Source organism: Mustela putorius, unplaced genomic scaffold (assembly GCF_011764305.1).
Source record: "Mustela putorius furo isolate JIRA1106 unplaced genomic scaffold, ASM1176430v1.1 tig00000083_pilon_pilon_pilon, whole genome shotgun sequence".
NCBI classification, from domain to species: domain Eukaryota; kingdom Metazoa; phylum Chordata; class Mammalia; order Carnivora; family Mustelidae; genus Mustela; species Mustela putorius.
In genome coordinates this window covers 43,542,479-43,646,651 of record NW_025421273.1, presented here as the reverse complement: position 1 = coordinate 43,646,651, position 104,173 = coordinate 43,542,479, and the positions used below count along the sequence as shown (strand labels likewise).

The following is a 104,173-nucleotide window of genomic DNA, read 5'->3' as shown; positions in this document are numbered from 1 at the left end:
AATAGTAAACAGAAACATTATTAACAGTTTGAGTTTCGGTAAAAGCCACTGGTACATTTTGTCATGTGGTCCATTGCTACGTGGCTTGAATTCCTTAATGTCAACTCTATTCATGGACCCAGGTTGCCACTTCAAGACATCAAACTTGTTGGGGGCACTGGGGTGGCTCAGCCGGTAAGCATCTGCCTTTGACTCAGGTCACGATCCCAGGGTCCTGGGGTTGAGCCCCACATGGAGCCCCACATTGAGCTCCACATCAGGCACCTTGCATGGTGGGAAGCCCGCGTCTCCCTCCCGAACTCTCCCTGCTTGTGTTTCCTCTCTTGTTGTCTGTCTCTGTTTCTCTCTGTCAAATAAATAAATAAAATCTTTAAAAAAGAGAGATCACATTTGTTGATCCCTTGCATCAAGTTTCTTTGGTGAGCAGCAATGTGTTTCACTTTTGTTTGCTTTTGGAATTTACATAAAGATTTCCAAAGAGCAATACCCCTTTTATCATCCATTGGTTTTTGGCACACTTTCTAGGCCAGATTGCAAATCCCTTGGTAACAGCCCAAGAGTCAGTAGACACTCAGAGAGTAGGACTTCTATTTCTATCTAATTCTATCACTGCCAGGAATAGTGCCTATAAACCAGCCCCCTGGACCAACTTGTTCTTTTCTTTCACAAGAATTTTGCATCTGGGGCACCTGGGTGGCTCAGTTGTTAAACATCTATCTTCAACTCTGGTCATGATCCCGGGATCCTGGGATCAAGCCCCACATGGGGCTCCCTGTTCAGCAGGAAGCGGGCTCCTCCCTCCCCCACTCCCCCTGCTTGTGTTCCCATTCTCTCTGTCAAATAAAGAAATGAAATCTTGAAAAACAAAGAAAAGAAAAGAATTTTGCCATCTTCTGGACTCTGAGCCACCGCTTTCCATGACCCTGTGTTCTGGAATTGCTATCAGTGAACCAGGTTGATTGCTGGATATCCTTGAACAATCAGTTGAAATGAGGGACCGAAATTCTGCAAGAACAGCCGGGAAGACCTGGTTTAAGTTAACTCTGAAGGTTCTCATTTCGCATCTCCAACTAGTACTGGTCAAAGAGTCAATTAATACATCATTCCCTTTTAAGTTTTTCTCAGTAAGGAGAGAAATTTCTCTTAAAATCTTTATCTGTACGAATTACACATTAAAGTAAAAAAGATACCTTGATGACATACATTTTTTAAAATCATAGTTCTAAATTTTAACCACATTTTAGTTTTTATCCCTTCTGTAGTGGCATTCCATATCCCTTAAATTAATTCCATTACCCTAAGAGACTGATTAGCAAGCTTAACCAGTCTTGTACATTGTACTCCTGTATTCACTAGACCTAAAGTTTTCTTTTTTACCCCCAGGGCATTTCATCCAGTCTTGGTGGTCATCTGATATACTAAAGCAGACCATGGGGCAATATCCAAGTGACAATCTTGAGCCGAATATTTTAAGAGACAAGAGCTCACAAAATATGATTGGATAAAACACTCTCTAGACAAGCATTTTGGAACTAGGGGTGAAGGCTGCATAGATCAGTTGACTCTTCCTTAATTATGTACTTAGATGGCTTATTGACAGGGAGGATTCTCCAAGTTGGAAGTGTATAATGATGTAACAGGATTTGATCAGAGAAACAGTACTACTGCAAATGATAGAGGGTTTGTTATAGGAATTTGACTTAGGCAATTGTGGAAACTGGTTCACTAGCTCATGTATGGCTTTCGGTTCTGTGTTTTGTACTGGGCCTGAAGCCAGCATGGCAGGCAGTCCAGAAGGAAAAATGGACACGAAGTTGGGGAGAGCAAAGGAAAACTGGAATCCATGGGGACAGACTGGAGCCTGCTTGGGTCCCTTATGACCTCTAAGCCTTTAACTTCGGTGATGCAGGTAACTAACAAGAGAAGCTAGTATCCTTCATTACGAAGCTAAATGGGAAGCTGACTCAGGAGTCAGAGCTGGAGAAGCTAAGGGAGGGGATCCAACAGGAAACAGAATTGCTTTGGATCCTGCTGCTGCTGTAGACCTCCAACGTGAGCCAACAAATCATTGACAATGTGTGCAAGCTGTGACAGTACGAGGTGTGCTGCATTGACCCATCGAGTGTAAAAAGATGATAATGGGTGAGTTTATCTAACCAGATGGGGAGTGAATTATGTCACAATAAATCTTCTTCTTCTTCTTTTTTTAAGATCGCTCCTTTCCTCCTTTATCATTTTTGCCTTCCAAATCTCTCCCTTGCCCAAAATGTCACTGTGGTTCAGGTTAACCTGTAACTATGTAAAGGAAGAAAAATTCTGGGACTCAGTTCTTGTTTAACTGAGTTAATGCAGTACAAAACCATGACAAATATTTTCTGTTAAACTATGTTAATTTTGTTTAAAAAGTAAACTTTTAAGCTAGATGGAGAACCCACATTCTAGCTCTAAGGAAGTCATCTCTGGATATAAGTAAAGGTTCTATCAATATCTTTGTAGTTTAAAAAATGATATGATATGTTTAGAGGTGCCTGGGTGGCTCAGTTGTTAAGTGTCTGCCTTTGGCTCACGTCATGATCCCAGGGTCCTGGGATCGAGCCCCACGTTGGGCTCCCAGCTCCACGGGAAGCCTGCTTCTCCCTCTCCCACTCCCCCAGGTTATGTTCCCTCTCCCACTGTGTCTCTCTCAGTCAAATAAATAAATAAAATCTTTTTTTTAATGATATGTTTATACAAGAATGCATAGGACTAAATAAATTGTAAACAGTTATGTTTTCTTGTCTCTAAAGAATAATGTGAATTATTACAGTACTAGGAATAATGGGCTTATTTATTTTTTTTAAAAAGATTTTATTTATTTATTTGATAAAGAAAGATCACAAGTAGGCAGAGAGGCAGGCAGAGAGAGATGAGGAAGCAGGCTCCCCGCTGAGCAGAGAACCCGATGCGGTACTCGATCCTAGGACCCTGGGATCATGACCTGAGCCGAAGGCAGAGACTTAACCCAGTGAGCCACCCAGGCGCCCTATTTTTTATTTTTATTTTTTTAAAGATTTTATTTATTGGGGTGCCTGGGTGGCTCAGTGAGTTAAGTCTCTGCCTTCGGCTCAGGTCATGATCCCAGGGTCCTGGGATTGAGCCCCACATCGGACTCTCTGCTCAGTGGGGAGCCTGCTTCTCCCCCCACACCCCTGCCTGACTCTCTGCCTACTTGTGAGCTCTCTCTCTGTCAAATAAATAAATATGATCTTTTAAAATTGACACAGAGAGAGAGAGAGAGAGAGCACAAGTAGGAGGAGCAGCAGGCAGAGGAGAAGTAGGCTCTGTACTGGAGCCTGATATGGGGCTTGATCCCAGGACCCTGGGATCATGACCTGAGCCAAAGGCAGACACTTAACCGCCTGAGCCACCCAAGTACCCCAGAAACATGTTTTTTTAAAAAAGCAAATTTAGCTTACTTCCTGGACATCTCTCAGATGTCAAAGCAAGCTAAAACTAAACTAAAAATAAAAATAAAACTATGATTATTTATATTCAGGTCATAAGATGACAGATAATTCTGGTAGACATTAAATAAGTATGATGATACTAAGCTCAGAAATTAAGTGATGCATGAGTTTTGCATAGACGTGTTTCCCAATGGCTATACGTACATGCAAAGATACCCCACATAATTAGTCTGTAGGGAAATGCAAGTCAAAATCAGTGACATACCACTTCATATCCAATAAGATGGCTAAAACACAAAAGACAGTAACAAGTTGGAAAAAATGTAGAATAATGTATGTGGAATTCATGGAACTCTCATACATTTTTTGTAGGATTGTAAAATGGTATAGCCACTTTGAAAGACAGTTTGGTAATTATTCAAAATGCTGAACCTAGAGGTACCATATGCCCGAGCAATTCCACTGCTGGGCCAGAATAGGCAAATCTACAGAAACAGAAAATACAGTAGTGGGTTCCGGCAGCCGGAAGAAGGAGGTTCATGGTAAATGATTCTTACTGATTATGAGGTTTCTCATGGTTGTGATAAAAACGTTCTGTAAGTAGACAGTAGTAGTGGTTGCACGAATCTATGAGTATACTAAAAACTATGAATTGTATGTTTTATTTATTTTTTTAAAGATTTTAGTTATTTAACAGAGAGAGACACAGAATTGTGCTTTAAATGGGTGAAATTTATGGTATATGAATCAGATCTCAATAAAGCTATTATTTTTTTTAAGATTTTATTTATTCATTTATTTGACAGAGAGAGAGATAGGGAGAGAGAGAGAAAGCACAAATGGGGGAGCGGCAGGCAGAGGCGGAGGGAGAAGCAGGCTCTGTGCTGAGCAGGGCTGGATCCCAGGACCCTGGAATCATGACCTGAACTGAAGGCAGACATTTAACCAATAGTAAATACTCGGAGGTTTAAATTTTATGTTTTTACCTCTTGAAAGCTGCTTCACTGAAATCTTTAGACTTACTTGACCAAAGAGGGTATGTAACAGCAAATAAACACATGAAAAAATGCTCAACACTGTATTAGAGAAGGTCAAATTAATAACCACAATGAGATAACACTCCACAGCTATCCCTAAAACTGAAAAGACTGACCATACCAATTATTGGTGAGGATTAGAAAAATTAACACTTGCATGTTGCTGATGGGAATATAAAATGGTACTTTGGCAGTTTGGCAGCTTTTTAAAATAATAGTATGTGCCTTCCATATGACTCAACCTTTCCACTCCTAGGTATTTATACAACAAACATGAAAGATATTATCCTACAAAGACATATCCACGAATGTTCCTAGTAGCTTTATTTTAAATAGCCCAAACTGAAAACCCAGACAAGTTCATGGATAAACAAATTAGGGTATGTTCTACAGATGGAATGTTACACGGCAATAAAAAAGAATGAACTATTCATACATGAAACCATAGGGATAAATCTCAAAATAAGTATGCTGAGTGAGAGATGTTAGACAAGAAAGGAGTACATGCTGTGTGAATACATTTGTATAAAAGTCTGTAAGATGCAAAATAATCTAGGTAGTGATGGCTTAGGGAAGAGGGGGTAGAACAAAGAGGAAGGAGGAATTACAAAAGCAACACGTGAGTGTGATAAATAAATTAGTTTTCTTGGTTGTGGTTGTGGTGCTAGCTTCACTGTATACATATGTTAATACTTATGTTTAGACATATGTTAATTCAAGGTAATATTTTTTAAAGCATCAAGGAAGCTCTTCATACAGATCTGTCAAATAAAAAATACATAAAAGTCATGTTTTCAGTGTGATGTGCATATCTATGATATTTTATGCATGTATATATATATTTTTTGCATATTTTGTAGCCAGACAGGCTACAATTCAACTAAACACCTGAAATAATTCCCTCCTGCTGCCTCTATAATCCTTTTCCACTCTTTTTATTTTTTTTAAGATTTTATTTATTTATTTGACAGAGAGAGTTCACAGTAGACAGAGAGGCAGGCAGAGAGAAAGAGAGGGAAGCAGGCTCCCTGCTGAGCAGAGATTCCCGATGCGGGACTCAATCCCAGGATCCTGAGATCATGACCTGAGCCGAAGGCAGCGGCTTAACCCACTGAGCCACCCAGGCGCCCCTTTTCCACTCTTAATCTTGGCAACCACTGATCTGTTATATTTGTTTTTATATTTTTACTTTTTAAAAAAGATTTTATTTATTTGAGAGAGAGAGTGTGTGCGCGAGCATGTGCGGAGGAGGGGCAGAGGGAGAGGGAAAGAAATCATTCCAAGTAGGCTCCACACCCAGCATGGATCCTGATATAGGGCTTGACTCATGACCCTGAGATCATGACCTGAGCTGAAATCAAGAGTTGAACGCTGAACTACCCAGTCTGTACTTAAGATTTTTAATATGGTTTCACAATTGTTCCAGCACCAGTACTCCACACAATGATTTCCTTTTATAAGGCACTCAGTTTATTTGAACTTAACCATGACTGGAGCAGCAGAAAAACTTGACCTTCTGTAAGTGCTTTATAGGTACTTGTTATTATTGCTGATAATGATGACTGCTTGTATACTGTGAACCTTCTTATGGTCCAAAAAACATTTTGCCTGGAAGTCAGGAACATAATGATTAACTAAAATTACAGTTATTCCAAATGAGTATTTTCTCTTTTTGCTCTTGAGGTTTGTTTTTTGGGGGTGGGGGGGATTGGGTGTTTTCCATAAATAACTTGGAGAGATAAAATATATGACCACTTTTGCTAACTACAGTCATGTAATAATGGCAATTAAAATTTCCATTAAACATTATTCAATATTATAGGTGAATGACATTGTTCTTGTTGAGATTTTTACCTCAAAATGCAAGATTTAGTCAGGGAATGGAACATATCTTCTCTTACAATGGGCCAGTTTCCCAATTTCGTTATCATCAAAATATTGGTTGCAGATAATTCTGCTGTGATGTCTGTCAGTCACCTTCCATCCACATCTTTAAACGAGATTGCCCCTGCCTACTTCTCCAAGAGTTGGCTCACACATAATATTGCTCTTCAGTCCCTAGCCAGCTGGACCAGGAGTGGACTAACCTGGGCTAATTGGTTTTTCTCTCCTCAGAATTTGGAGTTGGAGTTTCTTTGCCTGCTTGAGGGGGAGAAAATACATAGCTGATATGGGTACAGACTGCATGTACATTTGGGCATGTGTGGTGCTGGGGCATTTGTCTAGGGCCCTGCTACACCATGTAGTAGAACTTGGAAACTTGCCATTCCAAATAGTAGGTATGCAGAATGCCCTGCTACTCAGCCGAAACTCCCTCTCAGCTTTACCCACTTTGTCATGTCTTTTTTAAATATTTAAAATTTTATTTATGTATTTATTTAAATAAGCTCTGTGCCCTATGTGATGCTTGAACTCATGACCCTAAGATCAAGGGTCTACTGACTGACCCAGGCAGGCACCCCTCTCATGTCTCCTTTTTCTATTCCCTAGCAGGATCAGGTGAAGGGCTTAGCAATCTTTAGATCAGAGGCAATCACTCGTCCTCAACTTATTGAGGCAGGTAATGTTTCAGAGGGTTCAAGCACCTCTACTTCATGAATGATTCTTTTGGTAACTCCCTTCCTGGTCTTAGGGAAGGGGGAAATTCTTTACTCTCCCTCACAATGTAAGGAGAGAGAAGGCCCTCTCTTTAGAACACTGTATTCCCTCTAAAAGACAGCTTTCATTACTCCTGTCTTCCCTTACATGAGGAAGGGGATAATGGTGGGGGTTGTGCTCCTTTTTTTAACTGATGCCTGTCACTAGACCCAATAGGGAAGGGATAGAGTCTAAAAGCTGATGCTTGGGCGCCTGGGTGGCTCAGTGGGTTAAGCCGCTGCCTTCAGCTCAGGTCATGATCTCAGGGTCCTGGGATCGAGTCCCGCATCGGGCTCTCTGCTCAGCAGGGAGCCCCTCTCTCTCTCTCTGCCTGCCTCTCCATCTACTTGTGATTTCTCTCTGTCAAATAAATAAATAAAATCTTTAAAAAAAAAATAAAAAAAATAAAAGCTGATGCTTAAAAATAAATAAATAAATAAATAAAGCAAGCCAAGGGCGCCTCTGTGGTTTAGTGGGTTAAGCCTCTGCCTTTGGCTCAGGTCATAATCTCAGGGTGCTGGGATGGAGCCCTGCATTCAGGCTTTCTGCTCAGCAGGGAGTCTGCTCCCCCCACCCACACCTGCCTCTCTGCCTACTTGCGATCTCTCTGTCAAATAAATAAATAAAATCTTCTAAATAAATAAGTAAAATCTGATGCTTCTTCAAACACCGAATGGGTTAGGGGAAGATAGATCTTTTTTTTTTTTTTTTTTTTTTTTTTTTTTTTTTTTTTTTTTAAGTAATCTCTACACCCAATGTGGGGTTTGAACTCATGATCTTGAGATCAAGACTTCCATGATCCACTGCCTGAGCCAGCTAGGTATCCCAGGGGAAGGTAGTCTTTAGTATCGTGTATTTTTAGCTGTGGGCCAAAAACAGAACCTCTTTTCACTTGAAATGAAACAATCCCTGATACAGAGAGTGATTTGAGCTGGACTCTTTTCAAACTCTGTTTTATATAATTAGAAGCATAAGTGCATCATTTGAAGTAGAGACGTGCTAATATGTATATAAGCCTAATATTACAAATCATTCAGAATTGCCTCGTCTTTTAATAGTCTAGTTCATTATTGTTTACAGAGCATTTTAATATATATTATACCTTTAATTAAATGTGTGGGTTGTTGCTGACCCACAGTCCTATGGGATTGAATCTATGAACATTCCAGAGCATCCTAATATCCCATTTAGTTTCTAATTATATTTCTTCCTCAAGGTCCACAGCCTCCTTCCCAGAGCTAAAGGTTTTCTAGTCATAGCTGATCCTAGATTAAATCCTCTTCAGAAAAAGAACATCTTTTCATCTATTTTAGTCTCCCATTAATTTGGCATTTAGATTCCTTTTAACAACTTAAAGTTGATTTCCACTAGCAAGGGAAAGTTAAATAGGTGGCATTTTGGAATGTGGCTGAAGCTAAAAGTCTGTGGATTTAGTCAGACAAAGAGGTAATAATAATAGCCAGGAATGGGAAATGAGTACTTAAAACCCTCCTGTAATGATTTGGGGTCCCTTTACGATGTACAATTCTACATACCACATTAGGAGAAAAAATATTCCTATAGTAGATGATGATATCTTTTAATTTTCTAAAAAGATTTTATTTGTATATTTGTGCACACGCGAGTGAGAGGATGCATATACACAAGCAGGAGGTGGGAGAAGCAGGACCCAGGGATCATGACCTGAGCTGAAGGCAGTTGCTTAACCAACTGAGCCACCTAGGTGCCTCAAAGATGGTATCTTTTAAGCTTTAAAGAGACTTAAATACTTTGATGAGGAATTAGATAGAGATTGCAGAATCAAAACAGACATAGCTTAATAAATGTTAGAACTTAATAGCCCCTAGTTTTATTTGTGTGTGTGTGTTTAATGTGTTCCAGAGAATGAAATAAGTAATTTTTATATTTTTTAAAAGATTTTATTTTTAAGTGGTCTCTATACCCAGCATGTGACTAGAACCCATAAACCCTGAGTTCAAGAAATTGCGAGCTTGGTAAGAATGTCCAATGGAAAAAAGACAGTCTCTTCAACAAAAGGTGTTGGGAAAATTGGGCAGCCACATGCAGAAGAATGAGACTGGACCATTTCTTTACACCACACACAAAAATAGACTCAAAGTGGATGAAAGATCTCAATGTGAGACAGGAACCCATCAAAATCCTGGAGGAGAACAGAGGCAGGAACCTCTTTGACCTCAGCTGCAGCAACTTCTTCCTAGAAACATTGCCAAAGGCAACAGAAGCAAGGGCAAAAATGATCTATTGGGATTTAATCAAGATAAAAAAACTTTTGCACAGCAAAGGGAACAGTCAACAAAACCAAAAGACAACTGACAGAATGGGAGAAGATATTGGCAAATGACATATCAGATAAAGGGCTAGTATCCAAAATCTATAAAGAACTTATCAAATTCAACACCCAAAGAACAAATAATTCAATCAAGAAATGGGCAGAGGACAGGAATAGTCACTTCTGCAAAGAAAACATCCAAATGGCCATCAGGCACATGAAAAAGTACTCCACATCACTCGATATCAGAAAAATACAAATCAAAAGAACAGTGAGATACCACCTCATACCAGTCAGAATGGCTAAAATTAACAAGTCAGGAAACGACAGATGTTGGCGAGGACGTGGAGAAATGGGAACCCTCTTACACTGTTGATGGGAATGCAAGATGGTGCATCCATTTTGGAAAACAGTGTGGAGATTCCTCAAAAAATTAAAAATAGAGCTACCCTACAACCCAGCAACCTCACTACTGGGTATTTACAATAAAGTTACAAATGAAGTGCTCCAAAGGGGCATGTGCACCTAAATGTTTATATCAGCAATGTCCACAATAGCCAAATTATGGAAAGAATCTAGAGGTCCATCAACAGATGAATGGATAAAGAAGATGTGGTGTATATATGCAAGGAATAATATGCAGCCATCAAAAAACCTGAAATCCTGCCATCTGCAACTACATGGATGGAGCTAGAGGGCGTTATGCTAAATGAAACAAGTCAATCAGAGAAAGACAGTTACCATATAATCCTTCTCATGTGAGGAATTTGAGAGACAGGGCAGGAGGTCATGGGGGGTGGGGAAGGGAGGGGAAAAAATGAAACAAGGTGGGACCAAGGAGGGAGAGAAAGCATAAGAGACTTTTAATCTCAGGAAACAAACTGACAGTTCCTGGGGGCTGAGAAGGGAGGGATAGGGTGGCTGGGTTGTGGATATTGGGGAGGGGATGTGCTATGGTGAGTGCTGTGAATTGTGTAAGCCTGACGATTCATAGACCTGTACCCCTGAAGCAAATAATACATTATATATGTTAATTTAAAAAAGAAAGAAAGAAAGAAGTTGCATACTCTACTCACTGAGCCAAGCATGCACTCACAAGTAATATCTTCTAAAAAGAAGAAATGTGGAAGGGCAAATTGCAACCGTACTGAAGCTATCATACTGCTTCTCCACACTTATTAAATAGTATCCATACTTGCTTATTAAACATTATCCCCAATGTCGGGGGACAAATAATTTGCCTTTTTTTTCCTAACCCAAAGAAATGTCTTTCTTACTCAAATTTCTACTCATGAAACAAATATATTCCTTCACCACATCCCCTTCCTCGATATCTGTTACACAAAATTTTGAAAGATCATTCTAAAAATTCTATCTTAATGTTATTACTAATAATTAGTAAATAGAATATTACCTATTTATTATTATATAAAATAAGATGAACATCTAAAATCTTATTTGGTTTCTTTAGCAGTTCTTTTTTTCCCTTTGCTGTTTTAAATTATGAAGATACAACTCATTTTCTCTATCTGAGGAAAGCGCACAATAGTAATGAGACAGCAAACTCTTAAAAATATACGAGTAATTTAATTTATTTTGATGACTATAAAAATGAATATACTTCCTCAAGATCTAATTCTCCTGAATTTAAGTTATATAACTAACTTCAACTGGCTAACAGTGAAGGTTTTACACTGAATAATAAAATAGCTCAAATATGAATTTGAAGTGCCTCACTAACTTTCAAAAAAAAGTTAGTTGGGGTGCCTGGGTGGCTCAGTCTTTGAGTGTCTGCCTTCGGCTCAGGTCACAATCCCCTCGCATCGGGCTCTCTGCTCTGCGGAGGCCTGCTTCTGCCTCTCTCACTCCCCCTGCTTGTGTTCCCTCTCTCGCTGTGTCTTTCTCTGTCAAAGAAATAAATGAAATCTTCAAAAAAAAGTTAGTTACTATAGAAGCATTACTGACCAAAATTAATCCCGCCTAAATTAAGAATTTACATATAAAAAATTGAGAATTTAGAAGAAATTAGAATAAATATTCATTAAATGTTTGGATCTGTATTTTCTTTGTAGGCCACATGATTTTCACTCAAAAATGTGCCCATAGTGTCCCAGCACACAATAGGTATTCAACAAACACCTGATGAACTAAAGATAACCTGGGCTGAGAAGGAAAAAAAAGCTCAAAGGAAAATAGGAAATATTTAATTATATTTAAAATTTTAAATTTCAACACATTAAAAATTAATGCAAAGAAGACTGCAAACCGTAAAAGCATTGGAAGTAAATATGATAGGTTTAAAAAAAAATTATTTGTTTGAGAGAGAGAGAGTGAGCACAGCAGGGGGAGGGGCAGAGGGAGAGGGAGAAAGACTCACTGCTGAGCAGGAAGCCAGATGCAGGGCTCGATCCTGGATACCAAGATCGTGACCTGAGCCAAAAGCAGATGCTTAACCAACTGAGCCACCCAGGTGCCCAAGAGTAGAGATCTTTATTAAAAAGATAAAACATTAAAAAAAAAAAAAAAAGATAAGGGACGCCTGGGTGGCTCGGTTGGTTAAGCAGCTGCCTTCGGCTCAGGTCATGATCCCAGCGTCCTGGGATCAAGTCCCGCATCGGGCTCCTTGCTCAGCAGGGAGCCTGCTTCTCCCTCTGCCTCTGCCTGCCATTCTGTCTGCATTCTGTCTGCCTGTGCTTGCTCTCGCCCTCTCTCTCTCTGATAAATAAATAAAATCTTAAAAAAAAAAAAAGATAAAACATAAAAACATAGATGTCTCTGAATTTCAAGTTATCTCAGGCATTTTAACAGTTGGTAAACTGTTTTAATAGGTGCAAAACCTTCAGGTCTGATATAAAACATCAATCTCAACTAGTTTGGAATGAACGGATTCATTTTAAGAACAAAGCCCAATATCCTTAGAATATTAATATTAAAAAACAAAGCAATTCTCAATATGCTCAATTCAGACTACAGTCCAGTTGCTGCAATATTTTTAAAATTTCAAACATGAAGGGTACCTAGGTGATTCAGTTGGTTGAACATATGACTGTTGATTTTAGCTTAGGTCATGATCTCAGTGACCTGGGATCGAGTCCATGTTGCGCTCTGCATTCAGTGTGGAGTTTGCTTGAGATTCTCTCCCCCTCTCCCTCTGCTCCTACCCTTGCTTTAGAGAGAGAGTGCACACACACTCTCTCTCTAAATAAATAAAATAATTTAAATAAAATATTTTAAAAAATGTTTTTCAGGGGCACCTGGGTGGCTTGGTGGGTTAAGGCCTCTGCCTTTAGCTCAGGTCATGATCCCAGGATCCTGGGATAGAGCCCCGCATTGGGCTCTCCACTCAGTAGGGAGCCTGCTTCCCCCCTCCCCACCTGCCTCTCTGCCTACTTGTGATCTCTGTCTGTCAAATAAATAAATAAAATCTAAAAAAAAGAAAGAAAGAAAGAAAGAAAGAAACCATCTTCTTTAAAAAAATTTTTTTTCAAACATGGTAAAATCAGAATTATCTCACTTCTTAATACCACCATCTTTACCTTTTAATATTCCTTTTCTTAGTGTTTATTCATCTATGTAATAATCTTTACCCAGATTTAATTATAGTGAGCATGTTGTCTCATTTACCCCCTTAACAACAGGTCCAGAAGCATTTTTCCGTGTGCTGTACGGTAGTCATATGAATTATGATTCATTCACTGATGACTTCTATAGAACATTATACTGGAAGTCCTAGTTAGAGCCATTAAACAAGAAAAATAAATAAAAGTTCTGCAAATTGGAAAAGAAGTAAAATCATCTCTGTTTGGAGATGGAATTATCTAAAATGTAGAAAACTCTATAAAGATTCCACCAAAAAACTGTTAGAACTAACAAATTCAGAAAGGGTGCAGGATACAAAATCAACATTAAAAAAATCAGTTTGCATTTCTATATACAAATAATGAATAATCCAAAAGAAAAATTAAGAAAACAGGGTCTCCTGGGTGGCTCAGTGGGTTAAGCCTCTGCCTTCAGCTCAGGTCATGATCTCAGGGTTCTAGGATTGAGGCCCACGGACTCTCTGCTCAGCAGGAAGCCTGCCTCCCCCTCTCTCTCTGCTGCCTCTCTGCCTACTTATGATCTCTCTCTCTCTGTCAAGTAAATAAATAAAATCTTTTTTAAAAAGAAAAGAAAAATTAAGAAAATTCAATTTATAATAACATCAAAAAGAATAAAATATTGAAGAATAAACTTAAGGAAGTGAAAAACCACTACACCAAAAACAAGAAAACATTGCTGAAAGAAATTAAAGATACAAGTAAATGAAAAGACATCCATCCTGTCTTCATGGATTGGAAGACTTTATACCATTTTGACATCTATACTACCCAAAGTGATCTATAGATCAACACATTCCCTATCAAAATCACAATGACATTTTTTGCAGAAATAGAAAAATCATTCCTTAAGTTGATATGGAATCGCAAGATACCCAGAATAGTTTTTTTAAAAAAATTTAAACATGAAGAAAAAAGTTGGAGGTCTCACTTTTCTAGATAGGACCACAGAAATCATAGTCAAAACAGTGTGTACTGACATAAAAATGGACACACACACACACGCACACACACAAATAAGATAGAATAAAGAACCCAGAAGTAAACACTCACATGTATGGCCTGATGATTTTTGACAAGAGTATCAAGATTATTCAATAGGGAAAGAACAGTCTTTTCAATAAATGGTGCTCAGAAAAATGAATGTCCAATGCAAAGGAATGAAGTTAGACCGTTACCTTCCACTATATAAAAAAATCAGCTGAAAATTGACCAAAGATTTAAACTTAATAGCTAAAACTGTAAAACTCTCAGAAGAGAACAGACAGGGGGGAGTGGGGCCATGGGTGGCTCAGTTTATTAAGTGTCTGCCTTTGGCTCCAGTTGTGGTCTCAGAGTCCTGGGATCAAGCAGCATTAGACTCCCTTTCCCTTTATATGTGCATGCTCTCTCTCTGTCAAATAAATAAAATCTTATATTAAAAAAAGAGAGAAGAAAAGAGAGGAAAAGCATCATTGGATTTGGTAATGACTTCCTGGATATGACACCAAAAGCAGAGGCAATAAAAGAAAAAAATAAATTGGACTTAATCAAAATTGAAAACTTTGTGCAAAGGACACTGTCCGCAGAGTGAAAAGACAACCCATGCAATGAAAGAAAATATTTGCCAATTATATATCTGATAAGGGGTTAATATCCAGAATATATAGAGAACTATAACTCGACAACAGAAAAATGAGCCACCCAATTAAAAAGTGGGCAAAGTAATTGAACAGACAGTTCTCTAAAGAAGATATATAATACAAATTGCCAATAAACACATGTAAAGATTTTCAGCATCCATAATTATCAGGACAATGCAAATCAAAGCTATAATCACACCCATTAGGATAAATAATATGGAAAACAAAGGAAGTAACAAGTGTTGGTGAGGATGTGAAGAAATCGGAAGCCTCATGCGCTGCTGGTGGGAATGTAAAATGGTACAGCTATTGTGGATAACAGTATGATGGTTCCTCAAACATAGGATCCAGCAATTTCACTTCAGGGTGTATGTCTAAAAGAATGAAAAAGCAGTGACTTGAATAGATATTTGTACTCCCATATTCATGGAAGTTTTACAATAAGCCAAAAGGTGGAAGCAACCCAAGTTTTTGTCAATGGATGAACAAATAAATAAAACATGGCAAGCACACTCAATGGAACATTGTTCAGCCTTAAAAAGGAAAGAAATCCTGCTATATGCTACATGGATAACTTTAAATTATGCTCAATGAGGGGTGCCTGGGTGGTCCAATCAGTTTAAGCATCGGACTCTCGGTTTTGGCTCAGGTCATGATCTCAGGGTTGTGAAACTGAGCCTCATGTCCTGTGGAGTCTCCTTAAGACTCTTTCTTCCTCCATGTCCCCCACATAAATAAATCTTTAAAAAAGAAATTATGCTAAGTGAAATAAATCAGTCACAAAAGGACAAATATTGTATGATTCATTCATTTTTTTTAAGCCTTTTAAAAGTAATCTCTATACCTAACATAGGGATCGAATGCATGACCCTAAGATCAAAAGTTACATGTTCTTCTGGACTGAGCCAGCCAAGCACCCTCTGTGATTTATTTTTATGAATTTCCAAGTGTAGTCAAATTTACAGAGACAGAAAATAGAATGGTGTTTGCCAGGGACTGGAAGAAGGGGGGATGGTAAATTAGTGTTTAACAGGCATAGAGTCTTAATTGGGAAAGAAGAAAAAGTTCTGAAAATAGATGTTGGTGATTTTTGCACAACATGAATGTATCTAATGCCATAGAACTATATTCTCAAAGATGGTTAGAATGGTAAATTTCATGATATATATATCTGTATATTTGTGTGTATATATACATCTGTATATGTGCATACACACACACACACACACACACACACACACATAAAACCATTCTTTTGGATTAAATTATGTCTCTTCAGATTCATATATTGAAGCCCTAACACTCAATGTGACTATATTTGGAGAGAGGGCCTATAAGGAAGTAATTAAAGTTAAATGAGGTCATAAGGGTAAGCCCTAATTCAAGAGCATTAGCGTCCTTATAAGAAGAGACGTTAGGAGGGCCTGGCACAGAAGAAAGGCCATGTGTCATTTATAAGCCAGAAGGAGAGATCTCACCAGAAACCAACCCTGTGGACACCTCAATCTTGGATTTCCTACCACCAGAACTTTGAGAAAATAAATTTCTGTTGTTTGAGCCATCTAGTCTGTGGTATTCTGTTATGGCAGCCTGTATAGAAACAGGCAGCTTGATACAACCACAAAAAAAGGTAAAAAAATATTAATAATTGGGGCATCTGAGTGGCTCAGTGGGTTAAGACAATGCCTTTAGCTCAGGTCATGATCTCAGGTCCTGGGACCAAGTTCCGCACTAGACTCTGCTCGGCTTCCCCCCTTCTCTCTGCCTACTTGTGATCTCTGTCAAATAAATAAATAAAATATTTTTTTAAATATTAATAATTTTTTCATCACAAAACAAATGCAAGGATATGTAAAAATTCAAACCATACAAAAGTGTAAAAAGTCATAAGGAAGTCTCTCATCACCTACTCCTCTTCACCTGCGCTCCTTGCCCCCAGTAACCAATGTCAGTAGTTTTAGGAATATCTTCCAGAATGTTTTTATGAATATAGAAAGCATATATTATTTGCAAACACTTTCTTCTTCTAGATCAAGAATCAAAGTAGGGTCAGGTTCAGAAAGAGAAGAAACTTTCAAGTTTGTTAATCCCTAGCACATAATTTAACATATTCATCCATTCCATTGCCATTATTTTTTTTTTTAAAGATTTTATTTATTTATCAGAGGGAGAGAGGGGGAGAGAGCGAGCACAGGCAGACAGAATGGTAGACAGAGGCAGAGGGAGAAGCAGGCTCCCTGCTGAGCAAGGAGCCCGATGTGGGACTCGATCCCAGGACACTGGGATCATGACCTGAGCCGAAGGCAGCTGCTTAACCAACTGAGCCACCCAGGCGTCCCTCCATTGCCATTATATGTTTAGATGATTTCTTGATTTTTTTTCTCCGTTATATAAAACATGGTTAACTTTTTAAAAATCTATTTTAAGGGGTGCCTGGGTGGCTCAGTGGGTTAAGCCTCTGCCTTCGGCTCAGGTCATGATCCCGGGGTCCTGGGATTGAGCCCCTGACCCAAGCCGAAGGCAGAGATCTAACCCACTGAGCCACCCAGGCACCCCAGAGTTGTGAATTTTGAGCCCCATGTTGGGTGGAGAGATTGCTTAAAAATAAAAAATCTAAGAATCTCTATAAAGTAGTAGTTTACAAAGGAAATTTACTTTAATTTGCATTTACTTATGTATTTATTTATTTAGAGTAGGGTCCACACGCAGCATGGAGTCCAATGTGGCGCTTGAACTCATGACCCTGAGATCAAGACCCGGAGTTGAGATCAAGAGTTGGATATTTAACTGACTGAGCCACCCAAGCACACCTTAATTTGCATTTTGACGAGATTGAAGATTTTCAAGTATTAGTTATTTGTATTTTTTTGTATCTCAACTCTTTTTGTGTTCATACTCTATACCTATACAAGTATTAGTGGCATTGATTTCTTCTGTATGGATATGTATGAGTTCTTCATATATTATGGTATTACTCCTTTATCAGTATTTATTCCCAGTATTTTCCAAATGTTGTGTCTTTTAATTTTGTGTGTCCACGGGCATCTGGGTGGCTCAGTCGAGTATCAGACTCCTGGTTTCTGCTCAGGTCATGATCTCATGGGTCCTGAGATTGAGCCCTGCCTTGAGCACTGGGTTCAGCAGGGAATCCTCATTAAGAGTCTCTCCCTCTGCCCCTCCCCTGACTCATGCATTTGTACACATGGTCTCTCTAAAATAGATAAATCTTTTTTTTCACGGTTCCTTCTTTTGCCTCAAAAAGTGACATTTATTCAAAGAAAAAAATGACAAGATGTCCATCCCTTGGTTCCCTTCCCTTCCCCCTCCTGCTCCTCTTCAGTCCCCCAGACTGAACCCTGGGTGGGGCTAGGTAGCAGGACAGCTCCTCAGATGAGGTCAGTGACATTGAGTGGCATCTCCTCAATGGAGGTGTTGTAGAAGGTCTTGATGTCTCAAAGAGTCCTCTTGTTTTTTTCTGTCACCATGTTAATAGCCACACCCTTATGGCCAAATCATCCACTGACCAATTCTGTGGATATAGTTTTCCCTGCTCGTGGGAAGGTCATAGTTGATGATTAAAAAAACCTGCTGCACATCAATGCCTCTGGCCTAGGTCAGGGGAGAGAACACGACAGCATGAGCTCGAGGAGGGGACACAATTGAGCCAGAAGGGACTGGAGTTGAGTGTAGGCAGCCAAAGGAAGTCAAAGGAAACAGACATGCCCTCTCCCCCAGCAACCTCAGGCATGCCAGATTTTCTTCCAAGTTGCTGCTTTCCTGAAGAGAGGCATGAGCAGGCCCCCTGGAGAGCGAATCAGCTTGGATTAAAATGGATACATCTTTAAGAAAATTATTTATTGGGTAACTCTTTTGGGTCCTCTACCTCTTTGGGGGCTTTGTACTGTCAAGAAACTTTGATTTACTATCACTCAAATCTTGCTTTGTTACCCCCCCCCCCAATAAATAAAAGATAATTTAAGAAGTATTTATTCAGTATCTACTATGTTCTGGGTACTGTGGTAGGAATTCTATGTTATTCTTCAAATTACTTTATGTATAGAATCACACACATTTTGTCTTTCTATTGATTAAAGTTTAGAAATGTTGAGCTTTACCATTGGGCATAAACCATGTAAGACCCCGTATCACTGTCTGGGAATAAAGCTGGCCCTTTCTCTCTCATGGATTGCAAGAGGATGGTGGGCAGGGATGCAGTCATCCAATGCTTGGCTAAGGTTACAAGATCAGCCCAGTCAAAGCAGTTCCCTCACATGGCTGGCAAGTTGGTGAGGCTGTTGGTAGAGGCTCTTGTTCCTCTCCACGTGGTCCCTTTACAGAGTTGTTTGAGTGGAGGTGTGTGTACACTAGCTTCCCCCAATGCAAGCAATCCAAAAGAATGAAGTGGAAAGCTGCAATCAGTGCCTTTATGACCTAGCCTCAGAAGTCACACACCTTCAGCTGTATTCTATGGATGGGACCAGTACTGATTCAAAGGGCTGGAGGGGGGCTACATTTCTAGAGGTGAGAATCACTGGAGGTTACCTTGGAAGCTGCCTACCAAGGATCCTAACATCTTAACTTTCCTGTAATATAGTTCATAAAGCAGGGATTGATAATTTTGCAACAACCTGTCCAATTCTAGTTTTGTGACATTCTGTTGTTTTAAACAATGTTCTCAAACACATCTGTGCACATGAGTGCACCTAAGCATTTAAGACTTTCTGTTCCACAATTAAAGTTCCACACATTAAAAACCCTCTGCTATATAGTATCAGTACATGAACTTCATTAGGGCATTAAATCCCACCTCAAGCTCTGTAACTTTGAGGAAACAGAGTTAAAGATGGCAGAGTAAGGCCAAGAAGTTTGACTTCTACTTACTGGTAATCTGTAAATTAACGAAGAAACACTTTGAGTTTTACCAAAAACTTTTAATTTTCTAGAAATCTTTATCTGTGTGCAATACCCGCCTGCATTAAAAAGATCTTGCAGACTATACTACTAACTTGCTGAAGGTGACTCAGGCGAGAGGATTTAGAGTGGCTGGGTAGAAATTCAGAGAGGTAAAACGGCCAAGTCACAGTGAAAGGCAGTTTTTTACGGCTAACTTTCACCTCTTCTGCAAGACAGGTGGAGGATATGCCTCTGTGAAACCTGTTTGGAACTTTCGCTTTTATTTTGCCACTGGTCCTGTTCTAATTAAAGTTTGTTCATTTATGGACCTAAAACAGAGTAGCCCTAGGTTTTGCCATTCTAGGAAATTTCCAGAGCACCAAAGGTTTAGCTGGGATACTAGGAAGGCCAGAATGGGGGTGGAGGAAGGACCAAACTAGTTCCCAAAGTGAGGTTTTTACTCCCCAAATAGTATCCTTATTCTGGCAACAAAGGCTAAGGGCTGCTGTCCAACAGAGCTTCCCCCCTGCCCATTCCCCATCTCCCGAGCAGCAAGCCATGGTTGGTGACATATTCCCTTTAATATTTCTCTTGAGCTTGATTTTAGATAGCTTTCCGGGTGCAAAAACGTTAGGTCGGGTAAAAGGGTTCAATAACTGCTACATTTGACATACTTCTGTGCATCGAACTAAATTCTCATCTCCAATTTTCACCCGGGCCTAAGTGAGCCAAAAAAAAATCCCCAGCCCCTTCCCCCCCAAATAACCAAACCAAAAACCAAACACTACACCACACACACCAACACAAAAACCCCACGACTCTACAGAGGTACCCTTTCTTAGCAGACACGAACTTGCGCCCACCTCTGCTTCTCCCCTCGCTATTCTAAGGGCTCGGGTCAGAGAGAGCCAGCAAACCACGCAAAGGGAGCCGCACAGCAAAGGACATTGTTCACCAAAGACGAAACCGAGGTTACGCGGGCCAGTTCAACCGTCGCGGGGCCTCGCCCTCTCCACTTCGCTGAGCTCGGCCCCACCCCTCCCAACCGGAACTGCAACCCCCGCGCTCTGCGCCCCCACGAATAGCGTGCGGCTCGCGCCCGTAGCGAGCGCGCCCGCCCCGCCTACCCCGACGCACTGGGCAGGCGCAGGGCGCGCGCATGCTCCGCAGGCGGGCCGCTGGGGTCTCGAGTCGCTGCAATCTGTTGCGCCGCCGCCCGCGGGAGCCGGCAGATCCGGGTCTCGTGGCTTAGAGTGACGTGGTCAATCGAATCAAAACAGAGGAGGGGAGGAAGCCAGCGGCCAGGAGCAGCAGCGGCCGCGGCGTCCCGAGCAGCCGCAGCGTTCCGGAAGCTCCAGGCGGTCTTTCTGCCGAGCCTTGGTCCCGGCCCCCATCCTCCCCGCCCCGTCGGTTGTTGTCTGGGCGGGTGAGTGTCTCCCCCTCGACCACCGCCGTTTGCCGGCCCACCCTCCCCTCACCCTGATTTTCTTGGGGGCTCCTCAGGCTCTGGGGGACTGCGGCGGCTGCGGCAGAGCGGGGCTGGCTCCTCGGGCTCCGTGGTTCTCCGGCCCGTCTGGTGACTCTGCACCGGGAGAAGCCCGCTGCTGCCGAACCCGCGCCCTACCCGCCCCCCCACCCCCCCGGCGAAGAGCGAGGCAGAGAGCCTGCGATTTGGCTTTCTCTGCAGGAAACCAGAGTCGGGGCTTAGCAGGAAAGTGGACGGTAGCCACGGGTGGTTTTATTTTTAGGGCAAGACCGTCAGCTCGGGTGGAGGCGTATAATGGAGTAAAAAGAAGAGAGTCGTAGCTGGAAGGAAGAACCCACAAACCCTGAAATCCACACTGTATCATTTACCTCTCTTTCTCTAGGTTTGATGAATTCATTAGGATGCGTCCTTTGTTGTGATTGACGAGACAGGAAAGCTGCCTTCCAGAAAGCGGGAGCTTTTTTAGTCCTTATTGTGCGAATTGAAAGTATTCCTTATTTCTTGTTCAGTAAGTGGAACCAGAGCTGACAGTAAAGAGGTAGCACCCTTTATAAGCCATAATGTGCAGTAAACTGGTTACCGGAGCACTTGAAGTCCAGTGTTGCCGTTTAAAGCCAAAGTTTTCCAAAGTGGCTGCTTCTACGTGTGTTTGGATTTTAGCCAAGATGATGTTTGTTGGCTGTAGAAAGTCAGTATGGTGTTTTGAGTTGTCCTAGTTTGCAGAATCGAAGGTATGGCCTTAATAAGAGAATGTGTCTTGGTTTTTGCATCGCGAGTCGAGTGAGCCTCACGCCTGTAATACCTGCGTTTGTTGAAGAGCCCTTCCAGTTTTTGTGTTATTGTCAGAAACCGTTGGCAGCTCTACATACACAAGCCCTTTCAGGTGTTTTAGCCTTGAGATTTAGGAGGTGGTTTCACGGCCCAGTTCAGTGGAGATTGTAGAAAGCTTGTGTTCCCTTCCACTTCAGGTGATCTGCCACGCAGATTCCTCTGGTGTAGCCTGCTTCAAGCCCTGCCGCCCTCCGCACCCCTGGACAGTACAAAGGAGACCAGAGGGCCAAACCTCCTTTTCGCCCTAACTTGGGACCCCCCCCCCTTTATTTGGTCCCCAGAGAACTAACTGGTTGAGGTGTTTCTTTGGTAAATGGCAAGAAAGAACAGCAGAAGTATGTGCTAATTGATTGCACCTTATGAAATTCAGGAAGAGTACTTAGGCATTTAGACCACTTCCTTGAAGGGTGTTTCCTTGTGTGGTAGATCATGGGCCTCTTAAATTTTTTTCTCCTGTGTGCTGTGTGTGCAGTTGAGATCTTTTTTCTTAATAACATAGCTAGAATCCTGCTGATTTGGATAAATGAAATTAGGTTGCCTTGAAGTGGGTTTTTTTTTTTTAACCTTTTATGTAATGTGAACTGAATATTCTGGCTTACATGAAATAGTTTATAATTGGAGAATTATTACAGTTAATAAGGAAAAAGGAAGAAAATAAGTCCTTGATAATCCTGCCATCCAGAGATGATCAAAATGTTGGCAGTGATTTATATCCTTCCAGACTTCTTTTTTGCAGTTACACATTTTACACAAAAGTGATATTATACTGCATATGCTTTTCTGTAACCTGTTCTTCCTACATGGTAGTACTTTGGAGTGAGAATTTATGTTTTGGTGGAGAGGGACTTTTGGGCCTTAAATTTTAGGGTATATTCACTATGTGTTTGAAAAATCATAATGATTAAAATAATTGTTTTATTGTTTTTTTAAAAGATTTATTTATTTGAGAGAGAGAGAGAAAGGGAATGAGCAGTGGGGAGAGGCAGAGGAAGAAGCAGGCTCCCCACGGACCAAGGAGCCCGATAGGGACTAATCCCAGGAGGGATCATGACCCTAGCCAGACTCTTAACGGACTGAGCCACCCAGGCGTCTCTAAAATCGTGGTTTTAAAAGATTTCCTCCCAGACTTCTTTGATAACATTAAGAAGTTAACGTGCATTGTGTGTCACTGTAATGTTTTCTTGTTTAACTCATGGGAGAGCAGGGACAGAATAGCCTAAGCTGACGATAGAAAGTTTAAAAGGGTTTTACTGATTTAGTGATTTGATTCAGGTAAAGCATTAGATCTGTTCCATAGTTACACTATGCTCCAGATGCTGACCACCTGGCCAGGCCTCTGTCAGTAAGGTCCTGAAAGATTTTACTTTATGAATCAAACTTAAGGGTGTTGGATGTATGCCTGTTTAGCCCAGTGCCTTCTTGGTGGTGCCAAAAGAAAGGAAATGTCCCCTTCACCTCAACTTCAGAGGATAAATATTTATTAGGAAGTATCCTAAATATGCTATTAACCCATTCACGTTCCTTAGTCATAAATATACCTTAAATCTCAATTTTTATTCTGTATCTCTTGGATAATGAGTCCCAGATGCTTACTACTTATTTTGCAACTTAGTTCTTTTTCTCTGATTTGCATTTAATTATAGTGTTTAATATATGTATTCTAAATTTGGCTACTACTTCCCTTTGCTACTGCTTCCACTTTTGCCAGCTCTCATGATCTCTTACCTGGCATACTGTATTAACCTCCTGGTCTCCTAACCTCCACTTTGTCTTTTTGTGGTGCATTCCCCTTACCACAGCCTAAGAGATCCGTTAAAGTGCAAATCAGATTATGTTACCCTTTTTTTGGAAACCCTTCCATCATGTTCAGAATAAAATCCACACTACATGTTCTGGCCCTGCCTCCTTCCCTTAACTCACCATATATCCCTCTGCTTAGATTAGTATCCGGGAGCCTGGCCACGTCAGTTTCTTCCTGTTTTCCAGCCCTACTGGCACTGTTGCTGGAACTTGCCAGGCTTGTTCCTGCCTTAGGGCATTTACACTTGCTGTGCCCTGTGGCTTCAGTATTCTCCAGATCTTGCTGTGGCTGATTCTACCATGTCATTCAAGTCTCAGTTCAGATGTTTTTTTTCTTTTTTTAAAAGAATTTATTTATTTATTTGACAGAGAGATACAGAGAGAAAGGGAACACAGCAGGGGGAGTGGGAGAGGGAGAAGCAGGCTTCTTGCTGAATAGGGAGCCCCATGTGGGGCTCAGTCCCAGGACTCTGGGATCATGAACTGCGCGGAAGGCAGCCACTTTAATGACTGAGCTGCCCAGGTGCCCCCAGATGTTTCTTTGAGAAGATTACTCCCTAATTATCTCTCCATTCTCTTATTTTCATAACATTTTGTACTATCTGGAATTTCCTTATTTATATATTCTGTTTCCTATACTAGAAATTCATCTGAGAGAATGAGGATCTTGTCTATCCTTTTCACTGTAGGAACTCAGTGAATGTTAGTTGAATGAATGAACTTGCTGAGCCGGTGTGTATTCCTCTTGAACATACTGTTTTAGATTAGTTCTTTGAATGGAAGAACCCTCGTTTTTAGCCTTTTTTTTTTTTTTTTTTCCCTTTAAATAGGGTAGTACCTTGATTCTCTTACTTGATGTTTGGGTTAGAGAATGGCCACATTCTATTTTATGTTCTTGGTTTTTTTTTTAAGATTTTATTTATTTATTTGACAGACTGGGATCACAAGTAGGCAGAGAGGCAGGCAGAGAGAGGAAGGGAAGCAGGTTCCCTGCTGAGCAGAAAGCCCAATGCTGGGCTCGATCCCAGGACCCTGGGATCATGACCTGAGCCGAAGGCAGAGGCTTAACCCACTGAGCCACCCAGGCGCCACCTTATGTTTTATTTTTATGTTTAATTTTTTATTCCCCCCACATTCTGCTTTAGACTTGTAGAATTAATCCCTGGGAGGAATGGGTCCTAGGAATATGCATTTTCAACAAGCCCTTGAGGTGATTTTAATGCATATCACTGTTTAAGAATGTCTCTTGATATTGTAATGGCTTTTCTCTGGGAGATTACTTCATGCTTTATAGTAGTAATGATAGCTACCATTTTGGGGAACACTCTTATATGTTAGGTATTATGCTAAAAAATTACATGTTTTTTCATTTAATTGCAGAACAACTCAGGTAGTTCTACTCCCATTTTATAAGTGAAGGAACTGTGACATAGTAAGTGGCAGAAAGTTGAGTTTGAATACGTCTGTTAATCATTGTACTTGACTGCCTCTGAACTAGAGTTTAGAACTGTACACAGTACTTTGGTTTGAAAGGCCATGTTTTTGTTAAGGGTGAGATAGTGTATTCTGTCCCATTTCCAATCTAGTCCTTAATGAAGTCCATTGTTTTGTTGGGCTTTTTAACTGAAGTTTCACAGGCAAAGTTGCAGAAGATGACCTCTGCAAACACTCCTAGGTCTTCCTGCTTTGTTGTATTGAGTGCCTATCAGGCTTAAATTTTAAGTATTTGAAGTGTTTTCTCCTTTCTGTGCATTACCTTGTGTTCCACACACCAGAAACCTGTCACTTTCTGTCTGCTTGTATAGTCATTTGAATTTTTCCTGCATTTTCTCCATTAAGTTGGGTGATTTACTACTTGGGACTATTACTTGATCATCGTAAACTGAATAGATTTCTCACTGGAAGACCCCTTTCCAAATGAGTTAAAAAAATTTTTAAATTTGTTTGGTGTGTTGGTTTTTTTTTAAGGTGGGGAACTTAATCTAGAGAAATACTATCTGTCTTTAGTCTCTTCCCAGTTTTTAAACCTGGTTGTTATCTGTGGAGGCTCAGGTCGCACAAGACCTTTACCCAAGCTCTGTCCTTGCCCACCTCAGGCTTCTGTAAATAGCCATATGTCTGCTCCCATCACTTCACCTTTTGTATTTAATTGTCGGTGGCTATCTGGCCTATTTCGTTGGGAGGCCCATGAGGTCAGAGAGGACCAATTAGATAATCAGTAGGCTTGCTGATGGAATAAATGAAGAAAGATCACAACTTTAATCTATGCTTGTAAAAGATGGTACATTGCTGAAAAGAATTATTTGTGATCTTTTCCCATATAATTTAATAGGACTTAGAACAAAACCTCAATATAAGATACTAAATTGTCTAAGTTGGTACTGACAAATAGTGCTCTATTAGTATATGGAGTGTAAAGGTTCTGCAAAAAGTTTAGCACTCCCAACTGTTCTTTGTTATATTTTGGCTTATATTAGGATTTTTTTAAGATTACAAAACTTCTGGGGCACCTGGGTGGGGCTCAGTCAGGTAAGCATCTGCTTTAGGCTCAGGTCATGATCCTGGGGTCCTGGGATAGACCAGGGGGGAGTCTGCTTCTCCCTCTCCCTGTCCCTCTTGGCTGCTCGCTTTCACTTGCTCATTCAGATAAATAAATCTTTAAAAAAAAATCATAGGGGCACCTGGGTGTCTAGGTGGGTTAAGCCTCTGCCTTTGGCTCAGGCCATGATCTCAGGGTCCTGGGATCAAGCCCCGCATCAGGCTCTCTGCTCATCGGGGAGCCTGCTTCCTCCTCTCTTTCTGCCTGCCTCTCTGCCTACTTGTGACTTCTCTCTCTGTCAAATAAATAAATAAAATCTTTAAAAAAAAATAAAAAAAATCATAAAACTTCTGAGACTGTTAACTACTATAGGCTTATAAGTTAACGGTATTCTTTTGGTTTGTATTTATGTGTATATTCATGCTTTGGTCTACATAATAAATACTAAAACCATGTGAATAATTGTTTCTGTAGTTGGGCACATAGGAGTAGATTTTGCATCTGTGTAAAGGGCATTGTGGGTACTTTCAAAGCCATTTTGAAAAGTGGCTGAAAATTATTTTGAGTCTGAAATTAAAATACAGTTAACTGGTTGAATATCAGTAATAATGGCATTTACTATTTATGGTGATATTTACCAGTCCCTTGAGTTCCTTTGCATACTTTATGTTTACCTGTCACATCAGTCCTCTAAATCAGATTGTTATCCCTAATTTACACGGAAAAGAGGAAACAGGTTCTGGTGAGTTAGGTAAATTGCCCAGGATAAAGGACCTGGTACTGTTGAGATTCAAACCCAATTTTCCCTTGACCTTGGACTTTGTTGTAACGGTATTGACTAGTCTTTTGTCTTACAGAATCCTAGAAGTTATAATAAGTAAACCTACTTGTTCCAGCTGTCAGAATACACTAGTAGAACTACTTTCATGAATTGATTTGTTCTATTTAAACCTGAACTGGATATGGATTTCTTTTCTTTTTTTAAATTTTTTTTTTTTTCAACTTTTTCGACACAGAGAGAGAGCGAGATCACAAGTAGGCAGAGAGGCAGGCAGAGAGAGAGACGGAAGCAGGCTCTTTGCTGAGAAGAGAGCCTGATGCGGGGCTCGATCCCAGGACCCTGAGATCATGACCTGAGCCGAAGGCAGAGGCTTAACCCACTGAGCCACCCAGGCACCTTGGATATGCATTTCTAATCCATCCCTCTTAACACAAGACATCCTTGTTACTGAAAAGCTGCAAGAGATAGTAGTATATGAAGCCCAAACAACAAAATCTATAATCTCATTCAGAAGTTAACTCTGTATGTGTATTTTCTTCCAATGTTTTATTTATTTATTTATTTATTTATTTATTTATTTAAAATGTACCTTTGGTGTAAATGAGATACAATACCCACATAAGCTTGTGTCTTCATTTTGTTTTGTTTTAGTTTTTATTGTTTGTTTAACTTAATGAGCTTTTTACCATGGCCTTAGAAACTTCCTAAATACTGGCTACATTTTATTATTTTTTTTGAAAGTTTTCTTTATTTTTTTAGTAACCTCTACACCCAATGTGGGGCTTGAACTCACGATTCCCAGATCAAGAGTCACATGTTCTTCAGACTGAGCCAGCCAGGCATCCCTTTACTGGCTACATTTTAGAAGATATTTTGAATAAACTGATTACTGGAGGTTTTTTTTTTTTTTTTTTTTTTTTTTTTTTTTTTTTTTTTTTTTTTTTAAGATTTTATTTATTTGACAGAGAGAAATCACAAGTAGATGGAGAGGCAGGCAGAGAGAGAGAGGGAAGCAGGCTCTCTGCTGAGCAGAGAGCCCGATGTGGGACTCGATCCCAGGACTCTGAGATCATGACCTGAGCCAAAGGCAGCGGCTTAACCCACTGAGCCACCCAGGCGCCCCTACTGGAGGTTTTCAGTTAATGTTGAACATGAATGTAGTTTCCAGTTTTTGCCATTATAAATGATATTGTGATGAACATTGGCTCTTAAAAGTTACCCTCAGCTCTGAATAATTAGAGTAACCGGTCTAATAATTTTTTAAAAAATTATATATAAGACATTTTAGTGATTTGAAATGTAGTGACTTTAATCATAACTTGACAAGTGTATACCACATGCACGTACTTATACTTCCTAGAAAATTTACATGAGAGTTTTTAATAGACATTGCCTTAGAGGAGAGGCGAGTACCTTTTACTTTGCCTTTTTTTTTTTTTTACCTTTTTGTATTTGAATTTTAAAACTGTAAATGTGTATTACTTTAAAAAAATTATTTCTTTGAAAAATTAAAATCTTGGTTCTAAACTAATACCCAATTAAAAAATATATAATAGGGTTTAAATTTTGTTTATAACATTTTAAACTTCAGTGCTTTTGTTTTGGAGAAAGTTACTTTCTCATTGCTTATTTTCATATTGACTTTTCATTTCCTTTTTTAAATTTAGATCAAAGCACAGATGTCTCAGCTTTGTAAAAATACAAAACGAAGCTGATTTTTGCTTGACTGCACTCATTGACAAGTACTACATGTATAGTGTTTCCAGAATTTAATAGCTAAAATGTTTCAAGTCAGGATAGGAGTGCAGTAAACATCCTCATGGTATGTGCACCAGACTTAGAGGTCAGTGTTCTGCCTGCTGTCTTGTTTTATCTTACAACATACTTTTTAAAATATAAGTTATTTATTTATTTATTTTTTGCATAGTATGTATTTTGTTTCTTACTCTTAGCAAAGGTAATGTAAAAGAAAGTGACCTGCTTAAAATTTTGAAGACTTTAAAAAAACTGTGATGTTTATTCAAATTTCATTTTTTGATAGTATTGGTTTCTTTATCTCAGTGGTTCTGAGCATTTTTCCTGTCATCGTGAATGGCATTTATGTGCATCTATGTATAGAAATGTTATCTAGCCATAACATTATTGAGAGGAGTTACATGAGGTTGGAGAGCAGAAGCCATAATTCCTTTCTGTTGAAGAAATCATATAGGCAAGCAAATGAATGAGATAAAAAATCTTGATTCCACTCTTAATTTATTTGAATTATGTAAATCATTCACAAACTTACGACTTGTGATACACTTCACAATTTCAGAACACAGTAATATTTTGTAATACAGCTACTGAAAACTGTTTTCTTAACTACGTAACTTCTATCCACTGTGATTTGGGATGATATCATATGGAATTTTTCTGTCATCTTCTGTTGAATATTTGTTTTTAACTTAGGAAAAACAACCTTTTTTCCTTAGTTTAAAATTTTCTTATTCAGAATATGACTTATATGTACTTATTTTTTTTATTTTTTAAAGATTTTATTTATTTATTTGACAGAGATCAAAAGTACGCAGAGGGGCAGGCAGAGAGAGAGGGGAGGAAGCAGGCTCCCTGCAGAGCAGAGATCCCGATGTGGGACTCGATCCCAGGACCCTGGGATCATGCCTGAGCCAAAGGCAGAGGCTTTAACCCACTGAGCCACCCAGGCGCCTGACTTATATGTACTTTTGAGTAGAAATTTTAAAAAACATTTCAGAGTATGAAAATTTTGGTTATGATATTGGTTATGGTATTTGATTATGATATGAATATAAACAAAGATCATTTGTTTGAAAAGTTTTCTTTGTTTGACCATTCATGATAAATCTTACCCCAAATCTTGAGAGAATCTTCGGGATTGTACAAAAGTAAAAAACAGCCAGAAAGGGAAATTCATAGGTGAGGGACCAAGATTCAGAACAGAGGACTTCTTTCTGCTCTTTCTTTTATGCAGAAGAGTGATAGCTGAGCCTTACGGGAATACAAACATACCAAAGCAGTATACAGAGATCTTGGGCTGAGATTTGAGGATAAATTTCAAATCTAAGGGCTTAGAGTTGAATTGGCCTAGAGCATTTTATAGCTTAAAAAGCACTCTCTTACACATTCTCATTTGATCCTCAAAACAACCCTTTAAAAATAGTTTCTGTTATCACGCCTGTTTTATAGATAGTGAAACTGAAGTCACAGAGAAGCTAATTTATCCTTTTCTCAGTAGTGCCGTAACTTGAATCATGTATCTAAGATGAACTCTTTCTGCTATCCCATGATGTTTTAGCCTAAGGTGATTCCTAGAATACAGTCAAATAGGTAAGGGAGGAAAAAGGTCACTGAGGAAAGAGAAGGTAGTGTCTCAGACATAGGGAAATAGGGACACATTAACTGAGTTTCCAGAAGAGTGGTGGCAGCCCTGGGTCGCGTGCCGCAGAGATGTGGAGGAATTGAAGAGCTGAGGAAATTCTTGATGACCTCCAAGTGTTAAGCTTTCAGAAGCAATGGGATAGAAGGTTAGTTGAGGAGAGTAGTTCTTTTCTTCGATTTTAGCTTTCTCCTGAGAAGTCATTTGTCTGTGACATTTATTTTGGCTGTTAATTATATGCTGGTATGTAATTATTATTCTGTGGGTTAATTATAATTAATAATTAACTTGATTGCAGGCTCTTAGAGGTAGGGGATGCCTTTTATTTCTTTAATATCCTCTAAATTCCTCTTCCAGTTACTTAGTCCCCTGAAACTTGTTAGATATATCCTTCCGAGGAAAGGAGAACTAAGAGAAGACATGGGTTTGAATCCCATGTCTGCTTGGGGATGTTGGGTAAGTCGCTGAAGCTGTCTGGGCCTCAGTTCTTTTGTCTTTAAATGACAAGGTGAGAACTGCTGCATCCCCAAAGTTTTAATAGTACAACTTGACAAGTTGTGATTTGTTGAATTATGAGTAAGCAAAGACTTGTCATTCTCTCATGTGTATCTTACCCATACAGTGATGTCTTACACAACAAGCCTGTTGGTCACATTCACCTTGTTTCTTGTATACATTAGCATTCCACTCTGTGGAAAGTATTTTGTTGTTATCCTTTCTAGTCTGCTTTAGTTTTTTCCTTTTGAATTGTATGCTCTCTTTGAAAGGGTGTTTTAAAGGTTTTTGTTATCGTAAAAATATTTTGTAAGAATTTCAGAGTTGGGTTTTAATTGTATTTTTTCTTGTAAATGGCTCTAGATGGAACAGTATAGGGTCATCCTGTTGGGATCGGTACAGGAAATACAAGGAATTTGTAACTATAATTGCTTGGCTATTAATTTGAGTTTTAGAACTTGTCATGATAGAATCCACGGAGTCTTAACTCCTAAGAACAAAGAATTGTGACTATTTAGGCTATATAACGGGGTTTATTTCAACATTGAAATTTTTAAAATGTCTTTAACTTCTCCCAGGCATAGCTTTAGCACAATTTTTAGTAAATTATTGACTAATTTGAACTTGTGTCTGCTTCCTTTCCTTGCCCGTTTCCCATCAGAGATGCAAATGTGTTTAAAAGTATGTCATTAGTAAGAAGTAATAGGAAGTCAGTTGATAGTTATGTAATTTCTGTATTGCTCCGAAGGGATCTTTGTAAGAGTGAAACAAATGTTGGTAGCGGGATTGGTCATATCGGACAGATGTGGAATGCGTCCTGATCAGGAATTTACATTGTGACTTCCTGTGCAGAGCTTATCTCAGATGTGTGACCATGGTCAAATTGCTAGCTTCCCTGAACCTATTTTCCTCATTTAAAAACAGGGATATTCTGCTTTGTCAGAAGGACTGTTGTTAGTATGTAAAAGTACTTAGCCATTATACAGGCAGATATAAACTATAGGTATGGCTATGTTTGATTGAGATCCATTTCCAATAAAAGAATAGAGCAAGTGAATGTATTACTAAGAAGTGTTGTATTTGAGTGAACTTGAACATCTTATTACATTGAGATGTTGGGTTATCCGATGAAAGTAATCCCAAATGGTAGTGTATTAGTCTGTAGCATCATAATGTTAGTATTACTAAGTGATAGATAAATATTTTGTTCTCCATGTTTAATATGAAAGGTAGCCAAAGTTTTGGGATATCTCTACCCTTTCATTTAGTCCATTGTCTGATTTACTACTGGATAAAAACTTCTGCATAAAAACTTGGGGTCAGAAAGGTGTTTCTAGGAGAACATTATTTTTAGAGGTGAGCAATTACCTCTGTGATATAATTGGGAATAAGGTTAAAAATAGAGTAGAAAGCAAACTGAGGTGTAGGCTCCCTAAATGCCCTGGAGGCAGTTCTAGCAGTTTCTGGCGTATTTCACTTTCTCAGTTTTGAAACTTTGGAGCTCTCATCAGTAGAATTGATGCTTTTTAGAAAAAAAAAAAGAATGCTTATTCTGAGTTCCCCATTTCTGACCATCTTCTCTATTTTCTGTTTAAAAAAAAATAATTATATGCATTCTGAATTGTTACTTTGCTCTTTGCTCTTGCTGTGGGTTTTTATTTTTTAAGTGGAAAGAATTTTGATACCATTGTTGATCACTGTAAAGATTTGGTTGGCTATTTGAAAAGATGATTTCATCATAAATCACTTTCTTAAAATCACAGTAGAAGATAATTTCCATCCTGTGACCTTGAATCAACCTTGGTTACCCATGCTTTTTAAAGAAGAGCCCCCTATGTTTGCCTGGGGGGAAACAGAAGAGTGCTTTGTTTTTCTGTAACACTATATTTACATTTTAATTTTTATAAAAGATTTTATCCATCTATTTTTGAGAGAGTGTGCACGCAAACATGAATAGGGTGGGGGAGGGGCAGAGGGAGAAGCAGACTCCCCACTGTGCAGGGAGCCCAATACCAGACTCAAGCCCAGGACTCTGGATCATGACCATAGCTGAAGGCGTATGCTTTACTCACTAAACCTCCCAGGTGCCGTGTATAAAACTACTTTTAAAAAGATATTAAGTATGTTTGAAATTTTTGGTGCTAAAAGATAAAATAGTACAATGAGTCCTTGTGTACTTATCAGTTGGCTTCAGCAATTATTTAACTCATGGTTGTTTTATTTTGTCTATACTTCTCCCTTTGCATTTTCAACTAGATCCCAGGCATTATCTCTCTTTGACTGAAAATACCTAGAGGGATCTCTCAGAGATAAGGACTCTTTAGATGTGATAATCGACATTGTAATTATGCTAAAAATATTTTTATAGTAATTCCTAAATGTCATTTAATCCAGTCACTGTTCAGAGTTTCCGGTTCTTGCATAAATGTTCTTTTATAATGTTTGTTTGAATCAGGATTCAAACAAGGTCTGTACATTGCATTTGATTACTGTCTCCTAAATCTCTTCACCATATCCCTGCCATATTTTTGTTTATTTACTTCTTGCTATTTATTTACTGATAAATCTTAGTTTTCCTGAATTTAGGTGCTGCATCCAAAGTTTTTCCTTATTCAAAGAGTCGATACATGATCATTATAGGATACTTGAAATGAATAAAGAGGAAAATAAAATCCTTCACCCAGAGACACCCAATGTTGAACTTTTGGTATACATTCTTTCAACTTTTTTGAGCATGTGTTTTCCTGTGCTTTTTAACCATGTGCATGTGCTATGATTATTTTTATATCCTATTTGATATATTGTGTTGTGATCATTTCCCCATGTCATTATGAAAAAATGAAACATTTGGCTGCATGATACTTCGCAGTATGTATCATAATTTAAACATTCCCTTTTACCCAGACATTTAGATTGTTCCAATTTTTGACTCTTACAAAATTATGAGAACCATCTTTGTACATAAATCTTTATATTTTCGATTTTTTAAAAATTTTTTCATTTTTTATAAACATATAATATATTTTTATCCCCAGGGGTACAGGTCTGTGAATCGCCAGGTTTACACACTTCACAGCACTCACCCCAACACATACCCTCCCCAATGTCCATAACCCCCCACTTCTCCCAACCCCCCTCCCCCAGCAACCCTCAGTTTGTTTTGTGAGATTAAGAGTCACTTATGGTTTGTCTCCTTCCCAATCCCATTTTGTTTCATTTTTTTTTGATAGAAGCAAAAGAATTCAGAGGGCATGAATATTTTTTAACTTCTGGATTCATTTTGCCATAATAGCTATTATAATTTTTAATCTCAAATACAGTCTGTAGCTTACTTAAGAATCTGTTTGCATATGCTCTATGTTATTAAAATACCTTTGCCAGCCATATTAGTCAAATATGTTTTTTTCCCAGTTCTTTTGCTCTTTTTATTTTATTTGGGATTTTCTTCTTCTTTTTTAATGTACACGGTATTATATTGTAAATTTGTTGGTATTTTCCATTGTATATGGTAGTTCTTCCACAGTGATCAAATATTCAACTAAATTGTCTTCTAGAATTACTGATAGGTTTTTTTTTCCTTTTTACTTGCTAGGAGGTTTTCCTAGGACCATTTATTAAAATATTGATCTTATTATTTGTAATTCAGACTTTGATGTATAAATAAATACATTTCGTGGTTGGTATGTTCAGAAAATTCTATAAGAAAGAATTTATTTATTATTTACTAAGTCGTTTTTTATCTCTTATCCTTTTGCTTCCTCCACCTTCTTTTTTCCTCCTTACCGTCCCAGCTATTGTGTATATCCAGATGTCTTTGATTCTGGATGTGCCTTCCGAAAATGCCTGTAACAAAACTAGTCTAGTCCTTGTATTTTTCCTCCTGTTCTTTTTTAATGTATATTTTAGAAATGAATTTGAAAGTGAATTCCCATTTGCCTTTATTTTAAACTCAATTTGACAAAACAACATATCAACATTAGTAGTTTGTGGTATTTACAGTTTCAGTATTTTGATTTTCTTGTTAAAGCTTCCACTGGAGGGTGAATAGGAGAAAGGAATGGTAAACTTTTTTTTTTTTTAAGATGTTACTTATTTATTTGACAGACAGAGATCACAAGTAGGCAGAGAGGCAGGCAGAGAGAGAGGAAGGGAAGCAGGCTCCCTGCGGAGCAGAGAGCCAGATCCGAGGCTCCATCCCAGAACCCTGGGATCATGACCTGAGCTGAAGGCAGAGGCTTTAACCCACTGAGCCACCCAGGGGCCCGTAAACTTTTTTTTTTTTTAATTTAAGTTTTTAATTTTAATACAGTGTAGGAAATATACAGCATTATGTTAGTTTCAGGTGTACAATATAGTGATTCAGCAGTGCGGTATAAGTGCTCATCATGATAAACGTACTCTTTAGGGAAAGGTAAACTTTTCCAAACTGAGTTTGCGAAGAATGATTATACCAGATTTAGGGCAGAGGCTGATTTTAGAAGTACCCATTGTGTGGTCCATTATATACTTAGTCATTTCTTGTTGATGATGGAATTTGGTTCATTTTGTAATACATTTACTTAAAAAGTTTAGAAACCTTTATATATATCATATATATGTATATATATACACGTATATATATGTATATATATATATGATATATATACACATACATACATACATATGCACTCACACACTTTTTTTTGGGGGGGGGGAGAGGGAGAGAGGGAGGTGGGGAAGGGGCAGAGGGAGAGGGAGAGAATCTTAAGCAGTCTTCTTGCCCAGCATGGAAACCAGCAGGGGGCTCAGTCTTACAACCCTGAAATCATGACCTGAACCAAAATCGAGAGTTACATGCTTAACCAGCTGAGCCACCCAGGTGTCCCACCTTTTATTATATAAACTCTAGCCAACAAATTCAGTGATGACAAAGGGTCAGATGAGGATTAAGAAGATTTTAGTATATTCACTCCAAGAGAAAATTGAGATGGAATCATTTGTTCCTAGAGCTAATAGTTCTGGTAGGGGGAAGAATAAAAACCTTACCGTATGGTTATTCTTTTAAAAAGTTAATATTTTGGGGGGTTGCCTGGGTCGCTCAATCATTAAGCCTCTGCCCTCCGCTCAGGTCATGATACCAGAGTCCTGGGATCGAGCCCCTGGGATCGAGCATTGGGCTCCCTGCATCAGCCACCCTACTTGGCTAGAATCCTGCTTCTCCCTCTCCCACGCCCCGCTTGTGTTTCCTCTGTCACTGTGTGTCTCTCTGTCAAATAAATAAAAATCTATAACAAATAATAATAAAAGCTAATACTTTTTGAATAGTCAGAAGCCACAAAATGGTATACAGTGAAGTGTCCTTACTACTACTGCCTCCTAGCCACTTAGGCCCCCTTCCAAGAGGCACCCAATTATGTAATTATTTTTACATACTAAATTCTTAAGGTTTTAGATAATTTGTGAACATAGATCAATTTTTATCTCTATAGATAAAAATTATTTAAGTTTTTATTGTGTGGGAGTTTTGGCATCAGTGTTTAGTATTTTGGGCAGAATCATTAATTTAATGTACAAATGTTTACGTGTATATACAAGTTTACATATCCTTAGGTAAATACATAATTGATTCGAGCAGTAAAATGTAGTATGACAACTTCTGAAAATGAGAAGATGTCATCTGATCACCTTAACAGAACCCATACAGTCATTTTAATGTGGTGTAATTCTTCCCTGTGTTTAAATTCTGGGCATATAGTAATTCTACAGTCTTTTCCCCCCTAACCACAAGGATTCCACATTGAGCATTCTGGATTCCGTACTCATTTCTTATGAGGGAAATGAATTTTCAGTAATACTGCTCTTGGAAGCAGGGCAGGGAACTAATCTTTATTGAAGAAGAGAGAAAACTAGAGATTGGCAACAAAGTAGGGAAGTTAAATAAGGGTACATATTTGTATAATGCAGCCTTGGGAAAAATAAAGGAAAAATCAAGTTATACTAATTCTTGGTTTTTTACTTTTATAGAAACATTATATTTATTTAGCAGAGACAGATATAGGTAGAGAGGGAACATAAGCAGGGGGAGTGGGAGAGGGAGAACAGGCTTCCCACTGAGCAGGGAGCCCGATGCATGGCTTGAACCCAGGACCCTGGGATCATGACCTGAGCTGAAGGCAGTTGCTTAATGACTGAGCCACCTCGGTGCCCCATAATTCTGGGTTCTTAGACCTGATTTTCTTTGCTTTCCTTTTTTTTTTTCTTTGTTTTCTCTTCTCTTCTTTCTTTTTCTCTTTACTACTACTCCACCCCTCCTCCCCCTTTCCTTTCCCCTTTTCTTCACCCCCCCCCCCCCGCAACTGTGGGGCTTGAACTCATGATCTCAAGATTGAGTCGCATGCTTTACTGACTGAGCCAGCCAGGTGCCCACTCCCCTCTCGCTGCTCCCCCAGCCCCCCCCCCACCTTTTTTTAAGGAATGAATATGAGATGTGTAGAGGATAGGTTGCCATTTTATTATGTTTTGATGTAGGTACCAGGAGGATTTATTTTAAAAAGGAAAAGAAAAGACCTTTCCAAGTCATGAATTCGGTTCATGATGGAACCTCAATGGAGCAGGGGCAGCAGAAGCCAAAGACTTCAGGTCATAAAATATAAAGTGGTTGAGTGCTTGCTTGGAAGGTCAGAAATACCTAATACATAGTATTCTACCTTAAGTAAAAATTAATTTTTAGCCTCTTGGTAGAATTACAGGGAGGGTACTCAAAATGAAGTTTCTGGAAAACAGTGGATAATTGTGGAATTAATAGTACATTGCCCAGTTTCGCTCATTTAAGATAGAGTGTCAGTAATAATCTGTTTCTTTTTATCATTTACAAGGACTTCTAGGATCACCTGGAAGTAGTGTTAGTCTGCTTTGTCTTCTCTGGTCTGTTACAGTTTTGTGTGCTTTCCTTGTATTTTGTTGTCCTTGACAGTTTTGAGAAGTGTTGGTTAGGTGTTTTGTAGAATTCCTCTCAATTTGGGTTTGATGATTTTTCTCATGATTAGACTTAGTGTGATGTTTTAGGGGAAGAATACCACAGAGGTGAAATACCTTTCTCATCACATCTTATTAAAGGGTACATGACAGCAACATGATTTATCACTAATGATGTATACTTTGATCTTTAGGTTAAAGGTAGTATTTGCTAGGTTTCTCCACTATAAAGTCACCTTCTCTTTTTGTATTCTACCCTTTAGAAGTTAAGTCACTAAGTCCAGGACACATTCAAGGTCAGAGGAGAGTTAAGCTTTACCTCTTAAAGGGGTTAAATCTACATAAATTATTTGGAATTCTTTGTGGAAGATTTATTCCTTTCCATCCTTCTGCTTTCCCTCCTCTGTTGGGAGTATTTAAAAATAAACCACAAATAACACACACATCATTGATATGAACATTTTTATGGTCCTCTTTTTTTTTTTTTTTTTTATTTGTTTTTTAGTAATTCTGCACCCAGTAAGGGACCCAAACTCACAGCTCCTAGATCTAGAGTTCAAGAGTTGCCTGTTTTACAAAGGAGCCAGCCTGGCACCCCTATTGGTCTTGATACGTATTGTCATATTACTTTTCAGAATTTTGCAGCAGTTAGCTGCAGGACTAGCAGTGTATGAGTAAACTTCCAGTGTACTTTTGTACTTTCTGTGTTTTGCTTTTTAAGTGAAAGTTCAAATTAGTTTGCCTGTATCTGATGACTTAGTTAAGATGACTTTTTTTTTTTTTAAAGTAAACTCTACCTTCCAGTTTGGGGCTTGAACTAAAGATCAAGAGTCGCATGTTCGGCAGACTGAGCCAGCCAGGTGTCCCAGGGTGACTTTTTATGTTTGTTAATGAGCAATAGTGACTTTTTTGGGAATTGTCTTTTCTCTTGGGCTTTACCTATTCCAGAAATTTTTTAGAGACGCTGATGGCTATTTTATTAGTTCTTTTGTCTCTTAGAGACTTAAGAGATCTATCTACCATTTTGCTTACTGGCTCCTAATTTTTAATGATCTTCAGGGTATTGTCTTTTATTCGCATTTCATGACCACATCCTTCTTGGTCCTGTTGTATTTTTAAAAATTTTTCCCTGTTTCTGTTACATTTACCTACCTACTCATAGGAAATTTGCTATCCACTGGTAAAGCAAGAAGTAAATAGTTTAAGGCCATTTATAGGTAAAGGTCATGTACCAGTAGTTCCATTCCAACTTAGTGAGAACTGTTGCAGGTTAATTTAGCATATGACCAGATTATTTCCTTTAAAAATTCATGACTGAGTCTCCCAACCATTTTGTGTTAAAAGCACTTTTGAAATATTTACTGTTTTGCAGTGTGCTATAGAAATTGCTAACTCATTTGAAAATGACTTTTATAACCTTGAAACCTATATTAACATTTTATTACATTTTGGAAATTTTTGTTACTCCTAGGTTTTTGTAAAATTGCCTCTTTTATTTTTTTAAAGATTTAATTATTTATTTATTTGACAGAGAGAGAGAGACATAGTGGAGAGAGGGAACACAAATAGGGGGAGTGGCTGAGGGAGAAGCAGACTTTCCGCTGAGCAGAGAGCCTGATGCAGGTCTCCATCCCAGGACCCTGGATCATGACTTGAGCTCAAGGCATATGCTTAACGACCGAGCCACTCAGGTGGCCCAAAATTATCTTTTGAAACAATTTAGAATATAATAGTTTCTTAAAAGGATCTAACCAAACCAAGTATTTTCTTCTGTAAGAGGAACAAAAATGAACACTCACATACACATACTAACATAGAAATGCTTTCCTCCTTAAATCTTTTTTTTTTTTTGAAGATCTTATTTATTTATTTGAGAGAGAGATATCACAAGTAGGCAGAAAAGCAGGCAGACAGAGAGGGAACCAAGCTCCCCGCTGAGCAGAGCGCCTGACGCAGGGCTCAATCCCAAGACCCCAAGATCATGACCGGAGCCAAAGACAGAGGCCTAACCCCCTGAGCCATCCAGGTGCCCCTCCCTAAATCTTTAATGCCTTGTAAGACATTTTTTGCCTTCATGTGAGTCCTTAACCTCTATGGCAACAAAAAATAGTTCCAAAATGAAAGAGCTTAAGTAAAATTATCTAAAGATAATCTAGGGTTTATTGTTAGTGTGTTAGTTAAAACATTAAAGAAAATTAAAATACCTTCTAAATATTATTTCATATTGTCATTGGATGTTATTTTCAATGCTTCTTTAGGATTTTAGATCTTTTTTTTTTTTTTTTTTAAGGTTTTACCTGTTTGAGAGAGAGAGAACAGGTGGCAGGAAGAGGGAGAAGCGGAATCCCTGCTGAGTGGGGACCCTGTTGGGGAGAGCTCCATCCCAGGACTCTGGAATTATGACCTGAGCTGAAGGCACACACTCAACTGACTTAGCTACCAGGTGCCCCTAGATCTATTTTTTATGGTTTGTAATTTTATTAACTCTTTAGCTTATAGTCTAAGATAGATAAATATTTAAATAGAAAAATATGTAAAAATAGGGGCACTGGGTGGCTCAGTGGGTTAAGCCACTGCCTTCAGCTCAGGTCATTATCTCAGGGTCCTGGGATCGAGTCCTGCATCAGGCTCTCTGCTCAGCAGGGAGCCTGCTTCCCTCTCTCTCTCTTTCTTCCTGCCTCTCCGTCTACTTGTGATCTCTCTCTGTCAAATAAATAAATAAAATCTTTAAAAAATATATATGTAAAAATAGACCTTTATGAATTTGGTTTTGGAACCACCTAGAAGGAAGGGACACAAATAACCTATAAAAAGTTCTTAATCTTACTATGATATAAAAATGGATTAATACTACATAAAAAACTATAATAAATAAATAAAAAGCAGCTATAAAGAGCTGTTAAAATCAGTAAGACAAAAGTTTGAAAAAGAAGCAATATAAATGCCAATAAACTTGAAAAGATATGCAGCATTATTGGAACTAAGAAATAGAAACAATGAGTTACATTTTGGGGATCAGACATTCTGGTATAGGTATATCTTGAGTATATATCCATATGTTATTGTACTATCAGTGATAATAATACTGTATGTAATTACTGTGTTACACAGTAACATGTACTATGTGCTGTTGATAGAATTGGCAAAGGCTTTTTGTGAATGACCTTATTAGGCCTAGATATTAATTTTTTTGTACTCCACCCCACAAAAATGTGGGCACAAAGATGGTTGTTGCAGTATTATACTAATAAAAAGTTGGAAAGTCCATGGAGGCCTGGCTGGCTCAGTAGAGCATGCAGCCCTTGATTTCAGGGTCATGAGTTTGAGCACCCTGTTGGGGGTAGAGTTTACTTTAAAAAAACTTTGGCAGGTCCCTAAGTAATCTCTACTGAAGGAATGCTAAATAGGTTCATGTTTTTAGAGAATTATGTAGCCATTACAAAGAATGATGTAGAGCTTTATGTATTGAAAGGTCTGAAAGTTTGTTGTTATTGTTGTTTTTTCAAGATTTTATTTATTTATGTGAAAGAGAGCATGGGGAGGGTAAGGGGCAGAGACAGAGCAAACTCCCTACTCAGCAGCAAGCCTGATGCAGGGCTTGATGCCAGGACCCTGGGATCATAACCTGAGTCGAATGCAGAGGCTTAACCAACTGAGGCACCTAGAAGCCGTGGTCTGAAGGTTTTTTATGCTACAAAACTGTAAGTTGAAGAATATGTATAATATGATCTGTAGGATCAAAATGATATTTGTATATATGTACTTATAAGGGTGTACATACATGCATATGTATGTATTTATAAGGCTGTACATAGATGCATATGAAGAAACCTGCAGGTATTCACAGCAGACTATCAGCAGTGGTACCTCTGGGGAAAGGGAGGAGACTTAAGTGATTTGATAAAATTTTATAACACTGATAACTTCACAGTTATTTGCTATTAAGAATGTTTTAGCCTCATTAAAAACAACTTTTAAGGGGTGCCTGGATGGCTCAGTCAATTAAGCATCTGCCTTTGGCTCAGGTCATGATCTGATGTCCAGGGGTTGAGCCCTACATTGAGCTCCCCACTCAGTAGGGAGTCTGCTTCTCCCTCTGCCCTCACCCTACTCATGCTCTCTCTCTCTCAAATAAATAAATACAGTCTTAAAAAAAAAAAAAGCCGCTTTTAAAAAGTTAATTTCCCAAGTAATAAATCTTGTATATAAGCATGTAATTCTAATGCATAATTCTACAAAATAGGGTAGTGAAACTACAGTCTACAATCTACTTTTTCACCTTTTCCAAAGATATAAGTAAGAGATTAAATTTGACTTCCCAAAGGTGAAATAAGGTAAATTAAACCCGCCCAGCATGAGCTGGAGTGTTTAAGGTTCTAACAGCAGATAACCTGGTTAACAGCACTGGAAAGTTCCGTTAGCATATAGAAACAGGATGACTCAACTGACTTATTACCACTGAACTCTACCAGGTCTGCTAGTTGCAGTGGAAGGAGGAAATGACCTGAATATGAGGGATATGGGGGATTGCATTTGCCCTCCCAACATTCAGAGTGAACTCTTTGACTTCTGTGATAGGAGTTAAGAGTGTTTTTTTTTTTTTTTTTTAAAGAGTGGTTGGTTTGAGAGCTTTAGATGTGTGTACCGTTCTGTCCTTTATGTGACATAAAAAGCAATCCATAAACTGTTGGTTAATTTATGCCCACAGATTTCTGTCACAAATATTAATTGTAATAGGAAAATACTGATGTATAAATTAAATGCTTATTATCAAAAATTTCAGAGTATGGAAAAGAATTGTATAGGGACCCTAGTAGCTGTCACCCAGCTTCAATAATTATCAACGAATGGCCTATTTTATTTCATCTATTTTATCTATGCCCACATTTAATTCCTTCCTTCCTCCCCTGGATTATTTTGGATTTTGATTTTTTTTTCAGTGTATTGTTCATGTTTTCATGACTTAGGCATTTTATGACCAATTGCAATAAATCTGGTTGTCTTCAAGAGTAAAGTCCATAGGGGCGCCTGGGTGGCTCAGTGGTTTAAGCCTCTGTCTTCGGCTCAGGTCATGATCTCGGGGTCTTGGGATCGGGCCCCACATTGGGCTCTCCGCTCAATGGAAGCCTGCTTCCTCCTTTCTCTCCGCCTGTCTCTCTGCCTACTTCTGGTTTCTCTCTGTCAAATAAATAAATAGAGTCTTTAAAAAAATACTTAGTATATGTGCTGCCGAAGCGAGCACTAAAAAAAATACTTAAAAAAAAAAAGAGTCAAGTCCATGGCTTTGGTATTATTTAGCATTGTTCTTATATTAGGGACATATATTGAGGTGAACAATAACTCTGCAACAAAGACATCAAAACCATTGTTTTAATATCCTTAGGTATTTGTAAAATACCCTGCTGTACCCTGAAATAAATTCTAGATATTTGTAAAACACCCCAAATAAATTCTGATATACCAGAATTCTGATTCAGTAACGATAGAGTTCTGTCTTGCCCACGATAGAGCAGCTATTTAATGTCTGTGGACGCATGAGGTTTAAATGTGAGGTAGGATTGGTTAAGTTTTTTGCTCTAGTGCTTAGCTGCTGATATGCATTGACACTTGTCCTGAGGTTCTTGCCAAAAAAGAGCTGTTCCATTCTGTTTAAAAAACAAACAAACAAACAAAAAAACAGGTAATTTTTAAGTGGAAACTACTAACTGAAAACTGCACAGTACTTAAAATAGCTCGTTTATGTGAAGAAAAGTTCCACAGGAGGATAGTACTGTTGAAGAATATCCTGGGTATAAATACATTTTCTCATTTTACTGGAGGCTAAGTAGTACTGTCTACTTTAAAATCCTAGTAGATTTGGAATATCTGGGTGCCTCAGTCAGTTAGGCATCTGTCTTCAGCTCAGGTAATGCTCCCAAGGTCCTGGGATCAAGTCCCACATTAGGCTCCTTGCTCAGTGGGGAGCCTGCTTCATCCTTTGCCTGAGGCTTTTGCTGCTTGTGCTCTCTCTCTCTGACAAATTAGTAAAATCTTAAAAAAAAAAAAAATTCCAGTTGATTTACGTGCTTGTGGCATATGTAGATAGAGAGAAAATAAATGTCAGAGGTTCAGCAAATACTTATTCACCGCTGTGGCTTACGCAGTAAAGGAGGTGTTTAGAGACAGAGTGAGTAAGATAGGTTCCTGCCCTCAAGAAGCTGTGGGCTCTTCGGAGGTGGAGGCTTTTTGGAGGTGGAGGGTAATGGTGGTATTGGTGGAATCTGGCCTTATTAGTCAAATGGATTTTTTAAAAGACTTAAAAATATCTGTGTTTTACAATTTTTGTGGGTGATAAAAACAAGTCTCCCTTTTTCCCTAAAAGGCGATTTGTTAGCATTTCTGCGTTCAGAGGGTACAGAACTGGGTAGGTATTAGGCATTTCAGTATTTGAATTTCATTTAAAAAAATCTTATAGTATCTTTTAATTTCAGCTGACATTTTATTGGCCTGGGGAGGCACAGATAAGAGGGAAAGAGGGACCACAATTGTAAGTAGAGATTTGCTTATGGATTTGAAAAGACAGGTGAGAAAGAGGCTTTCAGGGGTGAATTTTTATCTGCCTGTAAGAATGGGATGATACATTTACTTTCAGGGTTTTCTGTATTGGGTATGTACAGTAAGTTCTCTAACATGAAGGCTAATCATTTTTTTAAAAATTGGGCTCAGACTATACTGTGAAGTAGTTCGTATTAGGTATTTCCTACTTTCTGAAAGAGTTAGGCTCTCCAGCTTAGATGGCCTGAGACTTCTCTTTCCCTTCTAATTCCCACATCCTCTTAGCTCAGGCATACAGATCTCCAAAGATACTAGATGGGAAGTAGGTTTGCCTTGACCTTCTGAAACTTGATTTTATCTCAGTCTATCTTGGATATTTCCCCAAATCATTACAAAGAAATTTGCCTCATTCTTTTTTTTTCTTTTACTTTCTTTTTTTTTTTTTTAAGATTTTATTTATTTATTTGACATAGAGACAGAGTGAGCATGAGCAGGGGGAGGGGGAGAGGGAGAAGCACAAGATGATTCCTCGATGAGCTCTGAGCCAGCTGTGGGACTCCATCCTAGTACACTAAGACCATGACCTGAGCCGAAGTCAGCCGCTTAACTGACTAAGCCACCCAGGTGCCCCATGCCTCACTGTTTTCAACAGCTGTGTGGGATTTCATGTATTCATACTATCATTTATTTAATCAGAACCACAGGGAAGAAGGATATACACTTCGCTTTATAATTTTTTTCTTTCATAAACAGTGAACATCCTTATACAACAACATTATGTGATTATTTGAATATGGATATCCAAGTTAACTAGATAAATTAATTTTTACTGATCTTTGGGTAGATGAAAGTGATAATTGGATTTGCATCTCTTAATATGTTTTGTTTATTGGCTCTGTATTTCCCTGTAAACATGATCTTTGTTTATTTTTTGTAAGGTTGCCATTTCTATAATGATTTTTCAGAGTTCACTGTAAATTAAGGAAATGAACCAGATGTGTGTTGCAGGCTTCTTTCCAAGCTCTTTGTCTTTTTATTTTACAGTATATTTTTGGTTTATAAAAACTTTTATAATTTTTGGCTGCCAGATTTATTGGTCCTATATGGTTTCTTGGATTTATGTTGCTTTGCAAGTATTCCAGTAGTCTTCTTGTAGTTATACATTTGTGGCTTTTAAAAATTAAAGTTCTGTACTTTTTTTTTTTAAGATTTTATTTATCTATTTGACAGACAGAGATCACAAGTAGGTGGAGAGGCAGGCAGAGAGAGAGGAGGAAGCAGGCTCCCCGTGGAGCAGAGAGCCCAATGCGCGGCTCGATCCCAGGACCCCGGGAATCATGACCTGAGCCGAAGGCAGAAGCTTTAAACCACTGAGCCACCCAGGCGCCCAAAGTTCTGTACTTTGAAAGTCTTAAAATATGAGTATACATTCATTATAAGAAGTGTTCAAAAATTGACAAAGTGAAAGTCTATCTTTAAATCATATTATTTTCCCTAGAGCTAACCACTTACTAAGTTGGGTATATATTTTTCCAATCTTTTATGTGTGCATCATACTTCAATTAAAAAGAAAAGGGTTATCTTACCGTTTATTAGATGGTTGATGGTTGAAAGTGGCACCTTTATCATATTCTAAATGCCCCTTAAAAAGCTTGTGTTAGTTTGTGGGTGTTCTAATCCATTTTTCTAGTTGGTTTAGTTGACTTTTTTTGTGTGGCCTTATTTTATTTATTTACTTTTTAAGATTTTAGTTATTTATTAGAGAGAGACACAGTGAGAGAGGGAACATAAGAGGGAGAGTGGGAGCAGGAGAAGCAGGCTCCCCGCTGAGCAGGGAACCCAATGGGTTCCTGGTTCCCAGGGAACCCTTGGGGTCCATCCCAGGACCCTGGGATCATGACCTGAGCTGAAGGCAGATGCTTAACAATTGAGCCACCTGTGTGACCTTATTTTAAAAAGTTAAATCACTGGGACACCTGGGTGGCTCAGTCAGTTAAGTGGCTGCCTTCTGCTCATTGCATGATCCCAGGGTCCTGGGATTGAGTTTTTGCATCAGGCTCCTTGCTCAGCGGGGAGTTTGCTTCTCCCTCTGCCTGCTGCCCCCCCTACTTGTGTGTTCTCTCTGACAAATAAATAAGTATTAAAAAAAAAAAAAAGTTGGGGACGCCTGGGTGGCTCAGTCCTTAAGTGTCTGCCTTGGGCTTGGGTCCTGAGATTGAGCCCCACCATCAGGCTCCCTGCTGAGCAGGAAGCCTGCTTTTTCCTCTCCCACTGCCCCTGGTTGTGTTCCCTCTCTTGCTGTGTTTCTCTCTGTCAAATAAATAAATAAACAAAATCTTTTAAAAATAGACACACACACACACACACAAAAACATAAACCACTAACACATTTGGAATTTTTTTCGGTGTAAGGAATGAGGGTGGGGAGCCAACTGTGCCCTACATCATTTATGGAATAATTTGCCCCCACCCCAGTGATTTAATATGCTGTCATCAAACCTGGATAATTCTAGAAAGGACGCACATCTGTTATCTCTGACCTATTGAAAGAGCGTTTTGGTTAGGCTTCCTACGTTGACCAGCTTTCCTCTTACCAGTTTTCCATAATATAGCCAAGGTGATCTTTTCGAACCACCCTTTATGGGCTTCACATTGCTATTTGGATGAAGATCTACGGCTTTCTTTGAGTTCCTCCACCATGTCATTACTCTTACTTGCTCCAGGGTCTTTACACTCCTATTCCTTTTGTGTCTGCAATGCCCTCCAGAACCCAGTCCTCACACCTTCTACTTCTGTCTTGCTCTGTAGTGCATCCTTCCACTTTCAACTCAAAGTTAACTTCTTTTTTCTTTTTCTTTTTAAAGATTTTGCTTATTTATTTAACAGACAGATCACAAGTAGGCAGAGTGGCAGGCGGGAGGGTGTGGGGGAAAGCAGGCTCCCGGCTGATCAGGGAGCTCCATGTGGGACTCCATCCCAGGACCCTGAGATCATGACCTGAGCTGAAGGCAGAGTCATAACCCACTGGGCCACCCAGGCGCCCCACAAAGTTAACTTGATAAAATCTTCCCTGGCTCCCTAGGTAAGTTTAGAACCTGTATGTGCTCTCTAAGCAACATTTATCTTAAAAAAAAAAAAAAAAAAATTAAGTAAACTCTGTACCCAATGTGGGGCTTGAACTCATGACTCTGAGTTCAAGAGTCACACACCCTTCTGACTGAGCCAGCCATGTGCCCTCCCACCCCCTCTTTTTTTAAAATAACAGCCTTTTTTTAGATATAATTCACAAGCCATATGTTGCATTTTGTGTAAAATGCAGTGGTTTTTAGTATATTCATGGAGTTTTGTGACCATCACCTTAATCAATTTTGAAACATTTTCTTAACCCCAAAAGAAAGCAGGTATCAGTTAGCAGTCAGTCCCCATTTCTTCCCAAGCCCTCTAGTCCAGATTTTTTTTTTTAATTTGGTAAAATATTTGTTATATTTGGTAAAAAATTTGTTATAACAAATATATTTGTTATATATATAAATAAATATATTTGTTATATATATATATATATAACAAATTTTTGCTCTCTTGGCTTTCTGTCTCCTTATACAGTTCACCCCTTTTGATAAGACTTGCAGCTTCACTGAGATGTGTGATCAAAGTTTAAGGCATTAGTACCACTTTCAGCTCTGAAGTTCTCACCATTTCTGTCCTCCTGTCCTTTGAAGATTTTATTCATTTCTCAGGGAGAGAGAGCACAAGCAGGGGGAGCCACAAACAGTAGGCAGAGAGAGAAGCAGGCTCCCTACTGGGCAAGAAACCCAACGTGGGACATGATCCCAGGACCCTGGGATCATGACCTGAGCCAAGGTAGCTGCTTAACCAACTGAGCCACGCAGGTATCCTGGTTTCTGTCCATTTTTTGTTCGGGATATTCACAGGTTGTGACTTTTTTCTTTTTTGGTTAATCTCTGTGATAGGCCACAACTTAAGGTTCACAATTTTTTTTTCAGGATTTTACTTTTGGGGCATCTGGGTGTCTCAGTCAGTTAAACATCTACCTTTGGCTCAGGTCATGATCCTGTGGTTCTCAGACCAAGCCCCACCTTGGGCTCCCTGCTCAGCAGGAAGTCTCCTTCTCCCTCTGCCTTTGCCCCTCCCTCTGCTTATGCCCCCCACCCCCGGCCAATAAAATCTTAAAAAAGAAAAAAAAAATTTTGAAAAAAAGGGTGGGGTGGCGTCTGGGTGGCTCAGTGGGTTAAAGCCTCTGCCTTCAGCTCAGGTCATGATCCCAGGGCCCTGGGGTCTCGAGCCCTCAGCAGGGAGCCTGCTTCCTTCTCTTTCTGCCTACTTGTGATCTCTCTGTCAAATAAATAAAATCTTTTAAAAAAATAGAAAAATAAAAAAAGATTTTATTTTCAAGTGCTCTCTACACCCAAGATCCAGAGTCACATGCCCTATCAACTGAGGCAACCAGGCCTTAGTTTCTAATGGAAGTAGAGAAGTAAAACAATTGTGAACGGACATTGCTTTAGCATCCTGTGGCTTGGCAGACTTTAAATACTTTCTGTAATTTCTAGAAACGCGCTTTCCCCAAATATCTTTAGTTCCTCTGTAAAAGGAAGGCAAAATTGATAAACCTGTGTTTAGTAATTAGTGTTTCAATATTTTATCTTATTTAGAAATGATATGGCTATTTAATGAATTTAAATCATTATCTAAATAAACAGAACTTTAAAGTTTCAGGTTATCAAAAAGATTAGGAGGAAACTAAAGTTTACCTAAAACCTTTTTATTTAGTCTTTTTAATTGTTTTTAACAATTTTGTTTAGGTTACACACAAAAGCCTTAGACATTAGGCCATTGCCGCAAACTCTTTTTGGCTGACAGATTTTATGAGAGAGAAAATGAACTTAGAAAAGTTTTGTATTTGATCTGATAACCCAAAAGACATGTCTTGTTTTAGTTTAACCAACATACTTAAACTAGCTTTTATACTGAAAGTTATCCTACATCATGTGAATTTGAAAAACATTTGGGTTCATTTCTGTTATATTTCTGAGGTTTAGAAATACTTAATAAGCACTTGTTTTTAAGGCATTTAAACAGTTCTTTTTTAAAGTAAGCTCTAGCATGGAGGTTGAACTCACAACTGGAGATCAAGGGATGCCTGCGCCACCACATGAACCACCCAGGGGCCCCATGAAGACTTTCAGGACTTGTATTTTTGGGGGCACCTGGCTGGCTCAGTAGGAAGAGCATGCAACTCTTGATCCTTAAGGTCAGAGTTCCAACCCGATGTTGGGTGTAGAGATTACATGAGCTGGGCAGCATCCCATCTAACAAATAGAAAGGAGCTCCACCAAGCTGTAGAAAAGGAAAGGTTTTTAAAGGCAGAAAGGGGGTGGAAAAAGGAAATTATTAGCAAAGAATGTACTGTTTTAGGCAAGATCACCTTCCCAAGGGGGAATGGTAGGAATGTATGGACGGGTTAGCTCACTAATGCTGACTGGGTAATTTCATGTTGGTTGGCTGAAGGTTATGGTTCTTAGAGCTGAAACTGCAATTAGATTGGGTGATTAGGTCTTGGTTTGCTGAGATGGACTTTAGCATGAGTGACTCCCATTTTGGGGCCTGCTGTCTCCTTTTTAACAATAAGAATTTTAAGGGGTGGCATAAGCGTTTGGTCTATGGCACTACTGTAGCTAACAAAGTTAAAGAAGTAAGCAGAGTAGGACTCTAGCATCATCCGCCACACAAGAGAGCCAGGATAGAGCATCTGAAGACAGTCACATTTGTAGGAAATCAGTCTGATGGTAGAAGGGGTTGGCAGTTGTTTCTATAAATTCATAATTTATATAATTAATTCAAAATTTATATAATTAATTCATAATTTATATGTTAGTATAAATTCATAAATATAGGTCATTAATAAGTAAACTAGCCTAAGTTTAAGAGAATTACTATGAATCTGTACAATAATATGAATTTTTCATAGCTCAACAGAAAGAGTAATGCTCCGCAGTTGTCTTACACTTTCTTTTCTTGCTCCTAGATTTAAACAGTCGAGTTAAATCAAGCTGGGCAATCATGGCAGAAGGTGGATTCGATCCCTGTGAATGTGTTTGCTCTCATGAACATGCAATGAGAAGGCTGATCAATCTGGTGAGATGAATGGGACAGTCCTATTCAGAATTGAACTGTGTACCCCTTCTGTCCTATTTTTGTGGGCATGGGTTATTGGAGAATTTTCATTTGATGGTCACTGAAATTATTTCATAATTAAAATTCCACGGCAGTTTAAGTCATAATGGTCAAAGTGCCTGCCAGCAATTCTTTTATTAGAGATAAAAACAGATTGTTATCTGTTTATGGTAGATTTATGTTGGTGATATCACCGTCATAGGTAAGTAAAACGTGTGTATAACCTTTTCTGTTCTGTCTTAAGGAATATGGTCTTTATCTATATGGAGCATGTTTACTTGATAAATTGCTATATGAGGTCACAGTTCCTCTTGTGACATGGTTCAGATCCTACTCTAACAAATGACATAACAATAAAAATCTCTATATAAAACATTTCCAAATCCAAATCAGATTCTGAACAAGCTTTAGATAGTCTCATTGAGTTGATTGTTGTGAGGTTTGAATTTATAGGGTTTTTAAGACTTTCCTAAGTCTCTAGAATCTTTCCTAAGTCTCTAGACTTCTAATGTATTATACTTTATACTTTTTATGTGCAAAAGAAGAAATTAACTATTATTAACAATAAGAGATTATTATGTTAGACAACATTTTATTGTTCTAGAATACTCTTGTACAGAGGTATATTATCATAGACCAGTTAATAAAGCCAGGAATAAACATTTGTTCAAATATTTGAGTTTTTGGTGGTTAGTAAGCAGGTTTTCTGCTGACTCAGTGTCTATATATAATGATCAGAAGTGTGATTTTTGTGAGTGGTACTCCTCTTAGAGTCAGCATGTGCTGGGACTTATGATCCTAAAGAATGTCTTAGAGGGAAATCAATAAAATAAGAACTTATAAATTAGACTCGTGGCTATAGAGATAAAACGGCAGAATCATCTCTCTGATAACTTGATGTGAAAATAGATGAGTCTGAGGAGAGACTATTTAAAATATATTCTCCTATTCATGACGTCACATAGCTGATAGTTTTTATGGCTAAATTTAAACATAAAGCTTTTTTTTTTTTTTTTAAATTACTGTGATACTAGGAACAAAAAAATAGACTTGAATTTAACTGGTAAGTTTTTCCAGGAGATCAGTTTTTAATAAGAATTACTACCTCTTTTTTCTTAGTGTTGTATTTTTATTGTTAACGTAGTATCATGCTTTTTCCTCTTAGCTCTGCTGTTTTTTTTTTTAGAGATAGCTAAAACTAAGCCCTACTTTTTATGATCCCTTGTATATTTCTGTCCTCTTTAGTAGACTGCCAAGGAAACCATTCTTAGCTTTTGTTTTGTTTTGTCTTTAATGCATACATTCATGCCTGATAGAACATTGTTTATAGCAATCCTAGTGGAAAGTACTTTATGTGAATATAGATTTTAGATTTTACAAACCTTTAAAAGTTTACAGTTTTTAGTCTGTGCTGCATATTTTCACATGCTATAAATCAGTGAAGGGTGATCCATTGGTGGATAACATGCTGATAAGCAGAATTGAAGATGCCAGAAGGGAGGAGAAACTCATTTGATTCAATAAGGAAATTTGCAGATTAGGCTTGATAGACATTTGTTTGATTTGAATTGTGCTTTATAATTTTTATTTCTTTTATTTAAACTCCTAATCAGGCAGCATTTTGGTGCCATATCTACCTTGTAGCTATTTTATTTTTTTATTTTATTAACTTATATTATTTCGTTCAGGGGTACAGGTCTGTGAATCACAATTCACAGCAGTCACCATAGCACATACCCTCCCCAATGTCCACCACCCAGCCACCCTCCCCCCCTTCCCCACCCCCAACAGTTTGTTTCCTGAGATTGAGAGTCTCTTATGGTTGTTTCCCTCCCCTGTCCCATCTTGTTTCATTTTTCCCTCCCTTCCCCCATGATCCTCCAAATTCCTCATATCAGAGAGATCATACGATAATTGTCTTTCTCTGATTGACTTATTTCACTTAGCGTAATACCCTCTAGTTCCATCTACTACCTAGTAGCTATTAAGTGCTTCCTCAAAATGTTTTTTTCTGAAAGAGTATCTTCTGAAATAAGATCTCTAATTTCAGAAATTCAGAAATAAGGTCTAACTTCTCTAAATTCAGTAATGTGTAATACTCTTTAGTGTAGCATTATTTCTGGTAGTGAATAGTTACAAACACGCCTAACTGCCTACCAGGAGGGCAGTGGTTATAGTGGTTATATCTTGTGTGTTCATATGATGGACTCTTATACAGATGTTTGAAATAATTACATCTTTAATTTATTTATTTTTAAGGATTTTATTTATTTATTGACAGAGAGAGAAATCACAAGTAGGCAGAGAGGCAGACGGGGGGAGGGGTGGATAAGGGGGAAGCAGGCTCCCTGCTGAGCAGAGAGCCCGATTCGGGGCTCGGATCCCAGGACCCTGAGATCATGACCTGAGCCGAAGGCAGAAGCTTAACCTATTGAGCCACCCAGGCAGACCAAAATAATTACTTCTTTAAAGAATATATAATAACATAAGGGAAATTCATATATGAAGTGAATAAAAGCAAGATATGGAAATGACATTTAGTATGGTCTTGCTTTTCTGTACCCACATATGCCATATATATGTGTTCATAGGAAAAAAAGACTTGAAGAAAGTATGTCAATATGTTAACATTTTTTATCTCTGGATTGTAGAATATAAAAGGCTTTTAAAAAAATAGTTTTCTGTATTTTCTGTGATAATATATCTTATAATCAGAAAAAGGTTATTTAACGAAACCTATCTTTTTTTCATTCAAATATTGTCAGCTTATAATATACTAGGCTTTTTTACCTCTCATTCATTGTCTTCTGCTCTCATACTTTTTAGTACCTTTATCTTATTACTCTGTGGAAGTCTAACTCCCTAGCCTTTATTTTATTTTAAGATTTTATTTATTTATTTGACAGAGACCGCAAGTAGGCAGGGAGGCACGCAGAGAGAGAGAGGAGGAAGCAGGCTCCCTACAGAGCAGAGAGCCCCATGCGGGGCTCCATCCCAGGACTCTGGGATCATGACCTGAGCCGAAGGCAGAGGCTTTAACCCACTGAGCCACCCAGGCGCCCCCCTAGCCTTTATTTTAAAAGCAGTTTATCCGAGGGTGTAATTTTTCTGTATTAGTTATAACCACCATGATTTAGATGTCTACATGTTCAGGAAACTCATGGATATAATAATAAGGTATTGTAGTATGATGGTAGAGCAGAAATTTATTTTTATCCTTCTAAAAATGGACATTTAATTCAGCCTTGCAGTAGAGTAGTATCTTACTAATTTTAGGTACTAATTTGGAATTTTTGTTATTTTTTACCACATATAATGAAATTTGATTTTCTTGTAGGTTAGAGTATTACCAATTCCTAAGGATTAAAGTGCTGATAGCAAGTAAAAACCTGGGGAAACTTGAGGATTCTTTTTTTTTTTTTTTTTTTTTTTTAAAGATTTTATTTATTTATTTGACAGAGAGAAATCACAAGTAGGCAGAGAGAGAGAGAGGAGGAAGCAGGCTCCCTGCTGAGCAGAGAGCCCGATGCGGGACTCGATCCCAGGACCCTGAGATCCTGACCTGAGCCGAAGGCAGCGGCTTAACCCACTGAGCCACCCAGGCGCCCTTGAGGATTCTTTTTTTAAAGCTTTCATTTATTTATCTGACAGAGAGAGATCACAAGTAGGCAGAAGGCAGGCAAAGATGGGGAAGCAGGCTCCCCGCTGAGCAGAGAGCCTTAATCCACTGAGCCACCTAGGCACCCCGAAACTTGAGGATTCTAATGAGCATTTATGGTTAGCTCATTAGTTGGATGCTGGGCTGCAGTTTAGTTTTGCCTGTTCTGGGGGAATAGATGGGCTTTGCCAAGGAAGGTATTCAGCTTAGAAGCAGTTAAGATTTTATCATTATTTCCTTTCTATTTCGATAAAGTTCTATTCATTCACAATTTAAGCTAACTGCTTTCCCTAATTTAGTCACAATATCAGTTAAGGTTCTTTATTATAGGTTATAGAAGTTCTGGCTGAGTTAAGCAGAAAAAGACGTATTAAAAGGAAATCATGTGGCTCACACAGGAGAGCCTGGCACAGAAAATGAATAGGTTCAAAGGGAGGGTAAGTGCCAAAACAAGAAAGAGCCAAAGTTGTACCTTAGAACAAGAGCAGCCAAGACACTGCTTGCTCCCACATTCCAGAATTTTGTATGTCCAAGTGTTGATGCAGCATCTCCATCTAGATAAGTAGTAGGTGTCTTACAGTTAATATGCACATTACCAAACTTTTTTTCTTGCCCCCAACCTTAAACTTTCTTGACTTCTCCATTCACTCCATTGTTCTGGTTGCTTAAGCCATACCTTTTGTGTCAGTGTTTACTCTTTCAACCTCATAGCTAATGGAGAAACAATCCTTTTGGCTCAACCTTGAAAATATATCCAGAATCCAGACATTTCTCACACTTCCAGTGCAACATTCTGGTCTTTCATATTTTATACTGGCGAATCAATGGATATTGTTTAAAATTGAAAAATCAAGGGGCGCCTGGGTGGCTCAGTGGGTTGAGACTCTGCCTTTAGCTTAGGCCATGAACTCAGGGTCCTGGAATTGAGCCCCACATCAGGCTCTCTGCTCAGCCAGGAACCTGCTTCCCCTTCGCTCTCTGCCTGCCTTTCTGCCTAGTTGTGATCTCTCTCTGTTTGTCAAATAAATAAATAAAATCTTTTAAAAAACACTGGAAAATCAAGGAGAAGCAATAATGCATATTTATAAAGATATGGAGGTAAATACTAAAATAATCACCTAAAAGTTGAAAGTGGTTGCCTCTGTGGGAGGGGAAGTGGGTGGGTGGGGGAATGGGAACTGCGTTTTTTGGGGAGAGAGCACACAAACTAGAAATACAAGAAGAAACATATTTTAGAAGTATCTGAGAAGTGATAGTGAAAGCCATAGAGAAGTCTTTGCACGTTGGAGTATGAGTGTGTGTATGGGAGGTGTGTGTGTATGTCAGTATAATACGTTTGTAAATATGTAGAAATGGTTTCCAAGGGATTTACCTTGGGTTTATAATAATGGCTATGTTAAAGAGAATTTGAAGCTAGTCTAGCTACTAGTACCCACAGAAAGTCTCTGATGTGAATTTGCCTTTTGCAAATGAGGAAACTGAGGCACAGAGAGTTTAATTCACTTTTCCCAGGTGTTAGAGCTGACCACAGAGTGGCGGAGGCATATTCAACCCTGGCAATTCAACTGTAGGCCCTGGATGGTTTCTATAATGCCGTGCACAGTTCTGCTGCCTGGTGGTCTCCTAGAAGCACCTTTAAAAACACTGTATTTGTGATCAAGGGCCCTGTGTTGGGGTAGGGGTGCAGTAGGAGAAAGCAGTAAGGGAGAGTCTTCACTGTATTTGACATTTTAAAACTATGTGAATGCATTACCTAGTCAAATAATTAATCTTAAAAATAAAACTTTTATTTATTTATTTATTTGAAAGAGAGCTCCTGCCATGGGAGAAGCTGGGGGAGAGGAAGAGAGAGTCTTCAGTAGACTTTCTGCTGAGCTCAGAGCCTGATGTGGGGCTTGAGCCCATGACCCTGAGATCATGACTTGAGCCAGGATTAAGAATCAGCGCCTAACTGACTGAGCCACCCAGGCGCCCCTAAAAATAAAATTTTGTAAGCTACTTCAGAGACATTATAAGCAGTAAAATAATATACAATAATTAAGACAGACTTTTTTCACTAAGGAATAAAATTTTTGTTTTAAAGATTTTATTTATTCATTTGACAGACAGAGATCACAAGTAGGCAGAGAGAGGGGAGGAAGCAGGCTCCCTGCTGAGCAGAGAGCCCGATGATGCGGGGCTTGATTCCAGGACCCCGGGATCATGACCTGAGCCAAAGGCAGAGGCTTTAACCCACTGAGCCACGCAGGCGTCCCAGGAATAAAATTTTTGAATGCACTGTTACATTATTTGAAAAGAAAATATATTCTATGATGTTTAGCTTTCCAATAATTCTTTTTTTTAAATTTATCTCTCGGGACGCCTGGGTGGCTCAGTTGGTTAAACAGCTGCCTTCGGCTCAGGTCATGATCCCAGCGTCCTGGGATCGAGTCCCACATCGGGCTCCTTGCTCCTCAGGGAGCCTGCTTCTCCCTCTGACTCTGCCTTCCACTCTGTCTGCCTGTGCTCGCTCTCGCTCGCTCTCTCTCTGACAAATAAATAAATAAAATCTTTAAAAAATAAATAAATTTATCTCTCATTTTCTCTATTTTATTTTATTTTTTTTAGATTTTATTTATTTGACAGAGAACACAAGTAGGCAGAGAGGCAGGCAGAGAGAGAAGGGGAATCAGGCTCCCTCCTGAGCAGAGAGCCAGATGTGGGGCTCAATCCCCGTACCCTGAGATCATGACCTGAGCCGAAGGCAGAAGCTTTAACCCACTGAGCCACCCAGGTGCCCTGCTTTCCAATAATTCTAAGAAGACTTTTTTCTCTTCTTACATTCTTTGATTTCTAAATTGGTAGATTTTTTTTTTCTCATCAGTATTTAAAATATATATATAAAAATAGAAAAAGCTAGTGGCACCTGGGTGGCTCAGTCAGCTAAACATCTGACTTCCACTCAGGTCGTGATCTCCAGGTCCTGGGATTGAGCACTGTACTTGGCTCCCCGCTCAGCTTGTCCCTCTGTTTGTCCCTCTCCCTCTGCTTTTCCCTCTCCCTCTGCCGTCCTGATTCATGCTCTCCGTTTCTCTCTCAAATAAATGAATAAAACCTTAGGAAAAAAATAGAAGACACTTACATGTTTCTTAAGGCAAAACAGACACAAGCAGCAATTCAAATTCTTAACTGTTGCCTCATCAGTGCTTATGTGCGTTTTGATTCTTTAACTGCTAAGCCGTATTAGTACAAAGAATAGTAAGTATGATTTTCATTCATTTTATTGTCTTGTCTGCACTATTGACCTTAACACAAGTGACTGTATTTCTGACTGTGTTATAGGAGTGTTTTAGATGATACATTGTAGACAGAATTTAAGGGTAAGGTCGGTAAGACTGCAGTACAAAGAATGCCCATTTTGGGGTGCTGATGACAAAGCTTTGCTTACTCACTTGGCATATCTCCTTCCAGTGATTTAATTACATCATTGAGTTATACACATGTTCATAACAGTTGTATTTTGCTGGGTGCATGTATGTTTCTATTAGTCTTAGGAATGTTCAGAAACATTAACAAATAGAGACATTATCAGAGATTATAGTCTATTTCTAGCCTATTCTAGTTAGTGCTTTACTCATCAAATACTGGCAGATAAGACTCAAAGAAGTGGATAAGAATATACAGTGAGTTTCTTGCAATTAAAATCAGACATCTATATCAGGTTTTTCTGTTTCATTACTTAATTTAATATGGGAATATGCCCAGTGATGAATATGGGTTTTTGTTGATATGATAGTAGAGTACTACTACATGTGTAGAAAGATGCCCACACAAAATTGTAATCTAATTATAAATCATTTTTTTAAAAGATTCTGTTGATTGATTGATTGATTTGAGAGGGACAGAAAAAACTAGAAGGAGGAGGAGCAGAGGGAGACGAACAAGAAGTCTCCATGTTGAGCACGGAGCCCAGTACGGGGCTCGGTCTTATGACTCTGAGATGGTGACGTGAGCCAAAATCAAGTTGGATGCTTAATCAGCTCAGCCACCCAGGTGCCCCATAAATCATTTTTTTAAGTTGTCTGGTATTTTTTTTGTCTTTTGTGAGGTTAGTATTAAAAAAAAAAATCCTTGTAACAACTATATTTAGTTGTTTTGGGGTATAGTATAGTGTTTTTTTGTTTTTGTTTGTTTGTTTTTAAGGACTACTACTTCCTTAAAACAATAAAAATGGCCTGCAGAGGGACTTTTTCCATTCTTCTCCTTGAAGCCTTTTGCAGAATTATGCCGGCTGCACCCTCTTCTGCTCCCTTTCCACCCCTCCTCTTCTCCTTGACTAGCTGCCTCTTGGCATAAAGTTTCTTCTATTAATGATAGAAGTTCCAGAAAGAGAGAACAGATTTAGTAATGTGAACTCGGATTATGCTCTGTGTTTTTCCTGTTCTGTGTTGTAACCTAAGATTTGGAACACAGATAATCCCTTTTTTTTTTGGTTTGTCGAGCTCTGTATTTCAGGTCTAAACAGTATAACTGAAACTTCTACATTTTTAATTTACTTAACTTTATTGTCATATTAAAATACTATAAGCATGTGATCTGGGAGATCCTTGGTCAGATTTCTCTTAATAGGCCCAAAGGCCCTGTAAATTGTGGCTAATGTTCACTGTACTTAAATTAGTTGCATCAAGATTGATTGGCCTCTTTCCCAGAAGAAAAATATGTATGTCTGAAAAATTTTCTTGAAAAACCTCTCCACCTAGCAAATATGGCTACTGATAGTATCTTTTTCTTATTTAATTGTAAACTTAAATTGTAAAATGTTTAGTTATTGAAATAATATATGAATATGTCCTTCCAAAAAAAAAATCAGTACATTAAAAGTAAGACTAGGTGCACCTGGGTGGCTCAGTGGGTTAAGGCTCTGCCTTTGGCTCAGGTCATGATCTTGGGGACCTGGGATCGAGCCCCGCATCGGGCTCTCTGCTCAGTGGGGATCTTGCTTCCCCCTCTCTCTGCCTGCTTTTCTGCCTACTTGTGATCTCTCTCTGTCTGTCAAATAAATAAATAAAATCTTTAAAAAAAAAAGTAAGACTAAACTCGTCACTCACGTCTCTGTATGTGGCTTATTCTTGACTTCCCTAAATGAATTTGGTGTGCACTTTCCCAGATATTTTTAACAAATATATATTTAGATACTGTGGTATGTGTGTATTTTTATGTATATATTTCCCCAATTTAATACTGATATCTACCATTTTCATGTGGCTACAAAGCCTTTTTAATCATCTGATTAGCTTTTGAGTTTTTAGTCAATAAAGGAAATTCTTTTTTACTTTTTCTTTCAAATCTTAATACTTTCTATCAGTATCATCCAGGCACTGGAAGACTAGTTAGTCCTCCTGTGATTAGAGGTATAATTCACTTTACCAATTAGGAAGTGAGGTTATGTTTTATTTAAAAGATAAAATAGTGATTGCATATCAGTATATTTAATTCAATAATTCAAGCAGTATACTAAGTGTTGAAAGAGAAAGTAAAAATCTCCCTATATTCTCCCACCCCTCATTGCTTCTTTACTGAATATGAACTGATTCTTTTATATTATTCCAGTTGTATGTCTGCAGAGCACATTACTCCAAAACTTAGTGGCATAAAAGCTTTATTAAGCTGACAGACTGTCTGTCTGAAGTTCACACGCAGCATCGTGGGGATGGCTCATGGGCTGCATCATGTCTGGGTTCTTAGCTATAAGACTCAGAGGCTGGGAGCATGAAGTATGTGGAGGCTTACTTACTCATTGTCTGGCAGTTGATACTGGTAGATGACAGAAACCCTACCTAGTGCTGTCAGCCGGAACACCTACTTGGATGGCTTTTTCGTGTGGTTGCTTGGCTTCCTCGCAGCACGGTGGCTTGGTTCCAAGGTTGAGTATCCATCCCAAGGGAGGATGTGGGAGGGAGAGAACCAGGCAACAGGTGGATACTTTTTTTTTTTTTTTAATTTCCTTAAGTAATCTCTACACTCAACATGGGGCTCAAATTCACAGCCCCAAGATTAAGAGTCACATGCTCTACTGTCTGAGGCAGTCAGGCACCCCAGCATCTGGATGCTTTTTATGACTTGGCCTAAAAAGTTGCATACAGCACTTCTGTTATACTTTAAAAAAAGTTTTTTTTCAAGATTTTATTTTTTTGTTTCACAGAGAGAGAGAGAGTGTCCAAGCAGGCAGAGTGGTAGCAGAGAGAGAATCAGGCTCCCCACTAAGCAGCTAGCTTGATGCGGGGCTCAATCCTAGGACCCTGGGGTTATGATCTGAGCCAAAGGCAGATGCCAAACTGACTAAGCCACCCAGCTGCCCCTTTTAAAAAATTTTCATTTTAAGTAGGCTCTGTGCCCAATGTGGGGCTCAAATTCTCCACCCTGAGATCAAGAGTCACATGCTCTACTGACTAAGCCAGCCAGAAGCCCTCTTTATTAAATGTTTTTGTTGTTATACTTTTCTTTTTAAAAAAAAGCTTATTTAAGAGAAAGTAAGTATGAGTGGGGGAGGGGCAGAGGGAGAGGGACAAGAACACTCCCTGCAGAGCAGGGAGCCCATAGTGGGTCTCCATCCCAGGAACCTGAGATCATGACCCGAGTGGAAGTTAGATCCTTAACTGACGAAGCCACCCAGGCACGACATCTTTTTTTTAAGATTTATTTATTTATTTGAGAGAGAGAGCATGCAAGCGCTGCGGGGAGGGGCAGAGGGAGATAGAGAACCTCAAGCACACTCCCTGCCCGGAGTACAGAGCCCAATGTGGGGCTTGATCCCACAATCTGGAGATTATGACCTAAGTCAAAATCAAGAGTTGGTCGTTCAGTTGACTAAGCTACCCAGGCGCCCCTGTTATACTTTTTTTTTTTTTTTTCCCTGTTATACTTTTGATTACAGTGGTCAACAAGCCTGTTCAGGTTCAAGAGGAGAGGAAATAGACTCCACCTCCTTTTTTTTTTCAACTATAATTGACGAATAACATTTAATTTCAGGTATACAACAAAATGATTTGATACTTACATATTACTAAATGATCACCACAGTAAGTCTAGTTAACGTCTATCGTCTTATATAGATACAAAGTTTTGACCCCTGTAGCCATTTTGCCTGACCTCTACCACCCACCTCTGGCATCCACCAGTCTGTTCTCTGTATTTATTTGGTTAGTCGTTTTAAATTCCACATATAAGACAGATTATACAGTATTTGTCTCCTCTGACTTATGTCACTCAGCATGTGTCCTCAGAGTCCATCTGGGTTGTCACAAATGGCAAGATTTCATTCTTTCTGTGGCTGAATATTATTCATGTGTGTGTGTGTCTGTGTGTGTGTGTGTACACACCATTTTTATCCATCGGTAGACACTTAGGTTGTTTCCATATCTTGGCTCTTGAAAATAATGTGGCAGAATGCACATGGGTATACGTATATCTTTTCAAATAAGTGTTTTCATTTTCTTTGAATAAATACCTGAAAGTGGAATTGCTGTATCATGTAGCAATAGTTCCAATCTTACTTATTTTTTTTTTAGAAACCTTACATCATTTTCTATAGTGGCTGCACCAATTTATATTCCCACCAGTAGTGCACAAGTCCCACTAATGCCTGTTATTTCTTGTCTTTTTGGTAATGGTTATTCTAATAGGTGTGAGGCGATGTCTCACTGTACTTTTGATTTGAAGTTCCCTGATAATTAGTGATGTTGAACATCTTTTCATGTACTTGTTTCATCTGTATGTCGTCTTAGGGTAAATGTCTATTTAGAATGTTTAAATCAGACTTTTTTTTTTTTTGCTATTGAGGTATAGGAGTTTTTAAAAAAATATTTTGGATTTTAATCCCTTATCAGACAGATGATTTGCAAATATTTTCTTCCACTTAGTAGGTTACCTTTTCATTTTGTTGATGGTTTCCTTAGTTTGCAGAAGATTTTTAGTTTCGCCTAGTTCCACTTATTTATCTTTGCTTTTGGAGTCAGATCAAAAATATGCCACTAATACTCGTATCAAGGAGCTTACTGCCTGTGCTTTCTTCTAGGGTTTTTATGGTTTCAGATCTTACATTCAAGTCTTTAACCCATTTTGAGTTAATTTTGATTAATTTTAATTAATGTTAATCAATTTCTTTTTTTTTTAAATTTTTTTAAAGATTTTTATTTATTTATTTGACAGATCACAAGTAGGGAGAGAGGCAGGCAGAGAGAGAGAGGAGGAAGCAGGCTCCCCACTGAGCAGAGAGCCCAATGCGGGGCTTGATCCCAGGACCCTGGGATCATGACCTAAGCCAAAGGCAGAGGCTTTAACTCACTGAGCCACCCAGGCACCCCAAAATTTCTTAGTTAAGACTCTCCACCTCTTAATAGGGAGTAGAAAGATCTGGAAGATCATATGTGACTGGAAATAAGGCTATGGATGGTTTTGGAAAATACAGTTTGCTACATACACCATTCTAGAAATTTGTTTTACATAGAAGGGAGCCATAGTACACATACATTTCTGCAACTGTTTTTTTCTTACTTTGTATATCTTTTCATGTTAGCAAATGTCTTAGTTTAGTTTTCCACAGCAATACTATGGACTGGGTGGCTTATAAACAACAGCAGTTTATCCTTAACAGTTTTGGAGACTTGGAAGTTCCAAGATTAGATGCCAGCATGGTTGGGTTCTGGTGAGAGCCCTCTTCCTGGTTGCAGTCCTGTTTTCTGGTTTGATCTTCCCATGGTAGAGAGAGTACAAGAGTATTCTGGGGTCTCTTTTAAAAGGACATTCGTTGTGGGCGCCTGGATGGCTCAGTTGGTTAAGTGTCTGTTTTCGGTTCATGTCATGATCCCAATGCCCTAGGATCAAGCCTGCGTCAGGCTCTCTGCTTAGTGGGGAGTCTGCTTCTCCCTCTGACCCTCCCCTCTCCAGTGCTCATGTGCACTCTCTCAAATAAAAAAAAAAAAAGTGAAGAAAAAAAGGGACATCAGTCCTGTTCATAAGGGCTCCATCCGTATGCTCTAATCACCTCTGAAAGGCCCCACCTCCAAATACTAGCACATTAAGGTTTAAGATTTCAACATTTTTAACAGTGTAATGATAATTGGTATTTTCTCTTTCAGAAACACAAGTAAGAGGTAAATATTAAAATTGTGAATACTTGGGGCGCCGGGTGGGTTAAGCCTCTGCCTTCGGCTCAGGTCATGATCTCAGGGTCCAGGGATCGAGCCCCGTATCAGGCTCTCTGCTCAGCAGGGAGCCTGCTTCCCCCTGCCTCTCTCTGCTTGCCTCTCTGCCTACCTGTGATCGCTGTCTGTCAAATAAATAAAGAAAATCTTTTTTTAAAAAATTGTGAATACTTGAAACAATATAGAAAAATAGAACAAAAAGTCTAAATCTTTTGACTTTGGCAACTTCCTGTGGCCTACCCCTCAGCTCTGACCCCGTGGTCACTATTGCTTGCTTGGCTAGAAGTTGCATTTAGTTTGTGGACTTCCCAGTCACGTATCTTGTGCATTTATAGATCTTTACAGATATACATATCTATCTAACTATCCTTATATAGGTATAAAATCAAAATCACTTGTACCATCAGGGTATAGCATATGAATTTCCCTGTTCCCTTGTTAGTGGCTTTAGGTTGTGTATTGATTTTGGTTCAATAAATTAATTAAACTCAAAATCAGAAGGTATTTTGTAGGCTTGGAGAAAGTATATGTATATCATTTGGGCAAAGAATCCCAACCTATTAGTGTTTAGACATTTAAAAAAATATTTTCAAAATATTCAGACTTCCCCTTTAACCCAGCTTGATGTCTTCAAGCTTGAAAGGTGCATGGATTATTGTGGTTGCCACAAGTTATTTTGTTAATGTTATAGGAAAATATGTAGAGATGATACTCAGTCATTAAGAACTTAGTGTGATCAGGGGCACCTGGTTGTCTCAGTCAGTTAAGCGTCTGCCGTTGGCTCAGGTCATGATTCCAGAGTCCTGGGATGGAGCCCCGCAACGTGTTCTCTGCTCAGTGGGGAGTTTGCTTCTCCCTCTGCCCTTCCCTCTGCTCATGCTCTCTCAAATAAATAAATAAAATCCTGAAAAAAAAAAAAAAAAGAACTAAGTATGATCAAAATACTAGGTTCTAGATGATCTCCCAGTTGAAACATTGGACTTCTGCAGTGGTATGATTATATAGAAATATTTGAATTGAATATTTTTTTGTATTTTGTCATTTCTTTAAAGTATCCCTCCTGTAATTGAATAATGTTTATGAAAACTTAAAATGTGGGCACCTGGGTGGCTCAGTGGGTTAAGCCTCTGCCTTCGGCTCAGGTCATGATCCCAGGGTCCTGGGATCAGGCCCCACATCGGGCTCTCTGCTCTGAAGGGAGCCTGCTTCCTCCTCTCTCTCTCTCTGCCTGCCTCTCTGCCTGCTTGTGATCTCTGTCAAATAAATAAATAAAATCTTAAAAAAAAAAAAGTAAAAAAAAAAGAAAACTTAAAATGTGTATACCTTTATTCTAAAAATTTCTCTCCTTATCCTAAAGAGATTAATTAAGTGAGTAAGAATGTATTTATAGGAACATTCATGTATAAATTGGGAAATATACATTCATGTATAATTAAAAGGAATACTATGCAACATTAAAGTAATGTAGAGCTGGTTTTGGACATTAAAAGATTTGTGACTAGGAACACCTGGGTGGCTCAGTTGGTTAAGTGTCTAACTCTTGGTTTCAGCTCAGGTTATGATCTCAGGGTCATAGGATTGAGCCCCACACTCAGCAGGGAGTCTGTTTCTCTCTCTTTCTCTCACCCTGTCATGTCCCTCCCCCCCGACGCATGTGTGCTCTAAAATAAATAAATGAATCTTTTAAAAAAAGATTTGTGACTGATTGTTGAATATGGCAAAAAAGATAGCAAGATAACATGGAGAGGGTTGTTTTGTAAGATTATATACACATACATATATGCAGTTGATCCTTGAACAGCATGGGTTTGTACTGTGCGGGTCCACATATACCTACGGTTTTTTTGATAGATGCAGTACCATACTGTTTTCCCTTATCATTATTTTAACATTTTCTTTTTCTCTAGCTTGCTTTATTATAAGAATACAGTATATGATACAGATAGCATACAAAATATGTGTTAATCAACTGTTATGGGTAAGGCTTTCAGTCAGCAGTAGTGTATTAATAGTTAAGTTTGGGGGGAGTTAAAATTTATACACGGGTTTTTGACAGGGGGCCAACATCCCTACTCACTGTGTTCAAGGATAAACTGTATTACAAATGCATGTGTCTAGAATATATTACCCAGAATGTTAAAAAAGAGTTATTGTATGGTAGGCTTTTGTCCATTTTGGTCACTTCTCTTTCCCTAAGAACTACTAGAACATTACTGAGCCCCATTAGGATGTAGGAAGTTCTGTATTGATATTTTGAGGAAAGCCGCAGGAATCTCCCTGCTTGGATATTTTCAAGCCAGCCTTACAACTGTGAGCTGTGTGAGGTCTGGCTAGAGAAGACATTGACCCAACTGTTTAGTCATTGCTTTGAAAGTACTTTGTTGTTGGTTTTAGAGTTTCATTTTTAAAAAAAATAGTAGTGATAAATTTGAGCATGCTTATTTCACAAACACACACCCCTGTTGTATAGTAAAAAGACATTTTCTCTCTTGCCTGTATATTATTGCTGTGATGCTGTGATCTAAAAACATTATCCTATGGGCCATGAACTGAGTTTTTTATATACATATTTTACTTTATATATGTTTAATTATATCATTTAATCCTAACGATGCCTTAAGGTTCATAATGTTAGGAAGGTAGTTAGGGTAGTTAGGTCTGAGCAAGGAGGGAGAAAGCCCATGGTGGCCACAACCTTGCAGCCATCCCTAAGTGTTAACAGCCACACCTTCACAGCCACCTCCAGGGGCTAACAGCAGGAGAGGCCTAACCTCGGAGCTGGCCCAGAAGCGACGAGAGGACCTCCAGGAGATGAGCAGGCACACAAAAGGTGTAGCTTGCCCTAAGGTCCAGGCAAATACTCATTAGAAACTCAAGAATATGGAAGACAGGGGCACCTGGGTGGCTCAGTGGGTTGGGCCTCTGCCTTCGGCTAGGTCATGATCTGAGTCTTGGGATCGAGCCCCGCATTGGGCTCTCTGCTCTGGTGGGGAGCCTGCTTCCCTCTCTCTCTCTGCCTGCCTCTCTGCCTACTTGTGATTTCTGTCTGTCAAATTAATAAAATGTTAAAAAAAAAAAGAATATGGAAGACGTAAGTAGATAGAGCTTTAACAGAATGCATCATGGGTAGGTGGATGCGCAGAAGCCAAAATGTTATATAACCATCAGCTGTCAGTCAAAAATGTCAGTCAAAGCCAAATGTACATATACAGAAAGCAGGCTTAAAGCAGCTAGAGCTTCTTGGAGGCATTGCCACTCTTGCTCGCTTTCTCTCTTGTAAATGTGCTATACTTAGTATCTCCTCGGTAAACTCTATCTCCCCATTCTGGTCTGAGGTCTCTAATTCTTTGGTATGTCCGGGACAGTAAAGAAGCAACCCAGTGACATTGGTAGGTCATATTTAACGTCTTTTATAGTTTGAAACTTTATAGAAAGTAACAGACACAGAATTTGAACCTGAATTTATCTGACTTCAAGTAAAGCTTCACTTTTAACCACTCTTGTATTTACCAGTGCATAGGCAGCTCCTGTTCATGGGATGGGAGGGGAGTTCCAGTCTATGTTCGGTCCCTGAGCAGACATAGGAAAATAGTAAATAACTTCTTGTTTAGGTACTTAGTTCGGGCCACTATAGCAAAATACCAAAATGCCACAAACAGGTGACTTGAACAGCAAACATTTATTTCTTACAGTTCTGGGGTCTGGAAAGTCCAAGATCCAAGTGCGCACAGATTTGGTGTCTGGTGATAACTGTACTTGGTTGGCAGACGGTTGCCTTCTTGCTGTATCCTCACATAGCATGGAGAGAGCAAGGGCTATAGTCTCTTCTTCCGGGGCACTAATCCCATCATGGAGGCTTCACCCTTAGGACCTCCTTTAAACCTAATTACCTCCCAAAGGCCCCGCTTCCAAATACCATCACATTGGGGATTTAGGGCTTCAGCCTATGAAGTTGGGGGTACATCCAGGTCTCCATAACAGGTACATTTTGATAACTCCAAAAAGAGACTGTTCTTTGTAATTCTTTTCAATAATTTTTCTCAACAAAGTAAGATTGTTCATAGAAGATCCACTACCTGCTTTTTAAAAGTCATTAGAATCTTCTCTTTGATCTGCATTTTTCCCATAGACCTCCAATAGCAAAGGTATTCTATTAGGCTTCTGGGATATCCTAACAACTATTTTAGGTTCTTTAATGTTCCCTAACATGAAATCTGTGTGCCAGGTATCTTTTATTCTTTCAGTTTCTTTCTTTCTTTCTTTTTATTTTTTAAGATTTTATTTATTTATTTGACACAGAGAGAGGGGGAGAGGGAACACAAACAGTGGGAGTGGGAGAGAGGGAAGCAGGTTTCCCGCTGAGCAGGGAGCCAATGCAGGGCTGGAACCAAGGACCCAGAGATCATGATCTGAGCCAAAGACAGATACAACTGAGCCACCCAGATGCTCCTCTTTCAGTCTCTCTTAATCCCTGTTTTCCGCCTTTTTCCCCAGTGAAGAAATCTATTTATTATACTCATAACTGTGATGTCTGTGATTTTGGAGGTAACTCACTTCAAGAACTCTCCATGACCATCCTAGTTAGGTAGAGAGATCTAAATCTACTTTTAATTCTTTTCTGGGATCCTGGGATCAATGTTAACATGAAAGTATACCAGGACTGCAGCTATTGGCTATAGATAATCCATATGTGGTTCCCTCCTCATCCCCTCCATTGTAGTACAGAAAATAATTGAAGTCCATGACCATCCTATAGATACTGGCATTTTTATTTCCTTCACATATTATCCTTGGTTTCCTTCTATTTGCTTTCACAAAAGTTTCCTTTTGGAGTAGCCAAAATTAGCATCAGTAGTACCACTGTGTTCTTCAATCAAATAAGTCAAAAGAAAACTGAGATGTATTGTAAATTAGTCCTTTGTTTAAACAGAGTTCCATCAAAACAGTAAGATTCTCTTGTTGTACTAAATTCATGGTTTTTGAATTTTTTAAAGACTGTAATGTATTCATCATAGGTGTTTGAATCTGAACACTGGTTATAGACATAGGTATAGATATAAATATATTCCAAAACTCTGTTTTGGAAGCACGCTAAGTGCTGGACTAGGAATGTGGTCATGATACTTTGGCACCTCATTCATTATTCAGAACCTGCAGCATTGCCTCCTTGTGAACATGGAGAGTGTCACCGCAAACTCAAAGAATACCGACCAGAAGACCAGGATTCCACCACAGCTCTTGGTGGAATGTTCCAAAGATTCACTGCACTCAGCCAGGCTCCCAGTGAATAAATTCTTCTCATTCTTGGGTATGTGTGTGTGAGCTTGTGCACATGCCCACAGGCCCTCATTTTTAATTTTCTTAAAGCTCAGGGAGCTCCTGTCTGCATAGCATGAGCCACAGGGTTTATCCTTTCTTGCTGAAGAGCATTTGACTCCCACTCTTCTGGCTGCCTTTACCTAAGAAAAATCACTTCTTATGAACCAACATAGCTTCCACATTAAACTGGCATAATTTCTCTTTTTACCAATTATATGTGAATTAATTAATTTTCTAGAAACTTACATAGCAGGACAAATTGTACATTACTTTTTTTTTAAGATTTTAATATTTCTTTGACAGAGAGCGATCACAAGTAGGCAGAGAGGCAGGCAGAGACAGAGAGGGAAGCAGGCTCCCCGCTGAGCAGAGAGCCCGATGCCAGGACCCTGAGATCATGACCTGAGCCGAAGGCAGAGGCTTTAACCCACTGAGCCACCCAGGTGCCCTCTACATTACTACATTACTATTTTTAATTATAGTCCCAAAGGGAGGCCTACTCTTTCTTCCTGTGGTTTTTTTTAGAAATTTCCACTGGACTCAAACTCACCACCTCATGATCAAGAGTCACTTGCTGTATGGACTGAGCCAGCCAGCGCCTCCAGAACGATCTCTTTTAGTGCAGAAGGGAATTGTTGGCTCTGTTGGTCTTAGAGGCTGATTAACTATACCTATAGTTATTTTCATTTTAATCTGAATTTGCTTCAGATCAGTTATATAGTACATCAGTTCATGGAAGTATTTTGTAACCATTCAGAATTGTGCTTGAGAGAATGTAATGATATGTTAACTAAAATTATGACACAGAATTTTGTACATTGTGAAGTAGAATGAAATTGTGTTAAGAATTTAGACTTTAGGGTGCCTGGGTGGCTCAGTTGGTTAAACTAAACCTGCCTTCAGCTTAGGCCATGATCCCTGGGTCCTGGAATCTAGCTCCACATCAGGCTCCTTGCTGATGAGGAGTCTGCTTGTCCCTCTCCCTCTGCCCCCCACTGGTACTTGCTCTCTCTCTCTAGTGCTCTCTCTCTTTCAAATAGGTAGATAAAATCTTAAAAAAAAGAATTTAGACTTTGGAAAAAAAATTATAATTTGGAGTTCACACTAAGTAGCTAACCTTCCACAAACTCAGGTTTCATCCATTCATAAAATAGCAAAAATAGAACCTGCCTCCAGCCCTTGGTTGAGGATTAAAGAAGACAAGTTAAAGTTCTCAGTACATACAAGTTTCTAATATTTGTTATCATAATAGTGATTATGTGAAAGTGTGCATATTTTAAGACTAGAAAAGCATACATGGGGCAATGAGTTAATCCACATTAATTTCTAAGTATTCATAATGTTTTATTGTAATATATAAATCATGTTATTTAAATTATAATAAGTCACTTTAAGAGTAATAATTTATAAATTTTAACATATTAAAAATATTTTTATTTAAATATATCTCAGATATAAAATAATGAGAAAGTACTGCAATTCCACACTGTTGAACGATGTAGGTATCTGTTGTATATTGGTATATGTCTCCGACTTGGGGGCAGTCAGACAAATGACATCAATAGCATACTGTGATGATTTGAGTGTAGAGAGCATTTGGTTCTGGGGTTAAATACAAAAGCTAATAAGTAGCATGGCTCTTATGCTCTAGCCACACTAGCTTTGTTGTTGGTTCCTCATCACCATTCTTGTTGTTTACTTTGCCTGGAATGTCCAGAATGGTCATCCCCTTGACCTTCACTATCATGTAGATACACCCTTAAGAGTCACTGCCTCTGTCTTGCTGCCAGATTTAGATATAATGCCATCCTGTTTTCATTCTCTGCAAGGCTCTCTGACATTTTATGATACATTTATTTGTCAGTTGTCTGATTTCCCCCCAAGACTGTTATGATCCATAACAGTAGAAACTTTGTCTTCTTCATACCATATCCTCAGTACCTAGAACTCAACATGGCACATAGTAAGCGTTTGTTAAATATTTTGAATGAGTAAGTGAAAAAATAATTGTATTTTTTTTTCAAGATTTTATTTATTTATTTGACAGAGATCACAAGTAGGCAGAGAGGCAGGCAGAGAGAGAGAGAAGGAAGCAGGCTCCCCACTCAATCCCAGGACTCTGAGATCATGACCTGAGCTGAAGGCAGAGGCTTAACCCACTGAGCCACCCAGGCACCCCTGTTGTGTTATTATTATTAGGTAGATGTAATTCATGAGCATCTCACATTTCTAAATGAACATTTTTATATAGCTACACAGAAATATTTGTTTTTTCCTCTTATCCCATGTGTTATTTTCTAGGTTCAGTGATTTAAGGGCAAGGCAGTAAATATTTCAGGCTTGATGTCTTTATAGTCACCTCAGCTATTGTAGTGAAAGCATCTGTAGACGAATGAGTGTGGCTGTGTTTCAGTTAAACTACAGGTGTACCTAATGTTAATTGTACTTCATTGCACTTTTTACATACTGCATTTTTTTACAGACTGAAGGTTTGTAGTAACCCTGCATTGAGCCAAGTCTTATCAGTACCATTTTTCTATCTACATTTGCTCACTTCGTGTCTCTCTGTCACATTTGGGTAATTCTTATAATATTTCAAACCTTATCATTATTACTATTTATGTTGGTGATCTGTGATCAGTAGTCTTTGATGTTACTATTATAATTGATTTGGGGGCACCATGAACTGCACCCATATAAGATGGCAGACTTAATCCATAAATGTTGTGTGTCGTGACCGCTTCACCAACTGGCTATCTCCCCGCCCCCATCTCTCTCCCTCTCCTCTGTCCTTGTTATTCCCTGAGAGACTGCAGTGTTGAAATTGGGTCAGTGAATAACCCTATGACCTCTAAGTGTTGAAGTGAAAGGAAGAGTCCCACATCTCATACTTTAATTTAAAAACTAGAAATGATTAAGCTTAGTAAGAAAGGCATGTCAAAACCTGAGATGGACTGAAAGCTAGGCCTCTTGTGCCAGTTAGCCAAGCTGTGAATGCAAAAGAAAAGTTCTTTTTTTTTTTTTTTTAAAGATTATATTTATTTATTTGACAGAGATCACAAGTAGGCAGAGAGGCAGGCAGAGAGAAAGAGGGGGAAACAGGCTCCCTGCTGAGCAGAGAGTCCGATGTGGGGCTCGAACCCAGGATCCTGGGATCATGACCTGAGCTGAAGGCAGAGGCTTTAACCCACTGAGCCACCCAGTACCCTGGAAGAAAAGTTCTTGAAGGAAAACTAAAAGTTCTATTCCAGCGAACACATGAATGATTAGAAAGCAAAACAGCCTTATTGCTGATAATGGTAAAGTTTGAGTGGTCTGGATAGAAGAACAGCCAGCCACCATCTTCTCTTAAGCCAAAACCCAATCCAGAGCAAGAGCCTAAATCTCTTCAATTCCATGAAGTCTGAAGTCTGAGAGGGGTGAAGAAGCTGCAAAAGAAAAAGTTTGAAGCTAACAGAGGTTATTCATGAGTTTTAAGGAAAGAGGTCATCTCCATAACAAAAAGTGCAAGGTAAAGCCTCTAGTGTTGCTGTTGAAGCTGCAAGTTACCCAGAAGATCTAGCTGAGATAGTCATGAAGGTAACCAACCATACGGAACACTAGATTTTCTTTTAAAAAATACTTTATTTATGGGGCGCCTGGGTGGCTCAGTGGGTTAAGCCGCTGCCTTCGGCTCAGGTCATGATCTCAGAGTCCTGGGATCGAGTCCCGCATCGGGCTCTCTGCTGAGCAGAGAGCCTGCTTCCCTCTCTCTCTCTGCCTGCCTCTCCATCTACTTGTGATTTCTCTCTGTCAAATAAATAAATAAAATCTTAAAAAAAAAAAAATACTTTATTTATTTATTTATTTATTTGATAGAAGCTGCAGAAGGAACACAAGCAGGGAAAGTGAGAGAGAAGCAGGCTTCCCACTGAGCAGGGAGCCCAATGCGGGACTCCATCCCAGGAACCTGGGACCATGACCTGAGCTGAAGGCAGACGCTTAAGGACTGAGCCACCCACACGTCCCTAACACTAGATTTTCAACGAAGATAAAAAAGCTTCTATTGGAAGAAGACACCATTTAGTACTTTCTTAGCCAGAGAGGAAAGTTATGTCAATACTTGGCTTCAGAGGACAAGTTGACTGTCTTATTAGAGGCTAATGTAGGTGGTAACTTCAAGCTGAAATCAAGTGCTTACTGTTCCCCAAATTCTAGGGTTCTTAAGAATTATTCTGATTCTGTTCTGCTGTGCTCTGTAAATGGAACAACAAAGCCTGCTTGACAGCAATCTGCTTACAACATGGTTTACTGAATATTTTAAACCCACTGAGACTTACTGCTCAGAAAAAAAGAGATTCCTTTCAAATTATTACTGCTCCTGGACAATGTACCTGGTTACTCAAGAGCTGTGATGATGATCTCCAACAAAGTGAATGTTGTTTTCATACCTGCTAACACACCGTGGAGTGTCTGCAGCCCATGGATCAGGGAATCGTTTTAACATTCAGGTCTTGTTACTTAAGAAATACATTTCATCAGGCCAGGGCTGCCACACACAGTGATTTCTGTGATGGATCTGGGCAAAATAATAATCTGGTCTCTATTTCCACAAACTCTGTTTGCTTTTTGTTTTTATATTCCACAATATATGAGATCATATAGTATTTATGTTTTCTTTGTGACTACCTTCACTTAGCCTGATGTCTTCCCAGTCCATCCTTGTTGCAAATGGCCGAGTAATATCCCATTGTGTATGTTTGCCATGTTTTCCTTACCCATTTGTACACTGGTGGACATTTAGCTTGCTTCTATGTCTTGGCTATTGTAAGTAATGTTGCAATGCTGAAATGGGGGGTGCATATATTTTCAAACTAGAACTTTCCTTTTCTTTAGATAAATACCCAGAAGTGGAATTGCTGAATCATACCGTGATTCTATTTTTAATTTTTTGAGGAACTTCCATACTGTTTTCCATAGTGGCTTGCACCAAATTACATTCCCACCAGCATTGCACAAGGGCTCCCTTCTCTCCATGTCCTCATCAACACTTGTTGTTTTTTGTCTTTTTGATAATGGCCATAGAATGTATAATTTTTGAAGTTTTTTGATTAATTCCTTTCATATTTAGGGTTAGGATATACAGCATATTTTTACATTATGATCTGTTTTCCCATTTTAGTTCAAGTAGGATGACTTTTAGAGGTACACACCAAAGCAAGTCCAGTCCTCTTAGAGAACAAATTACAAAATGATTTGTGTAGTTAATTGCAGTAATTGCTTAGATGAGGTTATAATTTGTATGGCACAGTAGTAATAATCACTAACATTTTTGGGGTTGTTACTACATTTCATATGCATTATCTGTTTTAATTCTTACTAGTACTCAAATATAGGTAACAGTATACCTGATTTACCAGGTGAGGGAACTCAAGCTTAGAAGTATTAAAGACCTTTCCCAAGACCTTGAAACTCTAGAAAGTTGCAGATCCAGACTTAAAGACCAGGTCTTTCTGCAGAGCTCATACTTAACCAGCTAAGCACAACAACTCTGTTGTTGTTTTTCCCCAAGCAACTGCAAGTGTTGAGTTTTTGCTGTAATGCAGAAAGGGTATTATTACAAAGTAACAAGGCTGATTTGAAAAGTTCCATGCTCCTCCTTCTCTTTACTATATAGTCATCTCTATTTTAAGGTTTATCATATTATCGTTTCTAAACATCCTAAAATGTCTCAGCATAGGTGAACATAAAAGGATGATATATGTCTACGATTATTTTTTTCTTTTTACATTTTTTTTTGAAAATTGATAAGCACATGGTTCCCAAATTAAATTGTGGAAAAAGAGACATTGGAAACTTCAGCTTTTGTCTCTGTCAGAGTCTACTCCTCCATCCCCTCTCAACCCCTGTGGTATCCATTTTTATTAGTTTCTTATTTATCCAGCCACTGCTTATGCAAATACAAGCAAAAAGGGAGAAAAATAGATTGCTCCCTTTCAAAGATACATTTTCTACAAATAGAATCTGGTTTTTTCTTGATCTGCTTCTAATTTTCAGTGAGAAAAAAATCTCATTAACAGAGTGTACTCTCTAGTCGTCTTCTACAGTTGACAGCTTTTCCTTTGGGAAGTCTATTAACGTGCAGTAGGAGTCTCTGTCACAGGTGCTTTTTTTTTTTTTTTTAAAGATTTTATTTATTTATTTGACAGAGAGAGATTACAAGTAGCCAGAGAGGCAGGCAGATAGAGAGAGAGAGAGTTAAGCAGGCTCCCCACCGAGCAGAGAGCCCGACGCAGGGCTGGAACCCAGGACCCCGTGATCACGACCCGAGCTGAAGGCAGAGGCCTAACCCACTGAGCCACCCAGATGCCCCTGTCAGAGGTGCTTTTTAAAAAAATTCCTTAATTTTGGGGCGCCTGGGTGGCTCAGTGGGTTAAGCCGCTGCCTTCGACCCGGGTCATGATCTCAGGGTCCTGGGATCGAGTCCCGCATCGGGCTCTCTGCTCAGCGGGGAGCCTGCTACCTCCTCTCTCTCTCTGCCTGCCTCTCTGCCTACTTGTGATCTCTCTCTGTCAAATAAATAAATAAAATCTTTAAAAAAAAAATTCCTTAATTTAGATAAGTGAACTGCATTAGATCACAGTATATTTGAAAATTATTTTTAGTAGAAAAAAGGCCCCCAAAGCTGGACTACTCCTCAGTGTGGTCTATGTTAGTGTTTGATTCTGCTGGTATTCTGCTGGTATATCTAGTATGGTAACATTCATTAAAAAATAAAACACGGCTTTTCTAATAAAGATTATCCCTTGTTGGTTAAGTCCAATGGCTAACTTTCCTTTCTTCTTATTCATTGTAGTTGAGGCAGTCCCAGTCCTACTGCACAGACACGGAATGTCTTCAGGAATGTAAGTAATGATGGGACAGGAGGAACCTTAGCACTGGGGGCAGAATTAGAGGACAGAGAACTGTGAATATTTGTCAGAAATTTTTCTTACAGTTTACTGTTTAAGGAAATGGTTCTCAGTAATGTATTTCCTACATAAATATTTAGTTTTTTAATTAAAATTTTTTTTTGCCTCGAAAACAAACTCTGATCATTGAAGAAAATTTTAAAATCATAGATAAGACTTCCAGAATACTAAAAGATAACCATTATTGACAACTTGGTGCAAAACTTTTCAGACCTTCTTCTTGCAAACATATGTGTAACAGCGCACTTTTGGCTGGTCCTACCGGACCATCAAGGCTACTAGCACAAACCCCTCACCCTTTCTCTATAATCTTTTTACATCTATTGGCAGCTTTGGGAACCTCTGAATGAAGGGAGGAAGCCATTCTTACCTATGGTTTGGAAACTTGGGGCCTTTTGGTTCTGACATTGGCATTTTCAAGAGAGCTTAGGCAGTTGGAAGGTTTCTCAGTGTAGCTTTATGGCAGTGTTGATATACAAAGTGAGAATGTGAGCAGGAAGATGGATCCTGCATTGTGAATATAGCTGAGAGACTTGGTGACTACTTTTTTTTTTTTTTTTTAAGATTTATTTTAGAGAGAGAGGGTGCACACAAATAGGGGGAGGGGCAGAGGGAGAGAGAAAGGAAAGGAAAATTCCCCACTGAGCACGGAGCCAACTTGAGGCTCTATCTCACAACCCATGGAAGCTAAAACCCAGAGTTGAAGGCTCAACCGACTGAGCCACCCAGTGCCCCTAGACTGGCTATTAGGTGAGGCATCTTTTTTTTTTTCAGGATACAGATGACTTGAGGGGAACTAATAACTAACATTTAAGCCAGTTCTGTCGTAGGGCATAATAATTTGACTAAGAACGGAAGTGTGACATTAATGGGAGTCTGAAACCTGGTACAATTAATTTTAAAACACTTAGGAAAATGGAATCACTTTGTGTGTGTTGTTTTTCACTACTGTAAACATATCAGTATATATTTTACTATCTTAAAAAATAGTAACTGACTAAATAATAATACTTTATGGGGATACACCAGTGTTTGTATGTTTGTTTGTTTAAAGATTTTATTTATTTATCTGGCAGGCAGAGATCACAATTAGGCAGAGAGGCGGGCAGAGAGCGAGGTAGAAGCAGGCTCCTTGCTGAGCAGAGAGCCTGATGTGGGGCTCGATCCCAGGACGCCGGGATCATGACTTGAGCCAAAGGCAGAGGCTTTAACCCACTGAGCCACCCAGGCGCCCCTCTTTGTTTGTTTAAAAAAAAAAAAATTGTTTAAAAAAAAATTTATTTTAGAACACAAGCTTATTCATGCAAGCAGGGGAGGGGTCAGAGGGAGAGGGCTAGAAAATCTCAAGCAGACTCCCTGCTGAGTGTGGTACCAGACTTGGACCTTTAGCTCATGACTGTGACCTCATGACCTGAGCCGAAATCAGGAGTTGGATGCTTAACTGACTTAGCCACCCAAGCGCCCGGGGATATACCAGTGTTTAAATTATTTCCTTTCATTGAAATTTTAGGCTGCTCTTATATTTTTTGCTATTACAAATGATAGTTGAACAAGCATCCTTTGTATGCACATTTTTAAGTTGTTTTTTTTACCTTCTTCTTCCACTTCACTTTCTCCTACCCTTCACCTCCCTATGGCAATCACCAGTAGTTTCTTTGTGTCTATGAGCTTGTTTTGTTTTGTTAGATTCCACATATAAGTGAGATAATACGGCATTTGTCTTTCTCTGTCTTTCTTATTTCACATCCATCCATGTTGTCACAATGTCAAAATTTCATTGTTTTTGTGGCTGAAAAATATTCTCTTGTATATGTACACTGCACCTTCTTTATCCATTCATTCCTTGATGGACACTTGATTGTTTCCAGCTCTTAACTCTTGTAAATAGTGCTGCATTGAACATGGGTGTGCATATATCTTTTTGAATTAATGTTTTCATTTTCCTTGTAAAAAACCAAGAAGTAGAATTGCTGGATCATATAATGGTAGTTCTTGTTTAAATTTTTTGAGAAAACTACATACTGTCTTTCATAATGGCTGCACCAGTTTACCTTCCTACCCACAGTGCACAAGGGCTCTTTTTCTCTATAGCCTCACCAACACTTATTTCCTGTCTTTTGGGTGATAGACTTTCTAACAGGCATAAGATGATACCTCATTATGCTTTTGTTTGCATTTCCTGATGACTAGTGATTTTGATCTGTTGGCCATCTGCATCGTCTTTGGGAAAATGCCTGTTCAATTTTTTTAATCCGATTTTTTAATCGGATTGTTTTTTGCTATTGAGCTATATAGGTTCTTTATATATTTTGAATATTAACACAAAAAATATTCAAATATTTGAATATTTATATGATTTGCAAATATTCTCTCCTTTTTTTTTTTAAGATTTATTTTAGGGGCGCCTTGGTGGTTCAGTAGGTTAAGCCTCTGCCTTCGGCTCAGGTCATGATCCAGGGTCCTGGGATCAAGCCCTGCATTGGGCTCTCTGCTCGGCAGGGAGCCTGCTTCCTCCTCTCTCTCTGCCTGCCTCTCTGCCTACTTGTGATCTCTCTCTCTCTCTGTCAAATAAATAAATAAAATATTTTTTTTAAAAAAGATTTATTTTAGTCATTGAGCATGTGCTCAGTGGGAAGGAGCAGAGAGAAAGGGAGAGAGTCCAAAGCAGATGCTGTGCTGAGCGTGGAACCCGATGCAGGGCTCGATCTCAGGACCCTGAGATCTCAACCTGAGCTGAATGCTTAACTGACTGTACCACCCAGGCACCCCCATCTTTTTTTTAAAGAGCAGATATTTTCTTGTATTCAGTAGGTTACCTTTTTATTTTGTTGATTGCTTTCTTTGCTGTGCAGAAGTCTTTTAGTTTGGGGCACCTGGGTGACTTAGTTGGTGAAGCGTCTACGTTCGGCTCAGGTCATGATCCCAGGGTCCTGTGATCAAGCCCTGCATCGGGCTCCCTCCTCGGTGAGGAGCGTTCTCCCTTTCCCTCTGCTGAGGAGCGTTCTCCCTTTCCCTCTGCTGCTCTGCCTGCTTATGCTCTCTAGCGCTCTCTGCCAAATAAATAAATAATATCTTAAAAAAAAAAAATGTTTGGTAGAACTCATCAGTAAAGCCATCTGGTCCTGGACTTTGGTTTGTTGGGAGGTTTTTCATTACTGATTCTTCTCCTTACTAGTTATCAGTCTGTTCAGATTTTCTGTTGGTGGCTACATGTTTCTAGGAATTTATTCATTTCTTAGTATATGATTATATATCAAGAATATGGTATATGATGATTCATACTAGTCTGTTTTCATCCTTTATATTTCTGTACTGTCAGTTGTAACATCTCCTTTTTCATTTCTGATTTTAGCTGAGTCCTGTCCCTCTTTTTCCTGGTTAGTCTGACTAAAGGTTTGTCAGTTTTGTTTATCTTTTCAGAGACTCAGTATTGATCTTTTCTGTTAACTTTTTAATTTATGTATCATTTATTTCTACTCTAGTCTTTGGTATTTCCTTATATCTACTGACTTTGGGCTTCATTTGTTCTTTTTTTCTTTTGGGGTTTAAAATTAGACTTTCCTTATTTCTTGAGGCAGACATTTATCACTCTGACCTTCCCACTTAGAACTTAGAACGTTATCACTCTGACCTTCCCACTTAGAACTGCTTCTGCTGCATCCCCTAAATTTGGGTGTTATATTTCCATGTTTGTTTGATTTGGGATATTTTCGGATTCTATGAAAAATTTTTTCTGGGGCACCTAGCTGGTTCAGTCAGTAGAGCATGTAACTTTTGATCTTAGGGTCCTGAGTTCAAGTCCCATGTTGGGTTTGGAGCCTAATTTTAAAAATAATAAATAAATAAAATAAAAGTGGGTGAATACTGTCTTTAAAAAATTTTGTTTTTCTTTAATCTACTGGCTGTTCAGTAGTGTGTTTAATCTCTACATATTGGTGAATTTTCCAACTTTCTTTGTATAGTTGACTTCTAGTTTTATGTTGCTGTGGTCGGAAAAGATCCTTAGTATGATTTCAGTGTGGTCAGCATCTGATTTGTTCTAGAGAATGTTCTGTGTACATTTGGGAAGAATGTGTATTGTGTTGGTTTTGGCTGGAATGTTCTGTGTATACAGTTAAGTCCATCTAGTCTGATGTGTCATTTAAGGCTGATGTTTCCATATTGATTTCCTGTCTAGGTGATCTGTCCACTGATATAAGTGAGGTATTAAAGTCTTCTACTATTACTGTATTGCTGTCTGTTTCTCCATTTAGGTCTGTTAATATTTCCTTTATATATTAGGTGTTCCTATAAATATTTGCAAATGTCATATCCTCCTACTGGATTTACCCCTTCGTTATGTAATGCCCTTATTTGTCTCTTACAGTCTTTGTATTAAAATTGATTTTATCTGATATGAGTATAGCTACTCCAGCTTTCTTTTGGTTTCTGTTTGCATGGAATATCTTTTTCTGTGCCTTCACTTTCAGTCTGTGTATGTCATTACATTTGAAGTGAGTCTCTTATAGGCAGCATATAGATAGGTCTTGTTTTTTTAATCCATCAGCCACTCTGCTTTTTTTTTTTTTCTCCCTCCAAGTAAGCTCTGCACCCAACATGGGGCTTGAATTCATGACCCTGAGATAAAAAGTCACATGCTGACAGAGCCAGCCAGGCACCCCACCACTCTGTCTTTTGATTGGAGAATTTAGTTTGCTTACAGTTAAAATAATTAGTGATGGGTATATATACTTGCCATTGTGTTCATTATTTTCTGGCTGTTTTTATAGTTCCTTTCTGTTCCTTTCTTCTCTTGCTTTCTTCCTTTGTGGTTTGAGGACTTTCTTTAGTGTTATGCTTATATTTCTTTCTCTTTATCTTCTGTGTATTTACTATAGGCTTTTGTTTTGTGGTTACCATGATACTTACATAAAACAGCTTAGAAGAGTCTATTTTAAGTTGATAACAACTAAAGTGTGATCCCAATAAATCCCCACATTTTAACTCCCCCTCCTACATTTTATGTAAATTTTAAGGCTTTTGGCATAATACCAAATCGCATTTATTAATAGGCTAGTTGCTTATACTTACTATCCTTGAAGCTGAGCTCCACTTTATTTTGTATCTGACACTAAATACAGCAAGTGCTATTATAGAAGGACTTCAATTGCATTATTAATTATTGTTACTGCTGTGTAAACCAGATGGCCCATTAAATTCTGTAAATACAACAACTTAGAGAAATAGGAGCTAGTACAGTGCTTCACCCAAAGTAGAAATTTTGTCAGATCATTGTCCACTGGTGCAGCCTCTTAACAAGAAGGTAATGGTCATGTGCGGACTTTGTGTTAGATTGTTGGGATACTGGGTGGTGATTCCTCCAGTCTTGATCTCTTTGTGGTATTTTTTCAGTAGCATTCATTAATCTACACTATGCCCTCCGACAAGCAGCTCAAAATTTTTCCCTAGCAGGTTAAGTTAAAACCTGTTCTTCTAGTTGAAAATAATCTTATTGAACTCCTTATGGAAAAACAAGTATGTATTACATTTGTGGTATTTACCATGCTCGAGCCAGCCGCCCCTTAAACCAAATAAACTCTTTATTTCTTTGAGTGAGATTTTATTTCTTAATCTACATATAAAGACAAAACTTTAGACCTTAAGTATCAATTTAGTTACATTGGCCAGTTTTTCTCTACTGCTTCCTTCAGCATTTGGTGGAAATCCTGTCTGAAAGCCGTATTTTTAAACAGTTTATGCAGTTGTTTCCTGTGGGCGATAGAATTACTTTTCTTTGTATTCTAAATTTTCTCCAGTGAGTTTTTGCTGTTTTCATAAAATACATATTAATTAAGAGTCCCCACAGTCCCTTCTCAATTTCAGTAATTTGCTAGAATGGCTCACAGAACTCAGGAAAACAGTTTACTTACGTTACGAGTGTATCATAAAGGGTACAACTAAAGAACAATCAGACAGAAGGGTTGTACAGGGCAAGGTATGTGGCGGAGGGGTGCAGAGTTTCCCTGTTTACTCTGGGTATGCCACTTTCCCAGTACTCCAATATTTTCTAAGTATTCACCAATTAGGAAGCTCTCTGAACCCCACTGTTCAGAGTTTTTATGGAGATTCCATTCTGTAGATGTGAATGCCTAAATCATTGGTCATTGGTGATTAACTCGATCTCCGGCCCCTCTCCTCTCTGGAGGTTAGGGAGTAGAGCTGAAAGTTCCAGCTTTCTAACTATATGGTCCAACTCTGGCAAGCAGACCCCATCCTGAAGCTCTCAAGAGGCCCATCAAGGTCACCTCATTAGCGTAGACTCAAGTTTATTATTAGTAACAACAAATGACATTTCTCTCCTGTCTCTCGGGAAATTCCAAGGGTTTTAGGATTTCTTTGCCAGGAACTGGAATGAAAACCAAATCTGTATTTCTTATTAGATCACAGTACCCATTGTGCCTGCCATGGTATCATATTGCATGTATTTGAGATGATTTAATTGAATATGGAGCTCATGACTTTGTGTGGTAGCAGAATTTAGCTGCAATGTGTTAGCAGATTCAGTTGCCGCATGATTCTTTATATTGAGCTAACCTCCGCTTCATTGTGGTGTTCACCTATAGTTTTGCTGTCTAGAGCAGTACAGAGCAAGTCTGCTCGCTCTTCCAAAAGACTGCCTTTCAGATAAAGCGTTATATGGAAACCGGCTCAACCTCTAACGTGATTCTGGAGTAAATCAACTTGAAAACAGGTAGCTGTGCTGGAGATAATGTAATTATTCTCTACAACCCCAAAATTATGGAGTGAAAACCTTCTGGTGCTACTGTGCCACATTCACTCTTGTTCTTTTTCTACTTTTCCACTGGAAACCTGTATCAATTTATAGAAATAATCCTTTGGGATCCACCAGCTCTTAGAGCCTCCCTCTCTACTCTTTCATCTTCCTGGTATCCAGCTAAGTTAATGGCTTTATTGTGACTATTCCCTTTGTAAGCTATGTGTAATACATTTGCTTGTAACTAAAGACTTAAACTTTAAGCAAAATAGAATGCTGTACTTTCATGTAGAGTCCTTTTACATTTTTTTATTTCATGTCTTTCCAGACCTAGAATAAAAAGCATTTACTCTCTTAAGACAAAGTTTCTAGACAGTAAGGAAACAGATTTTGTAACTCCCATGTGATTGTGCCCCTGATATTTGTAAGTGCCAAAAAGTTATCACACTAAAAACCACAGTGGTGGGGCGCCTGGGTGGCTCAGTGGCTTAAGCCTCTGCCTTCGGCTCAGGTCATGAGATCAGGGTCCTGGGATTGAGCCCCTCATCGGGCTCTCTGCTCAGTGAGGGGCCTCCTTCCTCCTCTCTCTGCCTACTTGTGATCTCTCTCTCTCTCTCTCAAATAAATAAATAATCTCAAAAAAAGAAAACTCACTTAGAAAAAAAAGCCAAACAGGGCACCTGGGTGGCTCAGTGGGTTAAGCCGCTGCCTTCCGCTCAGGTCATGATCTCGGGGTCCTGGGATTGAGTCCCGCATCAGGCTCTCTGCTCAGCAGGGGGCCTGTTTCCCTTGCTCTCTCTCTGCCTACTTGTGATCTCTTTCTGTCAAATAAATAAATAAAATCTTTAAAAGAAAAAACAAACAAAAACACACACACACAGTGGCCAGAGCCTATCCACCTCTCTTTACTGACTTTAAAATAGCTGCTCCTTCGGGCTCCTGGCTGGATCAGTCAGAAGAGCGTGTAACTCTTAATTTCCGGATAGTGACTTTCAAGCCCCATGGTGGATGTAGACGTTACTTAAATAAAACTAAAACTTTTTTAAAAAAGGTTTTTTTAAAAGCTGTTCCTTATAGTTGTTTGTTTTCACTGCATGTATGTAGTCTGAAGGAATTTGAGTAGCATACCCGTTTTGAGACTTGATGAAGTGTCTTGTCATAGGGACTGCAGATAATCACAGAAAGCCTTCAGTGATTCCATTCATCTTTGTTTCTGAATATTTCAGCAAGTCCAAGTCAGTTCAGATACCTAGTATCTCTAATCATGAAAGATCATGATCTCAGGGTTATGGGATCAAGCCCCGCATCCGGCGCCCTGCTCAGCGGGGACTCTGCTTTTCCCTCTCCCTCTGCCTGCTGCTCCCCCTACTTATTCTCTCTCTCTGTGTCAAATAAATAAAATCTTTAAAAATAATAATAAAAATAAATAAATAAAAGCCAGGAAGAGGAGAATAAGCATATATGGAGTCGTAAGTGTAAGAAAGAAAATTAGGCAGTAGTCAGGCAAGACAAAGGAAGAAAGTGTTTTAAAAAGGAGAGAATGGTCCTGGAAAATGAGCTCTATAATTATCCATGAGACTTAGAAGCATGGAGAGGTATAGGCGACCTTTTGAAGAGCTGTTTCCAGGATGGAGGTGGGTACCCACCTGAAGGGGTGAATGGGAGGTAGTGAAATGTAGTCATTTCTTAAGATGTTAGCTTTGATAGCTGGGCAAGGAAAGGGTTTGAGGGAGGGATTTGTTTCCCCCCAAGTAGGGAAAGTTGATGTGTTTAAGTGATTTACAGGATGGCTGCAACGGGGAGCGGTGTTGAATACATAAGAGAGTAGGTAATGGATAAGATCTCTGCAAGAGAGATGTGATCTAAAGCCAAGTGGAGAAATTGTCTTAGTTACGAGGGAGGCACGTTTAATATAGTTGGAGAGAACAAAGAAAGGAATGGGTATGATACAGAGGAAAAAAATACTAATGCATTGTGTGATAACACAGTTTTGGTGACCTGGAATCCTGTTATTTTCTGTTTCTGGGGAAGTGATGGGGGCTTGGACAAGAGGCCACATTCCTCTCCAGCCTGGGCCAGCGGAGCAATTGCTTGACTGTTGTTCCTTTTGGTCACTAACCCTCGGCCTCAGTAAGGCCACCCATCCCTTCCCTTGCTTGGGAGTGAGACCTGGGCCCATGTACCCCAGTTTCGTGCTTCAGCTTAGTTTCAACGTCTTGTCTGGATTTCTTCTTTTTCTCCAGGCGGGGAAACTAAACTAAACAGTTACAGTCCTGGTGAACTATTTGAGTAACCATGTAGATACACTGTTTTTCTTTAGAAATCTAATCTTTAATTTTCATTTTTGGCAACTGAGTTCTCTAATGTACCTCAACGATAAGTTTATTTATCAGAAACTTGTTAAGCTCATACTGTGGGCCAAGCACTAGGCTAGGTACTTGTTATAATGGATTAAATAAGATATGGCTGCCTCAGGCAGCTGGGAGAGACCAACACACACAGCCCTGACAATTTTCTTTTGATAAATACATAGACTTTAGAATATCTAGATCTGAATCTAACTTCTTTTTGCAAAAAAGAAGGCCAAATTATTACTCTTTGTTTGAGAATATCATGAAATTCATTTATATATTATACAGCCCAGATAATCCCTTTTCCTTATACTGTTATTTTTTCATGCTGCTTCTGTAATTAAAATGCAGAATTCTGGGGCGCCTGGGTGGCTCAGTGGGTTAAGCCGCTGCCTTCGGCTCAGGTCATGATCTCAGAGTCCTGGGATCGAGTCCCGCATCGGGCTCTCTGCTCGGCAGAGAGCCTGCTTCCCTCTCTCTCTCTCTGGCTGCCTCTCTGTCTACTTGTGATTTCTCTCTGTCAAATTAATAAATAAAATCTTTAAAAAAAAAAAATGCAGAATTCTCCCGTCCTGAAGTAGAGTGTTTTTACTGTACATCAGGTGGTCTTAATCTGGGTTTTATAGATCTCAACGTGTCTAGGGATTGGTGGCTTTGTGCATTTATGAACCTTCCAAATTATATGCAAAATTGAGTGTGTATACATGAGTTCTTAGAGTAGAAAGAATCCGTAATTTTTCTAAATGCTCAAAGAATTCTATCACACCAAAATATTAAGAACCACTAGACTATTAAAATCCTTATGTAATATAGATTTTGTCCTATGACTGTTTTATACCATTAACCATTTAGTATTCTCACAAGAAGAAAGGGAAGTTGAAGATGTATTTCATAATTGCACTTCTTAAAGTTATTTATACAACTTTTAAATTGATACAATTTTTGAAATTGGCATTTAAATATTGGAATTTCTTTTTATATTATCTAACAACGTTATAACCATGCTACAGTTTTTTTTTCAAATATATTTTTTGTTTGTCTTTAGTACCAGGGCCCTCTGGTGATAATGGCATCAGTATTACCATGATCTTGATGGCCTGGATGGTTATTGCAGTGATCTTGTTTCTACTGAGACCTCCTAATCTAAGAGGATCCAACCTAACGGGCAAGCCAACCAGTCCTCATAATGTAAGTGTTGTGGATTAGAAATTCATTTGGATAAGGGAGGGGTATGGCCTGGAAATGGGAGGAGTTTGTTTTGACTGAAATACCAGAATTAGCAAAAGGAAGATTTAACTCATGGAGTAAGATCTTGCCGTGGAGTCCTTATAAATCTTGCAACGCCAAATAGCTTAGTCTTCAAGGAGTTACATAGAAAAGCACAGACCTGTAGCCCAAAGAGAATTTTAAAACACATTCCAATCTTCACTCACATTCCAGTCTTTCTTAATATAAAAAAAAAAAAATCCAGTTTGTAAGAAACCACAGCAGTATTCTCAAATCTCAGTCTTCCACTCCCCAGTTCCTCACAGTTAGTCCCTTCAGCTTCCTAAATTCTCTCACTAGCTCACTAGTTCAAATGTTTTTCCCTCTACTTCAGTTTCTCCCCTTCTTTCTTAGCTGTTAAATACAATAGAGGACCTGAGCCTGTCTGGTGAAAACCCTTTTTCCTCTTGTTTTCCCATCCAATTTCTCTTAAACTCTTCCATTTCTGCATAATAGGTCAACTGAACTGATGAAGGAGAAATAGGATCATTCATGTTAGCAAACCTTGATAGTCCTGATAACTACCATTTTTAGAACCTTCTAGATAAAAAAACATGATAAATAAAGTGACCCAACAGGGAGTTTTTGGTGCTGTCTTTAACAGAAACTTCATGGAAGGATTCCTTTTAATCGTTTGGAGAATGGGTATTTATATTTTTTCTTTTCTATTTGTCTTGGATATTACTTCCTTAAAGATATTTACATGGTGAATTCACTTGTTGAACACCAAATTATCCCACTGATTCCCTTCTCCAATCTTCACCATGTGGAATTCCTAAAATAACTTCTTTTTTTCCACAGTCTTGTATTGCTAATATTAGAAGTTGAGTTAAACTAACTCTTTACGTGGGAGAAAGCAAATGTGGAATGATAATTGGTCAGTGCTTTGGTTTGTTTAGGAAAGGAACATTTAGATACATAGCCATGCTGACATTAAGAAAGAAGGCATCATTAGCTCTATATAAAAAGCCTTAAATTTTTTTTTTCTTTGTTTCTTTTGGAGAAGAAGGTATCCATAAAATAGCGTGTATGTTATCCTGGTAAGATGCTTTCTTCTTGGTATTTTTTCTTACTTTCTAGGTATAGTTTTATTACTTTCATATCAGAGAGCAACTTCCTCAACATTTGCAGCTAAAGAAATCCAACTTAATAACCTGGCCTAGAAGCCATCGAAAGGGACAGAAATTTAAGATGACAGCCCCAAAACCTTATTTCATCATAGCTCAGCAGTTCTTGGCTAGTAGGCCCACTGCCCTAAGGAGTAAACAAGAAAACATACTAATTTCGAGTAGAAAATTGACCAGCCTCCACCAGCACCTCCTGTAATGTGTCACAATAAATAAATGGCATCTCCCTGAAGATTCCTAAAAACTTTGAACTTTCCCTTCCAGTTCACATACTTTCTCTTGCAAGTAACAGTGATCAGCTCTGCTTGGTTTAAACAAGTGGCTCTATTGGTTCACACATTAGGATATCCAGAGAAGTAGGATTAGTGTTTGGATTTTTAAACAACATCACCAGAGGGGGCGCCTGGGTTGCTCAGTGGGTTAAGCCTCTACCTTCCGCTGAGATCATGATCTCAAGGTCCCAGGATCGAGCCTCACATCAGGCTCTCTGCTCAGCAGGGGGCCTGCTTCCCCTTCCCTTTCTGCCTGCCTCTCTGCCTACTTGTGATCTCTCTGTCAAATAAATAAATAAAATCTTTAAAAAAAAACCACACAAACCAAAAACAATATCATCAAAGACCTACTTTCTTTCTTCAGCCATCAGCTTCGCTCCAAAGTGGGCTCCCTTTGTGGTCACAGAATGCCTGCCAGTAGCAACAGGGGCCACATGCTTCCTTATTGACCTTCGGTAGGGAGAAACAAGAGTCTCTACCTTACTTTGTAATGTGCTCGGTCACCCTGAGCCAGAGGGATGGTGCCATCTTTATTGATGTAAATGTCACCTCTGGAGCTGTCAGGGAGAGCAGTGTCATCCAAATCATTTTACTGTTACATAGTTTCCCTTTCTTCCATACCACAGGGAGGAGTGAGACAAACGTTGGTGAATTATAGTGTTAATCTAGTGTTCCCTGGTGTAACAGCACAAGAGAAGTCCAAATAAGTATATGATTAGGGATTGGAGGGTGGGGGTCATGTCTTCAGTTCTTATTATGTGCTAGATCGGTTGCACTAGGATTCAAGAAGTCGGTTCCATAATTTCTGTCTTTCTAATGCCAGGGACAAGATCCACCAGCCCCTCCTGTGGACTAACTTTGTGATATGGGAAGTGAAAATAGTTAACACCTTGCACGACCAAATGAACGAAGATGACCAGAGTACTCTTAACCCCATTAGACTGTTTTTCCTTTTGCATCTGCAATATGGAATGGTATTGTTTTCATGAGCTTCTAGAAATTTCACTCGCAAGCTTATTTTTGCTTCCTGTGTTATCACCATTCCTTTTTACAGTATATTTGAGTAAATGATTATATTAAAAACTTTACATGGGCCTTTTTGGTTATCCTCAACTTAAACATTCCACTCATTCTATTTGTAACTGTGATCATAATTTTTTTGTGATGATTTCTGGCCTGATTGAAGGAAATTTGGGATCCTGCCTTTAAATATTTTAAATAGTTTTGATAGGTTTTTAAAATTGCTTTTTTTTCATAAGGTATTTATAAAGTTACTTGGTGTTCTCTGAGATTGTATGAAAAAAAATTAGAACCACACTGTATTTACATTTACCTTAATAGTTTATTTGTGGGTAGCAGTTTTTTCTAGTTCTTGGGACTGTGGCAGCCTTTGGAATATTTTCCAGATCTGTGTCATCCACTACAACTGGCTTATGTAGCTAGAAAAAAGAGGGGAGAAGAAATGAAATAGTTGTTTACTAAGTTTTCTATTCCCACAAAAATGTCTAATATTAGGAGAACTTTAAATAAGCATGATTTAAATATGGTGGGTGATTTACAGTCCATTTTAGCCTTATAAGGTTCATGAAAGGAGGAAAAAAGTTAACGCTTTCTGCCTTTGCCAGGTATATTCTATACAGTAATAATTTAAGCTATAATTTATTTGTTAAATGGGTGCCTCTCAGGAACCTTTTCTGTTCTAACTCTTCCCTGTTAAATGGAACTCTGAAAGCTGTATTGGGGCTTATTTGGTTGCTGACATTTGAATGCTGTTTACTTATTTAGCCTATTTTTTCTGTGAAGAAAAAATTGAGTCTTTTGTTACCCTTCTAACTTCAGAAAATATTTGATGGTTTACTCCAAGGGAAAAAGAGGAAAATGAAAAAGCAATCAAGGATCTTTTTTCTCACCCCTTATCTCATTCTTTTCTAGTAATAAGATGGATTGGGGTGGGGAGGAACATTATTATAAGTAAAATTTTGAAATGTATAAAAAGTAAAAGGTTGTATTGTTTTGCTCAGTTTGAAAGAAAATGAAAACAAATGGCATAAATACAAGTCTGACATGACCTATGTGGTTATGGAATTTTTTTCTTAGCAAGTGATTACAGATGGTTTATGGGGGCTAGAAGATATTTTGCTATCGATGTAAGGATTTTCCCCCCAGATCAGTCTAGCTTTTCACTGTTACCGATCTGAGAAATTACATGTATGAATTAATAAACTTCTCTATATCATTGTACTGTTTAATAGAGTCTCTGATACAATTGTGTGATGCTCCTAGGGTATTTTTTCCCCCTTTATTATGATTACATTTTAGGCCATAAACTTTTTAAGGGCTTCATTTCCTTATATAATCCAATATTGACTGCTTGCATTCCTTCTGTGGATCTTAGCTTTGAGCTCAATTTCTTGACATAGTGTCATCTATTCTTAGTTACTTGTGCTAATTGAGGGGTATCATAACACAGGTAAGTCAAATCTTAGATAAGGGAGCACCATAGATTTAAATCTTCCTCTTGCTGTGGCCTACTGGAAGCGTTCTCAGCTTTACAGCTGTTAGAGTATTCAATGTGGAAAGGGCAGGGATGGCATAGGTTGGAGTTAAATCTCTATAAGCATTCCTTTTTCTGCCCTTGGCCCCTGGACTTTGAAGGCTTGCACATACATCCTAGCAGTCTGTTCTCTAAGCTGCTAGAAAGCCAGCCTCTGGCAGAGATGCTGATGCATCCACTGAATCTGTGGCTCACAAGTAATTGAGAATTGGCTTTGGTGGAAGCCAGTTGGCCTTGACGAGGAAACAAGAGTGTCTAGTGTTAGTTGGCTAGAGACCTACAAATCTAGATTCTCATTCCTGGTTCTTCATTTCTGTCACATACACTTAATTGACAGTACATCTAGTATATTAACCTTTTCTATATGGACCGTCTAATTAGGAACAAAAGTTCCTAGAGAAATACTTAGTTTTGGGTTTTTTTTGCTTGTAAAATTTCTCTGCATTCCTGAGAAAGACCACATACTACTGCTTATAAAGTATTCCTGTTAACCTAACTAGTAATTTATATTACTCTATTTAATTCTTAAAGCTTCTACATGTGGCCTTTTTATTGAGCACACTCTTACTCATTACTTGGCTTATATTCACCGGAACTGTGGCTACATTCATTTTTAAATAATCTGGAGAAAGGAAAGATAAAGCTTCATATTTTAGTCACTTTGGGCTCTTAAATGTTCCACAAATAACAATAAGTTTATTTTGTTTGAGAGTCATATAATGTCCCTTATGCAAAATAATGATTTCTAGCTTTCCATATGGAAAAAGTTAACATTGAAACTGTGTATAGTAAAAGAGTTTATCATGTATCTATCCAAGCACTATCCCATGGCCAGCAAGTCATATTTTAAATAAACTTGCAGAAATTTTCTAAAGTAACTATAAGGTTCAGCTAGTCCATGGTCACTTTTAGTGTCATCGTGGTATGTGATGTGATAGTGTTTATAGAATGACTGAATTCTTTTATTTTCAAAGGAACCTTGGAAATGTATCACTCTGAATTAAAGCCTGTCACTCTAAATAAACATGCTAAAATTTGACCAGCTCGTCAGCTTAAGACACAAAACAGCAACTTGAGGAGAAATGAAGAGTTTACACTTAAGGGGTTAAATTTTTGTTGTTGCAATAGTAGATTTAGTCTTAACATGATATTTCTAAATGAAGAGCATATGTATTTGTTACCATGTCTAATGATTACTTTGTTAAAAGCGAAAGTGGTCATGTGATGTACTAAGTATGAATTGCTGTTTTTCAATGTTTAAGTCATGCCAAACAAATCATGTCTGTGCCATCCAGGGTTTATTGTAATCTTTTACTGAGTACTTGGACTGGGATAAAGGGCTTGTACTATGCACTTTTTATTAATGAATAAATAGAAAACATTAGTAACGTATTGTTTTCTGTTTGGCTTTTTTGGGGAAATGAATCTTTTGCTTAGTAGAACGTTTACATCCTTTATTAAACGATGTCCTTGTAAGACTTTTTACCCCTAACTGAAGACCTTCCACAGAGAGAACTTTAAGTTACAAGAAAAATATGTATGTAATAGCAGTGGGGCCAATATTCAGAAGTAGGGAGTCTGAGAATCTCTAGATTAGATCACAATTACATTTCTTTACTTACTTTTTTATTTTTTATTTTTTTTTTTTTTAAAGATTTTATTTATTTATTTGAGAGAGAGACAGTGAGAGAGAACATGAGTGAGGAGAAGGTCAGAGGGAGAAGCAGACTCCCCATGGAGCGGGGAGCCCGATGTGGGACTCGATCCCGGGACTCCAGGATCATGACCTGAGCCGAAGGCAGTTGTCCAACCAACTGAGCCACCCAGGCGCCCCACTTTTTTATTTTTTAATTTCCTCCTAGAATACAGTGTTAATATACCTATGCTTTGAAGGAATAATAATTAATAATGTTAATTATGTTTTTGAGCAGGCCTATGTTACTTCAAGGGAGCAAGATGTGTAACTGTACAAACACACACACAAGTAAAGATCTGCTTTTTGTCTTGTGACCTGGAATGCACCCAGATACCAAAGATCATTAATCCCCACATACACGTAAAAATGGTAAAATTGCCCTGGCATGGGTCAGTGTCTGTGTGATACTTAAGTGTTCTTTAAAATAGCGAAATGTGTGAGACATATAATTTTCTGGAGATAATTAATGATTTCAATCTAAAATTTGTCATGAATGTCAATATATACCTGAACCCTTGTAAAACTAAGTTTTCATTAAATGGTTCTTCAGTATTAATTTTCCTCTCAGAAAGTAGAATTCTCATAAGTTTTTTTGCTTCCTGCCATTTCATCTGATAGTTGTCTCAGTTCCAAATCTGTTTTTAAGAGTCAATTTTTCTCGCCACCAAGAAGTTCCATAAACACCAGCCGAGATTATGATGCTCTCACATTTTTAAAAATTGGAGTTATCAAAGTGATCTTTTCCCCTGGGCAACTTAACTTTGCATATCTTTTCTCATACAAATAGACTATGTCAGTTCAATAAACATTTCGACATTGTATTTATTTCTGCTTTAAAATGGGTGTTATTCAGGGGTGCCTGGGTGGCTCAGTGGGTTAAGCCTCTGCCTTCAGCTCAGGTCATGATCTCAGGGTCCTGGGATCAAGCCCCGCATCGGGCTCTCTGCTCAGCAGGGAGCCTGCTTCCCCTTCTCTCTCTGCCTGCCTCTCTGCCTGTTTGTGATCTCTCTCTCTGTCAAATAAATTTCAAAAATCTGTAAAAACAAACAAAAAAACAAAAAAACAACCCCCCCCAATAAAATGGGTGTTATTCAGAATTATGTTACAAAAAACATTTTAAACCATCAGATGCCAGATTAAGACGTTTTGTGAAAGGGGGGTAGAAGATGTTTGGGAAGCAGGGAGTAGATAGGGATGAAGAATAATATGAGTAGCTTTTTTTTTTTAAAGATTTGTTTTTTATTTATTTGACAGAGAGAGAGATCACAAGTAGGCGAAGAGGCAGGCAGAGAGAGAAGGGGAAGCAGGCTCCCTGCCGAGCAGAGAGCCTGATGCGGGGTTCAATCCAGGGACCCTGAGATCTTGACCTGAATCAAAGGCAGAGGCTTAACGCACTGAGCCATCCAGGTGCACCTATGTGTAGTTTTAAGAATAAAGCAACTTTCATGTCAAGAAAGAATATTCCTGGGGTGCCTGGGGGGCTTAGTCGGTTGAGTATCCAGCTCTTGATTTCCATTCAAGTCATGATCTCAGGGATGTGGGACTGAGCTGTGCTTTGGGCTCTGTGCTGGTGGGGAGTCTGCTTGGGATCCTCTCTCCCTCTCTCTCTGCCTTGCCCCCTCTAAAATAATAAATAAATCTTTTAAAAAACCATATTCCCTTTTACAACACTCTGCTTATTTCCAGGAAGTTTAGGGATGAGAAAAAAATATAACCCCTGCAATACTAGAGGCCTTACTACTTCTTAAATATTTGGTTCCCATACTGCTCATAACCTCAGACACTCAGGCTATGTTATGATGATGAATGGATTTGAATTGCATTGCCTTTATTCATTTTGAAGAACTGAGCACAGTTTCTTAAAGAGGACAAGTACTACATAGCAGATTCAGCATTATGGAAAAAGTCTACTATTTTGCTGTTTTTGTTGTTGTTTTTTAACATTTTATTTGTTTATTTGAAGGGGGCAGAGCACAGAGGGAGAAGCAGATTCCCTGCTGAGCGGAGAGCTGATGCAGGGCTTGATCCCAGGACCCTGGGATCCATGACCTGTAGTCATGTAATTGTAATAATTGTCTTATGTGCAGTAAAAATATTTAGCATTGCTAATAGTGTTGAGCCTTGGAGGAAAAGTATTCAAGTAGCTTTGTGTGAGGTGGGCTTAAGGTAAATAATTCATTCAGATCTTTAGCTTTTCTTACATCTAAAAGATAGCATATAGTTTATAGCATATAGCTTATAGTGATTCTCAAACTTTCTGGTTTGGAGACCCCAAAGAATTTTTGTTTATATGCATTGTTTTATGTATCAATATATACTGTATCCAAAATTAAAACAGAACATTTAAAAGCATTACGTATTTTAAAATAACAATATACCCAATACATGTTAACATGAAGGTTTTTGTGAAAAAACCATTTTCCAAAATGAAAACTTAGAAGACTGGCATGTTTTACAGTTTTGCAAATCTCTTCAATAGTTGGTTTACGAGAAGTCTGGGTTATTATTATTTTCTTTTAAGATTTATTTATTTGAGGGGCACCTGGATGGCTCAGTGGGTTAAAGCCTCTGCCTTTGGCTCAGGTCATGATCCCGGGGTCCTGGGAGCGAGCCCCACATCGGGCTCTCTGCTCGGCAGGGAACCTGCTCTCCTTCCTCTCTCTGCCTGCCTCTCTGCCTACTTGTGGTCTCTGTCAAATAAATAAATAAGATATTAAAAAAAAAAAGATTTATTTATTTGAGAGAGAGTAGGGAGGGGCAGAGGGAGAGGGAGAAAATTTCCAGCAGAACTGTGGAGTGAGCAGGGAGCCTCATGGCGGGCTTGATCTCATGACTCCAATATCATTACCAAGAGCCAGACGCTTAACCGACTGAGCCATCCAGGTGCCCCAGGTTAGATTTCTACTTCTACATTCAATATGTTCGTTCCCTTCTTGTGAGACTGTGTGAATATTAGTTTTTGACAACTAAATGAATGATGGTATTTTGAGCAGTCTATACTAAGGAAAAATTATGTAACTGTTGGACTGTCTACTTACTTCGAACCATTAGTTTCCTCATTTACTTATCAAATATGGTACCACTTTACAGAATGCTGAAGTAAATATCAAATGAAATGTTTGTAAAAATGTTAAGTCCTAAATAAATACTGTATATAAAGGCCCTCACCATCCCAACACACACACATACACATATACCCTCTCCCTTTTCAAAACCTCAAGTTGTACAGATACTAGGTATTTAGGGGGGCACTTCCATTGAATTTCTGTTGGAAAGAATTCACTCTAAGAATGGACAGTGGCACATTTAGGCCAGAGTCTGGCACAAGAAAAACATTAAAGATTAAAACATTAGGGACCCCTGGGTGTTTCAGTCAGTTAAGCGTCTGCTTTTGGCTCAGGTCATGATCCTAGGGTCCTGGGATCAAGTCCCGCATCAGGCTTCCTTAGCGAGAAGCCTGCTTCTCCCCCTCCCACTCCCCCTGTTTGTCTTCCCTCTCTCACTGTCTCTCTGTCAAATAAATAAATAAAATAAAATAAAAAAAGATTAAAACATTAAATAGAATGTCAGTGTCCAATCAATATTTTAAAATCCTTGAAAGGTAAACTGGAAAGCAAATACATTTTGACTAATAGGTGAATAAATTCATTGCAGTAAAAGCTAAAGAGCAAACTAATTAGACTAATAGTTCTCAACATTGGCAGCACTTTGAGAGCTTTAAAAACCTGGTGCTTTGACTCCACACCTCAGAGATTGTGGTATGGGGTTTGACCTAAGCATCTGTAGGTAATTCCAGTAGCAACTAAGGGTAAGAACTCTTGGCATTAAGAATGCTATGCCTTGGGGGCGCCTGGGTGGCTCAGTGGATTGGGCCGCTGCCTTCGGCTCAGGTCATGATCTCAGTGTCCTGGGATCGAGCCCCGCATCGGGCTCTTTGCTCAGCGGGAGCCTGCTTCTCTCTCTCTCTCTCTCTCTCTGCCTGACTCTCTGCCGACTTGTGATCTCTCTCTCTGTCAAATAAATAAATAAAATCTTTAAAAAAAAAAAAAAAAGAATGCTATGCCTTGGGGCACCTGGGCACCTCAGTTGGTCAAATGTCTGACTCTTGATTTCTGTTCAGGTCATGATCTCTGGGTGGTAAGATCAAGCTTAGGTCCAGCCCCCCAGCAAGCCCTGTCTAGCCCCACCTCAAGCTCTGAGATCAGTGGGGAGTCTGCTCAAGATTCTCTCTCTCTCTGCCCACCTCCCCACAGTCTCTCTCTAAAATCAACAAATCTTTTGAAAAAGAATGCTAAAGCTTGTTTTTAGTTCCAGAGATGGAAAACTAAACAAAAGCATAAAATAAGTTCCTTTATACTAGCTGACTTCTATATATGGGCAGGGAATTAAGTGAAATCTTATATTCTCCTGCAGTAGAGTTATTTTTAATAGTGATATTTCACAGGTTTTCCTAATGCTTAAAAATAATGCTTTTTTATTTTCTCAATTTTTTCTTACGGGGATGAGGAAGGGAGATGTCATCCTTCTTCATGGATGGCCATAAAAGAAGTCTGTTCAGTTCATGAGAAGGCTCTATGTTAAAAAAAAAGAAGAAGAAGAAGAAGGAGGAGAAGATGAAAGAAGGAATGGGAAAGAAAGAAAAAAGAAACAAAGAAAGAAAAAGGAAGGCGAGGAGGAAGGAAAAGAAATAATAAAGCATGCCAAGGAAACAAAAACACCATTGTTATAATAAGGAATAAAGGTGGGATTATTACTTTGCAAGGACTTGGATCACAATTGTTAATAGAATAAATATTAATTCCTCACATAATAGACTTAAGGGTCTCAGAAAATATGAATTCTTTTGGTGATAAGGCCATTTGTTTTTAGTCCCTGTCCTCCAGAAGTTTATATAGTATTTACCAGGGAAAGATAAATACAAAAGCTAACAAATAAGCTAATATTTCAGGAACTAACTGCTAAAGTGAAGTTAAAAAATAATGGTGAAAGAGCTTTCTGAAGAGATATTTGAAGGGGTGCCTGGGTGGCTCAGTAGGTTAAGTGTCTGCCTTTGGCTCCGGTCATGATCCCAGGGTCCTGGGATTGAGCCCCGCCTCAGGCTCCCTGCTCAGCAGGGAATCTGCCTCTCTCTCTCCTTCTGTTCCTCCCCACCCTGCTCATACTCTCCCTCTCTCAAATAAATAAATAAAGTCTTTTAAAAAGAGAGAGAGAGAGAGATGATATTTGGGGTGAGATTTGATGATGCAGCTGTGCAAAGATCTGGGCAGTTTTCCAAGAGAAAAAAACTACAAAGGACGTGAGACTGAAGCATAATCGGCATTTTCAAGGGACCAGAATAAGACCAAATGACCTGTACAAATTGAGATCAGAAGTATGGTCTAGAAGGGGTGCTTGGGTGGCTCAGTCGCTTAAGCGACCAACTCTTGAGTTTGGCTCAGGTCATGATCTCAGGGTCATGAGACGGAGCCAAGCCTTGGGCTCAGTCTGTCTCAGCATGCAGTCTGCCTTTCCCTCTCCCTCCCTCTCTGCACCACCCCCCAACTCATGCACTTATGCAAGGGCTCTCTCTCTCAAAAGAAATGAGGTATGTCTACATCTTAAGGATCTTGAACTCCAAAATAAGGAATTCGAGTTTTATTAAGAGTATAAAAGCCCTTGGGACAAAGGATGAGAGATACATGATTTGATTTATGGTTTTAAAAATCTCACTCTGGCTGCTATATGGAAGATGAACTGTGTGCATCAGGAAAGAAGGTAGAAAGCTAGGAAGCCACTGGGGTCCAGAGAAGAGATGCTAATCTCTTTGGCAAAGGGTTGTGGCAACATGAATTAGAAGAAGATATCAGATTTGCGATATATGTTCGAGGTAAAGCCAACTGGCCACATGGATGGCCTGACAGTGAATGGAAGGGAAGAGAGAAAACAAGACTTAAGTCTAGTTTTGGGGTCTTAGCCACTGGATGGTTGATGATTGAACTTGAGATGGGAAAAGTTGATGGTAAGGAAAATGGCCAATGAGAAGGAGCAGATTGGGAGCAATCAGTTAGGATACAGGTTAACTTGCTGGAATAAGGAGACAGACACCAGTGGCTTAACCCAGATCGACTTAAGTTCTCTTTCAGGCAACAGTTCAAAAATATAAGCAGTGTAGGGCTGAAACTGACTTGCCCCACTGACCAACAGAGCAGTGTTTCTCAAACGGCTGTTGTCCACCCGGTGTTGTCCTCTGCATTGTCAAAGGTCACAATAGTGGGTCAGTGCTCCAGCCTGAGGGGAGGTGGTGAAGGAAACATGGAGGGCCTACCTATTCATTTAAGGGTTTGTCCTAGAAGTTGTTCATCTCCCTTCCATTCACATTCCATTAGCCACAACTTGGTAAAATGACCATACCCAAAGGAGGCTAGATGTCAGGGTGCCTGGGTGGCTCAGTGGATTAAAGCCTCTGCCTTCGGCTCAGGTCATGATCTCGGGGTCCTGGGATCGAGCCCTGCATTGGGCTGTCTGCTTGGCGGGGAGCCTACTTCCCCCTCTCTCTCTGCCTGTCTCTCTGTCTACTTGTGATCTCTCTCTCTCTGTATCAAATAAATAAAATCTTTAAAAAAAAAAAAAAAGGCTAGATGTCATTGGTGTTCATCCTGGAAAATATCCGCCCAGTTAAAATTTGTGAATTTTATTACCAAATAAGTGAAGTGTGGCTATTGGAGTCAGCTGGCAGTTGCTGCCACAGAGGAAAAACAATACTCATGTGTTGGCTTTGATGATTTTAAGGTGCATACCACATATCCAAATGGAGCTCTGGATAGGTTAAGTAAGAGACGTATAGAGCTAAGTAAGGTTCCATCGCTAAGAGAAAAATTAAAAGCCAACAGAATACAGGTAATACTCGAATTTTGGGGACTGGATAAAGTTACTTAAAGAGATAGTAAGACAGAGAAAAGAAGAAACCCCAGGACGGGGACTCAGGGTACTGCAATGTTTAGAGCTCTGATTGAGAAAGAGGAACCAACGCACCGGGAAGGAACATCCAGTGAAAGAAGGAAACCATGTCTGATAAGTCAAATCATGGTGATGGCGAATTGAACATTTTAGCAGAAAGGATTCATTGGTGAACTTGCTAAAAGATGTTTTGGTGGAACGAGGGGGATGAAAGCCCATCTGGAGTAGCTAAAGAAAGAACTGGGGGTACAGAAGGAGAGAAGTGCAAGCATTTCTTTGGAGGAGTTTTACAATGAATGGGGGCAGAGCGATGGGGCAGTTACTTGAGTGAGAGGTGAGTCTTGGGTGACAGGGAGATGTTCATATTGTTTATTGATATGGGAGAAAAGACTATCTACAGAATTGTTAATACCCAGAGCCCCCTCTCTTTTCCACACTGGGGGCACCTCTTTGTTGACCTCAATACATCCTCATGTCTGAAAGGAAGACCTATTGAGATCCACATGTTTTTGCAAAAGCTCTCTCAACTCTGCCTTCCTGTACTATCCCTACGCTCATGGCCTCACTATGATAATTGGTCTCAGAGCCTCTCATGATTAATCTAGTCACATCCTACACAGTGTTCACTAGAAGTCCAAGACTCCCAGGTCATCACTAAGCCAACCCCCTTAGCTGATTCAATTTTATACCCTTCCTTAGGCCTCAAACCACCTAAACTCAAAGGCTATAAGCAGCAAAAGCCCCATACCTTCACTCTTTTTCTCTGAACATCCCCTTCTCCAAACTTGTCATCTCTTTATGCACACTGACTCTTCCACTGCCCTCTCAAATGGGAGCTGTTGTCTTTTCCAGACCCATAAAGCCAAAGAATGTTGAGGAAGAGTGAACTTCTTCCCAGTTTCTCATTTTGGCTGCCAGGCTATCCCTCTCTCCTCCTCAAAACTTTCTCTTTGTAAGTTCCTACTGGCAAAGCATTCCATATGATACTCTTACCTTCCAAAGTCATAGACCCCTGGACAACTCCTCAGTTTAGCACTGAACTTTGTGCCTGCCTTTTCAGCACTTTTCCTAGTGTGACCCTTGGGGATATCAATATCCAGGTAGACAATTCTTCCACTACTCAGTCCCCTAACCTCTCCTCCAGCCATCTTGTTTTCCACACAACTGCAACCACCCACTCCCATTGGTATGTGCTAGACCTGTAATTTCCAACTTTGCTACTTGTATATTCCTAAAAGAATTTTGAATAGCAATGTAGTCTTGCACATTTTCCCCCTTTTAGATGTACAATGTAAAAAAAAAAATGCAATGCAAAGCAATCTTGAAACTTTCCCCTAATAAAGGTTCATATATATTTCTTCTACTTCAGTCTCTTGTCCGACTAACCATACCATTGGTGTCATTTATTCTTTTCACTCTATTTGGCCAAAATATACAAGGAGGCAGAATGGGATCTAACCAAGCCTTGGTTTGTACCTTTTCACCTAAACTCACTTGACCATCAGTGAACAAACCAAGTGGAATCTCTACTCCACATTCAAAATTACCTCTGTTTGTTTTAATGCAATTTGGGAGAAAAGACACCTAATGACAGCCAGATCACAATGCAAAAACTACAAGAGAATTTGCAAGACTTGTACACAAAACTGGATAGCTCCAAAGCATGAAAATAACCACAATCCCATCTGCTGTCCAGAATGCCAGAATCCATGTGATTAAACAGCGTGGAAATTTTGGAGAGTGGCTCTGACTTCAGTCAATGCCTCACACCTTTTCAGTTGACATTTAATATGGTCCTAGGTATAAGTTTAATTTTGTTAGTAAAAAGTATTAAACATTGTATAAAATGAAGACTATAAGTGAAAAACATCTCAAGATTTGATATAATTAAATTAAATTACTGAGTAAATCTTGTAAATTTTTAAATTTTGTAAATTTTTTCTTGTAAAAAAATTTTTTTTAAAGATTTTATTTATTTATTTGACAGAGAGAAATCACAAGTACACTGAGAGGCAGGCAGAGAGAGAGAGAAGGAAGCAGGCTCCCTGCTGAGCAGAGAGCCTGATGCGGGACTCGATCCCAGGACCCTGAGATCATGACCTGAGCCGAAGGCAGCGGCTTAACCCACTGAGCCACCCAGGCGCCCCTCTTGTAAAATTTTTAAAATTTTCTCCATTTCAGTTTTATTTAATATCTTTAGAAAATTTTAGTAGTTCTGCAAAATACTCAAGTTGCTTTTTTTTTTTTTTAAAGATTTCATTTATTTATTTGACAGAGAGAGAGAGGTCACAAGTAGGCAGAGAGGCAGGCAGAGAGAGGGGGAAGCAGGCTCACTGCTGAGCAGAAAGCCAGATGCGGGGCTCGATCCCAGGACCCTGAGATCATGACCTGAGCTGAAGGCAGAGGCTTAAACCACTGAGCCACCCAGGCGCCCCTCAAGTTGCTTTTTTAAAGATTTTACTTATTCATTTGTGAGAGTGAGAGAGAGAACACATGCTCAAAAGTTGGGGGTGTTGGGGGTGTGATGAGGAGCCGGAAGGAGCAGAGGAAGAGGGAGGGGGAAAGAATCTCAAGCAAACTCCATGCTCAGCACGATGCAAAAGCTCTGTCTCGACCCTGATATCAAGACCTGAGCCCAAACCAAGAGTCGGACACTTAACTGACTGACTCACCCAGACACTCCAATACTCAAGTTGCTTTTTAAAGAATCAAGGCCACTAATTTATATGGCATCTTATGTTTGGAATTCAGAATATCCCAACATAGACCAACATGTCCTGTTTCTAACTCTGGACTTCAGCCTTAGTAAAAATGAGTATAAAATAAAGAAAGATTGATTTGAGGTGTCTTTACTGATCACCATAGGGGACTTCCCCCAAACAATAATCCAGTTTACTTCTTTGGTACTCAGGAGAAGTTTACCCCTCTGTAATGGATGGTAGTAAGGTTTTACTTGGGTGAAAGTTAAGCCTTTCTTTTATAAAATGGACTGTTATCAGGCATATCAATTTGGGGAAAGGGCACCTGTGGAAGTTGAGCTGGAAATTGATTTCCTTAAATATATCTGTGCAGGGCAAAACTAAAATAAACTGTCAGAAATCAGGATAGTGTCACCCTTGGTGGGTGTTGGGGGTGGGGGGAGTGTTAGAGAACATTACCAAAGTCTTACTGCTTTTGTTTCCCGATCATCTCTTGAATCTGTTCATTGCTCTGAATCTCCATGGCTACTACCCTGGATATGCTATTTCTAATTCTTAATTACTGTAATTAGTTCTGAATTGCTCTCTTCACATTCACTCTATTTATTCCTGTAACTACCCTCTTCATTCCCCCCAGTTAATTCCCATATTTCCTTTAAGTGTTCAATTATCACAACTTGAGGAAGCATCCCTAATACTATGTTTAATACTCCTATTGTATACTCTCGTAAGACTATATATGTCCCACCTTAATAAAGTTGTAATTTTACATTTAATAAAGTTGTAATTTTACATTTACATTTATCTGTGTGATTGATTGATGTTTCCCCATAGACTTAAATTTATGAAGGAAGGGAATGTATCATTCTTTACTCAATTATATTCCTAGGGACTAGCATGTTGGAAATACTTGGAGAGAAATACTTATCCAATGAAACAATGTTTTTTAAGTTTGAAGAGGAGCCCATGTATAAATTGAAACCATACATAAAAAAATTGATATATAGTATGGAGAGGGTGATTGGGTTATGGACATTGGGGAGGGTATGTGCTGTGATGAGTGCTGTGAAATGTGTAAGCCTGATGATCCACAGGCCTGTATCCCTGGGGCAAATAATACATTATATCTTCATAACAATAATTAATAAAAAATTTATATATAAAGCAGATTAAACAGATAAAAGTAGAACTGCTCTGATTTGGAGTTTCAGAGCCCTGTCTGTTTTAACCTTCCACTCATCCACTCATTCTCTTTCTCACAGAGTGACACCACCAGAGAAACTTAGAGCTCCAAGAAACATAATTTGAAAATAATCGGTCTATATCAAGCAGTTCTCAAGCTTTTTGTTCTCAGAACTCCTTAACACATTTAAAATTTGAAGGCTCCAAAAAGCTTTTTTTTTTAAAGATTTTATTTATTTATTTGACAGAGAGAGATCACAAGTAGGCAAAGAGGCAGGCAGAGAGAGAGAGAGAGAGGGAAGCAGACTCCCTGCTGAGCAGAGAGCCCGATGTGGGGCTCAATCCCAGGACCCTGAGATCATGACCTGAGCCGAAGGCAGAGACTTAACCCACTGAGCCACCCAGGCGCCCCCCAAAAAGTTTTTTCATGTTGATTATAGATATTGGCATTTACATTATTAGAAACGAAAATTGACAAGTCATACATAAATTCCTTAACGTTGACAATAATAACTCTATGACATTAACATTAACACCCAACCTACTAAGCCACCCAAGCATCCCCGAGATCATTTTTTTAATGAAAAATTACTGTATTTCCAAATTAAAAATTAGAAGACTGTATTGTTTTGCATTTTTATAAACCTATAATATCTGCATTGATCTGTTATGATATCACATGTCATACAGCTCTGGAAAATTCCACTGTAGACTTCTGAGAAGATGAGAGTAAAAAAATAAATAATAGGTATTATTATGAAAATGTTTTGACTTCCTGGGTCCCTTGAAATGGTCTCAGGGATTGTCAGTACATTTTGAGAACTGCTGTCTTAGATCCAAAGCTCCATTCTAGCTAGTCTTGATATTTTGATTTAATTTCTGCGATTGTACTGTTTAAAAGATTTGGTTTTCAAAATACTAAGAGTGTGAAATGAATGAAAAACGTTTAATTCAAAACAAGGAGAAGAGTAACAGAAAAGTGGTTTTTATTACAAAGCTAATCATAATAGGTAATTTAAATCTATGTATATGCCAAGTTAAAAAAAACAACCCTACTATATAGCACAGTATTTGTCACATGTATTGCGATTACTTATTCACGTATTTCTCCTTCTAAACTGTGAGCTTTGGAAGAAGGAATTGGGCCTTAATCCATTTTATGTCTTCGGTCTCTAGGATAAAGTCTAACACACAACAGGCACTAAATATTTGTTGGACTAATGAATTTACCTGCTTAGAATGTACAACACCTACATATCATATCATACTTTTTACAACTCAACAGCAAACTGTTTTATCAATATTCAACAGCTTTCTAGAAGTTGTCATGATCCTGTGAAGAAAACCATCATCTCGGGGCGCTTGGGTGGCTCAGTAGGTTGGGCGTCTGCCTTCCCACCGGGTCATGATCCCGGGTCGTGGGATCAGCTGGCCTGGGGCTACCTGCTCGGCGGGGAGTCTGCTTCTCCCCCTCCTTCCCACTCTTGCTTTCTCTCTCTCTCAAATAAAGTGTTTTTTGAAAAGAAAACCATCATCACGGGGTGCGTGGCCGTCTCATTCGGAGGAGCATGGGACTCTTGATCTGGTGGTGCGTTGCAGCCCCATGTTGAGTGTAGGGATTACTTAAATAAAACTTCCCAAAAAACCCCAAACAAACCACACCCCATCATCTATGAGGTATTTTAATGCGTCTTTAT

General features: G+C 38.9%; 1 protein-coding gene and 1 non-coding gene across 5 annotated transcripts; one reads left to right on the top strand and one right to left on the bottom strand.

Annotated features, from left to right (window-relative positions):
• Positions 1-18,310: 18,310 nt before the first annotated feature.
• On the bottom strand, positions 18,311-18,453 carry LOC123391260. Its single transcript, XR_006605890.1, has one exon. It is a non-coding gene; the product is annotated as a small nucleolar RNA SNORA67 (small nucleolar RNA).
• Positions 18,454-20,675: 2,222 nt separating this feature from the next.
• SMIM14 (small integral membrane protein 14) lies at positions 20,676-96,730 on the top strand. Of its 4 annotated transcripts, none has more exons than XM_045076654.1 (5): positions 20,676-20,947; positions 50,382-50,491; positions 75,525-75,573; positions 85,790-85,932; positions 96,166-96,727. In XM_045076654.1, exons 2-5 carry the CDS (start codon positions 50,417-50,419, stop codon positions 96,238-96,240), a joined length of 342 nt encoding a protein of 113 aa, XP_044932589.1. In that variant the 5' UTR covers positions 20,676-20,947; positions 50,382-50,416; the 3' UTR covers positions 96,241-96,727. The 4 variants fall into 4 exon arrangements, with proteins under 4 accessions (XP_044932589.1, XP_044932578.1, XP_044932587.1 ...); XM_045076643.1 differs by lacking the exon at positions 20,676-20,947 and adding an exon at positions 28,709-28,801 and having other exon boundaries at positions 96,166-96,730; XM_045076652.1 differs by lacking the exon at positions 20,676-20,947 and adding an exon at positions 28,712-28,801 and having other exon boundaries at positions 96,170-96,730.
• The last annotated feature ends 7,443 nt before the right edge of the window (positions 96,731-104,173 follow it).

Excerpts from the sequence above, each read along its gene's own strand:
- SMIM14 (XM_045076643.1), top strand. Across the intron at positions 50,492-75,524 it reads TGAGAAGGCTGATCAATCTG|TTGAGGCAGTCCCAGTCCTA; the intron begins GTGAGATGAATG and ends TATTCATTGTAG. Across the intron at positions 75,574-85,789 it reads CACGGAATGTCTTCAGGAAT|TACCAGGGCCCTCTGGTGAT; the intron begins GTAAGTAATGAT and ends GTTTGTCTTTAG.